This window comes from Beta vulgaris, chromosome 9 (genome assembly GCF_026745355.1).
Source record: "Beta vulgaris subsp. vulgaris cultivar EL10 chromosome 9, EL10.2, whole genome shotgun sequence".
NCBI lineage: Eukaryota > Viridiplantae > Streptophyta > Magnoliopsida > Caryophyllales > Amaranthaceae > Beta > Beta vulgaris.
Genome location: NC_079210.1, coordinates 47,744,032 through 47,887,576, shown reverse-complemented (window position 1 = coordinate 47,887,576; position 143,545 = coordinate 47,744,032). Strand labels below are relative to the sequence as shown.

The 143,545-nt window shown below is 35.6% G+C and overlaps 13 protein-coding genes across 17 annotated transcripts; 3 read left to right on the top strand and 10 right to left on the bottom strand.

Annotated features, from left to right (window-relative positions):
- Positions 1-7,463: 7,463 nt before the first annotated feature.
- On the bottom strand, positions 7,464-12,910 carry LOC104904305 (uncharacterized). 2 transcript variants are annotated; one of them, XM_048636256.2, is made up of 12 exons: positions 12,430-12,910; positions 11,553-11,662; positions 11,165-11,234; positions 10,561-10,708; positions 10,341-10,478; positions 9,768-9,907; positions 9,465-9,512; positions 9,146-9,256; positions 8,872-9,053; positions 8,657-8,778; positions 8,080-8,156; positions 7,464-8,028 (listed from the first exon to the last, which is right to left on the bottom strand). In XM_048636256.2, the coding sequence occupies exons 1-12, from the start codon at positions 12,682-12,684 to the stop codon at positions 8,002-8,004; spliced, it is 1,428 nt and encodes a 475-aa protein (XP_048492213.1). In that variant the 5' UTR covers positions 12,685-12,910; the 3' UTR covers positions 7,464-8,001. The 2 variants fall into 2 exon arrangements, with proteins under 2 accessions (XP_048492213.1, XP_010690824.1); XM_010692522.4 differs by having other exon boundaries at positions 7,464-8,009; positions 12,430-12,908.
- A 14,773-nt stretch (positions 12,911-27,683) lies between these two features.
- Positions 27,684-37,235, bottom strand: LOC104904304 (protein disulfide-isomerase SCO2). Of its 2 annotated transcripts, none has more exons than XR_008967550.1 (4): positions 36,598-37,235; positions 30,194-30,320; positions 29,324-29,430; positions 27,684-28,091 (listed from the first exon to the last, which is right to left on the bottom strand). XR_008967550.1 is itself a non-coding variant. In XM_010692521.4 (4 exons), exons 1-3 carry the CDS (start codon positions 36,994-36,996, stop codon positions 29,378-29,380), a joined length of 579 nt encoding a protein of 192 aa, XP_010690823.1. In that variant the 5' UTR covers positions 36,997-37,234; the 3' UTR covers positions 27,684-28,091; positions 29,347-29,377. The 2 variants fall into 2 exon arrangements, 1 of the variants encoding a protein (XP_010690823.1); XM_010692521.4 differs by having other exon boundaries at positions 29,347-29,430; positions 36,598-37,234.
- A 4,753-nt stretch (positions 37,236-41,988) lies between these two features.
- Positions 41,989-46,356, bottom strand: LOC104904303 (purple acid phosphatase 2). Its single transcript, XM_010692520.4, has 8 exons — positions 45,846-46,356; positions 44,977-45,177; positions 44,591-44,702; positions 44,182-44,411; positions 43,894-44,032; positions 43,031-43,251; positions 42,808-42,929; positions 41,989-42,518 (listed from the first exon to the last, which is right to left on the bottom strand). The coding sequence occupies exons 1-8, from the start codon at positions 46,044-46,046 to the stop codon at positions 42,320-42,322; spliced, it is 1,425 nt and encodes a 474-aa protein (XP_010690822.1). The 5' UTR covers positions 46,047-46,356; the 3' UTR covers positions 41,989-42,319.
- Positions 46,357-47,761: 1,405 nt separating this feature from the next.
- Positions 47,762-51,183, top strand: LOC104905001 (sugar carrier protein C). Its single transcript, XM_010693442.4, has 3 exons — positions 47,762-48,091; positions 48,904-49,226; positions 49,957-51,183. The coding sequence occupies exons 1-3, from the start codon at positions 47,953-47,955 to the stop codon at positions 51,058-51,060; spliced, it is 1,566 nt and encodes a 521-aa protein (XP_010691744.2). The 5' UTR covers positions 47,762-47,952; the 3' UTR covers positions 51,061-51,183.
- A 406-nt stretch (positions 51,184-51,589) lies between these two features.
- LOC104904302 (purple acid phosphatase 2) lies at positions 51,590-55,647 on the bottom strand. The gene is made up of 8 exons (XM_010692518.4): positions 54,432-55,647; positions 53,950-54,150; positions 53,739-53,850; positions 53,212-53,441; positions 52,926-53,064; positions 52,616-52,836; positions 52,171-52,292; positions 51,590-52,050 (listed from the first exon to the last, which is right to left on the bottom strand). Exons 1-8 carry the CDS (start codon positions 54,621-54,623, stop codon positions 51,858-51,860), a joined length of 1,410 nt encoding a protein of 469 aa, XP_010690820.1. The 5' UTR covers positions 54,624-55,647; the 3' UTR covers positions 51,590-51,857.
- Positions 55,648-55,788: 141 nt separating this feature from the next.
- Positions 55,789-61,782, bottom strand: LOC104904301 (ABC transporter E family member 2). 3 transcript variants are annotated; one of them, XM_010692516.4, is made up of 13 exons: positions 61,584-61,782; positions 60,626-60,769; positions 59,904-59,989; positions 59,644-59,741; positions 59,453-59,570; positions 59,280-59,369; positions 58,847-59,151; positions 58,550-58,745; positions 58,286-58,471; positions 57,869-58,138; positions 57,331-57,576; positions 56,970-57,105; positions 55,789-56,090 (listed from the first exon to the last, which is right to left on the bottom strand). In XM_010692516.4, exons 2-12 carry the CDS (start codon positions 60,726-60,728, stop codon positions 56,986-56,988), a joined length of 1,818 nt encoding a protein of 605 aa, XP_010690818.1. In that variant the 5' UTR covers positions 60,729-60,769; positions 61,584-61,782; the 3' UTR covers positions 55,789-56,090; positions 56,970-56,985. The 3 variants fall into 3 exon arrangements, with proteins under 3 accessions (XP_010690818.1, XP_010690817.1, XP_048492932.1); XM_010692515.4 differs by having other exon boundaries at positions 56,955-57,105; positions 61,584-61,781; XM_048636975.1 differs by lacking the exon at positions 61,584-61,782 and having other exon boundaries at positions 56,955-57,105; positions 59,854-59,989; positions 60,626-60,768.
- Positions 61,783-64,281: 2,499 nt separating this feature from the next.
- LOC104904300 (steroid 5-alpha-reductase DET2) lies at positions 64,282-65,193 on the bottom strand. Its single transcript, XM_010692514.4, has one exon. The coding sequence runs from the start codon at positions 65,095-65,097 to the stop codon at positions 64,321-64,323; it is 777 nt and encodes a 258-aa protein (XP_010690816.1). The 5' UTR covers positions 65,098-65,193; the 3' UTR covers positions 64,282-64,320.
- A 773-nt stretch (positions 65,194-65,966) lies between these two features.
- On the top strand, positions 65,967-69,414 carry LOC104904299 (cysteine protease RD19A). Its single transcript, XM_010692513.4, has 4 exons — positions 65,967-66,586; positions 67,843-67,962; positions 68,390-68,636; positions 68,945-69,414. The coding sequence occupies exons 1-4, from the start codon at positions 66,011-66,013 to the stop codon at positions 69,211-69,213; spliced, it is 1,212 nt and encodes a 403-aa protein (XP_010690815.1). The 5' UTR covers positions 65,967-66,010; the 3' UTR covers positions 69,214-69,414.
- Positions 69,415-69,902: 488 nt separating this feature from the next.
- Positions 69,903-81,083, bottom strand: LOC104904298 (V-type proton ATPase subunit a3). The gene is made up of 18 exons (XM_010692512.4): positions 80,768-81,083; positions 79,648-79,692; positions 78,755-78,877; positions 78,410-78,517; positions 77,386-77,493; positions 77,124-77,297; positions 76,319-76,456; positions 75,224-75,331; positions 74,981-75,088; positions 74,717-74,865; positions 73,555-73,708; positions 72,312-72,472; positions 72,016-72,222; positions 71,659-71,842; positions 71,468-71,551; positions 71,191-71,384; positions 70,788-70,847; positions 69,903-70,378 (listed from the first exon to the last, which is right to left on the bottom strand). The coding sequence occupies exons 1-18, from the start codon at positions 80,900-80,902 to the stop codon at positions 70,174-70,176; spliced, it is 2,445 nt and encodes an 814-aa protein (XP_010690814.1). The 5' UTR covers positions 80,903-81,083; the 3' UTR covers positions 69,903-70,173.
- Positions 81,084-82,165: 1,082 nt separating this feature from the next.
- On the top strand, positions 82,166-84,592 carry LOC104904297 (pentatricopeptide repeat-containing protein At4g21065). Its single transcript, XM_010692511.4, has one exon. It carries the CDS (start codon positions 82,689-82,691, stop codon positions 84,399-84,401), a length of 1,713 nt encoding a protein of 570 aa, XP_010690813.1. The 5' UTR covers positions 82,166-82,688; the 3' UTR covers positions 84,402-84,592.
- Positions 84,593-84,781: 189 nt separating this feature from the next.
- On the bottom strand, positions 84,782-90,629 carry LOC104904296 (DNA replication licensing factor MCM4). The gene is made up of 18 exons (XM_010692509.4): positions 90,473-90,629; positions 89,731-90,378; positions 89,513-89,641; positions 89,330-89,411; positions 88,580-88,712; positions 88,417-88,488; positions 88,208-88,333; positions 88,007-88,120; positions 87,708-87,920; positions 87,497-87,595; positions 87,146-87,306; positions 86,500-86,596; positions 86,248-86,409; positions 85,889-85,969; positions 85,717-85,795; positions 85,302-85,438; positions 85,158-85,211; positions 84,782-85,070 (listed from the first exon to the last, which is right to left on the bottom strand). Exons 1-18 carry the CDS (start codon positions 90,507-90,509, stop codon positions 84,996-84,998), a joined length of 2,499 nt encoding a protein of 832 aa, XP_010690811.1. The 5' UTR covers positions 90,510-90,629; the 3' UTR covers positions 84,782-84,995.
- A 7,279-nt stretch (positions 90,630-97,908) lies between these two features.
- On the bottom strand, positions 97,909-103,176 carry LOC104904295 (protein SHI RELATED SEQUENCE 3). The gene is made up of 2 exons (XM_010692508.4): positions 102,166-103,176; positions 97,909-101,196 (listed from the first exon to the last, which is right to left on the bottom strand). The coding sequence occupies exons 1-2, from the start codon at positions 102,524-102,526 to the stop codon at positions 100,820-100,822; spliced, it is 738 nt and encodes a 245-aa protein (XP_010690810.1). The 5' UTR covers positions 102,527-103,176; the 3' UTR covers positions 97,909-100,819.
- A 23,230-nt stretch (positions 103,177-126,406) lies between these two features.
- On the bottom strand, positions 126,407-127,544 carry LOC104904294 (hypothetical protein). Its single transcript, XM_010692507.4, has one exon. It carries the CDS (start codon positions 127,404-127,406, stop codon positions 126,759-126,761), a length of 648 nt encoding a protein of 215 aa, XP_010690809.1. The 5' UTR covers positions 127,407-127,544; the 3' UTR covers positions 126,407-126,758.
- Between the last annotated feature and the right edge of the window lie 16,001 nt (positions 127,545-143,545).

Genomic DNA, 143,545 nt, shown 5'->3' with positions numbered 1-143,545 from the left:
AAAGACATAATAGAATAAAGCCACCAGAGAATCAACCTTCTTGGTAAAAATAAACCCACAGGCCATCGCTTTGCGTTATGAAAAATTAAAAACCTCACTTACAGAACTACATAAATGGAAGTAAGGATGTGTGAATCAATAAACATTAAAAAAAAATCTAAAAATCTATTTAGCATGGAAACTCTCATGAAAATGATGTTTTACATTTCCGAAACTCGAGAAGACAAAATTTCTTTGAAAGGCCAGCGAGTTTGCTGCCTCAATGATCTTCAGTCACAAAATGATATTTTCCCAACTAAAACTCTCTTAGCTAACTCTATAGTCTTTGCCCCATTATATACATCTTTTATCGGTAACAAACAAAACTATAACATATTTCTATGCAACATTAGTTATTTAATTCTAAAGTTTGGGTTTCACGAGCTAGAAATGAACAAATGGGATGTTCAGAGTCTTTTTCGAGGCAACACAAATGAGCCAATCACCGCGCTTTGTTACAAGTCACATAGTCTTTCCTAGGAATGTTTCGGGAGAAAATAAGAACAGGCCTGGAGAAGTTTATAATACATGCTTCTTACATTCTCGTGGCCCGAGATCTGGACAGTACGAGGTGCCTTCTAGGGACATCGGATGTCATTCGATAGGAGTCTAGTGGCTTGGAACGAATATTGATGCATTTACGTTCATTTTGAGGCAATTTTAGGTTTCACTAGAAATGAACAAATAGGGTGTTTATAGGCTTTTCGAGGCAACACAAATGTTATTAAGCACCAGCACAACGTTACAAGTCACGTCAACTTTCCTATGAATGTTTCGGGAGAAAATATGGCCATGCTCGGAGAAGTCCAAATATGTCCCAAAAATAGCCAAAATTGAAGGTTGTAATACACGTTTTCAGAATTTCGCCGGGCCCGAGCTACAGACGCCACGGGATGTCTTCTAGGGACATGGGAGGTCATTGTAAAGGAGTCATGTGGCTTGGAACACATATATAGATGTATTTACGTTCATTTCGAGGCAATTATTGGTTTCACGAGAAATGAACAAATGGGGTGTTTAGAGGCTTTTCGAGGCAACACAAATGGTGTCAAGCACCCGCGCAACGTTACATGCCACGTCGGCCTTCCTAGGAACGTTTCGGGAGAAAATATGACCAAGTGGAAAAGTCCAAAAATGTCGCAAAAATAGCCAAAATTGAAGCTAATAATGCACGGTTTCAGACTTTCCCGGGGTCCGAGCTTCGAACGCAACGGGATGCCTCCTAGAGACATGGTAGGTCATTGGAAAGGAGTCATATGGGTTGAAACGAATATGCGGATGTCTTTACGTTCATTTCGAGGCAATTTGGGTTTCAAAAGAAATGAAAGTTATAATATGACCAAGTCCCAAAAAGTCCAAAAATGTCGCAAAAACATCCAAAAAGTGAAAGTTATAATACACGCTTTCGGACTTTCTCGGGGCCCGATCTCCGAACGCCACGGGATGCGTCCGAGCAATGTTGTTAAAATCGAGATTCTAGTTTAAATCGAAAACAACCTTTAGAATCGAATCGTAAAATCGAATCATAGAATCGTAAGATTCTACAAACATGTATAATCAAGATATTGCACTCAATCTTCATTGAATATGCTAAAATTATAAGTTAAAAGACCTAAAAATTGGAAAAAAAATAGTTGTTTACCCACTATATTGGCAATATCTAACAATATATATCTCTTATTTTCTTTGTTAGCCTGATTTAAACTTGCGAGGTTTTCGCTAGTCAACATAAATGTATAAAATCGTCTAGAATTGCGAATCGAATAGTCTACCATATTTTGAATCATAAAATCGTAAGATTTTAAGATTTGAATTACGATTTTAATAACTTTGCGTCCGGATTTGGAAGGTCATTGGAAAGGAGTCATGTGGCTTGGAACGAATATATGGCTGCCTTTACGTTTATTTCGAGGCAGTTTTAGGTTTCACGAGAAATGAAAAAATAGGGTGTTTAGAGGCTTTTCGAGGCAACACAAATGGTGTCAAGCACCCGCGCAACCTTACAAATCACGTCAGCCTTCCTAGGATCGTTTCGGGAGAAAATATGATCACGCCCGAAAAGTCCAAAAATGTCCCAAAAACAGCAAAAATTGAAGGTTATAATACACGTTTTCGGACTTTCTAGGGGTCCGAGCTCCAAACGCCACGAGATGCCTCTTAGGGACATGGTAGGTCATTAGAAAGGAGTCTTGTGGATTGGAACGAATATGTGGATGCCTATACGTTCATTTAGAGGCAATTTTGGTTTCACGAGAAATGAACAAATGCGGTGTTAGAGGCTTTTCAAGGCAATAAAAATTGTGGCAAGGACCCATGCAACATTTCAAGTCACGTCGACACTCCTAAGAACGTTTCAGAAGAAAATATGACCAGGTTCGAAAAGCCAAAAAAATGTCCCAAAAACAACCAAAATTGAAGGTTATAATACACACTTTCGGACTTTCCCGGAACCCGAGCTCCGAACGCCATGGAATGCCTCTTATGGGAGGTCATTGGAAAGAAGTTATATGGCTTGGAACGAATATATGGATGCCTTTACGTTCATTTTGAGGCAATTTAGGGTTTCACGAGATATGAACAAATGGGGTGTTCAGAGGCTTTTCGAGGTAATGCAAATGGTGTCAACTGTCAAGCACACGCGCAACGTTACAAGTCACATCAGTACTTCTTAGAATGTATTGGGAGATAATATGACCATGTCCGAAAAAGTCCAAAAATATCGCAAAAACAACCAAAATTGTAGTTTATAATACACGCTTTCAGACTTTCTCGGGGCCCAAGCTCCGAACGCCACGGGATGCCTCCTAGGGACTTGGAAGGTCATTGGAAATGAGTCATGTGGCTTGGAACGAATATATGGATGCCTTTAAGTTTTTTTCGAGGCAATTTTAGGTTTCATGAGAAATGAACAAATGGGGTGTTTAAAGGCTTTTCGAGGCAACACAAATGGTGTCAAGCGCCCGCGCAACCTTACAAGTCACGTTGGCCTTTCTAGGATCGTTTCGGAAGAAAATATGACCAGGTCCGGAAAAGTCCAAAAATGTCCCTAAAACAGCAAAAATTGAAGGTTATGATAAACGTTTTTGGACTTTCCCGGGCTCCGATCTCCAAACGCCAGGGGATGCCTCTTAGGGATATGGTCGGTCATTAGAAAGGAGTCTTGTGGATTGAAGCGAATATTTGGATGTCTTTACTTTCATTTAGAGGCAATTTTGGTTTCACGAGAAATGCACAAATGGGGTGTTAGAGGCTTTTCAAGGCAATACAAATTGTGCCAAGGACCCATGCAACATTACAAGTCACCTCGACACTCCTAGGAACGTTTCAGATGAAAATATGACCAGATTCGAAAAAGTCAAAATATGTCCCAAAAACAACCAAAATTGAAGGTTATAATACACGCTTTCGGACTTTCCCGGAGCCCGAGTTCCGAACGCCATGTGATGCTTCCTAAGGCCATGGGAGGTCGTTGGAAAGGAGTTATGTGGCTTGGAACGAATATATGGATGCCTTTACGTTCATTTCGAGGCAATCAATTTAGGGTTTCACGAGAAATGAACAAATGGGGTGTTCAGAGACTTTTCGAGGTAATGCAAATGGTGTCAAGCACACGTGCAACGTTACAAGTCACGTCGACACTTCTAAGAGTGTATGGGAGATAATATGACCACGTTCGAAAAAGTCCAAAAATGTCGCAAAAACAGCCAAAATTGAAGTTTATAATACACGCTTTCGAACTTTCTCGGGGCATGATCTCCGAACGCCACAGGATGCCACCTACGGATTCGGAAGGTCATTGGATAGGAGTCAAGTGGCTTGGAACGAATATATGGCTGCCTTTACGTTTATTTCAAGGCAATTTTAGGTATCACGAGAAATGAACAAATGGGGTGTTTAGAGGCTTTTCGAGGCAACACAAATGGTGTCAAGCACCCGCGCAACCTTACAAGTCACGTCGGCCTTCCTAGGATCGTTTCGGGAGAAAATATGACCAGGCCCGGAAAGCCCAAAAATGTCCCAAAAACAGCAAAAATTGAAGGTTATAAGACACGTTTTCGGACTTTCTCGGGGTCCTAGCTCCAAGCGCTACGGGATGCCTCTTAGGGACATGGTAGGTCATTAGAAAGGAGACTTGTGGATTGGAACGAATATGTGGATGCCTTTACGTTCATTTAGAGGCAATTTTGGTTTCACGAGAAATGAACAAATGGGGTGTTAGAGGCTTTTCAAGGCAATATAAATTGTGCCAAGGACCCATGCAACACTACAAGTCACGTCGTCACTCCTAGGAACATTTCAGAAGAAAATATGACCAGGTTCGGAAAAGTCAAAAAATGTCCCAAAAACAACCAAAATTGAAGGTTATAATATACGCTTTCGGACTTTCCCGGAGCCTGAGCTCCGAACGCCATGGGATGCCTCCTAAGGCCATGGGAGGTCATTGGAAAGGAGTTATGTGGCTTGGAACGAATATATGGATGCCTTTATGTTCATTTCGAGGCAATTGAGGGTTTCACGAGAAACGATCAAATGAGTGTTCAGAGGGTTTCACGAGAAATGATCAAATGGGTGTTCAGAAGCTTTTCGAGGTAATGCAAATGGTGTCAAGCACACGCGCAACGTTACAAGTCATGTCGGCACTTCTAAGAATGTATAGGGAGATAATATGACCAGGTCTGAAAAAGTCCAAAAATGTCGTAAAAACAGCTAAAATTGAAGTTTATAATACACGCTTTCAGACTTTCTCGGGCCCGACCTCCGAACACCATGGGATGCTTCCTAGGGACTTGGAAGGTCATTGGAAAGGAGTTACATATGTGGCTTGGAACGTATATATGGATGCCTTTACGTTCATTTCGAGGCAATTTAGGGTTTCACGAGAAATGAACAAATGAGGTGTTTAGAGGCTTTTCGAGGCAACACAAATGGTGTCAAACACGCGCGCAACCTTACAAGTCACGTCGGCCTTCCTAGGATCGTTTCGAGGGAAAATATGACCAGGTCCGAAAAGTCCAAAAATGTACCAAAAACATCAAAAATTAAAGGTTATAATACACGTTTTCGGACTTTCTCGAGGTCCGAGCTCCAAACGCCACGGGGTGCCTCTTAGGGACATGGTAGGTCGTTAGAAAGGAGTCTTGTGGATTGAAACGAATATGTGGATACCTTTACGTTCATTTCGAGACAATTTGGATTTCACGAGAAATGAACAAGTGGGATATTAGAGGCTTTTCGAGGCAATGTAAATTGTGCCAAGCACCTACGCACTATCACTTTCCTAAGAATGTATGGGGAGAAAATATGACCAGGCCTAGAGAAGTTCAAAAATGTCCCGAAAACAGCCAAAATTGAAGGTTATAAGTAGTAAAAACTAAAGGTGACTCAATTCGATTAAAATTAAGCCGAATGAATACTATCTCCATTCTTTATCTATTACAACAATGTGTTTGGACACAATTTATAAGGATTTGGAACTAATGAGTAGTTTAGCATAAAAGTAACTTTTTAATTAACTAGAGTGGGAGAGAAATCATCCTTAGAAAATAAAAGCAATTTTATAAGGCAAAGTGAGGAATTAATAATGATGGTTTTAATCAGATAAAGTAAGGGCAATATTGTCAACTAAAGTTGCTTTTTGTACCAAAATTAAAATTGTTGCAATAGATGTGAAACTTCCCAAAATAGTAATTATTTTAATATAAAAAGAACGGAGGAAGTATATTGTAACCTCGTCTCATGTACGAATCTATAATATTTGAACTTTTGTGTATTATAGGAGCTTTAGTGCTTTACCATTTAATACTACCATACATCATCTATTCTAAAATAATTTAGATGTTGATGGAGATTGTGGAATTAAAGAAAACAAAGAGATAGAAACAAAAAAATTGTGACCTATGTGTAGAAAGAGACGGTCTTATAAGAGACCATCTAATTTTAATTTAAAATTAGGCTTTTTTTTTTGGTAAGATGAAGAGAACTTACTTGAGGGGGATATGGAAAATTACTCAGATGAGTCCTATGAGGTATACCTCAAGCGTAACAGATGGGAAGCGATACCACTACTCCACCACCTCAACTTCAATTAGGCAACTATTCAAGTTCAGCTAGTATTTTATCCCGGGCGATGCCCCAGGTCAGTTATAATTATTATATATATTATTCATAAATTTCATATTTAATTCTATCAGCTTTTCGTAATATCATGTCTTGAAAAATGGACGTTATGGCAAGATAAGTTGTTCAAAAAAACCTATGAGGAATTGGGGATAAAAATTAACAATTTCATTGTGATTCATGTAAGCAAATGTTATTACTTAATAAAAGGGTTAAAGATCAAAAAACTTGTCTACATCTTTTTATAATTACATCTAATTACAAAACTTTATTATGTTCTACTTTGAAACTTTAACCACTGAAATTGTATTGGATTAGTGGCTAAACTCTCACATTTCATTTCAAGGGTCGTGTGTTTGAATCGTAGTAACTACACATTGTTGTTTTTCATTGAGATTATAAGCATGTGTATTAGATTCTTGAGAAGGGTGCCACGTGGCACCGTTCCTTTGATAGGAACGTCTTTTAATATGTTAGTTAAAGGGCATTTGGTGCACGGTTTTGAAAACTCAAGGGTATATGGTGAATATCTGAAACATTAAGGGTATATAGTGAATTTCGTGATTTGTCGAGTGTATATGGTGAAAAAACCGTATAAAATATAAGAAGTAAGGTATAAATAACGCAAGTCGAGTTTGAGTTCGTGCTACCTCGACTTGATTCAACTCGTTAGCATTTATAGTCGAACTTATTCGATTAAAACAACCCTAGGGCAGAAGATATGTCGAATTTAGGTACTTTGCTATAAATAAATTGGCTATTCAAACTTTTCACGAGTTTTCGAGTCCAGGATCAAATTTCTCAATTTGACCCTCCAACATCTAGAGTCAAGCTCGAGTTTGATTCGAGCTTTAACCGAATCGATCTCAAGTATTTTGCGAGTTGTTTCATCTCATTTATACCCCTACTTCCGACCTCAATTCCCCTTCCTTGATACCCCATGTCCAACTTCCAAGAACACCACTGCCAGCGCAACCCCCATCAGACCACCCCTATTTTCCTCTCTGTTCATCCATCTCCATCGCCAGAACTTCTTTCCACCTTTTTCTCTAATTAAACTTTCTTCCTTCTATTTCAGCACCAATAGGAGCAGAAAATAGAATTGTTACAACAAAGATCAGAAAGCGGGGAATGCGGGGAATTCAGAGGAGGATATGAGAGAAAACCATGACTTCCACACTGATCTGGGGCGTAGAAGGTACTTGATGGGTGCATAGGAAGGTGCTTTTAGCCATTAACATATCTAAAGGGTATAGAGTAGACCATATATCGTAGCCTACATAGCAGCAAGTAGCAACTAGCAAGTGAATCCTTTTGAAAACAAAATAAACTCCATTTCAAAGCTAGGAAAAAATCACACATTACTCCCCATCACCGAAAACTCAAGAAGCAATACAGGATCCGAGTTTTTTCTAATGAAATCGTGTGTGAGTTTCATAACAAGCAGGTACAATTTGCATCGACTACATTGCCTTGGGTAGTTGAGTGTGATGCTCTACAAATACCATATGCATATGCTCTAATGCTCTGAAATAAGAAGGTAAAACACTGAAAATTGGTATGATGCACAAAAACTGGTTGTAGAAAGCTGCAATTTCTTGCTCGATTCTGTGATAAGACAATGTAGGGTTCAGATCAAGCAACTCTGATTCACAATTCCAGCATCAGCGGTGATTCCCTATATTCATGTACGTATGGTGAATGTACCTCAAACTATTTGGAGTCGGCCACCAAATAGAGGGCTAACTTGTCTTTGCTCTCTTCCATACTATAACAGTACCACCTGAATCAGATGAAGCCAGCAAGTTCTCTCCACTGTTCCATGTGATTCCTATTACTGCTGAACTATGACCCTGTAATAAATATTGTTCCCTGAGATAGAGTAATGGAGCTTCGTTGAAAACAATAGAAGATTTAGTTTACCTGCAGCTTGTTTACACAAGTATGCCTCGGCCGAGTCAAGTCATAGAAGTACACATTTGAGTCCTCACTTCCAGCAACTTCATCCATACAATGCAAGAGTCAGCAGACATATAACACAAATCAAACTAGACTGCCATACCAATGCAGTAATAAAATTCTCTAATCATAGAAAATGTTTGCTTCTCCACAGCTTGCATTAACACCCTAAGAAAATGACTTAGATGTTCAACAAAGTCATAATTTCACTTTAATATCTATCATAGTATCGACAAACTTAATCAGCCTCAAAGCTCAAACGATGATGGTAACAGAACAACAAGTCAAAAGGAATTTCCGTCCAAGACTTAATGACGATCAATTCTCAATCTAGATGACTATATCGGTCTGATAGGAATGAACCAGAATGATCATCAGCCAAAAGGCAAAATGATAACACTACATTCCAGATGAACATGATATATTGAAGGGTAGATGCAGAAAGTTCTTTAGTGAACAGAAACTTCACTCAGGACTCAAAGGTCTAACTTAAGCTTAAAGCCCAAGTAATCAAGCCAGAAAAAAGCAGAGTAAAACCAACCTATGAACTCTCCCTTCTCAAGGGATAATAAAGGGCAGAAAGAAGCTCGGATCCTATGCACTCTTGGGGTCAATTTGAGAGAGCAACGCAGTGTCAAATATCCTTTCACCTCCAAGGCAACACTGCACAGAAGTAATGATCATTTCCACAGACCCAAACATCTCCACAAGCTCAAATTAGATAAATTGATTATTCTAAATTGTTGTCATCCAAACCTGAAGAACGCCAAACTTCCATCTTGAGTGCATGTCAGCAAAACTGGACCACGTGCCAGTAAAGAAAACGTTCGATACTGCACTACTGAGACTGGGGACTTGCGTTTGCTTCCATTCCGATTTCGATGTACACGAGATAAAGCTCCATAGCGAGAGTCCATACCTACAGTATATATACATCCCTGCAAACATCATCCAGCTGAACAACATTCATGAAAAAGACAAAGAACCCTCCTAGGAACTGCAATAGCAAATGCTGTGTAAACAGGACTACCTGAGCATCACCACAAAACAGCAGTTGGCCAGTATGATCATGGTCCATTGCAGTCACCTCATCATCAAGAACATGCTTATGAATCAATCGACCAGTACTAAAATTATAGACCTGCAATAGCAAAATAACCACAATGCTGATGTCAAGGACTCCAGGATGGTAACAACACAAAACAGAACTTTAAGCACTGGTGAAGAGAACATTATCATCCATTAATTAAGTTTTCAAATGCTGTGAGTCAAGTATTTACTAACAAATAGCAACGGTGCCATTTTTGCCATCTTAGTTGGGTGCAATTGAAACATCGTAGATAACTCACATTGATTTCCTTCTTAGCATTCCCCACTGAAAGAAAGTTATTGTTTATCTGCATTAAGCGACGTAAAGTAAGATAACAGCCAACATAATATAGTTGAAAGAGTAGAATTATCTAAGCTTGTCTATCGAGTATCAACATCTCCAACAAGCAACCAACAAAGACCAAAGATGCACATATCAGTAATATGAATTGTGAATCCGACAAAGAAAAAGGAGACAGACAAAGAATTGAAGTACCATATGCAAAGGAATAATGTAACTGAAAAAAATAATAACCATATAAGTATATTTGAAGGACACTTACAGGGTGAAAACGTATACACCATTGCAATGAGACTCCATAAATAACCCGAATGCAGACACCTTTAGATATGTCCCACACTCTCACAGTTTTATCAAGTGATGCTGAAGCAATGTACTGGTTGTTCGCTGTGAAGTCAAAATCTGGACAAATGGGCGAAAATTCGTCTCAGTTTCCCACACAATTTAAGATTTGACAGATCACTTCAACCACTTATTCATGGCCGACATATGTAGTTATAGCCTCCTACACACAGCATCAACTCAGAGCTCAAAAATTCAGTGGGCCTCATTATTTTTTCTCATTGCTCAGAGAATTTGCTATTGAAGCACAGATTTTATCAGTTGTAAGAAGATAAAATAGCCATTTTATGCGGTAAACTCCACATAAACCATTGGAAGAAAGGAAACTGCAACTCTATCCACAGGAACACTTCCACCCTTCACACGAATATCATTGGTCGAGTTCTATGAGACCAAGTCTACGCAAAGCTGATTTGGGGAATCCAGGAAGGAAGACTATAAAATTCATTCAACACAAGTAAAAGACTGGAGAACCAGTACCAGTTCACTTAACCTGTGACATCTTTTGAATGCCCTATCAGTTGCTTTGTGACTGTAGGAGGGTCTGAGACACTGCATACTGTCAGAGATCCATCAGCTGCTCCATATGCAAGCAAATCAGAACTCATGTGCCCGAACTTCAATACAGTTACTGCAAGTAAGACCAGTAAGCTAAAATCATATAATTAACTATTGTACTTCAGACTTCAATAAAACACAAGAGCAATAATCACCTGCAACTTTGCACTGATCAAAGATACAATGCATTCCAACAAAAGAATAAGCCGGTTCAGCTTTTTTCCGTGGGCGGTCAAAGCGATTGTCATTGTCACTTGTATTGGAGCCAAAACTATTTCTTGCTTGGCTGCTACCTCGCAGGTCCTGCAATCACAATTAAGATGCAATTTCCATAAATATGTCCTTATCTCGACAAAGGCGCAATTTCCAGTTCCTATCCCACAATTTTGTGTGTTTGAACTTGAAGTCCTGATTTATCCTAGATGTGCCCAATCTATGTTTTAAAATATATTTGACGATCACTGTGCACGTATTGTGAGGCACTAGATGCAAGATTTGATTATTACCAGATACAAGTTCTGGAATAAAAAAAATGATTGCAGTAGTGAGTGGATAAAACCAACTGCCTTCCCTTAATCCTCTTTTCTCAACCAACAAAGAATGTCAAGCAAACAGTTTTGCAGCCCATACCAAACCCAGGAAACGTAGAAGGTTGTTGAATTTTTTTTATTTTCCAGATCTCACAATTTGCAGCAAGTGATACCTCAATAATTGGCAATAATCACAAGCAAAAGTAAAAGGGTAATAACATGCACGTACCCTGCTGGAGCTCAAGCTGTCTACCTCGAACAAAAGGGATAGTGGACCTGGAGATGCAGCCCATCGTCCACTGATGCATCAACCAGTAAATGAACCTGACGTCAGAATTGTGTGGAAACATGAATTCAAATTTAACACTAGTAAATCAAACATGGCATGCTTCACTTAAGCAAAGGCAAAATAGTGAGGTCAGGAACGAGCGGAAGGGGTAAGTACAATTTCTAAAGCTGACTTATGATTTATTATAGCATGAGGGAGGAGAAAAACAATGATTCTCAATACCAAGGTTATATGTCAGCCTCTCTGTAAATCGACGTCTCAAGATTAAGCCAGTTCAAATAGAACACTCTAACTTAGCAAACACTAGTAGGATGCTAAATTCACAAACCTTTGATTAGGAGTACTTGTGTGACTTTGCAAAAGGAGGCTCTCCCAATTTCGGGGTCTATCGATAAAATTACGATACGCCACATAACCTTTACCATTACATCTCCAATCCTACAATGCAAACACAAAGGAAAAGAATTTAAATAAATAGATACATGAACAACTTTCATCAGCTTGATGTGTCAACAATAAGATTCAAAGTGTATACACCAATAAATCACAAACCACAAAGTTTTAATATCGACAATTATTTAACCAACTCAACCTATATACATTACCTTATTGCACATTTCCTCATTAAAACACGCCTTTTTATTCATAAAGGAAACAGAAAACTGTAGCATCATCGAAACAAAAACTATCTTCTAATGACAGATTGAACTATCTAAATGCCTAATTGCACAAATATGGTAGAGAAACACCACCTCGAATTGCGTTCAAGATAATAACTAAACATTAATTTCATACAGAAAAAGAAGAACTGAATTATTCAACCCTCCAATTGAACTATGCCTTGAATAAATTATCTGGCGCTACGATTAAATCCTATAATTAACTTCTGCCTCCCTATTCTAAAATCTGTACTCTCTCCTAAACCTAATAAGTAAAACCGTTTCTTCGGATGTAACTAACACATTATTAGTGAACCACGTTGATTCTTGTATCGATTGTTCTTCAATTCTTTGTCGCTTTATTACGTTCGTTACAAGTTATAACACCTCCCTAAACAACCAAATCACCAGAGAAAAAGTGATCTAACAAAGCCAATCAATTCATTTATCCAAAATTTGACGCAATCAAATCAAATCAAACGAAAAAACGCACATATTACAGACTAATTGAACTCAATTAAAAGGAAATAAACAAGAGATTCATACAATTCTGCGAAGAACACCAGATTGAGCCTTCCGATGAAGGAGAAGACGGCGAATTCCAATGTAATCGAGATCAGAATCAGCAACAATCGGTTGTAGTAAGCAACTAAAAAGCTCTGGATCTATTTCTTCACTCTTCTTCTCTTCATTCTCTCTCCTAATTTCTCTATCTTCTTCTTCTTCCTGTTGTTCGTGAATTTCTTTCGCTTCTTTCACAGTTTGTTCGAGTTGATGTGGTTTCTCTGCCTGAGAAGCCATTGTTAGGAATTTTCTGGAAAATTATTCTTCATCTGAAGAAGATGAAGATTGAAGATGATGGTGAAGAAATGAAATGAAATTGAAGCCCTTTTTTGATGTATGATTGTTTGTTGAATAACACACTATAATGTTGGAAATAGGAGAAATTTGTTGAGTTGCAGAATTATTGAGAGAAATCGATGAAAAAGACAGGAAGCTTTGAATTGCAGATTTCGGTAATGGTACCATTACCAATTACCATAGTACTGTGTACAGTAATAATTTGCACGTGGCGGGTGTAGGTAGACTGGTAGAGGGAATTTTATGTTTTCCTTTTTTTTTTTCATTCGGTAATTTACTGGTCAAAACAGGTTCGGCCTTCACGCAAGTAGAACATGATGCACCCTCTTCTAACCTACTTCGTTTTATTATTTTTACAGTCTATAATTTTAAAAAAATTATTCTTTTATAATTATAGATTTACATGTTCTTTAATTTTAAGTCGTGTGTTCTTTTTTAAAGTAGAAAAGTTGTTGAAAAAAGTTCGTGTTCTTTTATATAAATGTTTTTTTCGGGAGTGCATAATCCACGCTTTGTGATCTTCATGAGTTAGAAAATCACAAGTATCCACACAAATGACCCAAATATGAGGTTGATGAGAGTCGAATTCTCGACCATGAGGTTGGGAGGTGGAAGCTCCAACTCTTGAGCTCCCACATGATTCTCCATCTTCCTTCTTCTTGAGGATTGTTAAACATCGCCCCGAAGAACGTCCAGGCAAGACGTTCGCCCCCATGGTCAAAAAAAATTCGTCAATTTCGTATGCTTTATCTGGCCATAGTGCGTTGGCGATGGCGGTGAGAGAAAGGTGCCGACAGGAGGTCAGAGAAAGGCGCGCAGGAGGTGAGAGAGAGGCGGCAGGAGGTGAGAGTTTTGGCCATGGTTGGGATGGTTGGCGATGGTCGTGAGAGAAGATCGACAGGAGGTGAGAGAGAAAGGTCGGCGAAGTGAGAGGTGAGGGTGCGTGAGAGAAAGGTCGGCGAAGGTGAAGGTGAGAGAGGCTAGCTGGATCTAGAATTTGAGGGGGCTGCTGGTGGGGGGATGGTGGTGGCAGCTTTTTTTTTGAATAGTAAAATTAATTTATTAATAAAAAGTCATACGACATCTACATAAGCAATCGAATCAAACAAATACATAAGTTGAATCAAACAAAAATTTCTTTCATAAAAACTACGATCGTCAAACAAATCTTGCAATGTGGAACATCTCCCGCTTATATCGCTGGAAAATACAGCCTTGTTGGAGAGACAATCTAACGATTCCTTGTAGTCGTGAGGATGATTTTCGTCGGATTCATCTAACCGTATTCGAAAAATTGATAACCTTTGTGATCCCGCATAATTCTTCACCAACAAAATAATTTCACGGCAATCCATTAGATCTAGTATCCCGGATTGTAACCTGTAGAAATTCCCCCTCTAAAAGAGGAGAAAAACCCTGTTTTTCGAAGGAGGTCGAAAAACCTTGTCTTTCGAAGGAGATCGAAAAACCTTTTCTTACGAAGGAGATCGAAAACTCTTTCTTTCGATGGAGAAATCGTTATTGGAAACCTAAAAACAAATAAAAAACAAAGGTGGGGGCTTTCCAACGGTAAAACCGATGGAAGCCCCTTTAAAAATCAACAATGGAGGCTAGGGTTTTTGAAAGTAGAGAGGAGAGAGGGGAGAGATAAAAGGATTGGTGGTGGCAGCTTAGTAGTAGGGGAATGGTGGTGATGATTTAAAGAAAAAAAAGAGAAGGTTACAAATGTAATTTTAATGTTTTTTGGGGCGTGTATACACAAAATTTCGAGTCCAAATAAATAAGACTAGAAACAAAGTAACAAAGAAATTATATTTCAATAAATGTATTGAGTACAATCTCTGTAAACAGTTTATAATGAAAAAATAAGCTAAGTCCTCTGATTCTGTTTCGTAGCTTGAGAGTGACACGTGTTGGTGTCGACGTGGAGTTGAATGTAGACTGACCTGTTGTCAACGTCAACCTGAGTTTGAGTGTGGGATGACGTTTTGTCGACGTCAACCTGAGTTTGAGTTGGTTTGGGTATATTCGAATGAGGGCTGACAAAGCTTGAATCTCAGTCGAATATGTTTGAGTGTATCTGAATAGTCGGCACAATTTTGATGTGCTTGTTAACTAATTGCAGAGAGAATTCTAAGAGAATTTTATGAGCTCTTGAGAATAATGATTTTTCCGTCCCCTCAACTGAGAGATGTGCGATCTATTTATAGGGAATGAAGATCCCTTCATGGACTTGGTAATTTATGGGTTTGGGCCCGTTTATGACTTGGAAGTCTTTTTACCTTTGCCATTTGACCATCTTATTCGGACTAGTAATCTGGGCTAACCCAATACTTTATAACCCAAATTATATTTGTTTAATTTAATTTGGATATGTAATTTGAGTGGGCTAAATTAATTAAATTGGGCTAATCATATTTATTTTAGCTCAATAATAATTAATTTATTTTCATGTAAAACACTAATAAATTTTTAGTGTCTACAAATTGCCCCCTCGAGACAGTGTCACGTACACAATTTGAAGTATTTAATCGTGACAAGGTCTCGAATTTGTGTTTGATTTAGCAATTAGGTGACAATCACCGTGCTTGCTTGATAAAAAAAAACTTTTTTAGTAGTCTTGAATTTTCACAACTCTATCAAATCTTAGATTCGAGAGTTTCAATTTTGATCCGGTTTGGATTTCTTTGTTATCGACTAAAACAAAACTTATCCTATTAGGTTTGGCTTTTGGTGCACCCGTTTATAAATACACGCACGCTTTAATCCCATATTACCAAACTTGCGAGTTGCGACCACTTTCAATTCGAGTCTGACAAACTAGTATCGAGGGCACGTCTTTCTTCATCAGTGCAATTTCAACCTTTTTTATGTGAGTCAACGTAAGCCACTATCTCCTTTTTTTATTTTGAGCTTTCCTTAAACTTCCGTATAATCACTTCAGTGCAAGTATTTCTTTGATCATGCTTCTTTCTTCTTTAATTTTTTTTTTTGCTTTTTTCTCTGTTTTTTAATTTTATTAGCATGAAATACTTTTAGTATTATACTGTCATGCAATGCTGTGTATTATGAATTCATGATGGCCAAAATTTTTTTTTCGACCATATGATCTCCACCATGATTGATCTCTTTGTTTTCTTTTTTCTTTATATGACTTTGTTTTATTTGCCATGATGATAATCAAGGACCAAAATTACCGCAATATTTATTTAGCCTTGTGATGACTAAATCATGATTTATATCAACATAAATACTACGTGCCTGATCATCTTGAACTGATTTGCTGCAACATTTTTTTTTTTTTTTTTCTTTTTGTTTCATGCCACGCATGGTCTGATGCTTGATGATGATCCACATCAGGCTATGATTTTTTTTCTCTTGAGTATATGGTAATATATAGCAGTGGAGTGTCGTATTGTAGTATGTGTGGGGAATTGGATTCAGCATCAGCCATCAGGGATGAATGAGTTATGATGATGGGTCAACAAGGATTTTGAGTGATGATCAATTATAGGTGTAGGTGTAGTGTGATGAAGTGGCGGTGGTGGTAGGAGAGAGAAAAGATTAAATGTTTTTTTTTTTTTTTTTTTTTGTTTTTTTTGTTTTTTGTTTTGGATGGTTGAGGAGAAAGAAGAATGGAGGTTTTGTGAGATTTTGTGAGGTTTTATAACTCCATATATGGAGTTTTGAGGACATCAGTGTTTATGACTAACGTTGTTTTTTTTTTTTTCGTTTGTTTTGATGGATAATTGCTTTTGTGATCTTGTTATTCTTTTTCAACAGTCTAGATTTTTGACATACTATGTTTGACTTGCAGTACATCAGATTTTGCGAGATACTGAACTTCTAGACTATCTTTGAAGCGTTGCAGAAGCTCAAGACTAGTGAGGTGATGATCTTTTTTTTTAAAACACCCCTTTAGTTCTAAAATATTTTGTTTGCATAGTATCACTTTTTTGTGCATGTGTACCCGTATTTTTTTTTTTTTTTTTTTTTTTTTTTGGTGTGAATGACAGGTTCACTTGACGACGAAGACGAAGGCGGGGATTCCGTCGTGATGGGCCACATGTTTTAGCACTGTGAGCCTGTCAGGGGTGTTATTCATATGTCTTTAGCACTGCGACACTGACACCTCCAGACAGTCCCTTGAAGACGAAGACGAAGGCAGGGATTCCGTCGTGATGGGCCACATGTCTTTAGCACTGTGAGCCTGTCAGGGGTGTTATTCATATGTCTTTAGCACTGCGACACTGACACCTCCAGACAGTCCCTTGAAGACGAAGACGAAGGCAGGGATTCCGTCGTGATGGGCCACATGTCTTTAGCACTGTGAGCCTTTCAGGGGTGTTATTCATATGTCTTTAGCACTGCGACACTGACACCTCCAGACAGTCCCTTGAAGACGAAGACGAAGGCAGGGATTCCGTCGTGATGGGCCACATGTCTTTAGCACTGTGAGCCTGTCAGGGGTGTTATTCATATGTCTTTAGCACTGCGACACTGACACCTCCAGACAGTCCCTTGAAGACGAAGACGAAGGCAGGGATTCCGTCGTGATGGGCCACATGTCTTTAGCACTGTGAGCCTGTCAGGGGTGTTATTCATATGTCTTTAGCACTGCGACACTGACACCTCCAGACAGTCCCTTGAAGACAGTCAATCTACCCTCGAGGTATGTTGCTAACCCATGATTTTTTGTTTTGTTAAATGATTGTTCGTTAACCCAAGAATTGCTTTTTTTTGATGTCGTCCTTCACTGTTTGCATTCTTGTGGGCTAGGAGTTAGAACTTTTTTTGGTGTGTGTGCAATTTAAACTCTTACTTGGGAGTTCAAATTTTCTTTTTTTTGCTTGGATATGCAGTTTACACTCTTGCTTAGGAGTTAGATTTTTTGGTGTGCAGTTTAGACTCTTGCTTGGGAGTTAGAATTTTTTGGTGTGCAGTTTAGACTCTTGCTTGGGAGTTAGAATTTTTTTTTTTTTTTTGGTGTGCCGTTTAGACTCTTGCTTGGGAGTTAGAATTTTTTTTTTTTTCTTTTCTTGGTGTGCAGTTTAGACTCTTGCTTGGGAGTTAGAATTTGTTGGTGTGCAGTTTAGACTCTTGCGGGCCAGGAGTATTACAATTTTTTTTTTTTTTTTTCGCGTTCACAGTTTAGACTCTTGCGGGCCAGGAGTATTACAATTTTTTTTTTGTTTCGCCGTTCACAGTTTATACTCTTGCGGGCCAGGAGTATTACAATTTTTGTTTTTGTTTCGCCGTTCACAGTTTATACTCTTGCGGGCCAGGAGTATTACAATTTTTTTTTTTTTTTTTTATTTCGCCGTTCACAGTTTATACTCTTGCGGGCCAGGAGTATTACAATTTTTTGTTTTTACTCGAGTAATTTTTATGTTACCCTAGCTGCCTACGTACTTGTAAAATATCAACAAATTGCTTTTACAAGCTCAAGCCAACGTAGTTCAAATGCACCTTTATTTCTTTCAACATATGCAGTTTATCCTCTTGCTTAGGAGTTAACGATGTTCTTACTTTTCATGAGTAGTAGCGCTTCAGAAACTTGCCGTTGATAGGCCCCACCCGTAATCCGTCAGCGTCAACAATTTTATAGGCCCCATTAGTGTACACCTCTTTGACAACGTATGGACCATCCCATTTAGAACTGAATTTACTTCCCGTCTTGCGAGAAATAATGATGGGTCTCTTAATTGCTAGGACCATGTCTCCAACTTGAAAGGAGCGAGGTCGAACTTTCTTATTGAAAGCGCGTGACAGGCGAGCTTGGTAGCACTCAGATTTTTGTTGTGCTTGGAGTCTTTTTTCGTCAAGCGCCTCCAACTCAGCAAGTCGGAGTTTATCATTTTCATCAGACGTCAAGCCTTCCTGTATGGCAATTCGCAATGATGAATTTTAGTTCTAGGGGGAGAACTGCCTCAACGCCATACACCAACGAGTATGGGGTTGATTGTGTTGCTGATTTATATGTCGTTCTGTATGCCCATAAAGCTTCCCCTATTCTTTCATGCCAATCACGTTTGGACTTGGCGACCACTTTGCTCAATAAACTACAAAGTGTCTTGTTGAACGCTTCAGCTAAACCATTTGCAGGTGCATTGTACATTGATGATCTATGTTGTGTGAATTTAAACTTCTCACATAAGTTTTTCATCAACTTATTGTAAAATGGTGTTCCATTGTCCGTGACAATTCGTTGGGGTACACCATATCTGTAGATGATGTGAGTACGAATGAAGTCAACAACATTTTCTTTTTTCACTTCACGTAGGGGGATGGCTTCTGCCCACTTAGAAAAATAATCAGTCGCTGCCAAAATATATGCTTGTCCAGCAGATGACTTTGGTGTAATTGGGCCAACTACATCGAGTCCCCATGCTTCAAATGGCCAGGATGCGACTGTGGGGTGCAATGGCTCTGGAGGTTGATGAATGAAGTTAGCGTGAAATTGGCAGGCTTCACATTTCTTTGCATAGTCCATGCTATCTTGTACCATGGTTGGCCAATAGTAACCCATTCTTTTAATACGGTCATGTAGTTTTGGACCAGACTGATGAGCGCCACAGACTCCAGAGTGAGCTTCCTCCATGGTTTGTTTTGCTTCTTCATCTCCAAGACATCTTAACCAAAGACCATGAAAGGATCGTCGATAGAGAGTCCCCTTATAATATATAAATCGTGAGGCTCGACGACGAATCTCTGTCTTATGTTTTGGATCACTTGGCAATTTTTCATGTTCCAAATAATCGATAATTGGTTGACGCCAATCTTCTTTGTCGATTTGATAGACAGAGATTATGTCGACTTCTTCAGCATATTCTCAACACCATCGTCATCAGGAGTAACAACCCATTGTTTGCAAACGGGTACATACATTCTTTCTTCTGCCCCCAGTGCCAAAGTGGCTGCAAGCCCAGCTAGCGCGTCAGCCATCTTGTTGGCACTCCTTGGAACATGTTCTAACTTGACGGTATCGAGTTTGTCAAGCAATTGTGATGCTTGCCTTTGACAAGGGATTAAATCATTCTTTTTACTTCATATTCACCTGATAGTTGTTTTAGGACCAATTGGGAGTCCCCGTGAATGTCTAAATCTCTAAGTCCCATTTCGATTGCCATTTGGAGGCCTATTATGAGTGCTTGGTACTCAGCCATATTATTGGAGCACAGTTGAGTTAGCATAAAAGAGTATGGCAGTATACACTTTTCTGGAGAAATGAAGACAACTCCAGCTCCCGCACCGTCATGACGAGCGGCACCGTCAAAGTACATTTTCCAAGGTGGGAGTATTTCAATGAAAAACACGTCTTCACCTGGCAAATCATCTGATATCTCCCATTCTGCAGGGACTGGGTGGTCCGCGAAAAAATCTGCTATCGCTTGCCCCTTGACAGCCTTTTGCGGAACATACACAATGTCATATTGTTTCAGAAGCATAGCCCACTTTGCAAGTCTGCCAGACAACACGGGCCTTGAGAGAATGTATTTTATTGGGTCAGACCTTGAGATGACATGAACTGTATGTGCTTGCATGTAATGTCTTAATTTTTGGATTGCAAAAATCAAAGCAAGGCAAATTTTTTCAATGGGGAGTAATTCAATTCAGCACCCACCAAAGTTCGGCTTAAATAATAAAGAGCTGTCTCCTTACGATCTTCTTGCTCTTGAGCACACATTGCCCCCAGGGATCGCTCCTGCGCCGCGATATAAAGGATGAGTGGTTTCCCTTTTATTGGTGCCCCCAAGACGAGGCAGAAGACAAGTATTTCTTGATACTTATGAAGGCCTTTTTACATGAGTCATCCCATTTGAATGGGGCATCCTTTTTCATGAGATGACTAAAAGGATGACATCTGCCTGCCAAATTGAGAAAATACCTTCGAATGTAAGCGAGACGCCCTTGGAGGCCACGCAACTCCTTGAGGTTCTTAGGTTCAGGCATCTCTTGGATGGCCTTAATCTTTGCTTGATCAATTTCAATGCCCCTGTGCCTGACAATGAAGCCTAGAAACTTTCCTGAGGTGACGCCGAAAGCGCACTTGAGAGGGTTCATCTTTAATTTCCATTTTCGCAATCTTTCGAAGACTTGACGAAGGTCATGTAAATGATTCTCCTTCTTCTTAGACTTTACCACCAAGTCGTCTACGTAGCATTCCACAATTTGATGCATCATATCTTCGAAAATTTTCTGCATTGCACGCTGATACGTAGCTCCGGCATTTTTCAAGCCGAAAGGCATAACTTTGTAACAGAATATCCCTTTAGGGGTTCGAAATGCAGTTGCTTCTTGATCTTCAGGAGCCATGTGGATTTGATTGTATCCAGCTGTACAATCCATAAATGACAAAGCCTCATGACCAGTGGTAGCATCAATCATGATTTCCGTTACGGGGAGTGGGAAATCATCCTTTGGACACGCCTCATTCAAATCGCGGAAGTCCACACAAACTCGTAACTGTCCATTTTTCTTTCGTACTGGCACAATGTTTGCTATCCAAGTAGGGTACTTGACTTCACGAATAAATCCTGCATCAATGAGCTTGTTTACTTCTGCCTCAATTTCAGGAATTAGTTCTGGCCTGAAACGTCTTTGAGATTGCTTCTTTGGCTGACACCCTTTTTGATGGCTAAACGATGGACAGCGACTTTCGGGTCGAGTCCTGGCATCTCCTTATAGCTCCATGCAAATACGTCTTTATAATCAGAGAGTAACATGGAATATTTTTGTTCTTCATGTTGGGTAAGAGAAGCGCTTACGTAGACAGGGCGTGGCTCTTCTTGAGTTCCAAGGTTTAACTCTTTTAACTCATCAACGGTGGCTTGCCCCCCATCTTCAAGAGTTTTAGGAGCCTCATCTGTTTCCATCTCCTCGTCACTTTCAGGAGCCTCATGCCCTGTGATATGGTTTGAAGAAACAAATTCAACATCCTTTTCTTTTTCTTGACTAGGCGAACTCCTTTGATTTGTTAACACTATGACACGACCTTTGGCTTTCAAAGGTGTATGTTCAATGATGTCTACCACCTGTGTACGCCTCATGCGAGATGGAATAACACTTTGAGGTGCTTCTCGCCTTTGACTTCATCTTTGCTTCTTGTGATGCGACTTAGTACCGACCGTCTTGGTTGTTTATCAATTGAGGTCGATGCGCCAAGACGTTTAAAGACAGATGCTTCTTCTTAGAGAATCGAGAAGCTTGTAAGGGTGTTCGTGTTTTTGGTTTCACACCTTCATTTAGCTCATGTCCACCAAGTCTGTCAAAAACCGATGTATGGTTCTTTATGACAGGCGACTGTATTCGATCAAAGACCGATATTTTTTGCTGGGTCGCACCTTCTTCACCCTCATTTTCTTCGACTTCCTCCGCAGTAATATATTGTGAAGAAGAGGTTGTCCCTCTACGCCGTGCGGAAATTTTGATGGGTGTTGGAGCTTCAAATCCCAAACCAACTTTAGTCGGACGTACCTCAACGCCATATTCTTGTAATCTCTTTTTGTGTCATTGATTCCATGAGGCTTAACCTCAATAACATTTCCCATGGACGCTGGATTTTCGAAGTCATAACCAGAGTTCGCCAAGAGCTTATAAGCGTTTGGGTCAAATTTACCCTTGTTAAGCCATTTTCTCCTAGATTGATCAACAGATTCCGATGTCGGAGGCTTAGCAATTTGATTGTGGTTGGCTCTAGGCAAAGGAACAACCACTTCTTGCTTTAAACATTGGAGAGTAGTCTCATCTACTCCTTTTTCTTCCTTTGGATCTACTTTCATGACCTGATGCCCTGCAAAAGGTGATTCCCCTTCCTTACGACGTGATTTAGGAATATATCGCAAAACTGGAGTAGTTACTGAATTCTTCATTGCTTTAAGGGGTTGAGCAACAACTTCTTCTTTTACCTTCTCCCTGTATTTTTGTTGTTGCATCTCAGTGGTGGTTGACTCCCTAGAGCTTGATGACGATGGAATGTCACCATTTTTGTTTGTACCCCTTTTCCCCGTTGAAGGAATTTTAGATGGCAACATTTCACTCGAGGGTTCTTCATCTTCAAAAAACTTAGCATCGGCAAAGTACGAATCTGTCATGCTAAAGGGTTTTACATCTCCATTTATTTTCTTCTCTCCTCCTCGATAAAATTTCAGACATTGATGAAGGGTTGATGCGACCACCCCATTTTCGTGTAACCATGGTCGTCCAAGCAACATTTTATATGACGTCTTTGTATCTATGACATGGAAGAGAGTAGATGATGTTAACTCTCCCATCACAAGGTTAAGACGTATTATGCCTATGGCACGCTGACTGTTCAAATTGAACCCCTGGATCATTAGACGACTATCAGAAAGATCTTCCATAGTGATCCCCAAATCAATCATGGTGGACTTTGGCATGATGTTGACAGCTGAACCTCCATCCACTAAGATACGATTCACTCTCTGGCCAAAAATATAACCAGCAACAAACAAGGGTCGGTTGTGAGGTTTTGAACCCAACAATAAGTCTTCATCAGTGAAGGCTAAGGCAAAATTACATGACGTGCATTTAGCCGAACTTTCTATTGGCTCTCCAGCATCTTTCACTTTGTCAAGGTATAGTTCTGGATGCTGAAGTGCAAGAGCCACCTGTCGACACATTTCTCGAGGCAAATGAAAGATCTGCCTCCATCCCATGCGTGTAGGAAGAGCTTCTAAGATAGATAATATCTTTGGATCTATCTCTGACCCTGAATGTTGAACAGTCACTTTAACAGAGACTTCATTTTCTTTAACCTTCTCTTGATCTCCCTCTTCTTCTTTTTCTTCATTATTCTCAACGAATGAGGTAGCATTAACAGTAACCGTAGTAAAGTAATCTTCAGGAAAGAATTCTTTCAAGATTACAGGAGTAAGTGGGTCTTGTTCAAGTAAGTCAATGGGCAATACTTGTTGTTTAGTATGCTTTTTTGACTTTTTCTTTTCTTTCGAGCGTCTTGAGCTTTTCCTTTTTTGGTGCTTCTTCTTACGACAAGCAACCTTTGGTTGAGGCTTCGACTGTCGTCTAGGCCTCCTTCTAGTGACTAACGTCCACCCTTCGTCATCCTCTTCTTGTTGGTTGCTAGTTGGGCTACTGTGCTCAATAAATGGCACCTCATCAACTTGAAGAACTGGTCGCAACACATGTACAATTACTGGCTCCAGACTCCCAAACTGCAAAGTTTGAGCCTCCCAATAAGAATCTAACATTGCAGAGGCATGATTAGCTTCGACAACTTCATCAAAATCCAATACAATCTTCCCATCCTTTGCAAGTTGCATGATTCTCTCCTTGAGTGTTATACACTTTTCTATAGGATGACTAATCAGCCTGTGGTACCGACAGTAGTTAGGATCAGAAGTCCTACCGACCTCCGCAGGACGCTTAGCTTCGGGCAATTCAATGACTTTGTTTTCAAGCAAATCATCTAACATCCCTGATAAATCAGAGTCTGGAAATGGATATTTCTTTGCTTGGAGTTCTTTCAAGGTTGGCCTATTTTTCCTAGGTTCTTTGGAAGGTGAACCCTTATTGTTTTCAGTACCAGCCTTGCTAGAGATCTTGACAGGCGAGGAGGTAGTCGTGATCGACATTGACTCCTTAGTCGAACTTTTGGCAGTCTTGTCAGTTTTCTTAAAATCCTTCTTCTCTTTCTTGTACTCTGAAGAAGTGTTGCTTTTGCCTCTATTGTTGCAATGGTAAGCTCCATGTCATGAGCTCGCGTAGCCAACTCCTGAAAAGTCCTAGGCTTTATACCTTGCAAAATATAAAGCAAGTCCCAATCCATCCCTTGAATGCACATCTCAACAGCAGAGACTTCAGTCAGGCGATCTTTACACTCTAGACTCAATGCGCGCCAACGATTGATGTAATCGATGACTGGCTCATCCTTCCACTGGTGAGTCTTAGTTAGTTCAGTCATACTGACAATACGTCGAGTGCTATAGAACCTGTTCAGGAATTCCTCCTCCATTTGATCCCAACTGTCGATGGATTGTGAGGGTAAATCAGTGTACCAGTCAAAGGCCATGCCTTTAAGGAACGAACGAATTGTTTGACCAGGAAATCATCTGTGGTACCAGCATTATTGCATGTTTCCACAAAGTGAGCAATGTGTTGCTTAGGATTTCCTTTCCCATCGAAATGCTGGAACTTGGGGGCTGATAGCCAAGTGGCATGTGCAGCTTGTCAATTCTTTTGGTATAAGGCTTTACATACCGATGACTCCTTGAGAACTTTCCCCGAGTTGATTTTTGATAGCGTGAGCTACTAATAACTCAAGTTGTCGAGCTGTGGGTGGGCGGCGATCGTCTTCACCACTATCGCCTTCGCTTTCACCCCATCCAGTCTTGATGCTGCGTCGTCTCCCTCAAGTTTCTTGTTGAGGGCAGCGATTTGCTCATTTTGGAGTCGGATTTGAGCATCTTTTTCTTCTCCATCTTTCATTAATTTTTGGAGTAGGCTATTCATTTCAGCAAGTTGTTCCTCAACTGTCTTAGCCGAAGTCACCATAACAGCAGCAGTGTTCGACTGAGAGAGTAAGGGTTCCTCTAAGTTGATAATCTTTAGAGGCGATGAGTCAACAATGTCATCACTTGTCTCATCGTCACTCCCCACATTGAGTGGGTCAAAGAGAGGGCTAGTGTGGACAGTCAGTCTGTCTGACTTATCAGATGAGAGTTGCTTCCATATTTGAGAAGCAATCAATGATGGCTCACGTTCAGCCAAAGCGATTGAGCCAAACACAGGGGTTTCAGCTCCTTGTATGAGCCATGCACGACAGATGATTCAGTAGCAATAGGCTATAGAGCTTTCTTGGCCTGGTAGGAACGTTCGCAGTTCGGAGCTTTGCAGCGGCGGCAGCAATAGCAGCCTTCTTCATTCCTCTGGTGCGAAAACCAAGAGTCATATCATCCATATAATCACCCAACGTTACAGATTTTCGTGGGGTGTCAGCAGAGTTTTCAGAAGATTGAGAGATGTTCTTGCTTGAGGCCATTTCTCAGATTTGTTGTTGATGACGAAACAGAGATGAGAGGCAGAGATGGTCCCACCGAGCGTGCCAAAATCTGTATACACAAAATTTCGAGTCAAATAAATAAGACAGAAACAAAGTAACAAAGAAATTATATTTCAATAAATGTATTGAGTACAATCTCTGTAAACAGTTTATAATGAAAAATAAACTAAGTCCTCTGATTCTGTTTCGTAGCTTGAGAGTGACACGTGTTGGTGTCGACGTGGAGTTGAATGTAGACTGACCTGTTGTCAACGTCAACCTGAGTTTGAGTGTGGGATGACGTTTTGTCGACGTCAACCTGAGTTTGAGTTTGTTTGGGTATATTCGAATGAGGGCTGACAAAGCTTGAATCTCAGTCGAATATGTTTGAGTGTATCTGAATAGTCGGCACAATTTTGATGTGCTTGTTAACTAATTGCAGAGAGAATTCTAAGAGAATTTTATGAGCTCTTGAGAATAATGATTTTTCCGTCCCCTCAACTGAGAGATGTGCGATCTATTTATAGGGAATGAAGATCCCTTCATGGACTTGGTAATTTATGGGTTTGGGCCCGTTTATGACTTGGAAGTCTTTTTACCTTTGCCATTTGACCATCTTATTCGGACTAGTAATCTGGGCTAACCCAATACTTTATAACCCAAATTATATTTGTTTAATTTAATTTGGATATGTAATTTGAGTGGGCTAAATTAATTAAATTGGGCTAATCATATTTATTTTAGCTCAATAATAATTAATTTATTTTCATGTAAAACACTAATAAATTTTTAGTGTCTACAGGGCGACTTTAAGTAATTATGGGACGAGGATTAGAAGTTCAGTTCTTTTTTAATCTGTAGTAGCTTTTCCTTTTATTTATTTTTTTAAAATAATATTCATCCAATGCAAGGTCAAATAATATCAACAATATTCATCTTTTGAAGGATTTCTTTTTGAAGTGAAGTACTCGTAGAGATCTTAAGATTATGCAATGTAATTCTAATTGGTTAACTTTTAAACACTTATTATTTGTCTTTTATGGAAGAATTTTCACTTTGGTATTGGGAGAGTTTTAACATTGATCGATCAAAAGTTTCGTATTTCAAATTCTTTTAAACACTTAATATTCGTCTTTTATAGGAAAATTATTTTTATTAATGTGTATTGTATAGTGAGATTATGTGATCGTTATCTAACACTAGCTGATTAAGTATCATATGATATCTTCGCTCAAAGGAGAACTTCATTACGAACGTAAATAGATGCGATGTAATCGATAAATCACACATGACAAGGAAGTTCCACGTGTTAGATAATATTACCAAATTACATAATTTTAACACTATTATAGTAGTACATTTTACATAGCGTATGAATTTTGGATTATATAGCTAAATGGATACGACATAGCTACATGAAAACCTCTAAAACATTGCAAGTATTTTGATGATTTGCAAACTAGAGAATGATCCAATTTGGACTAAAATAAGTGTGTATGAAAAAAAAATCTTATGATACTAAAGATAAGTTTGTAAGCACTACAAATGATGTTACCACTAAAAAAATACTCGTGTTCTTTTATCGTTCTTCCTGTTTTGTATTTTATAGGTCTCCAATGCATATCTTTTACAGTTGACATAGTTACATATAATTTATAAATACAATATATAAAAAGTTGAAATTTAAAAAAAAAAAACATTTGAAAAAGTCTTGTAATATCCCACAAATAGTTTTTTTAATGAATGAACAACAGAATCAAAGTTTTTCATTTTTACCTAAAGTCAAAGTAGGAAAAAATTAAAACTAAAAGAGTGTTTTTTTTAATGATTTGACTTTTTTTTTTTAAAAAAAAGTTTCCTAACACACCACAAACTCACCAAGACACCATACCGATCTCCAAAGTGTTATTAACAGATAAAACACAAACAATGGGATCAGTGATCACACATCTTCATCTCTTTTTTTCTATTCGAAGTATATGTATTTATTTTTGGTATACAATGGAAGACACCCCCCATTAATTCTGACTTATTAGACACAAATACTTGTAAATTACAATAATTAAACTAAAGCCTGAAAAAGTTGTTCATGTTGTTGTGCCTTCAAAAGCGCAACAAAGTATTTTGACATCCTTCTTGTCATCTTGAGCAGTTCTGAGATGCTGGCTCTCACTCGCCCTGCTTACACTACTATCAGATAGCACATTTCTCCCATAACGAATGGAGGCGGCCGCCGCAGCAGCAACAGTAGCAGCACTATGCGGTGGTATTGTATATTGCATGTTGGAAACCGAAGCTAAAGCAACCATAGAGACAGCGGCAGCAACTGCAGAAGCAACAGTTCCGATGGTATTGGTAACAGACATTGCTCTATTGTTGAACTAATTGATGAATGAAGTATTACTGTTAAAATTAATCCACTTTGCCACATATATAGAAGCTGGGTAAACTAAGAGACTTCCTCAAACACTCTAAGAGATGAGACAGCCATTACTGCTTCCTTGACATACCAGTTACATTCCCCCAAATAGGGGAATACAAAAGCTGGACACATTCAAGAGGTATATGTAGTCGACTAATCGTAGATTAACAAAAACCCACAATATATCTCAGCCCTCCATTCAAGGTTAAAAGTCATCAAATATACTCGCTATCCTAGAATTTGAACAGTTTCTTTTTCCATTAGTCCAATATTAATTTGAACACTTCCTACTTCGGCACGGTCCCAACAATATCTATTGTTTCTTACCTTTCCTTTTGGACCAACAACTGCTTCATTTCATATATACTTTTCCATTAAACTAATGATACAAATAAGCCCCCTGCTATCTATCACATAAACTATCTCCCAACAACTTATCTCCCAAAACTTTGTGCCCTTAATCCTAGTCAGTGTTGAAATGGATTTCCTAATATATCCACACATAAATGAAGCGAAGAGGATAAATGGATAAGTGATCATATTACATCCTTAATTGTGAGAGATTGGAGTATAACAACTAAAATCAGGCTGAGGAATAATTGCTTCCTTCAAAAGTTGAATTCTTTACCATCACCAATTAGTTTTGAACTATAGTCCCCATTGTTAGATAAGGTTGAAGTTGAAAACACCAAATCAAAGGACAACCCCGGTACTCCGAAAGACTCCGTCCGTGTATAAGAAGAGGCAAAATAACAAGCACTTGTGAGCTTTCGCCCGGAACAAGTCGGACAAAAAGGCCAAAAATTTCGAGAGTCTTATTAACAAGGAATAATTAACAGGACAAGAGATATATGTGTTTTATCCCAGGTTGCATCACAATCTGGACAAGTGAGGTATATGCTAGGTCCCTGTTTGAAAGACCCCTCTAGATTTATAAACTTAGCATAAACAAGACTGGAATTTTATTGACACGAACAAGCATGGAATGAGATATAGCCAGAGTAGGAAAATGGGATATCTATTTTTGTTGCTCAAGCTGCTAGCCTCTCACAGTATTCATAAGGTTTCCTTTTCATTAAATTAATTCAAATATATAATGATTATACGAACGTTTCTCGACAGAAGTACGTAATTACACTTTAAAGCAAGAAGAACTAACAACAATGAGGGTCAAGGTAGTTTTCCGTCATCTAATCCTCCATTAATTCAAAGTCCTTTCTGGCCGTTATCTTCTGAACATATCCTGCAGCCAAGAAATACAAAACACAGCAATATGAATTACTAGATGTAATTAGATTGAAGCACGGCATATCGAATATACATCAGTCACACAAAAGTATTCTAGCCCATCCAAATAACTAGAAAGAAAAGAAAGGACATATATAGAAGCTGATGCAGGGAAGGAACTATGAGGAGAGATGAAAGTGATGTGAATGGTGAAATACGAGATGAAGAGCATCTCAAAGACAATACCTTGGAAATGCCAGTCAGGTTATCGTATTACAATACTCACCGGGAGGATATGTACTGAAAAAATATGGGGGGAAAAATAGTTCAATCAAGACAAGGGAATTGGCAGAAAAAGGTAAAACTTAGTTAGTATGTTGTCTCATGGATAACTGTTCAAAGGCAACAGTTGATAAGCTACAATATTGCTCATGAAAACTGGTGTGTTGACAACTTGACATACAGTTTTCACCAAAGAGTTTCTCACAGACTACGTGTTCCAAACTAAAATTTAGCCTTTAGTCACTTTCGCTTCATGACTTGTCTTTACAGCAGAACTCCTCTTCCCTATATTATTCTCAACCTTCCTAGCAAAGCTACATTGTAAAGCTCAAGATAAACTTGTTTACTAATCCCTTTCTTGGTATGCCACTCATCCATCGAAACAATATCATAACATTTGCCATTACAAAGTGATGCAGATTGTTATGGCTGAACTTCCCTCTGAAAAAATAAAGTTTCAGGACTAAAGCTGGATATAAAAAGTTCTAGAGTCTTACCGATTCCAGCACATGGTATGCATTTGCAAGTGGTCGACTTCCCTCGTTTGTTGTAGTAATCGACATAACCTGACCCTTGGCAACTCCGACACTTGCCTGTCCACTCGTAAAAAACCACCCTGCAGTCCTAAAATCACCACAAACCCAAAATATCATGATCACATATAAGATAGAAAAAGACCATATTGCTTGATCAGTGTTAATTGCTAAACCCCTATCAAACAACAACCCGAAACATACATAGTGGTACGAGCAAGTGGTACACTTGTGAGGTAATTCAAGAGAAGAAAATAGGGAATGAATTGTGTTCCTGTACCCTTACTCACACGCGAATTAGGTTACGTTGTGCTTGATCATGAGGCCTATAAATCAAAAGTCAATTTGTTTCCATACTGGCGCTCAAGCACAAGAACTCATAAAGTTGAGGATACTTAAGCAAATAAAGTAAACAACCAAGTGAGTGAAACAACCGCTCTTTTCTCCCAGTCATCACTCACGTCCTTTTTTTTTTTTTTTTTTTTTTTTTTTTTTTTTTTTGACATCCAGGAAACATACAAAAGACAAACATAAACTAAGCAACATTAACCCGATGCACACGGCAATGATGTGCTAACTCGTGTGCCTGTTGGACCTGAGTTCGACTAACTTTAAGGATACGGCAACTATGAATGGATGCCGAGGTCGCCCGAATATCACCTATAGTATGGAGAATGGAAATATCTGATGGCATTTGTGACGCCAAGCTGTGGACTAGGATTTCAGAATCTGTGACTATCATGATGCGGGTAAATGCAGATGCGAGTACCCATCTTAGCGCCTCTAGGCAGGCCATAGCTTCAGTTTGATAGCCGTCGAAGCATAGATAAATTTACCATTACTTTGAATTGGGTTCATGTGTTGTGTAGCCACCCATGTGACACCTCCCTGACGTGTGCTTTTATCCCAAGAACCATCTATTTGGATTAATCAGGTCGAAGACGTTCGAGTTGACTTGCCCTAGGTCGGTGGCGATGAAACCAGGGGGGTGAGTGAAGTTTGGTGCTGTGTGAGTGGTGATTGTCGGGACGCCATTTGCAGTAAATAGTGTATGGTCATGCATACCTTCCGTTAGATAAACGTTAAAAACTTCTAACGTTGCTCTAACCTGTCGAAATACTTGATTATTTCGCGTCTTCCAAACTGCCCACAGGGTGCCAATAAACAGTGGCAGCCGTAGACCATGAAAGCCATCCTCCTTTATGTATTTTTCAAGCCAGAAAACCAACCAAGAAGCCAACGGCATAGAGGGGTGATGATAGGATTTGATATGAAGGCCATTTCCCTCCCATGCCTCCGTAGCTAAGGGGCAGAACCTGAAAATGTGTTGGTCATCTTCAGTATCATGTAGACACACTGTGCAGTTGTGGATATTCATGATACCCCTCTGATGGAGATTGGACGAGGTGGCCAAACAATTGTGCCACATTCTCCAAATGAAAATTTTCCATTTCGGCATGATGTTCAAACCCCAAAGGTGACAGAAGAAAGTCATGTTCTCTGGGGTTGTCATGCTGTTAGTTTCATGTTGTTGATGGTGTTGCAATAGCAAGTCATAACCGGATTTTGTATCGAATCTTCCGGAACAAGCTGGAGGCCAGAAGGGCCTATCTGGGACGTCGGGCCGATAAGGCAGTTCCATGCTCTGAATGAGACGAGCATCAGAAGGAATGAAAAGTCTGTGGACCTTTGCTATATTCCAGCCCTGGTTATGAGGTAGAATAAGATCCGCTACTAGAGTGTGTGCTGCCTCGCGTAGTGAGGTACCATCTCTGAAGGTTGGAATTTTACCTTGGACCCATGCTTGTGAACCTGCTTTAATAGACGTGCCATTGCCTACTTTCCAACCACAATTTCCTCGCAAAATTTGGCTAGCAATAAGAAGACCGCGTCTCCCGAGCGAAAGATTATACTTAGTTGATCTGATCCAGTTTGCTTGCGGGGTCGAAGATTTGAAGACCCTAGAAATTAGTAATTGGGGCTGTTGAATGATACGCCATACCTTTTTCATCAATAGTGCTTTGTTGAAAGAAGCAATGCTACGAATACCGAGGCCCCCTCTTCCCCGAGGTTGATGTAAAACCGCTTTCCGTTTCCAATGTATCCCTGTTTGAGAGTTATTAGTCCAGAAGAAACGGACAATCATAGCATCTAGTTTGTTTGTGATGGTGGTAGGGATCTGGAAAATGGTAAGATGATGCATGATTGTGGCCACTAGGATAGAGTTTATTATAATTAGTTTCGATGGCTGGGAGAGCCATGTGTGATTCCAGAGCGCCATTTTTTGTGAGATGATATCCAATAGAAAAGTGAAGTGGGGCACTTTCGAACCCTGTATATCAATTGAAGAACCCAGATATGTACCCAGTGACTGTTTATCCTCTAGCTGGAGACGAGCTTTATAACTTTGGCGATGCTCCATAGAAATATTCGGACTGAATTTCACAAAAGATTTTTGACGATTAATCATCTGGCCCGAAACTGAGCAGAACCGTGTAATGATGGTATTAATGGCCGAACACGCTTCTTCAGAAACATGGAAAAAGAAAAGTGCATCATCTGCAAAGAACAAGTGAGATAATGTCGAACCTTGTTTACCAATCTTGATACCTTTGAATTTGCGAATATCCGTGGCCAGTGTCGTCATTCTTGACAAGATATCCATACAAAAGAGGAAAAGGTAAGGTGAAAGAGGGTCTCCCTGACGTAACCCGCACTGTGGAAAAAACGTAGGAGTTGCCGAACCATTGATCATTACTCTATACGACACTGTTTCAATACATTGTTGGACGAGTTGAATCCAGTAGATAGGAAACCCATAAGCTCCCAAAATTTTTTTTATGAAAGTCCAGCTGACTCTATCATAAGCCTTATTCATATCCAACTTTAGTGCTGCCAAATGGCGACCTCCCGATCGTTGCTTGTTGATAATGTGAGTAATTTCATGAGAAATCAAGATGTTATCATCCATGTGTCGGCCGGGGACGAAAGCATTCTGGTAATCATCTATGAGTTGGGGAAGGAGGGGTTTCATCCTGTTGACCATGCATTTGGCAATACATTTGTAGATAACATTACATAAGCTTATAGGGCGAAACTGGCTTACCTCTTCCGGAGGGGTGACCTTCGGAATAAGAACTAAAAGAGTTTTATTCCATTCCCTTAAAAGATGTCCTGTAGAGAAGAATCTGCTGACTGCCTGAAGTACGGAGGCCCCAATAATGTCCCAATGAATTTTATAAAACTCAGACGGAATCCCGTCAAGTCCAGGTGACTTGGCATTACCCATATCAAACATTGCCTCTTGTATCTCCCGATCCGAAATCTGGGCAACCAATTTATGGGCTTCGGTAGGCGAAATACGAGGCAGATTTAATTCCCTCAAAACTAGCTCAATCTCGTCATCATTAGTGGTGTTTACTGACGGACCCCTTGTTGAAGATTTAAAGAGAGTTTGAAAGTGGGTTTGTATCATATTCGTGATCTCATTGTGATCCTCCACCCATTCGCCTGTTGCAGACCGCAACATGTAGACATAGTTATGTGTTTTCTTTTGACGTAATCGATTGAAAAGAAACTTAGAAGGGATGTCCCCTAGTTGGAGGTGTCTTTCTTTAATCCTTTGTTGCCAGTACGTCAAAGCCAATGAAGCTTCATTTAATAAATGCCGGTGTCGCAGGACTAAATTCGCCCCTTGTGTAAGAGTTTGAACATGAGTAGCTTGGTGTTGAAGTTCACTGAAAATCTTACGCCAGTTAATACCCCCAAATAGTTTCTTATCCAGACACCAGGCTTTAAGATGCTTTCGAAGTGAATCCAATTTTCGAGCCAGAGAGTACATTGAGGAACCTGCTATTCTCAACTGCCATATGTTTTGTGTTATTTTAACAACCTCCGGATAACGCAAGCACCAGTTTTCTAATTGGTAAGGACGAGTAGGAGTGGAAGGTTTTGGTGTAGTTTGAAGCCAAATAGGGGCATGATCCGATTGTATAATTGGAAGGTTTTGAACAATAGTCGCAGGAAATTCATCAAACCAATCTTGAGTTGCATAAGCCTTATCTAGTCTTTCCATTATAAGGCCAGAATCCTCTCTATTATTAGTCCAAGTATAACGAGGACCATAGAATGGCACATCTTGTAACTGTAGTGCATGCTTCCAAGACATAAAATCCTCCCAACCTCGAATTAAAGTTGCACCCCCTAATTTATCAGAATAGAGGTCCACTTGATTTATATCTCCCACAATGATGTAGTTGGTGTACGGTTGTAACAAAGTGTTCAATTCAGCCCATAATGACGCTCTATGATCTACATTAGGCTCACCGTACAAGAAAAGGCAGTGCCACATTTTTCCATTCATAGCAGTTATTTTACAAAGTACATAGTGTCTAGAGAGATCAACTACATCCATAACAAACGGGCCCCAACAAAAAACCGCTAAGCCGCCCCTGGTATTAACAGCATCTACCCCACAAAAAGAAGTAGGACAAGTTGACCTAAGCAAACTTTTTACTTTATGTACATCACTCTTAGTCTCTTGCAAAAACAAAAACGAGGGGTGATAGCTCGAAAGGAGCCATCGAAGGTATGGAATTGTCGGACTTGTTTGGTCGTTAAGTCCTCGACAATTACAGGCTAAAACATTCATAACGACTGTTGTGGTTGATTGGGGTCAACCACGTCCCTTACAAGAGCATTTTTGGAACAACCAACTGTCAAACTCAAGTGAACTAGCATGTCAGACTCCATAGTAGCAAGTTCCTGTGTCTCGCTCACATGTGTTGGTGCAGATTTTTTTGATTTCTTTTGAGTCCAATGAGAAATATGTTGACTTGGTGAAGCATTTGCCACTCGCTTACCAGGATTGGGAGAGAAAAGAGAAGTTTCTGGAACCACTCCAAACATTGTTGCCATGTCTAAATCCGTAATTGCTTTACTTCTAACTTCATCATCAGTCTGGCTTCCCACAATGTTAAACCCTCCCTTAGCATCCCAATCCTCCAATCTTTTTTTCTGCCTCTTAAATCGGGCTTGGAATTCATCTCCTCCAAATTGAAAAAACGACTCAAGGGATTGGCTTTGTGTGTTCAGATTTTCCCTTCTCCGTTTACCAGTAAACATTGGGGCAGTTATAGGGTTAGTTAGCCTCACAGGCCTTGGTAATGGAGATTGGTGAGGATAGGTAGAGGGCAAAACTGGCACAGGAGTTGTTATTTCACTTGTTGGGCTTGTAGCTAAAGGAGATGTGGGAGAATAGTTATTTTCAGACCTACTCAACCCAATATCCGAACTAGAAGTCCAATGTTGGTTTTGAAGCATAGGATTGAAGTTATCTGCATATGGTGGGGGGAAAGGCGAAATCTTTGGTTTATAAGTTGTGAAATATGACGAAGTTCCTCAGGTTCATTGCTAGAATCAGAGATAGGAAGGTGTTCATGATGGCTGAACCCAGTGTCAAGAAAGCCATGCAATTCATTTTCAGACCTACTCACATCCATTTTAGTGCAAACATATTGGCACATTACAATGCTTGTAATATCTCCAAATGAAATATGAAGAAAGCCCAAAATTAGCTTTTGGGTCACAGTAAAAACATGTTACAAAACCATAAAGTTGGACTAACTAATCATCTTTCCATACTCAAAACACTTTCAGGCTTCGGTAATTAACATAAGATCCAACAATATAACAAATTAACAATCTTCATCAAACAACATTTCGAAAGCATGGGATTCCCATAGCCGTACCTGTTTATGTTCTCATCCCAAACTCTCCATGCTACTTAAGTTCTAAGGACTCCCAAAATATCCAAAACCAATACCGAACACGACGACTTTTTGCCTATGGCTCATTTGGAGCTCTACAAATGAGCAAAGAAATAGCCTTAGGTGTACGATACACCCGGGTGTATAATGTGAATTGCATAGAACATCAAATAGATATTCCACTCATCAAATTGATCAATCTGACATCAATCAACCAAATTCTCTGATTCTACAACTTTCCAATTAAGGAAAGAAAAATCAATTCTATTTCTAAATAATAACATTTCCATCATCAAAATTTCCACTATCAACTAATAATTACTCCATTTAACAACCCAGCTACTGTAACCACTCAACATAGAAAAATATTCAATATTTCCTTAAAACAAAATATCAACGTCACTCTTAAAATATCCCAAAAGTAAAATACTACCTCCCTTCAATATTATTTACCATGATTTGACATAAAGTATGAGTGGAAAATATCTAATTGTTGCAAATTATATGAAACGGAAGTACTATCAAGTATCAATATCAACCTCGAAATATCCGAAAAGTTAAAAAACGATAATAATTAATCAAGATTAAACAAAAACTAACCTCAATTTGAGGATCACAACTAAGACGACGATCAATTTCTTCAGGAGAAATAGGGGTAGTATCGGGATAAGTCATAGGAAGAGGAAGAGGGTCAGAATTATCACTTAAATAACTCTCTCGATTTCTCGACCATTTTTTCTCTCTTTTTCCATTAATACTACTACCACCATTGTTACCACCCCCTAAAACGGCGTCCTTTTCTCGAGGAATCCGAGGTCCAGAAATGTCGGGAAATTGGAACCAATTAGGCGACGAAGAAGACGATGCTGCGGAAAAATCAGGCGCGCGACATTGGATTGAGATTGTGTAATTGTGAGGAGGAGAGAGAAAATAGGGTTTTGAAGTTGATGGTATAGGTGAGATGAATGAAGATGAAGTGCTTAGATTTGCAGCGAACATTTTGTGTGTTTTTTTAAAAAAAAATTGAGAGTGAAATTGTGGTATGTGAGAAGAAAGTTGTGATTTTAGAGAGATAATTTCAAATTATTGGGAAAAATTGGTATTTGATTGTTGTATTATCGCCATTGATGATGAAAGTTTGGAGGTTAGTTTGGGTGGAGAGTGGAGTGCCGAGAGATAAGAGGAGAAATAACGCGGTGGTCGAGAGGAACACGACTTCTAACATTTTGCCAGGTCTAAAATGTGATGTAATTAAATTAAAATTTTCTGAATTCTTTTTTAAAAAATAGATTCAATTGTGAATAATACTTCACTTTCTTTTCAAAAAAATATATCAATACAATATATCAATACACGTGAATCCTTGACACAATTTGCATTGCCTCGAAAAGCCTCTAACATCTCATTTGTTTATTTCGAAATGAATGTAAAGTCATTTACATATTCGATCCAAATCACATGACTATTTTCCAAGACCTACCATGTGTCCATGTCCCTAGGAGACATCCCGTGGCGTTCAGAGCTCGGACCCCGGAAAAGACCAAAAGCGTGTATTATAACCTTCAATTTTAACTCTTTTTGGTACATTTTTAGACTTTTTCGGATCAGGTCATATTTTCTCCCGAAACATTCCTAGGAAGGCCGACATGACTTGTAACGTTGCACGGGTGCTTGGCACCATTTGGGCCAATTGACCAATTGGGTAAAAAAAAATTAGCACATAACGACAATATGGTAAAAAAGTTAGCTTCAGTGACAATTTGGTAAATAAACTTAGCTTCATATGATAAATTGGTAAATAAACTTAGGTTTGGGTGACAAATTGATAAAAAAGTTAACTTTTGCGACATTTTGGTAAAAACAATTGAGCTCTTGCGACGTTTAGGCCAAAATTTTAAAAACCTATTTTTCTTTTTATTTATTATTGAATTCAGGGGTATCTCCTTTTAATTAATACAATACGAGCGAGAATCATTAAAATATTGTTTCACTCATCACATGTGGAGAGCAAATGTATTCATGTATGTGTTTGATATTTTTGAGATTATTTAGGGATAATTTAATGCACCATTGTCCCCAAAGTTGTCATATATCTTCATTACAAGATTGTATTCATCTTAAAAATTATCCACATATATATTAAATACATATTGAATACGAATGTTATTATTCTCAAATGTTAGTTAGAATGAAAATGGAGAGGAAAATATAGGGATAATTGGGTAAATAATTGCATATAGAAAAAAGAAATAATGGTGAAATTAATAAATTAAAAATATTCTCTTTTCTACACAATTATTTTTCTCTTGTTTGCACTCTAATTAACATTCGAGAGCAACCTTTCAAAAAAAAACATTCAAAAACAATAACATTTGTATGCAATATGTATTGAAATTTATTTCAATATTTTTGTGGAATATTTCTAAGATAGATACAATATTTTAATGAAAGTATACACTCCGGAGTAACAACTTTATGGACAATAATTCATTAAATATTATAAAAAATATTGAACGCATTTGCACTTAAACTATGATGGATGAAGTAATATTTTTAATTCTCCTCTTATATTAATTAGAATGGAAAGAATATATGGTAAAATAATGAGCGATAGTTGGGTAAATAAATGTGTGGGAAAGAAGAATAAAATTTAACAAAAATGGAAAAGCATAGAAAAATAGTTTTTAAAAATTTTGGCCTCAACGTTGCGAGAGCTCAATTTTTTTAATAAACTATCGCAGTAGTTAACTTTTTTTATCAATTTGTCACCTGAACCTAAATTTATTTACCAAATTGTCACCGAAGCTAACTTTTTTACCAAATTGTCGTCATGTGCCAAATTTTTTTACCAAATTGGTCAATTGCCCGCACAATTTGTGTTGACTTGAAAAGCCTCTAAACACCCCATTTGTTCATTTCTCGTAAAACCCAAAATTGACTCAAAATAAACGTAAAAGCATTCATATATTCATCCCCAGCTACTTGACTCCTTTCCAATGACCCCCAATGTCCCTAGGAGGCACCCCATGGCCTTCGGAGCTCGGACCACGAGAAAGTTCGAAAACATGTATTATAACCTTCAATTTTGGGTGTTTTTGCAACATTTTTTGACTTTTTCGGGCCTGGTCATATTTTCTCCTGAAACATTCCTATAAGTACCGACATGACTTGTAATGTTGTTCAGGTGCTTGACACCATTTGCAATGCCTCAAAAAACTTCTGAACACCCCATTTTTCATTACTCGTGAAACCCAAAATTGTCTCGAAATGCATCCACATGCATATATGTTTCAGGCCACGTGACACATTTCAATAACCTCCCATGTCCCTAAGAGGCATCCCGTGGCGTTGGGAGCTGGGGATCCAGGAAATTCCGAAAGCGTGTATAACCTTCAATTTTGGTTGTTTTTGGGACATTTTTGGACTTCTCTGGGCCTGACCATATTTTCTCCAGAAACGTTCCTCGGAAAACGGATGTGACATGTAACGTTGTGCAGGTGCTTGGAACCATTTGTGTTGCCTCGAAAAACTTTTAAACACCCCATTTGTTCATTTCTCATAAAACCTAAAACTGCCTCGAAATGAACATAAAGGCATCCACATATTTGTTCCAAGCCACATGACACATTTGCAATGACCTCCCATTCCCCTAGAAGTCATCCCGTGGCGTTCGAAGCTTAGGCCCTAGGAAAGTTCGAAAGCGTATATTACCTTCAATTGTTGTTATTTTTGGGACATTTTTTATTTCTCTGAGCCTGGTAATATTTTCTCACCGAAACATTCCTAGGAGTGTCGACATGACTTGAAATGTTGCGTGGGCGCTTGGCACCATTTGTGCTACCTCGAAAAGCCTCTAAACACCTCATTTGTCCATTTCTTGTGAAACCTAAAATGTCTCGAAATGAACGTAAAGTCATCCACATATTCGTTCCAAGTCACATGACTCATTTCCAATAACTACCATGTGCCTAGGAGGCATTTCGTGGCGTTCGTAGCTCATACCCCGGGAAAGTCCAAAAGCGTTTATTATAACCTTCAAATTTGGATTTTTTGGGACTTTTTTGGACATTTTCGGGACTGATCATATTTTTCTCCTGAAACATTCCTATGAGTATCGACATGATTTGTAACGTTGCACGGGTACTTGACACCATTTGCAATGACTCGAAAAGCTTCTGAACATCCCATTTTTTCATTATTATTCGTGAAACCCAAGATTGTCTCGAATGAACGTAAAGACATCCACATATTCGTTCCAAGCCACATGACTTCTTTCCAATGACTTTCCATGTCCTTAGGAGGCATTTTGTAACGTTCTGAGTTCGGACCCTGGAAAATTCCAAAAGCGTGTATAACCTTCAATTTTGGCTATTTTGGGACATTTTTGGACTTCTCCGGGCCTGACCATATTTTCTCCAGAAACTTTCTTAGGAAAACCGACGTGACTTGTAATGTTGCACGAGTACTTGGAACCATTTGTGTTGCCTGAAAAACCTCTAAACATCCCATTTATTCATTTCTCGTGAAACCTAAAAGTGCCTCAAAATAAACATAAAGGCATCCACATATTCGTTTCAATTCACATGACTCATTTCCAATGACCTCCCACGCCCCTAGGAGTCATCTCGTGGCGTTCGAGCTTAGGCCATAGGAAAGTTCGAAAGCATGTATTATAACCTTCAAATTTGGTTGTTTTTGGGACATTTTTTGATTTCTCTAGGCCTAGTCATATTTTCTCCCGAAACGTTCCTAGGAGTGCCGGCGTGACTTGTAATGTTGTGAGGGCGCTTGACAACATTTTTGTTGCCTCGAAAAACTTCTAAGCACCCCATTTGCTCATTTCTTGTGAAATCTAAAATTGTATCGAAATAACGTAAAGGCATCCACATAATCAATCCAAGACACATGACTCATTTCCTATGACTAACATGTCCCTAGGAGGCATCTCGTGGCGTTTGGAGCTCGGACCCAGGGAAAGTCCAAAAGCATGTATTATAACCTTCAATTTTGACTGTTTCTGTGACATTTTTGGAATTTTCGGGCCTGGTCATATTTTCCCCCGAAACGTTTCGAGGAACGTAGGCATGACTTATAACGTTGCACGGGTGCTTGGCACCATTTGTGTTGGCTCAAAGAGCCTCTCAACACCTCATTTGTTCATTTTTCGTGAAACCCAAAATTGCCTCAAAATGAACTTAAAAACATCAATATATTCATTCCAAGCCACTTGACTCATTTCCCAATGACCTCCGATGTCCATAGGAGGCACCCCGTGACGTTCGGAGCTCGGGCCACGGGAAAGTCCGAAACCTTCAATTTTGGGTGTTTTTGCGACATTTTTGGATTTTTTCGAGCCTGGTCATGTTTTCTCCTGAAACATTCCTTTTAAAACTAAATAACTTTAGCGGCTTGTTTAGTTATCGATACTAAATGGCAATAATGGTGATGTTTCTCGTGCAAATTTGTGAAGGCATTCCCTTATTAACATCCATTGTAATGCTACTTTACCCCCCAAAACGCCTATTTTCTTCCTAAAATTTCATTACCATCTATTACACCACTGGGGAATGTGGTATTAGGTAGTAATGAGAATTTGTGAAGGAAAACACATGTTTTGACGTCGAGTTTCATTAGCATGGATGTTAACTTTGGAATGTCTTCACAATCTTGCACTCAAAAGAATTATCATTAACACAATTTAGTATCATTAACCAAACATGTTGTTGGAGTCATTTTGTTAGATTGTCATCTTAATCGTGGATGTTAGCGCATATTAAGTTTCAACTAACTCACCTTTGGTTAAGCTGGAGTAGCTCCTTTACCAGATGATCTAAGCATGTCGTGGAAATAAAACCCTTAGAATTATCAAAAGTGAAAAATGAAAATTAGTCAAAAAGATTAAGGTTTAGACAATAAGAATTCATTTGCTGTTTATTGAAGAGAAAAGGATTTTATGAGTAACCATACCGAGACACCACTATACTTTGTGGATTAGAAATGACAAACCTTTTTTTTTCATTTTTGCAATTCTTAGAAATGCAAGAGAGTTTCTTGATCAGAAGAAGCATTCAATATGATCAACAACAGACTCTTAATCATCTCCAATTAACAGGAAGAAAGTCCCTATCTTAACAAAAAAAATTGCCTATATAATATAACTTAAATGCTAATTTGAGAACTTAAGAAGATACAGGGGACTTTGTAACCCTTATTACTCCATTATAAACACCTCATGCATTATATCTAGCAAAGCACATAAAAAGGAAAAGACAGATCAAGTTAAAAATGAAGCAACTGGCAATGTGCTGAATAATTAGTAGTATCATACAACAGCACTAGTAGATTCAGCAACAGGATGCCAGAATCTGTTAAAAAACCAAACAGAATCTGCTTTCACAGCGTAACCATCTTGGTTACGATGCCAACTATAGTAAGCATGAGTCCGGTTCTTGATATCAAGAATGGCATGTCCGAAGCTGGCTTCTCGAAAAGCTGAGTAACTCGGTTGTGGTTCCGTCATACTGCATATTTGTACATGTTAAATTGTTAAGGCCGCAAGTAAGAGAGGAATACATAAGCAATGATTTAGGTTGTCTTTGTATTGGTGAATAGCATCTTGAACTTTCAACTTTTTACCTAGAAAGTGAAGTACTGTCTAGTTCAGAAAACTGTTTATAACCAAAGGAAAATATCTTTACTCCTTCACAAACCAAACTCGAGAAAATGCAAGAACTATTTTTTCCTGGAAAATGATTTCCTTCCAACCAAACACAACCTTAATCACAATATTAGTAGAACTAGATGTCTTACTTGGTTGCTAAACCTTCAAGATTCCCTCCATCTCCTATTGTTATGTAAACAGGAGCAGATTGATCTTCAACTGGTTTACATTCTCCATTAATGATGTTGTATCCAATATTTGATATACGTCTCTACAAATCGTACCATGAGTTAAAGGGGTAAGAATGGTTTCCTCTGGACTATTTAAATCAGATTTGACAGTTGAAAGTAAGTGAAGTCAAGTTGAACTTACAGATCTCTCATAAGCATGAACATGACCCGAAAACACAATATCTACTTTATATTCGACAAACCAAGGCTCATACATGACTCTCATCGTCTCTCCTTCCATGTAATGGTAATTGTAGCTATTGTACCATGGAGAGTGCACAAGGACAAACAACCAAGGTGTCTCGCTCCTGTTGACCTTTGGGAGCTCTTCCTCAAGCCATTTAAACTGTGGCGTGTACTTTCCTGTGACAATTAATCACAGATATAGTAGATATAACAGCGATACAAAGAGTTGTAAGATATGCAAGACTTAGAAACCAAACAACATGCTTTGACTATCATTACCGCTCATATACCACTTCTAAAGTGGTAATAGAAAGTTATGAAGAAAAAAAGGTATTTGGTCATTACTCATGAACAAGCATTATGATGAACATTGCCAGGATACTTTCTTTATTAACCTAGAATTTCATTACCAATTAATCATTACCACCATTTGCTACTGCCAAATTGGCTGTTAAGGTCTTTATGACGAGGCAAGAAGTCCAAGATGCAGACAATTTTTTATTCAACCATTACTCCACTATTCCGATACAAAGCAGCCAGTGATATTCCTCTTTACAGGACAACTGATATGTTTGTTCCAATGAATGCATACAGCAAATTCGACAAATTCGAATATATGTTTGTCCTTACAAATATGATTTAGCAACAAATGCGTACAAAATGAATGGTGAACAAGTTTCAAAATTTTCAGAACTGTTTACTACAGACCTATTAACATCTGATGTATACAGCAGTACAGCACGCAAAAAAAAGGTCAAACTCACCACTATGAAAGCATGTTTTTGATTTAGATTCATGAGAAGAAGATTAGAGCTTTACCATATGCAGAGTATGATGAGAGAACAATTATGTAAGCGGGGCCTCTCTTGATCGAGTACCAATAAGGAGCTGTACTGTTTGATGACTTGTAAGGTGTGGGATACCGGTTCTTAAAAGGCTTGAAAGGCTGTGTTTCACCCTGTGATAACATAAGTGAACTTTGTATAAGTTAGCAGTATGACTGAATATCATACATGCAAGAAAACTGGTTGCTGAAAGCGTTGTTTGCTTTACTTATTCTGTTATCCAAAGAATAGATCAAAGGGAAGAAAGGATCTAAGAATGTACAATTTCAGGGGCAAAATCAATCTCATGATTTCCTGCAGTCCAAATCCAAGGCTGGTAGGCAACACTTCTCTCAACAAATCTTGCCCAAGAATCCCATCTCCTATTATCATGATTAAGATAATTATCTGCATATGAAAGATCCCCAACAAACAACACAGTTTGCCCTTTGATCGGGTTTTGTTCATAATGAGTCAGAGTCGCGTTTGAATCATAACTTTGTCCAAGATCCCCTGCAAGAATAGCTCAAATTGGTTTAATTTGGGCAAAGAAAACATACTAGAAGTTACCCTAGTGCTGAATGAAGTATGATCCAAAGAAAGCCTAAAGTTTAATATTACACTCAAGAAAGTCGAGGAAGTATTTTTGATCTTAGAAATATGTGAATTGCAACAATCTCAAAGAAACTTACCTATAAGACCAAAAGTGTAACGAACATCAGGACCAACTTTAGGTGGAGTCTTGAACCAGAATGTCCTTGGGGTTTGTCCAACACCTACTTCGTAGTAATATTTGGTATCATACTGCAAAATCATAACAAAATTGGAACAATTGACAAACTCATATACTTCATGCTTCAAAAATTCGGTTTTTGATAAGCACTAAGTACATTTTTCATAATGATCAATTTAGAATTTTATGACCAAATCCTACATTGATCGATGTTATTAATCATAGTTATCGCTTAATATTTACACTTTTTAGCTTCTTATATGCAGCTCTATCATCTTTTCCTTTAACACATGTCGTCCAATTTCTAGCATAGAAGTGAATGAGAAAACAGCTTAAAAATCTAACCTCCAAATTCTTGATGGTGCAGTGATGAATATACCCAGAAGTATAATCATGATACTTGTACTTAGACATTTTTCCTTTTGCACTTCTTTTTTCCTTACTATTCTCTTTCCAGTAGACTACCTCATCTGAACCTCTTTCCTCCATTGTTACCCATGAAACAATCATTGCTCTTCCCTTTTGATCTCCTTGAGTAATATGAACCTTCAAACACCATAGAAAAAACCTCACATTCCCATAAAAATTAATATTTCAAAATCACTTAAAACAAAAACAGCTGAAAGAGTAAAAAACACAAGAACAGGGTTCATTATTTTTATCTCCTATGTTGCACAGAAACGGAAGATGAATACGAAAAGAACACTGAGTCTATAATTTAGGCAAAATTGGCCTCAACACCCTAAACTATATCTCGGTGCATCCAACACCACCAGCTACCACTAGTAGCCTAAACACCAACAAGGGCAACAACTATGGGATGGGGTGCATTCCGTACCATAAATGAGGATGGAAGCCTAATATATTGTCAAAGATGGTAGGTTTTATGATACAGACCGCAACCCACCCCGTAGTTGGTGGTACAGACTGCACCCCATCTCATAGTTGGTGGTGTTTAGGCTACTAGTCGTAGTTTGAGGTGGCGGGTGCACCCAAGCTATAATTCAGGGTATATACGCCAATTTTACCCATAAAAAAGTTCCCTTTAGGTTTTCGAAGAAAGATGCTACTTCCGTGAAGTTTCCGTGCAACATAATTTATCTCATTAGTCTCAAATAAAATTTCTCTGAGCAAAAATGTGCAAATTTTGGGTTTGAATATTGATAAAAACAACTACGAGTGATGATTAATAAAAAAAAAAGAGAGAAACTAACCTGTTGAGGTGCATTGTAGCCTGAAGGAACAGAGAAGACATCACTATCAAGAGACATATCAATGGTTTTTTCAACTTTTCTAACAAATTTGCTAGTTTTTCCTCCATGACAAATTAAACCTTGGTTTAAAATCAAACCCAGAACAAGAAAAACCCAGAAAATATAACCAGATTGAGAAGAAGAAGGTTGAAATAAAGCCATTTTTTAATTGTTATGAATTAGAAAAATGGAGGAAATTATCCCCAAATAACCAAATTTAGCAAAGTTCTAACCTTTATATTATTAATCATATAATTTCCTATATTTTTAGAAATCTGATTTCCATGAAAAAAGGAGAATAATAAGAGTAGAAATATGAAAAATATCATATAGTTAGTACTATGATATATGTGTGAATGAAATAAGAGATGAATTAATGTGATTTATATGATTCATTGAAAGTTTTGCATGATATAAAAACCTAGAGGAAAATCAACTAGTCAATCATAACGGTGAGAGTCAACTCCAGACTTTGAGAATCTTTGGATTATGAAAATGATTTGGCCGAATCATTTGACCTTTTTTTTTAATTTAAGCTTTTGCTTTTACATTAGCTTTAAGAAAAGGTTGCATTGACCAATTGATGAAGGTTGTAATCTAAAAAAGTTTTTGTTTGTTTATGGCATTATTAATTGCTTTTTTGGAGTGCAATTATAAGAATGGAAAAAGTAGAGAAAAAGAGATGGGATATTCTTTGTCTCAACTAATCTAACACAAGTAGAATTGTGCCTTATGTCATCTTGAATCTAGATAAATTCTTCTCTTATTGTATACTTTGTTTTTTTCTCCCTTCAAAGGTATGATAGGGAAAAGAAGATAGGAATATTTGAATTTTTAATAATCAGGTTCATTATAATTTATTGTGCATCGAAAATTATGTGATATAGAACAGTTTTTTTTTTTTATATAGTCAATTTTTGTATGATATATATAGTCAATTTTCATTTGATATATTCAGTTTTTGTATGACATATAATCACATTTTTGTCATTTTATATAGTTTGTTTTTAGTGATATAGTCAATTTTCTTATATAGTCAGCTTTTGCGTGATCTAGTCAGACTTTTCCTAATATATTCAATTTTTGTGTGATAAATTATTTTGAGTTCAGTTGCAATCAGTTCAATTCAGCTCCAATTATCATTTCTATTAGTTATAATTTAATTCATTTAAATTTAGTTCAATTCAGTTTAGTTTAGTTGCAATCAATTCAGTTTACTTGTTTTTATGTCAAAGAGAACAGACCCTTATTAAACTCAAATTGTTTCTTTTTACTACACTTTCCTTATTCTTACTTTCTCCTTTTAATACTCCCTATTTTTCCATGATATACATATCATAGTTAGACACAAGCAATATTGTTGAAACCCATTGAAAGCTCACTTGCAAGTGTCCCACATTGGAGAAAGATGAGAGATTGTTACACTTTATAAGATAGAGGAGTTATTCCTCCTTGTTTGAGTCACCCTGGCCTGTTTCATATTGTTTCTAAATTTAACATGGTATCAGAGCCCGGGTTGCGGGTCTCGTCTAAACTAAAATGAGTATTTGATCGCTACTGGATAAGAATTTACAGCGATAGGATGTCCAGTCCCTAAGAGGATTATTACTCTGACCTTTCCAGTTAGCTTTGAATTTCTAAGGACACTCACAAGTGAGGGATGTGTTGAAACCCATTGAAAACCCACTTATGAGTGTCCCATATTAGAGAAAGAAAATATCTCCTCCTCCTTATTCGGGTGATCGGGTCATCCATACCCATTTTGTATTGTTTCTAAATTATCAAATAGTTATGGCAAGCCAACTTCCCATATTTCATGCATGCACCACATCAATATGAAATCAAACGTGTAAACTTCATCTCATCATATGTTGCCAAGTTTCTAAAATATGCAAATGTAGTCTCCACTTTTAACACACGGACCCCTTCAAACCTTTGCAAAAACCATTTATAGCTATAATTTCTTACACCAGCTAGTACTAGTGATCAGAACGTTAAACATTAACTCTCTTTGCTTGATTCATCTTATTAACCTTTTGTTTTTCCCTTTACTTGCAGAACATATTACATGCCAATGCAATCAGGAGGAGGATTTGTGTTTCAACATGAGAAAGAGTATCCTGGAAACTTAACCCCTTTTGTGCTTGTAACATGCATTGTCGCAGCTATGGGTGGTTTAATTTTTGGTTATGATATCGGAATTTCAGGTATATACTATGTTATATACTCGTACTCCCTCCGTCTCAAAATTAATGTTCTTGTTTTTTTTAGCTTGTTGCAATTTACTAAGTTGGACATAGACTGATATTTCCGAATATACATTATAAAAATTCCGGATTATTATTCTACATTTGTCTGAATCGATAGTCTATGATGCATAAAAACTCTCTCTGGGTTAATGTATGTTTCCCGTTGATAGAGTATAACACTATTCTTGTGACTCCAACCATCAGATTAAATTTATGGTTGAATTGGTCCTTTAATATGGTATCAGAGTAGACATGAGAAGCTCAATGAGCTCTCGTGTCAGAGGGGCATGATAAAGTATAAACTATTCATGTGACTCGAGCCATTAGCTTAACTTTTGATTGAGTTGATTATTTGACACCCCTTTCTGATACTTTTGGAAACTTCAAACTTTAAATTTTTCTTTTAAAATAAATAGTTGATTGAAGCGAGATCGACATAGTTTTTCCTTACTGGAAGAAAAGAATTCCCTCCTAAAGCTGACTTTTTCCTTTCAATTTCTGTAAATCTCTCAAATATAGCCTAACCTACTTTCAAAACTTTTAAAATATTATGTTTCCTAACATTTCTCCCCGCGGTTCCTCCCTTTTAGAATTTGTGTTTCCCCGTGTTCACGTGTCCGCTTGTTTCATTTCCCTACCACTTTAGTCTATCCATAGTCACATAACTCACATTGTTGCAACTTGAAATTCTCAAAGAGAAGAAGCTTAGTCTTCATAATGTCTCAGTATTAAATTAATTCTAATGAATTGCTTAATATATTTTTTGTAAGGGGGTGTGACATCTATGCCATCATTTCTCAAGGATTTCTTCCCATCAGTATACAAGAAAGAAGAGCTAAACACATCAACAAACCAGTACTGCAAATTTGATAGTCAGATTGTCACACTATTTACTTCTACGTTATACATTGCTGCTTTGTTGGCTTCTTTGGTTGCTTCAACTGTAACAAGAAAATTAGGTAGAAGATTATCCATGCTAGTTGGAGGTTTTCTATTTTGTTCAGGCGCGATTATCAATGCTTTGGCACAGAATGTAGCTATGCTAATTATTGGTCGTGCACTACTTGGCTTTGGTGTTGGATTTGCTAATCAGGTAATTTGCTTAACAAGCCAGTTTATTCTCCGGTTTACACGCGCGCCATAGTTTGTGGTGTTGAGGCCAGTAATGCTAAGCTTACGATAACAGTTCATTAATTCTCCAAAAATACTTGCTGGATATATGTCTTACACAATGATATTCTGTTGTCAACTTGTCATAGATAAAGTCTTTCAAGTTTTTTTAGATCATGTCATATCTTGGTTGTATACTTATATCTGATAATTACTCTCTTTTCAGTTTCTTTTTAATGATTGTACCTACTTTTTTAGGCTCTTCGTTGCGTATATTTGACCACTAATCATCTTACCATATCTTGTTAGTAAAAAGAAAGATGCATCTACTTTTATAGAGTTTTCTCTTGTAATTGAAAATTGTTGTAAAAGTTATAAGCATATCGTTCTATAACCATATTGTATGTACTGTGAATCACTGTTAATAATAATTGATAGAGTATAAAACTATTCTTGGGCCTCAACCGCCAGCTTAAGCTTTTGGTTGAGTTGGTCCTCTGACATGATATTAGAGCTAGTGTGACATAGAGGTCACGGGTTCGAATCTCATCCATCTTTCCTTTCTAATCCACACTTTAAGCCCAAAGGGCTCTTGCATGAGGGGACGTGATAGCATATAAAACTATATGTTCTCAATCATGATAAATGTATTAAAATTTTTATGTATTGTTGTCTCACTTATCTATACTGAATGAATTTTTGTGTGATCACAGTCGGTACCACTTTACTTGGCTGAGATGGCCCCATACAAGTACAGAGGAGCACTCAACATCATCTTCCAACTCTCAATAACAATAGGCATTTTAGTGGCCAATGTTCTCAATTATTTCTTTGCCATGATTGATAATTGGGGTTGGAGGTTAAGCTTAGGAGGAGCCACAATCCCTGCTATAATCATCATCATCGGATCCCTCGTCCTCCCTGACACTCCTAACTCTTTGATTGAGCGCGGTATGCATGACAAAGCAATCTCCAACCTTAGGAAGATTCGAGGAATTGAACAAGTAGACAAGGAATTCAATGACTTAGTAGAAGCTAGTGAGGCCTCAAAGAAGGTCAATCATCCTTGGAGAAACCTCTTACAAAGAAGATACCGGTCTCATCTCACCATGGCAATCGCAATACCTTTCTTCCAACAGTTTACAGGTATCAATGTGATTATGTTCTACGCTCCCATTTTGTTCAAGACTATCGGATTTCAGAACAATGCTTCACTCATGTCCTCTGTAATCACGGGTGCTTTCAATGTGTTAGCAACATTGGTTTCCATCTATGGTGTTGATAAGTGGGGTAGAAGAATCCTATTTATAGAAGGCGGGATTCAGATGTTTGTTTGTCAAGTAGTTGTCGCGATTCTTATAGGACTAAAGTTCAGAGTAAGTGGCAACCTATCATCACAAGTTCATCAATGGTATGCAATAGTACTTGTGCTCTTCATATGCACCTATGTTTGTGCCTTTGCTTGGTCATGGGGTCCATTGGGTTGGCTCGTACCTAGCGAGATCTTCCCTTTGGAGATCCGTTCTGCAGCTCAAAGTATCAATGTATCAGTCAACATGTTCTTCACTTTTGTTGTGGCTCAGGTCTTCCTCACAATGCTTTGCCACCTCAAGTTCGGCCTCTTCCTCTTCTTCGCTTTCTTCTTGTTTCTGATGTCTGTGTTTATCTACTTCTTTCTACCAGAAACCAAAGGCATGCCCATTGAAGAAATGAGTATTGTGTGGAAGAATCACTGGTTCTGGGGCCGCTTCATCACTCATAACGATGATGACCTTAAGATGGCCAAAATGGGGCAGCCTCCTAAGAGGTTTCATTGATCAACTTTACCTTACTGTCAATGTTTAAACTTACATAGACTTTTATCTACTTCATTGATGTTTTTTAAATGCTCTGCATTCTTTAATTTTTGTTATCAACGTTCAATTACTATATTACTAAATATTGACATTCTATATTCAAGTATGGTTTCTTAATTTTAGTGGTTCTTTGGTTCGACGAACCTATCTTCATAGGAAAGAAGTTGTTCTTCCTGTGTAAGTCTATTTCCTAGAACTGTAACACAATGTTTGGTTGGTCATGCGAAGCAAAATTTCTCACCCGGAGTTCCTTTTTTGTTTTACTTAGGAGACATGAGCTTCCTCCATTTTGTGGAAAACTTCCTCTAATTTTGTCAATCAAACAACTTCATACGCTTCCACTTCATAAGAGAGTCGAATTCCCATGTTTTTTTATGTCAACCAAAAAAGCACTTTGTTTCGTATCATTTATGGCGGAAGCTCAAACTGTGTAAACTTTATTTATAATAGCACGGACAGCCATCCATTTTTGTTGCATTAGAGCCAAATATAAGCTTGATTGTTTATTATATGGGCAGTTTGCCTCTCAAACTAGTAATGAATTGGTTGAAAAAAAAATTTACCAAACTATTCTCTGAATCCTGCTTACATAGAGTGTTCCAGATTAGTTCAGTGCTAAAAATCACAAAAATGGAAAAACAATATGGGATGCGTCATCAAGTATTATTCTATTGAACAAAATGGCACACCCACTTGAAAGATTTGATTTTAAAAGAAGAATACACGTCCACTGCCGCTGTGAATTCGATGAGACATGGTCAGCACTCAGAAGAGTCATCATCAGGCTGCCAAAATCTGTTGAGGAACCAATTGGAATCGGCTTCAACAGCGTATCCATCTTGGTTGCGGTGCCAACTGTAGTGAGCATGAGTTCGATTTTTAATATCGAACATTGCGTGGCCGAAACTAGCCTCCCGGTAAGCTGAATAACTTGGTTGAGGTTCTGTCATGCTGCAAGCAAAAAGATGACAAAAGGAAGACACCAATTGTTTCAGCACTTGTGTCTGATGACCTACCAAACTACTGATACAAAATTTATAGCTAAAATATCATATATAAATCTGATCTTACTTGGTTGCTAATCCTTCTATATTTCCTCCATCACCAATGGTAATGTATACTGGAGCAGAAAGATCCTTCACAGGCTTGCATAGGCCATTTGTGATGTTATATGCAATATTAGATACTCGTTCCTGTGATATGGAAAAACCCGAAAGTATATGATAATATATAACCGTTCTACAAATATGATGTGCTACATTTCAGGTAGTGTTACCAAACAGAGCCATATTGCGTTTATGTTTACAAGTACTTGGGAAAATAGAGACGGTAACCCTGTACTTGATACTTATTTCTAATATGACTCTTATTTACGGGACATTCTCTATAATAACTCTGATCTTTGATTGTGAAGTAAGGTTATATTAAAAAATTGTCTAAAGCACATAGTTAGCAATTAGTATAGATCATTTCCCTTTATAAGTTGATTGTGAAGTAATTTGAAAATTGAACTTACAGATCTTTCATATGCGTGTACATGACCAGCAAAGACCACATCTACTTTGTATTGCACAAACCATGACTCATACATGACTCTCATGGTTTCGCCTTCCATGTAATGGTAATTGTAGCTATTGTACCATGGAGAGTGCACGAGGACGATTAACCAAGGTGTCTCGCTCCTGTTCACCTTTGGTAGCTCCTTCTCAAGCCAATCATACTGTGGGGTGTATTTACCTGAAGTAAATTTCTAATTACAATCAAGCTTTATCTTAACTTTCTGGCATTAGTTTTGGCAATAGCATAAACACTCAATTATTCCTTACCATATGCTGAATATGAAGACAATACTATAATGTATGCTGAAGCTCTCTTGATTGAGTACCAAAGAGGAGCTGTGCTTTCGGAGGCCTTATATGGTACATGATACCGGTGAGTAAAAGGCTTAAAGGGCTCAGTTTCATTCTGCATATGAAAGATATCAGTAACTTCAGTCTGTAGTAAACAAGTAAACTTTTGATTGTGTATTTTTTTCCTCAAAACATATTCTTCCTGGAAAATCATGTATTGAAATGTTTTATGTCGAACCATTCACAGCCTTGGCGTACTTACAATTTCAGGAGCATAATCGAGTTCATGATTTCCGGCAGTCCAAATCCATGGTTGATAAGCCGTGCTTCTCTCAGCGAATCTTCCCCAAGTATCCCATCTCACATTGTCATGAAAGGGATATGTATCAGCATAAGATATGTCCCCAACAAATAAAAGGGTCTTCCCTTTAGTTGGGTTCATCTCATAATGTGTAAGCGTCTTGTTTGAGTCGAATGTTTGGCCAAGATCTCCTGCAAAGTCTTTCAATACAAGTAAGGATCAAGCATGTCCAAAATCAAAACTGACCATTTATTCCTCCTCTTTTGGCATTCTTTAAGGTGCATTATATTCACCTGATTTTCACTCATCTTAAACTCTCTGTAACTCATTTTAACTTTTGCAGCCTGATCATAACTTAGAACTTCTTGGCCTTAAACATAACTTGTCTAAACTTAAATTATCTGACTAATTTGAACTCGCATTTCCGAAAATAAGTGAACACAAGGCGATAAGAAGAGCGCCTTAGTTAGAACTTAGTAGCATTTTACCTATGACACCAAAAGTATAGGGTACATCAGGACCAACTTCTGGTGGTGTCACAAACCAGAATGTCCTTGCATATTTTCCTGTTCCAACCTTGTAGTAGTATTTGGTATTGTACTGCAAAATTTTTATAAAAACATCTGATTTAGTATAAAATCAATATCAAGATCATAGTTTAAAATAGAAGGAACCAGAAAATGAGACTAACTAATTAACCTCCAAGTTTCTGATAGTGCAGTGATGAATGTAACCAGAAGTATAATTGTAGTACTTGTATTTGGTTACTATGCCTTTGGCCTTGTACTTATGTTTGCTGCTTCCACTCCAATACACCACTGAACTCGAACCTGGTGAGATTGGTGTAACCCATGACACAATCACTCCCTTTCCTTCATGATCTCCTTGTGTTATGTGAACCTTTAAGCAATACAGCGCGAATAAGAATATCAAAGAAAGGATTGACCAACAGGACAGAGAAACATGATTAATGGTGGCAGGAAGCTGTGTTACTCGGACTCTTTATTTTACCTTGAGTATCCTTGTTGGATACACGACTCTTCAATTTAACCAAAAGTCGTTCATTTTTTTTCGTAAAACAACGGAGTTGAATATTTGGACACAAGTACCCAAGTCTGAGTAACATAACACAAGTACCCGAGTCTGAGTAACATAGATGGGAAGATAGCTAGAAAAGGTACCTGTTGAGGTGCATTATGGCCCGGAGGAGGTCTAAAAACATCGCTATCTAAAGGCATATCAACAGATTTTTCGACTTTCCGAACAAAACTGCTTGATTTTCCTGCATTGCTAATCACTGCTACATTTAGAACTAATCCCAGAACCAAGAGAGCACCTAAGCAAGAGCTAGGACTTTTTATCATCCAACCCATTTTTTGTTGCACAACTTTGACGTACCACGGCTGAAATATATACACACAGTATTTTCCAGTGTATTATTTAAACCACAAGTAAGCAAATTAACGTGCTAATTTGTTGAATGATCAAGTGGAATATTCATAAATATTAAGAATATTCACTAAGAGGCAGATGAGATCTGTCTCGATATTCAGTTGTTGAATGAATTCTTTAAGAAGTGTCTCATGCCATGCTATCCGATAAATCTGGAGAATTTGAGTAAAAAATGGACAAGATCTGTGACTATGATTAAGTTTCGTTGACCTTGGAGCTTCAATGATGGCATTGTTGGCCATGATGACTTTGAAATATGTGAAGAAATCTTTAGTATAATCCTGATAGAAAATGATTTTCACATGATTTTGTGTTTAAAAAGGATCTTTCACATTAAAGCTGAGCCACCTTTTATGAAAGCACAAGGGCAACAGATCCTGTAATTTAAGTCTGAACGACGTCACGTGGCGCTTTCCCTTGTAGTGTTTAACTCCATATAATCCATGTACAATAAAAAATATATTTGGTTGTATAAGATGCAACCCCGTGATCACAAGCATATATTCGAAAGTCTTAACCACTAAACAAATGATACTTGATGTTATCTTTTCAAAGTAAGATATTAATAAATAAAAGATATAATTAACCAGACCGTAAGCCGAACCCAAACTATGAAAAGGTGTCCAAATGCACATCGACGTTGCTCGAAAGAGGAAGAAAAATGTCATTCAAAGACGTTGCGAGTGGATGGCGGATGGGCAAGTGAAAGTTTGAGAACATGTACCCTGTCGAACAGGCAACATGTACCTAACTTCTACATTGAGTTCGGGTGTTGACGAGGTGCCTGAACGGACATCACTGTCGCTCGGCGAACAGGCTAGACATGTACCTAACTTGCGCTTAGGCAGGCAACCCAGTTTCCAAGCGCGGCCACTATCCTTTGACACACTTGAATTTGGGTCTTTTGAATGTTCTCCTCAGTATCATGTATGAGTTCCAAAAATTCCTACATGCTCTTTGGGTTCGTTTTGAGCTTGTTTTATTGCTCTCTCCTCTAAAATGTTTTAAGTTCCCGAATCACATAATTATACTGCATCGAGAAAACAATTGAACTCTGTATTTTTTCAAATTTATCAGACGTCTCCAAAGAGAAAATTGAAATTATGATAAATGCCAGAATTGGCCACGACAAAATCCACTCGCACTAGCTAGTATGTAAAACCGGTGGGCTAACGAAACCTCCTGCCCAAACTTGGGTGCAAAATTGGTCACAACAGCAGAGATCTAACGCTACACGGAATAATAATACAAGCTCATGTGAACAGAACTCAGTATGCCAGGAGGAGAAATGATGGCTGATCAATCCTCGTGGTCTCTGATAAAACAATAGCCAGCAGCATGTCCAATGCTATTGGACAATATACCCTTGAGGTCACTACCATAAACTCCTGCACAGGAAATTAAACCACCCGATGTCAGACTACCGCTCGTGGCGAATGTAAATCAGATGTAGAAATAATGACATCATTAAGAGCAGAAAATGACATCAATCGGACTACATTTAGTTAAATGGAAAGTGATTTTCGATGGAAAACACAATTGTAGACTTAGTTTTCTTTTGTTTGGTTCCCTGCCTGAAAATTTAGAGAGAGAATGTAGATGGAAATGTAAGGGATAGGGAAGACAAGGTAGCATTCCTTCCATTAAGAAGGAAAATGTTTTCCACCAACCCTTCAAACACACCAAACGAAAAAATATATGGCAACCACTTCTCTTGAAAAATGTTTCGCCCGACCAAACACTCTCCAAGAGAAGTAAATTTCCACCAATCATGAAATGTAGGCCAGATTTTAATTCTTTCACGAATACACACCCTTCTCTATAAATTTATCCATTAGAATACAGAACTCATGGCAGTTGGCCCGTTGCTATTCATAGTATATGCTGCTCGCGATTACAATGAGAGAAACTTAATAGATGATTTTGGACTGGGGTAGTAAACAAAATTGTTGGTGAAACGCTGTGATTGCAGAACAATTTCACATCTTCCGCATTGTTATTAAATGATTCTCCTATCTCTAAGTTTGCTGTCATGATTCTTTTACAGACAAGAGACAACTACAGAAGGGAAAAAACTTCGCCAGTAAAATAAGGGTACAGCAGAATACTCTTTCATGTAAACTGCACAGCAAACAGACAACCCTAAGTTTAGCCTCCCAAAACAGACCATGAACAAACAGGGGAAACGACAGATAAAAGAAGCAAGTTTTACTAGCAAAAAGAAACACAGAAGGTTTACTAAGAATACATACTTGTGAAGATCGGACCTGTGTGAAAATCAAATCAATCATCCAGGTAATAATATGTTCCAGCAGACTTCTGCTCCCTATCCTTTGTGGATTCTAGCTTGTTAATCCTTGGTCGATAATTAGTTGGGTCCCTTCTAAATGTAATATCCAGATGCTGCAATATTCCAGAAAAAAGGTAGAAGTTACATATTGCATCACAGTCGCATTAACATAAAAATGCCTTGCTACATCCCAACACTACCAAAACAGGAAATCTTAACTTGATCCAAGCCAGACAAGGTATTCCAAATATTAATGGATTCCAGTCATGAGGTATTCCAAGATGATTTCAGTAAAAAAAAAAAAAAAAAGGCAAAGCAACAAAGGCAGTGAAACTTACAGATAAGAAAAGATTCATTCCTGTCAACAATGATTGCGGGGAGTTTGCCGTACAATCAACTGATGGTGTCCCTTCATACACAATCACTCTGTCCGCTAGATAAGTCGCCATGATAAAATCGTGTTCAACAACAAATGCCGTCTTCTTGGCATGGAGAATAAATCTCTTTATCACCTTTGAAGCCACAATACGCTGCTCAGAATCAAGGTATGCACTCGGTTCATCAATCAAATAAATATCTGCAGGCTGCATAAGTACAAAATGATTGACGTTAGACATACAATATTTCTTAAGAAGCATCCTATTCAGCCACTAACTAATAGCAAAACAAAAAAGTTAGTAGGCATGTAACTTAATAATCCTATACAATGTGGATATCTTCGCATAATCTATGATGCCAAGAGAACCTGCATACTCCAAAGTTACCACAGTAAATAGCGCACAAAATCACACAACAGCAACCAGTAAATCAGACAGTAAGGGACAGCAAGAAAGATAAAAGAGGACGAAAACTTGAGCCACACAGAAAAATGAATACCTTCCCCAAGCACAAAGCCAAAGCAACTCTCTGCAATTCTCCACCAGATAGATTCACAACTTCTTGATCCATCAATTGCTCAATCTGAAGAGGCTTCATAACATCTGAGCAAAACTGGGGATGAGTATATGAATCCCTAATCTTTTGATGTAGTAGGTGCCTCACAGTAGACTGGAATTTCGGACTGATCTTCTGGGGCTTGTAAGAAACATTGAATTCAGGTACTTCGACATCAGATCCTTCCACAGTATCAGGCTTCACAAGTCCAGCCTGAAATTTCACATTTCAAAGAGTTTTAAGAATCCTAAACCACACAAGACCGCAATTCAAGATTCAGCATTTCATTTCTTTTTCTCCAATATCAAAAACTTCAAGAAAATATTTTCTAAGATATTTCAAACTATTCATCGTTCATACCAGCATACGAATAAATGTTGTCTTCCCAGTTCCATTTTCTCCCAACATCACAATAATCTGTGAATCTGTAAATTCACCTTCCACAACATGCAGTCTAAAACCACCCTGGGTTCTTGTCATCGTTGGGTATCTGTATCGAGCATATGTCTCAACCTCCTCCGCATTATCTTGAGGTGTCTCAGCAACCTTGAAAAGAATCACACATGAGACGACTAACAAAGTTAGTAGAACAACTCAAAGTATGTGATACTAAAGTCACATTACCTTGAAGGTAAGGGATTCATCACGAAAACGAAGATTTTCTGTAGGTACAAATCCTGCCAAGAATATATTGATTCCTTCTCGAACAGAAAATGGCAGGGTGACAACTCCATATGCACCCGGTTTACCATATAAGCAGCAAATGAAGTCTGAAAGATAGTCTAAAACACTAAGATCATGCTCCACGACAATAACATAGCTGGAACACAAAGGAAAACAAGACAAAAAGAGCTTATCAATTAATTATTGGCCAGTAGAAAATACTAAAAAGGGTTAGAGAGATCACACAGGAAACAGTACCTATTAGGCCTAAGCAATGATCTCACGACTTGGGCAGCTTTGAGCCTTTGTTTGACATCCAGATAACTTGAAGGCTCATCAAACATATATATCTCAGCACTCTGTATAGCAACAACTGCAATTGCAAACCTCTGCAATTCACCACCAGAGAGATCTCCGACGTTACGATCCAGAACTACATTCAGCTCCAGATCATTACAGAGTTCAGCCTTCATATCTCTCTCATTTTTCTGCTCTAGGACCTGCCCAACATTGCCCTGGACTGCTTTTGGAATATGGTCCACATATTGGGGCTTAATAATAGCCTAAAAATAGATATCCATTAGCAAAAAGGCAAAGAAGATGCAAAACTAGAAGACAAGAAGTGATCAATGTTCTCAGTAATTTAGATAAGCAAGGACTTAAAATGTAATTAATCAATAGGTGGCACTACCTTCAAATTATCTTCCAATATGCGCGTAAAATAATTTTGCAATTCCGATCCTCGGAAGTATGTCAGGATTTCCTGCCAATCAGGTGGGTTCTGCAGAAAATAAACATTAGCAAGTAAATCAGTAGAAGCCGTCAGAAAGCAATCAAAAAATTCAGTAAATTTGAGCATATTACATTGAACCTCCCCAAGTTGGGCTTCAATTTCCCAGCTAAAACTTTAAGAGCAGTAGACTTCCCAATACCATTTGTTCCGACTAAGCCAAGAACCTGCCCAGGCCTCGGGACAGGCAACCTGTAAAATGTTCTCAACGTTTAAAATATATAATCAAGAAAAATATCAGATTTCAAGTACCCAACTCAGCTACCTGTGTAATTTGAAAGTATTGGGACCATAACGATGTGTTGTATCCTTGTCCAGATCTTTTGGAAGATTAATGATCTGAATTGCTTCAAAAGGACATTTCTGCATACATAATTGACATGAAAAAGTATAAAGCAGGAGCATAAGCAACATGCAGCGTGCTTGCAGTCTTTAAACACATGTACAGTCTACATAAAAGTGCATATGAATATACCTGTATATGGATAAGTAAGAAAGATGAGGAGCATGGTTTATAGTGCTGACCTTGACACAAATACCACATCCAATGCACAGCTCTTCCGAAATAAAAGCAAGTTTTGCTGCAGAAGTAACCTCAATACATAGTTTGCCTGAAACAGAGAAAGATAAACAATACCCAGTCAGTCACAGAGCATATAGATTAACAGCGTAACTCTACCCACACATAAGTGGGTTGTAAACTAATAAGTGATACTTTATTCTTGATCTTCCCAATTATATATTAGCTTTTATACAGAAAAAAGCCTCTATCCGTCATGATAGCTTGTAAGAAATTCCCACATGTGGGCAATACCGACCTTACTCCTCCATTAACCCACAAAAGTATGTATAGTCATGGAGCCACACCATAAAGCCAACTATCCCTCCTCTTTCTCAAAAGAAGGGGAAAAGACGGGAATTTTAGAGACTACTGCCCACGACATGGTAAGTCACAGTGAATAGAGCCCTCGAACAACAATTTCAAGTTATATCCAAATTAGCCAGATCTATCAGTAAGCACCTCTAAAGCAATTACATCACAATAACTAGAATCAACAATAATATGAATATGACAAAATCTAATAATCTTGAATGCATCACAGAAAAATGGATTATCTCCAATTCTTCAAGCAAACCACGCTATTAAAAACATAAAAGTAAAAGAGCATTAAACAAAAAAAAAAGCTGAAGTATCAGAGTATCACACAAAAAAGATAATTTCAGTTATCAGAGAAACAAATACATACCTGTCTTAACCACAGGACAGCTCTTTTTGCACTCCTGGCGGCACTTTTTTGGCTTGCACCGATCAGAGCTCACAATTGCAATACGTGTAAGACGGTCCGACATCCTTCTTCTTGTTGTCTATAAGGACCAAACCACCAAAAACACTGAAAGAGAAAACTTGACAATAAGAACCAATACAAGACTACATTACAAACACACTTATGAATCGTTACCCTACACGAAGGACAATGCTTAAGATTAGTCATAACTCCTAACATTTCGCCATCCACTATCAAAACACAGCACCCACGGGCCACAGCCACCGTCATTAGAAATTGAGTCACAATATAAACATATTATCTTGAAGAATGACTATGGAATAACGATAGCTAACACCAGCAACGGAAGCCGAGCGGAGAGCTACGTAATCTATAAATTTTCCAAATTCTGATCAAACAGATCGTTAAAGAGGTATTCCTATCAAAAGATCAATGAAAAGCTATGATCTTTGCTCCATTTTTGGTCAGTTATGTCAAGTAACCCATAAATTACTCTATGTTTGCAACATTACAGTAATGAATTTGAACTCCGCAATTACAACACTAATATTACTCAAAAAAAAAAAAAATACTTAACTTGACCAATCACATATACATACCAACTAAATAACAAATCAAAATCTGATAATAATCTACTCCCAATATAAATGCATAAAAATGCTACATAAAAAATTTACATATATACAAAAACGAAAGCATGCAATTTTATTATGTTGAATATGTTCTAAACCCAGAAGCGTATTCAATTGGGGGTTTAGTGAAATCGATTAAACTCACAAAATCTGGATTGTTTTTTTAGCTTACCAATGAAAAAATAAAATTAACAAATCAATCAATTTCGAATTTTTGCTCAAATATGTGTAAAGATACAAACTTTGAATCTTAAACATAAGTATATTAAAATTAAACATAAACAAACCTTAAATTTTGTTGAAGATCAAAATTTGCGACTTCCTCGAAAATAGCTTAATTTGCCCGCAATCCCTCTTTGGGATTCTTCTTTATCTGCTCCTCGAAGAGAGCTGTAAATTGGAATCCAGGGCTAGGGTTAGAGAGTTGAGACTTCTTCCTTTCTATGTAGTATGTATGTGTTGTGTTCCCCTTTTGTTTTTTTGACGGTTTTTTTAATGGGAATTTCTTTGTTTTTCTGTCCTTTTTCTCTTAAGTTAAAATCGAAAAAAGAAAAAATCGTCAATGGATGGATTGAGGAAGAAATATTATACGTTTTTTTACTATGTACTCCAGTGATTTTTTAAAATTTATAGGATGATTTTGCTTTTTAAAAAATATAACAGGTTTCCTTATTTAGGGGTTAAATGTACAAAATGTCCTTAATGACTAACGGTGTCAAGTTTTCGTTAATTATTAGGATTAATTAAATCCTAAATAGTCCTAGTTAACTAACTAAACCTTAACTTCTAACCCTACCCTAAGCCTAATTTCAAACTCTCACCCCACTACCATCCAACCACCACTGCCTTCCCTCTCCCTCCCCCACCCCCGCAGCAGTCCCCCTTCCTCGTCGATTTCCCACCCCCAGGGCCCCAGCAGCCCCTCTTCCTCGTCGATTTCGCCACTCCTCCCCACCCACCCACACACCCCCCCACCCCCGCAGCCCTCCTCCCTCGTCGATTTCCCACCCCCAGCACCCCCCCTGCCCCGTCGATTTCCCCACCCCCACCCTGAGCAGCAGCCCCCCTCCTGTCGATTTCCATGCCCATCCTTTTTGTGGGGTCTTTTAGTTTGTTGTAGTTTTAATATCCATACGTGAGAATATTTTGGTATATATGATTGAAAATCCAAAATATTACATCTAGTATGCCATTCAACTTTTTAAACACATTATAAGAATCTTCATAAGTAAGAACACAGAATCATCGAATTTTGATCATGGTTGAAACAACACCATACATCCATTCCATGGAGTGGTGTACTATTTTAGATTGAGTTCGTATTGTGTCGGACTGGTCCGACACAATATTCTCGTCGGACGACTTCAGTTAGAAGCACTTGTGCTTCAGTTAGACTTACTTGAGTTTCAGTTGGTCTTTATTTTTTTTCAGGTAGTCTTCATTTTGTTTCAGGTAGTCTTCATTTTTTTTCAGGTAGTCTTCATTTTTTTCAGTTGGTTCTTCTGCTTCAGTTAGACTTACTTGGGTTTCAGTTGGTCTTTATTTTTTTCAGGTAGTCTTCATTTTTTTTTTCAGGTAGTCTTCATTTTTTTCAGTTGGTTCTTCTGCTTCAGTTAGACTTACTTGGGTTTCAGTTGGTCTTTATTTTTTTTCAGGTAGTCTTCATTTTGTTTCAGTTGGTCCATTATTTGTTTCAATTGGTATACATATTACGAAACAAAGTCCAACTGAAACAAAACAAAGTCCAACTGAAACAAAACAAAGTCCAACTGAAACAAACCAAAGTCCAACTGAAACAAAACAAAGTCCAACTGAAAATGGAAAATAGGAAAAGAATGAAGACTGAAATTAAGAATTTCATGAAGAAAACTTCTAACCTCAAAACAAGAATTATGATGGTGTTTTTGATGAATGAGAAATAAGAAGAAGAAATAGTATGGAGATGGGAACTTCTGTAATCAAATATTCTTCATTAGATTTGGAGATGATGTTTCATTTGCACTTGAATCTCCAACTGAAAATCTATCACAATAAACAAAAGAGATGACGAGAAGAGAAAGAAGTTTGGAGAAGGTGGAATTATATTGAGTTGCAATGGAAGAAGATAAGGTTCATCGGAAATTTTCATAAGCTACAAATTCATGAATATAGATATAAATGAAAGCAAAATTAAAGGCAAAAGAAAGGAATCAGGAAGCTGCCATAGTTTAGGAAAGGAGGAGAGAGAGGGAGAAGACAAGGATCTCACCAGGCGTCGGAGGAAAATGGAGGTAGGAGGGTAATGTATTGTGTGGTCCGACCAAATGTATTGTGTCAGACAATCTGACACAATACTTTCACTTTTAGATTATATTTTACCTAAATTTTAATTTTTAGATATTGTATGATTTTTTGTTTGCTTCAATTTTACCCAAAAAATAATCAAAGTGAGTTTGAATTGTCCACTTCTTTGTTTATTGACACAAATAATTCAATTAGACAATCTAATTAAGAAAAATGCTAATGAATGTCTCGAATACGCTTAATAAGAAACCTATATTTATATACTCACTCCGTTTTTATAATTGTTACATTCTTCTTAAATGTTTTTTTTTAGTTGCTACATTTTCCTTATTTGCGGTACTTGGCCCACCATAAGTAATACTATTATATTTATTTTTCTCCTTTTTCACTCAAAAGTATTATTTTTTTTTTCACTTTTTCTCATTATTTTACATGAAATAGGACAAAAGGTACCATCCAAAAAGCTTGAAAGTGATATTCCTAGTTTTTTATTTTTTTTGAAGGGAAAGGCCAAGGCCATGGAACTTCTATTAAGAAGCTAGAAGCCTAGAACAATGTCAGCCGCAATTACATCAACTATAATACTCGAGCATTCCCCCACCCAGATTCTCGTAGAGTAATCCATAAGTATAAAGTGAACCATACAACAATATAGCAATTAAAGAAAACGAATAAAGAATTACTTATCCAACGCTCCGAAACAGCCATTAGTAATATCATCTTATTAATTAATCAATTCCACTAGTACAAAAAAGGAATGATAGCTTTCCTATGTTTAGGATAATCCTCCACAAACTTCTCCAAATACCACTTATGATGAGCACGTGCTCTAGGCACCAAATTAGAACAAGTATACAACAAAAACCCAAACCCAGCCCAAGACCATGTCATTAAAGCCCAACCCAACCACTCCAAAATCTCACCCAAATAATTTGGACAACTCACAACCTCAAACAACCCTCCTTTAGGAATCTTATACCCACCATTTTGGGCCTTTAAGCCCATCAATACCAAATCAGATTTCACATTTACCACCATACCATAAACAAAAACCACCAATCCACCGGAAAACCGCCCCCAAAACCACTTATCAGAAACATACTCACCATAATGTGATACCCACCTAATCTGATTATAAGTATTCACGAGGTTAAAAAAGAAACCAATAAAAACGATGGTGATCGGAATACCGCTAGTGGTTTTCCGGCGACGGAAAAGGCGGAGAGGGTAAATGAAGACACGGTGGGTGTAGTGAATGAGGAAAATGAAGAGGAGAGAGAGTGATGGGAGAGAAGACACGTGGCGGCCATAGGGGAAAAGGAGGAGAGAGAAAAAGATTGTGGGAGATTCCATGAGAAACCATGAAAGGTAAGAGGGGAAAGATGGGCCCCACCCGGAGCGTACGTGGCGGCCGTAGGGAGCGGTGATGAGGTGGCATGTGATGAAAGTTGGGAGAGTTGTGAAGTTGAGGAAGATGAGGGACATGTAGTAGAGAGATTCATCTGATGAAGAAGACATTGTTTTTGGTTGGGTTTGATTATTTTTGGTTGTTTTGGGTTTTGGTTAGTGTACTACTTAAAGACATTTTAACCTTTTAGGTAGTTGTTAATATAAATATAATGATGGCAATTTTTTAGAAATTGTTGTATGTAGTTAGTGGAAATTAGTGATAACAATTCTCCAAGTAAGTACTTGGGAGGTAGAAGTATTCCTAGATATTTGGAAATGACTCGAATCGATAACTTTTCATTTAATATGCTAATGCTTACATTGTTAATCAACTCAACAATTATTTGTATATTAATAAATCCGATACTATTATATGTAACTAAAATATACAGCTACACATAACAGAAGTTAACGGATTTTGGGCACGAAGCCGGTCGGAAACTCGGCATGTCTAAACACCCGACCTGAATATTTTAGGCGGGCCACCCCGACTCGCCATTTGATCACAACTACCTCCAATAATTAGGGTTGATCACCGACTGGATCGATGGAACAGATTTGTGGAACTCCTCAGATCGGAGACTAGATCTTTATATTGACTATTTCATAAGTGAAAAAATAGCAATGTGTAGTCTTGTTAGATTCGTCTCGACGTGTAGATTCATAATATTAATTTTTTTATAATTTTTACTTAAACAAAATAAGAGATATTAAGAGTTAAATAATGCCTTAAAAACCATGTACAAAAATGTAGCAAATAATAATAAAAAAGAGATAGTACTAAGATTAAGAGTTTTCGAATTTGGACTGAACTAGACCTGAAACCCAAAATCATCATTTTCACGTACCGGAGACTGGATCAAATCTCCAGACCAGTCCGATCCGGTCCAAATTCCGATCCGACCCCATCTCTAAATCTGAAGAGCTCTACCAATAATATATTTCCACGACTCATTACATAATTGTCCCACGCTTCTCCTTTATGAATCATTTCCCCCACCTACTAAACCAATCACAACACACTTCCCAACTTCCCACTCTCTCTCCTCCATCATCCAACACCAACGTGAAAATCATGGCTCCTCCACTCTCTCTCCTCACTTTCTCTCTCCTCTTCCTCACCACCACATCATCCGCCGAATTTCCCATTTCCGGCGACTTTTCCGGCGACGAAATTATCCGTCAAGTTGTCAGCAACGACGCTTTAAGTTTAAACTCACTAGACTTATCTCAACCACACCAACATTTCTCTCTCTTCAAAAAACGATTCAACAAATCCTACGCCACTCAAGAGGAGCATGATTACCGTTTCAACGTCTTCAAGGCTAACCTGCGCCGTGCAAAGCGTAACCAGGAACTGGACCCCACTGCTGTACATGGTGTGACTCGGTTCTCCGATTTGACTCAGTCCGAGTTCAGGAATCGGTTTTTGGGTGCTCGAAAAAGTAGGTTGAAGTATCCAGCTCATGCTAATAAAGCACCCATTTTGCCTACTGATGATCTTCCACTTGATTTTGATTGGAGGGAACTTGGTGCTGTTACTCCTCCTAAAGATCAGGTCATTCGTCTTTTTTTTTTTTCTAGTCAATGTTGAAATGTGTGCCATGCGTTGACTTTTTTTTAAATTGTTTTTTCAAATTATGCTGTTAAACAAGGATGTTTTAACTTGCATCGTGTTCTTACTAAAAAATTGAAATGCTTCTATTTTAAGAGTTTGTTGAAAGAAGTGTTCCGCTTAGTTCGAGGAAGTTTCATTGTTTTATCCAAATTAGTACATACACATGTTTATAAGATGAATACTGTTTTACGATGATCATCTAGGAATAGATTATGAATATGAAACCCAATACCAAAACATGTATTAATATAGATGTGCATATGTTCATTTGACTTGTTAGTCATATACATGTGTTCATTTGACTTATTATCTATGTACATTTGACTTGTTAGTCATATACAGGTGCGTACCATGCTCTTGTACTTTAGATGTTGCATTTTTATATGGTGCATACTCACTTTATTTGCTACTGATGAATAATAAGGCAACAACATTGAAAAGATTATAGAAAATGGAGTAACAAAATGAGGTGTTCAGCTAGTTATATATTGTATTGGTGTCTTGTCAATTTAGGCTAACTTATCGGTTTGAGTGAAGTTTATCAATATATAAAGGATCAGGGTAAATATGCTTCTGCCCTCTTTTTTGTTCATGATATTTGGTGGTATAGTGTTGTTGATAGAATTATAGTATTAAGTGACAAATTATTCATTGGAATGCAAGAAAAATGAATAGATATCTATGGGAAGTGGGAGTCTTTCAGAGAAAATCCGTTTAATTCAATTAATTGAAATAGAGCTTAATGAATGAAGTAGATTAGTGAGACTTTTGCTTCATAAATGACTAGATAGTTGAAGAATTTACTGCTAATTGTCTGACAGTTGAATTTGGAATTGTGTGTTTGTGGGTATGAGTACTTCTAGATAGCAAAGAAATAGAAGCCCACACAAGTGGAATTACATAAATAGCCTCCTCGCTTGTTTGCTAATAAACAGTTTGTCATTCGGACTTTATCTCCAGTAAAAGTTCACTTCTTATGGCTTATGATCTTAAGCTTCACATAGAATTGTTGGATCTTTGATGATGTGACTTTTAGCAAAACTGTAAGGAACTTGTGTTTTTTGTTCTTTGATGATTTATCTGACATTTTCCAACTTTTTTTATGAGCCTACAACGTTGGGAATGAATTAGTACATAGTCGTGAAATTGGTTGATTGTCTGTGCTCTTATATGGTGGTTAAAAATGTAATAATCAGGGCGGTTGTGGATCTTGCTGGGCCTTCAGTACTACTGGCGCCATGGAAGGTGCACACTTTCTTGCCACAGGAAAACTCGTAAGCCTTAGTGAGCAGCAGCTTGTGGATTGTGATCGCGAGGTTTGCACTAATGCTTCATAGATTTATATTCGTGTTGCATTATACTCCCTCCGTTTTAGAATACCAGACTATCATGGTTTTCGAGATAAACTTTAACTGTTTAATGTTCATATACTTCCTCCGTTTCATAATACTCGCTATGCTTTCCATTGTGGGAAATTTCACATTACTTGCTACACTTCCTTTTTGGGCAATAATCTCTCTCTATCTCTCTCCTCTCACATGAGTCCCTTTTCTTTTTACTCTCTATCTCTCTTTTGCCTAAGAATTCGTGAATTGAGAAGTGTAGCGAGTAATATGAAACGGAGGAAGTACTTCATCAGTTCATCTTAGTACATGTGATTTAGAAGCTGGACTCATATATGGGATCAAACATTGAATTTGTATCAAGTCAGTTTTCTGATGTAAAATGTCATCAATCTGGTAGTGTGATCCAGAGGGGGAACCAGATGACTGTGATGACGGTTGCTATGGCGGGTTGATGAACAATGCCTTTGAGTATCTTCTGAAATATGGTGGACTGATGAGAGAGGAGGATTATCCATACAAGGCTCGGAATGGCCGCTGCAAATTTGACAAGAGCAAGATTGCAGCTAAGGTTGCAAATTTCAGTGTTGTCCCCGATAATGAAGGCCAAATTGCTGCAAACCTTGTAAAAAATGGCCCCCTTGCTGGTATGCCTTCTCTTCTATTCTGTAGTTATATTATATGCTGCTCTAAATAATGCTCAATATGGTCATGCAGTTGTTTAAAAGAATGTGAGTTTATTTTCACATAAATACCGGTGATTTTCATATTGCATAAGTCAAAAGAATACTATCAAAGTTAGTTTATGAAGAACGCAAAAGTCAAAGTGTTGCAACTATTAAAAAACAAAGGAAGTATATTCCCATGGTGCTCCCAGTTGTAGGATATAACTTGTGTTTTATTGGAGTCCGATCTTTAAATAGTCAATTAACTTAAGCTCTCATACCGAATGCAGTAGGAATCAATGCTCGTTATATGTCGAGTTACATAAGTGGAGTTTCATGCCCATTGACATGCTCAGCTGATTTGGAGCATGGAGTGCTATTGGTTGGCTATGGTTCTGCTGGTTATTCTGATATGCGGAAGGAAGAGAAGCCGTATTGGATCATTAAGAACTCATGGGGCGAATACTGGGGAGAGAATGGATATTACAGATTATGTAGGGGTTATGATCTTTGTGGTGTCAACACTTTAGTCTCTACTGTTGCTGATACCCCTCAGTAGGTTGAAGAGTTTGATGAATGCATTCACCATTCGTTCATCATACATTTTCTGTAAATCTAATGTACAAGCAGTAAGCCCAGCTCTGCACTCAAGGCTTCCTCTCTGTCTTTTCGTCGAACCACGAAAGAGCATGAATATGTAAACATATTTGTATAACAGAATTTATCTCTTGTTCTTAATAAAAGACCATCCAATTTCATACTCCAGATTGTTGAATGCTTCTATTTTCAGTTCCTGAAAACTAATGCAGTAATGACAATAATAAAATTGCTGATGCCTCTCAAATAACATTGTTAACCTTGATTATTATAATATTGGGCCTCTAAAATTGATAAGGTGACAGTTTAAAAAAAAATAATGTGTTCCACAATATTAATTTGTGGTGATTTTCTTAATCAAAAGGTTTAATGAACTTTGCCTCTATTTGTAACACAAAGAAAACTTAAATCCCTCATTCTTAAGGGATCTATTTCTCGTCACTTTTAAACCTTGAAGTTGAACACCTTATTAGGTGACCCTGTTTTTTGTTAGTATCAGACGGCCAGAATATAATAGCAGTGAATGCAAGAATGAATGCTGCATCCAGAATCCAGCCATAGCTCGAAATCTATCTCGATCGATAGATATTGTAATCAACACGCCAAATTTCTGATTTAGCATACGTTTTTTTATTATCATGAATCGAGATGTCGAAAGGAATAACTTATTGTACATAAACACACCAAGAACTGATTTGTTATGATACATGGCCTGTAACTTCTCTCCTAGGCCTATTATTACTTCCAAATACAAATAAACAATTGGAAGGGCTGGTTCTCTTCACTGTGCAAAACTAATTCTCGAAAATGTCCCTCAAAGGGGCGTTCCCAGCTTCCTTTTCCAGGAAGCTAGATAAAATTAAGGAATCAAATATCAACAACTCGCGTACTGCTAGAGAAATGGCTAAGCTATTTCTGACACTCATTCGTCTTCTTCAACAATCAACGAGAATGAATAAGGATAGAACTTGTAACCATCTCCAAAGTAAAACTTGTTCTGGTATTCCACCCAATGGAGACGCAATGCATGGAGAAAAGCACTAAGGGTTTCCATGACCAGCAGCACACCGACGGTTGCGAAGATGAAGACAATGATACCCACTATAAGAATAAGTACATTGTTGTACCTGCAACAATAAAGAAGCAATTAGGATCTTAAACCAATCTGATTGTTCTTTCTCAAGTGCAAATCTCATGAACTCTTTGATTTGCAAATTGAATCGACGAGTAGAAAAGCTCCACAAATGGATCCATTGAGAAGCCTTGTATGTTAACAACTCAAAACAATGGGGAAATCCACCATATAGAAAAAGAAATTTTAAATTTTACACGTCAATCCAATACACCGATAGCACTTTGCCACAAACGATCAACGGCTATTGGGTATTGATCGATGTTTGATGGTTTCAGTGTTCCTCAAAACAGACTGATTCATCAGTTCCATCAAACAATTGATTCATCAAAACATGATTTCAGCAAGAGCATGAGACATGAAAACCTAAAAAAAAAAAAAAAAGAGAATTTCTTTTGACATACCCCCATGCTAGCATCAAAACCTTGTCATAAAATACAGTGGACAACTCTGAGTGGGCCAAGCTGCAACAGAAACGAAAACGCACATGAACAATCAGGTATCACTGACAAAATCATATTATAAGCTTATGTTTATAATACAAAAAAAGGATTTCATGACACACATATTAGGATTCAATCATTTCTCGGTCCCTTTGGCTTCAAACCATAACACTCAAGCTAAATAGTTAAAGTTATCCTGCCCGTTATTTTAGTAATTGTCCAATGACATATAGTTCAGCTTTGATATTTTTCTATTGAAAGCAATAGGATCCAGAGTGGCTCTTATTAGGTTGGCGGTGTTCAGGACTATATATTATAGTCTTTAAGAATAAAGTTGGCACTTTGCAGCCTTACTGAAGAGTACCTTAATGCCCACAAACGAAGGTATGAAGCAGTATTGGACACAGCTCCTAGCACAAACTCTATAGTATGAATGAGCTGATGCACAAGCACTTCACTGAATTCAAATTCCTCATGGTCTCCATGAGAGCCATGTGTTGCTTCCACTTGAAGGCTTTCTTCTGCTTGAAGGGGCACATATGACTCTCCCTGGTGCCTCTGCAAAAACATAAAATTCACAATCAGGAAAAAGCTACACCCACCAGTAACATGTATGAGAAACAAAGGTCTCAAAAGCTTACGCTTTGGTGCTGGCTTTTCAGAATAAAAGGCTTTGGAAGCAGCATACATGGTACAGATATCAGGGCTAGCAGCAACAGAACCATCTGTAACACAGGGGAGGAGAAAATGCAAGTGCTTAGGACACTATAACATAAAGTATCTGAAACAAAATCTCAATCTCAAATCAATGTCAAGACCAAGGATGAGAAACCTGAGTTGTCTTCTGGCCAGCGAAAAGCTCATTTTCACCCAATTCATCAGTAGGGCTCAAAAACATATATATCATTATGTGATATAAATCAGCTTTAGAGCCAGTGCACCACTTCATAATAATGAGAACAGAGAGGTAGCCAAACAAACTGTTTAAAAAGATCACTTGAGGAATGAATTGGAACCTGCAGCATTAATACAAAGTTAACTACAAGTCCAGTTTGAAAAACTGTAACTTAAAGACATCACATTTTTGTTAAAAAGATGTGAACTTTGAAAATCACGAAGCTCTAAAAATGTGAATATTGAGTGTATTTAGTAATTCTGGAAATGCTATTCAAAGATTATGAAGACATACCATATATCCACACAACTTCTGAAAAACTTAGCATTGAAGAAACTCATTATGATCCCCAGATTCATTTGAGCAACACCAAGGAGGATTGACATCTTCATCTTTAGGGAGTTAAGGAAAGGCAACTCGCTTCGGGAACCATGCCATACAGGATCTAATCCAAATGGGTATGCACTTCTCACTTTTATCAGTCCATCTGTTGTTGCATCCCTGAAACGCATTACAGCAGATACATAAAACAGGACAACAACAATGAAGTCAAAAGAAAAGATCACGGCATGGATTAGTCTGGTCTATACTTGCAGGAAGGATCACGGCATTCATAGGCTGACTTTCCAAATAATTCAAATGGGACTGAGAAGAATTCGTTATAGATGAAGCCTGTGTAAATTGAAAAGATCGCCATCATCAAAATGACATATCGACCTCCAAACATCATCTCCATGATGTCTCCCAGTTTCTGCAGCAGATAAAATCAGCAACAGTCAGACCTAAACAAAACTTATAAAGCCAAAACTCAAAATACAAAAGACCTAAAAAGTACAATCCTATTATTGTATAATAGGAAATTGCATCACCTAATACATGGCAGTTCTATAAATGAGAGTTAAATATTGATGTATACAACACCACCTATTATGGACACACCACTACCGACCTTTGGGTTATTCAAGATCTATTAGTGCAGCTTTACCATCAATAAACCAAAAACTAGAAAATGCTCTCGGTGACAAACCATCAGAATTCAATCCATCTTAGGACACATGAACTTTTAAACAAAAATGTCCATTCAAATTATGCACATTATTGACACAACTCATATTGGCTTGTGATCTGTTCTTAAAATTAAGATTTGTCATTTTCAAACAAAGAATTCCAGGTTTAGCTCATGGTGTCAGTTTTCCTATCCAGCAGAAAGATAGATTCAGGACCTCCAGTAGTAGAATCCCACCTTCTCAGGAACACTCTATCCGTCAGATAATAGTTCAAGCTTCCAATATATTTGTCTTATCACCAACAACAAAAAAAGAAGAAAAAAAAGAAAGTTAATGTACTTGGTGTTCCTTTAACATTTGGAAGTTTGAGTTCCTCAACACAATGGTGCTTTCTCGTCTTGGTTTTGCCCAAATCTCAGTATATTACACTAGTCAGTAACTTGGTCATAGAAAACCTATCATCTTGACTGGGTCATACAACTAACTTATGTTTTCACCACGTTCTCAGCATTCTAAGTTAAGAACCAGCCGCTGTGTGCATATGCTCCTCCTCTCCGGTCCTTGTTCCAGAGGGAGCTCCGTGCAGACGCCTGCAGTTTTTCGGTTACATGATCTTCTATTTTTTCATGTAAACAATCTTTTAGTTTGTTTTGCTCATGCAATGTCCATAAAATTTGAGAGCCGACGACCTTTTGATATATATCTTTCAGGTCAGTAATCAAAATTATCAAGTACGAGGATAGAACAGTAAAAAACACTTGTTTGGAAAACTCATATTTACATCTTCAGATATACTTGAATGTCATAGTAAGTTCAAAGAAATCACCTGACTCGCAAGCTTCTTTTCCCTTAATACCAGGTAGGCAGTCGCAAGTAACAAGCATATACCATGCCCCCAATCACCAAACATGACTGCAAACAGGAATGGGAAAGTGACGACTGTGAAGACAGTTGGATTTGCTTCTTGGTACCGAGCAACTCTGCATGTATAGTGTTTATCACTTTAGCAATGATGAAGAATTAAAAGATGTAGGCTGGTAGGCAGATAAAGAAGCCACTACACTATGAAATTTTATCCTATCTATCTACTCCGCAAACACGAAAAAATCATGTACCATGTATGCTTTTACAAACATCAGCTCCTCAAGTTCAATAATTCGGAAAGCAAAGCAGTCACCAATTCCTACTTTACTGGTTTGTACACTTCCAAAATGTGAATAGCACACAAAGAATTAGAAACAGAGGCCTTCAGTTTCCAAGAAAAGGAGATGAATACAGAGGCCTGAACAGAAAATTTGTACACGGCTAGAGTTTCACAAGGAATACACAACTGAAGTAAGCACCTTTTTAAATGAACATTTTGCCATATATTAACCTCAACACCATCGCAGGTAAAATATAGGTGCTCGAAGATTGTCAGTGAAATATATAAATAAAGAAGCCTAGAATGAGGGAAATCAGTACAAAAGTTTAAGCATATCCTTCTCCATGTACTTGCATGCCAAGCCACTCTTGACTTCAAAAGGATGAACAGTAGTAAGTCAATCCTCCTCACAAGATTATTAACAACTGAATTCTTTTGTAGGTGGGGAGGAGGGGGTATTCTACGGGCACAAATTTGAGATAATGATCACAAGAGTATCAAATATAATATAAAAGTGCAAACTCCATGCTCTAAAGAACTTCATGAACTACATCTCCACGTATGTTATCATTGCACGTTGAGTGACTTTTGCTAGAGATGGAAGAAAAGGAGTATTGGAGCAGGGAAGCATAATGAAGGAGATTCAAGCAGCAAAAAATTAGGATCTAATCAGCATATACATGACAAAAGTCATACAAGACTTCATGAAGGCCATATAATCTTGATAATCGTGAAAGCTACACTTAGAAGGTGAGAGGTTAAAGATAAGGTGGCAATTTGCCAGTTTTGAGCTTAGCAATATGCGTAGACACACACACACAGAGATCAAAGTAAGAAAGCTTACCCATATGAATCAACAATCTCCTGAAAAGGAAGAGTAAATTTGTTCGTCCTGAAATAGGTTGGTGGGGACTCCTTTGTATATAGAACCTGAAATATGGCTTCGACTTGTGAATTCGAGTCCAATGTCGCCCTGTGCAACACATCCTGGATCTGCATCAATCAAGCATCACTTATATAGTTGAGTTCCAACATTTCTGGGCAAGAAGATAAGCATACACGAATCACTATAGATTCACTCTGGAAACTGTTAATATCAGAAGTTGACCTGTTTCGTTGCAAAAACTGGGCACCACCCTTCTGCCACAAGACATTTTTTCGTTACATCTATGCTAAGCATGTTCAATATGTGGTAAACGGATTTCTCCTTTCTCACCTTCAAAATAAGAAAATAAAATTTAAATTCAGACTTTCACCACAAAACATTAGAAAGTTGACATAAATAGATATAGCACTTTTAACTAATAACATCAGTTAAAACGATAATTTGACATAATGATTCCCAACAGACCAGAAGGTTCCACTGCTCAAATTGGTCACCAATAGTCTGCAATAAGTTGCCACGATGTAGAAGTCCAGCATCAATTGTAGTCCTCAGCTCCGAAAGTTTACCAGACACCTAATATTCGATCACATAAAGTCAGTAGATTCACATATATGATGGTGAAAAAAGAAACACAGAACTTGATGGTATGAACCTTTTCACATGGTAAAATTTTATAGCAGCAGAAGAAATCCAGAATTATCAAAGAGGATTTCAGATGGTGACAATTCAGGTCAGCAGATCCACATTTCACATGATAAAAATGTGGACCGGGCAGAAAAAATAGAACTGATTAAAGAAAGCATCTACTCTCTGACAAAATAAGCATCTACTCTCTTAGTTTAAGAGTGTCTGCCAAGTTGATTTTCACAAAAAATGAGAAAATGGGAAAAAAATGATAGGAAAATTTAGAAGAGCTGTACATTCAAATGCACTGACAAATAAATGAACAATTAGGAACGCCAAAAACGATAAATACTTTGAATTACAAAAAAAGGAAGATGATCACTGTAAAATGGAAGGAGTAGTTAAGTTGACACTTCAGGGATATATTTTTCTATGAAGAGGCTGAACCAAAAATTATAAAAGATGCTACCAAAAGCTGCAAATATCAATAATGACTTCACATGAAGGCAGGCTATATATCTGTATGATATAAACAACAGCCAGAATCTGTTCCACTTATTTTCTGTCCTTCTCAGAGGAAATAAGTTCAAATAAGAAAGAAAAAAGGTTTGACACACTCACAAAAAGTTTAGATAAGTTCACATAAGTGAAAATAAGTTGAAAAGAGCATGGCCAACATATGGTAGTGAAAACATTCCACTACCCACTTCATCAGCATTTTTCATTTGTTCCCGGACCATTATTATTCTTCTTTTGGCAGGGAATTCAAGTCCATATTACACGCCTCTTTTAACATGTTATTCTTTCTTTGGCAGGGAATTTCGAAGGGGTACACAGGTTATAGGTAATAGTTCCTCATCTTATAAGGTAGATGCAGGAAAAAAGAATCAAACTGAGAAGAACATATAGGGGCTGAATTAAGTCCATATTACACACCTCTTTCAACATTTGGGCTTGTTTGCCAATGTCCTCACTGAAAGGATAACGATTAGCTCCAAATGCTTCACATATCTTAAGAATCTTGTTCTTTGCTCTTTCTCCAGAATAAAATATTACGAAGACATTTTTCTCAACCTGAAAAACAGTAGCCAAAAATCAGATTAATGCACCAAAAAACCAGTCTATGGCTTCAATATAGAAAAAAAAAAAGGAATTACAAACAAAATCTGTAAGATATATCTGGGCGGTTTGACACTGAAGCTGAGTTACAAATTATAATAACACAGTGACGAGGTAACAGTTAAAACCATGAAAACCATTATTAATTTCGCATATCAACAATGACCATCTACAGAAGAACAGTCAGGCCTCTTGCTTTCTTAGGACATGAAGTGATGGAACCGTATAGTATACTGTATATCCACTAGACTTGCGATTCATTTGTCACCCACAGGAAGGAGTATTTGAGTATAAAAATGGATGAAAGAGTAAGTAGGAGGAACAGAGACTAAGAAGTAAGAACAACAACAGAGAATGAGATCCCATAGATACTGTGAGAACTCCACCTATTACATAGAAAAAGGTTATATTTCATTATCAATCCAAAAGAACACTGATTAAAACTCCTATAAACTATAAGGCTGCCAGAATCATGAGCAATAAGAAACGTAAAGATGTCACATGGGGGAAGGAATGAATCTGTACTTATGACAAAGGACTTTCAAAGTCAAATTTGATGCAGAAAAACAGCAAAGCTCCAAAAGCATTGAAAATAAAGCATGGAAATGGTATTAATTTGAACCTTCTCTCCAGAAGCAGGATCAGTCACAGGATTCTCTACTGTAGTCTGCTTTAGAAAAACATTGCCCCTAGTAGCACGGAACAAGATCCTCTCAAAAGCCATAGATTTCTCCCTCGATACAAGGCCGGTAAAGAACCCCAGTTGCACAGGCTTTGATGGATCACCTGACTTTTCCTTAACACAAGTCCAAAAAAAAAAAAAAAATTAGAGCATGGTAAACAGAGAAAGGTACAAACACAACAGATGAATAGATTAAGTGTACTTGGTCCAAAAGTAAAGGTGTGTCCAAGGATTCCTCAGTCTGCTGTGCTTCCAATTCCCTCTGTTGAGAAGCCGCACTTCTTTGAGCTGAATAGAAGAATTCTTCAGCCTGGAAGGTTAACAAAAAGACATCTTTCAGTATTTGATCTGACAGTTCTGACTAATAAAAAGAAACGTCCAGGATCTTGTTCCCGCAGGCCGCAAGTTAGCCTTCTAAATATGTTTTTGAAGATTACTCTCTTGCTATAAAAATGAGGAGATAATAATATTCATTTTCCAAATAAGTTACATGTTCCTCAAAACTGAAGTCTTTCACCCACCAAAACACTTCTGTTGAAGCTACAAGAACATGGCTCATGTTTGGCTGTGAGTCTATTCCCTTCAACTTGATCAATAAGCTAATACACAATGGAATCGTTATTCAAGTGCTTAACCCATGTTGGATATATAAGATGATGTGAAGAGAGGGTAATATAGACCATTTACTGCTTCCTCTATATTTAAATCATTGTACCCAAAGGACTTGACACATATGCTAATAAGGATGTTTACTGGTCTAGTTGGAAAACTCAAAATTTTTCCGGCTCGGATTTGGACCAATTACCTTTACAAAATTTATCGTTTTTAAGTTTTATAATCATATTTTATTTATATTTCAAAAATAGCTAATATAATATAATAATAGTTTATGAATATATTATCGATAAATAGTAAGATTAAATTTTACATAAAAGATATTCTCTTAAAGAAAAACAAGTGGCCGCACTGGAAAAGCCAACGCGGACCAAACCGGTTCATTTTTCTAGTCCAGACCGGAAGATGAACATATTTGCCAATGCACATTTTTCAGCATTGGTATCTTTATGCATAAGAAGAAATTGTGAAAAGGTTTATCATAGGCACACATAATACAAGAAGAAAGTAAAGAATATAAATGATATTAAAAAACAATATGATGGTAAAACTACAACAAAGGTAGTAATGACTTAAAGTAAACAAAAAAGTTCAAAGAATGATTAACTTGCCTTCTGTAAAACAAGTTTGTACTCAACAAGTTCGTTATAAGTGCGCTGTAACTTGTCATTGTTTGAATTCATTTCAGTAAGCTCGGATTCCAGCTCCCCAAGTTTCACCTATAGAAATGCAAAACCACAACTAGTTCAGTCAGTAAACCATGGTAAATTTCCTTCAAACACACCTCTGATAAGATTTTAACGTGGAGAAAAAAAAGGAAAAAAATGATCAGTACTTGGCTAGTTGTAAATAACCCCGAACAGAAGATCAATGTTGAAATATTTCAACGGGGAGAAAATGACAGGAAAAGAACATTTATATTGAAAGATAAGGAAGGAGGAAGTTTGCCAACATACCTCCAAATCATCCACTTTGATATCATTCCCTGTAAAAGACGTCGGTGGAATTGTAATGCCAGCATTTGACATTTGTTCCTTGAAGTATCGTAATCTACGAGCCATCTCTCCACATTTTTTAACCTTCACAAAAAAATTACAAAACTTAGTCCATCTAGATGCACAAATATATTATAAAAAGAACACTTCAAAGTCTCTAATAGTATCACAAATTCACAATGAACAATATCAACCGTCTCGCTTAGATAGTTAGATGCTTTAATTCACTTTTGTCTTGTCATTGCCTCTTGGACCAAAGACTAAAAAATAACCATTCTACAACTATAGAGGTAAGGCTAAACGAGCTTCTATGCGTTGTAGAAATGAAGCTGGACCAAAACCTTCCTTCTTGCATGCTCTTGAGATTTATAAAGAGAATGATATACTTAGATATCAATCAAATCAAGGAGAAGCGCGGAGAATACATTTTGTTAGGAACATAGACTGAGAGTAAAGAACTTCATCTTTCACGTGTGAAAAGGGCAACAACTAGTTTTATAACAGTTGCAAGAGGGGCTGGTTGCTACTTAGAGGGTAAGCCTCACTGAACAAAAGAAATTTACATCCACGGGTTCAAACTGGGAGATAGAGCGATCCAAAGTGAAGGAGTGAAGGAGTCAAGGAGGACTGAACCAATGCTGATTTAAACTCGTTTATGTCCTAAGCCCATGCCAATGAGATCAATTAAGTACACCGGCCTTGTTCTGGTGAATAATGAAGTTAGATATATCTTTCCGATAATCACTCAGTATGCAATATAAGTAGGATGAATCAGGCTCTTAAAAAGACAATTACTATACTTGAAGCCAAATTGAGGGATAATAGAGGATAGCATAATGTCAACTTCAGCATACCTGATTCGCATAGGTTCTTTGGAAAGGACTCTTATCTGCATTCAACTGGAAAGAAAACATGTCAGAAATTCGTGGAGAAAATAGAGAACAAATTCCCTGGAGTAACACACTTAAACAAAATCTCCATATTGAGATAAATTATACGAAAGAAAGAAATCCTTTGGAGAGAAATGTAGCTACCGGCAGATATACTATCAGTATGGAAACACTTGAAACAACTATATTTTAGAGATTATTACAAAGCTATAAAGAATAGCATCTTTCTGTCGCCGAACTGCACTATATATTAATGAAAAAAAAATCTGCAAAGCACTAGTTATAGGTCTGTAGCTAAGTTCAGCACAACTCAGATAATGATCTCAAATGCTTCTTCATGGTTTAAAGGGTAAAATTAGCCGAGGACAGCAAGGCACTAAATGCTTTCTTTACAGATTCGACCAACCAATATATATTGAAGGCATGGACATCTCAATAATCACTGTGTGGTTACTCTGTAGTCCATACCGTCGCTCATAAATATAGCTGGCCAAACTATAAATATATTCCTCCATAATTTTACTCTTCTCAACACTATAACTAGACCTCCAAAAAACTGTCATCTCACAAAAGCTTTCTTGCTAAACTTTAAATGACTGATCCTCAGCATACCGGCACGATCAAAGTACCTTCGCCATAAACAAGTTAGCTACTTTATTTGCGAAACTCCTCCATACATGAAAATTTTCAAATTACAAGCATCAATCTAGACAATGTGATGCATTGCATTCATAAAAGCCAGCTTCACTCCGTTGACTTTCTCCAAGAACTATAGACTCGCAAACTTACATCACAACTTATTCACACAAAACATTCAATCACAATGACATTCCGCATCACAAATCCCTAAATCAGAAACAAAATCGCAATCAAAGTACCAGAAATCGGATTATCGATAAGATAATCATCAAAAACCCTAAATCAAAAACCTCTACCAAAAAACGACAAAATCGCAGCAATAATTGATCAAATAATCAATCAAAACACAAAAATTGATAAAATTACACTGATGAACAACCAGAATTCAGCAAAAAGATAATGAATAATTGAGAAATTACGAGGAGAGAGAAAGTAGAAAACGAACATCTTTGAACTGAACAAGACCGAGGTCGCCGAGATAAGATACGGTGAGATGAGACGACTCAATAGGGATGATGAGTTGCACCAATTGCATCTCTTCGGACCTCATCAGATCCATCGGCGGACAACATCCTACCATTGTTGTCGTCTTTCTCGATTTTCTCTCTCCTCGATTTTCTCTCTCTTCTGTGTTATTGTGTTGTTTCCTCCTCCTCTCTTCTTTGTCTCTGGCTATAAGATGATATGAGTGTCACGGAAGGAGGAGAGAGAAAGAGAGATTGAAATTGTTGTGGTTTTGTTTTGTGGTTTAATAATTATAGATAGATAAATGTTTCCACCACGTTCTTCTGACAGCTAAAACCTGACTTCTATTAACCCGTTCATAGATTAGTACTATATCAACTGATTAACTAAGGAGTAACTAGTAAGGACCAAGGACTAGTATAGTGTAGATTCAAAGAGTAGATGGGGTTTTGTATGCAGTGTGATTAGGGTATGTTCCGCGATCAGTAGTTGGTTTTTGACTGGTTTAGTTGGCTTATTTGACAGACTGGACGTATTATCGGTATGTATTGGTTTTTTAAGTTGGCGATTTAAGCCCGCTATTTGCAAAAGTGTTTGCCAAAATTAATTGTGGTTGTTGGTTATTTATTTAGAGAGTTTGTGGGCCAATAAGCCAAAAGTCAATCAAAAAAACTGCTCTAGATAGTTTTTTTCATTTTGGTTTAAAAGTCGGCTTTTCAGCCAACCAAAAAACCAATAATCAAACACTTTTTTTTTACTGTTTGACCAAATTAAAAAGCCAATAAAAAGCCATTTACCAAACATGATCTAGGTTTTTGGCCCGGGCGAAATTTCCACTTCTTATTGTGGTTTATATGTGATAATTGATAATAATGATACAACTCATTAATTTGTAAAGGGGTTGAGTTAGAGTTGGAAACCGAATGCGTTAATTTGTAAACTCGACAAATCTTTACGGCCTAAACTAACCAGTTTGTTAGCTATAGTCTTAACTCCTAAGTTTATTCATTAGGCCCATTTTTTTAACCAAATTTGGCTGAATTGAACATAATTGCATGAAGAGCTGAAAAATTAGTAGCCCCCTCATTTTAAGTAATGCTTCATATTGACTCACACACTTGTCAATTCATAACTTTTATCATTAAGAAGTATCTCGAATTATCATTACGAAAAAATTATAAAAATCGATTTTTGATAAAATATACGTCTATACAAAATCAACATATCTTGTATATGCTAACAATGAATTTTAACATATGTACAAAAATATGATCAATGGATAGTATAAAGGTCAAAAGGGAATATTAGAGGAAGTTAAAAAAAAAACAGAGCCTTACTAGTGACTTCGTAGTTACCTAACAAGATAAAAATAGGGGGATGCATTTTTTTTAGTATAATAATTAGTTAGAACAACCATCGAGAGTAAAATGGGAAGCCAACAAAGCCATAACCTTCCATAATCCACATGTAGATAAGAGACATGTATAAATGTATGGTGTAGCTCGAACTATTCACGAACAAGTTTGACTCGTCATCCTTTAATTTTACATGTTTTCTTTGTTTTTCTTTTTTTGATTTTTGAGATTTGTAGGTTTTTGTTTTTATAATGAAACTTTACTTTTTATTATGTATCTTTTTCTATATAAAAGAATAATTAAGTGTTCACAATTTGTTCGAACCGAGCTGAACCTCATCTTATTAAAGTCTCGAGCCACTTTGAATTTGAGCCGAGTTATCACAAGACACAAGTCGAATTTAACTGATCCAATCCTAAACTGTTTGCGAATAGGCCGGACTCGTTTTCACCCCCTAGTCATGACTCATGAGCCCATGATCTACATGTAGATAAGAGACGCACGCATGTGAATGATGTAATGTATCCTCACTCCTCATCTTGATCAATGGAGGTAACCACCATGTCTGAGGCCATGCAACTGCATGCTCAAGCACTAAAATCAGGTGCACAACCCCACCATCAAAACTACAGCAAACTCTTCACTTTCTGTGCCCTTTCTCCTTCAGGCGACCTTAATTATGCTCGCCTTATCCTCAACTGTCTTTCATCCCCCAATTCCTACTACTGGAACACCATGATTCGAGCTTACTGCGAAACTTCAAACCCTAATCACTCAATCTCTCTCTTCCTTGCAATGCACATGAATCAAAATCCTGGCATTACTCCCAAACCCGACAAATTTACGTACCCTTTTGTTGTTAAGGTTTGTGGTAGATTGAGAGATACCCAATTGGGAAAACAAGCACATTGTTTGATTTGTAAACTTGGTTTTGGGTCTGATAGATATATATGTAATTCTTTGATTCATATGTATGCGAAATTCAATGATTTGGGTTGTGCTAGTAAGGTGTTTGATAAAATGCCTGAAAGAGATGTTGTTACTTGGACGTCTATGATTGATGGGTTAGTCGATAATGGTAGAGCTATCGAAGCGATTAAGCTGTTTAAAGAGATGATAGAGAGTGGAGTGGAGCCTAATGATGCAACAATCGTGTCGATTTTGAGGGCTTGTGCGGAGACAGGGGCGTTGGAGGTTGGGAGAAGAACTCATAGGATTGTTGAAGAACAAGGGCTTAGTTCAAGGACCAATGTTGGTACTGCTCTGATTGACATGTACTCTAAATGTGGTTGTATTGATAGTGCTAGGAAAGTTTTCGACGAGGTTTTTGATAAGGATGTGTGTTCTTGGACTGCCATGATTCATGGCCTTGCAAGTCATGGTATGAGTAGGGAAGCTATTAGTTCTTTTGAAGAAATGAAAAATTCTGGTGTAATGCCTGATGAGCGGACCATGACTGCTGTTCTGGCAGCATGTAGGAACGCGGGCTGGGTTACTGAAGCTTACCTTTACTTTAGGGACATGAGGGAGAAATATGGAATCAAACCTAATCTTCAACATCATGGATGTATGGTGGACCTTCATGCGAGATCAGGGAAGTTGCAGGAGGCTGAAAACTTCATTAGGAAGATGTTGATACAGCCTGATGCAGTTCTGTGGAGAACGGTCATATGGGCGTGTAAAATTCATGGTGATACTAATCGAGCAGAACGTTTAATAAAGGAAATAAACATAGATTTTGATGATTGTGGAAGTTATGTTCTTCTCAGTAATATATATGCATCTGCTGGAAAATGGCATGATAAGGCAATTTGTAGGGAAACAATGAATAAACACGGGCTGGTAAAACCACCAGGTTCTAGTAAGATTGAGATTGATGGTAGTGTTCATGAATTCACTGCAGGAGATTCAAGTCACATTGAAGCACCTACTATTTTTGCAAAGTTGGAAGAGATATGCAAGAGTTTGAGAGGAGAAGGTTATGAACCTGAACTTTCTGAGGTTTTGCTTGAAGTTGATGATGATGAGAAGGCTTTCCAACTGCTTCATCACAGTGAAAAGCTCGCTGTTGCCTTTGGACTGATGAAGACTAAGCCAGGTTCCCCAATTAGGATCGTAAAGAATTTGCGATCATGTGAAGATTGCCATTCTTTTATGAAATTGATTTCGAAAGCATACGAAAGAGAGATTGTAGTAAGGGATCGTATTCGTTTCCATCATTTCAGAAATGGGGACTGCTCCTGTGGAGATTACTGGTGAGAACTTGCTTTGATCTTTTTGGAGAAGTTGAGGAAGAGCAGAAAAGTAATTTCAGAAAGTTATTCTGAACCTATCCATCATATACTTGTAGAAAGTACTCAAGCAGGCTTGATTATACTAACATTTGTACACTAAGTTCTTACAAAATGTAAAATGCCCCTTGCTCAAATATCTTCATCGACTTGATTCTATTCGTTGCTTGTTCGGTTGTTCCTGGTTTCCACTTTCCTGATGAATCAGGCTATGAACATGTGAGACATTTTGGTAAATTCACTTTGTTTTAACGCTCTTTTATGGTAGAGAACAAGTTTTCCATTTAACCTTTTACTCAGATTAACACCGACTGACAAAATTCTTAATTTGATATTGTGCAACTGGTATTCTAAAACACAGCAGAGATTTGATAATGAGAATAATTACAACAAACAATTGTCAAATTTTACGTCACTCAATACTATACTAAAACTTTTGGAACCCTAAACTACCATGTCACCAACATAATATGAGACTTGTACGCTAAACCGTTCAAGTGTGTTAATGTTACACTGTTTTTTCATCACTCTTGAGTCTGAGCTGTGCTGCGATCCTCCACTTCTATACTCTCTTTACATTATCACCATGAACAGATACAAATCCCTCACCTGCTAGAGTTGCTAGTGCATTTCGCAACTGGTACATCGGAGAACAACCAGGTTAGATTAATAATACAAAGTAAACAGCATACGATCAAAAAAAATCAGATGTATGCATACTTACATCATTAAGGTGGAATTCGGCACCAGAACTCTGCTTCTTCAGTTCTTCAAGCAACTGTCAGGTGAACAAGTAAAATATCAGGAATCAGATGTTGTATGTGTGATAAACCAAGAAGTTTGTTAGGCTAAATCTATGATTTGTTACCTCTAATGTGCGTACTGCTGCTCCACCAAGTTGCATTTTCTCCATGATTACATTGCGCGTTGCAGACAACACTTGCTCACGTCTAATCCTTTCGCTTGCTGATATTCCAGTTGTAATTAGATCCATATCTATGGTTCCTGTGAGAAAAGAAAATTCAAAATGTGAACTTCCAGTGTTTACAGCAACATAATATTGCTGGACAAGAAAAGACCTGATGTAGCAAACAACACTAAAGAATTGGGTTGTTAATCTGTTAAACATGGTTCAGCCTCTAAGACACATGTTGCTACTGTATTTCTTATGTTCTCAACAAGAGAAAATCTAGCATAAAAACATATCATCAAACAGTGTAAAACAAAATCCATGGAAAAGCGTACATTAGAGAATATAAATTTGAAGTTGGTCGTGCATTTACCTGTGGAGTGATCAGTTGCTGATTGTTGCAATGCAACTTCTAATAGCCGGATAGCTTCAATCACATCACGCTTCTCAACCTGCATTTACCAAAAAATTATCTCTAGAACTCTTCAGGGGATGTTAATATATTGTAGTTTAACCATGGCAGATTTTCAAAAATATAGACTAACCCATTCAGAGAAACGCATCCGAGCCAATGCTTCACCAAGTCGTATTAAACTCTCAAGTTGCCTTGGTGTTGCAGTTATAACCTGTTCATAAAACCAAACATAGATAAACCAGTCATGAATTCTGTAATAGCACTTTTTATTCCCATGAAGACACTAGGCTGTGAATTCAAGAAACACCTGGAACCTGAGATTTTCACTTTATAAAACATTTGTGTTCCCAAACCCCCCATGGCTAAAGAAACCCATAAACAGCCGGAAATATGAGGTCTTCAACGCTTCTGTTTCCGATATCTCAGCAGTCTCCACAGTACACAAAAAGAATGTTTAACAATTACAGGAAAACTAAAATCCTTATATACCTTCTTACTACTTCCAGGAAAGTTCCCTCTTCTTCTCATCTCAACGTATCCACGGGTCAGTTCTTCAGCAGCTTCATCAGACAACCGTGGGTGAATATACTTTCTTGCATAACTTACATAAGAAGTTAATGTATGAAGGTCTAAGAAATCCTGCTGCACACTCTGCAGGATGGAAAAGAGAAGAGGTTCAGATGAATGATGACCGCAAGAGAATGTTCTCTTGCAACAGAAAACAGAAAGCGTTGATCAAACCTCAGGGTCTTCAAAGTGAAGAGCAACTATATGTTTTGCAAGGCGCCTGTCTGTTTGCTCATCAGCTTTGTCAAGTATCAAATATATCAAATCAAACCTGTTAAAGAACAAGAATTGTTTAAGTGATGCACAAATAACACAGTACTTCCATATTCTCAAAATGCCTTCTAAGCATTCAGTGCAGCCAAACATATCGTACTAGTATATACTTCCTGTCACAAATTAGTTGGTAATCACGGTTCACCAACTTGGAGCATAAGTTCATATGATAATTTATGAAAAAACATTATCAGTTTCATAATGTCTTAGCATCAGCTTTTATATGCGACCTAATATGTAATTGAAGACGTAATTAGCTTTTATTTGCAACCTAATATCTTAGCAAATGTTGTAGCTAAATTGGGATGGACGGAATAGTTTGATATACTCATTTGAGATAAGTTGCCAAGAGAAGAATAGAGGAGCATGCTCAAGTTAGATTACAGAGAGAGAAGAAAAGCAAAAACTTTAGAAACTTTAATCAACACTAAAATTGATTATGTATATTGGGGAATGCTTGTTTATAGTTCGCAAAGATGGACATAAAAGAACTCAGTAATTTGTTATCAGCATTAGAGTTGATAACATGTGAGCTTGTTTGCATTACCTTGACAGTAAGGTAGGAGGAAGATGTATGTTGTCAATAACAGACAATCGAGGATTGTAACGTGAACCACTGGGATTTGCACAAGCCAGTACAGAGGTTCTAGCATTAAGGGAAGCAATTATTCCAGCCTTTGCAATTGAAACTGTTTGTTGTTCCATCACCTAGGTTAAGTTCAAATAGGAACCAGAAATTAGTAATTGCACCATGTTAAACTAGATGCTCAACTGGTTTGGAGTTCGAAACTCCTTTTTAGGATCAATACTAGGCATGATAGAAATTGACACAAAACCATGAGAGGTAATCAACTACTTCAAAGGAGCAATTTGGTATAAGATCAACAGATAGACTCACCTCATGTAACATGCTTCGTGCACTTTCAGACATTTTGTCAAATTCATCAATGCAACAGATACCTCTATCACTCAAAACAAGGGCACCGCTTTCGAGAACCTGAAGATATCAAATTAATGGCATGCCGTATACATTAGATAATTTATATTTCGCTTAACTCGGAATTATGGTGGCAGTGATTTACAACAATCGTGGATCAGTACAATCTTACAGTTTCTCCAGTTTCAGGATCTTTTGCAACATAGGCAGTCAATCCAACAGCTGAGCTTCCTCTTCCACTCGTATAAATCCCTCGAGGAGATAGCTTATGGATATACTGAAGCAGTTGTGACTTGCTTGTCCCAGGATCACCAACAAGAAGGATGTTAATGTCACCGCGGAAACTAGCTCCAGATGCCAACTTCACTGCACTACCGCCAAACAGCTACAGGATGGATGATTGAGCAACATCAGCATCAATCTAACAAGAGTTGAACTATTCAATTTGATTGGCTAGGCAATTATGTTTACCTGACAAAGAAGGCCTCTTTTGACATCATCAAGCTCCCAAATGTTTGGAGCCAACGATCTTGTTAGTCGGTCATATATGTCAGGCAATTTGGACAGCTCCTTCAATTCATCCACCTGAAGGCAGGAAATGCATCATAAACCAATAGTACAGTGATTTTGTTTTATTGCAATATGATGTTACAGACAATAACCTTCAGTTACCTTCTTCTGAAAGTCAACATTCACATCATCTTCATTTCGGTTTGCTCCCATTTCTTCCTCCATGGGATCTTCGTTCTGCATTCTCGACTTATCGGTTTTCTTTATATGGAGACAATCAATGTAAGTCTGCCATGAGAAGAAAAAGTATGCTCAAGTTAGACATAGACTTTGTTCCTCAAATTAAGTAAGGATGCGAGTAAGATACATGCCTTGAACAACGACTTCACAGTTCTTTGAGTAGGTCCAACTCTGACAGTCATTGCTCTATAAATTCCGGTGACCTATTAAAGGAAGCACAACAGACAACACTTTAACAAGTGATAAGATAATGTAAGGGCATCGATCATCAACTGTGATAATCTCACAGCTCACCTCAACCCGGTCACCTGGCTTCGCCATATCCACCAGCTTGTCATGCAGCAACAAGCTCACTGTGTGAGGCGTCCCTCCATCAGGAATCTCGTCTGGTGTCTCTTGGAGTCTCACAATCTGCTTATCAGCAAACCTAATGGAATATCCCATTCAACTTAGTCTTAGCATAAGATAAAACGAATAAAATGCTACTGACCAATAATTACTCTTATACCTTTTCTTAACACCATGACACCATTTCAAAAGCTATAATTGACTTGTAAAATGACTCTTCTAATCATATACTCTACAACATATTTAAGAACCAACCCAGACTACATTCTTTGTGACACAATATACTCGAAACAAAGCTGCATCCGCTCTTGCACCTTGACATCAATGCAGGAATCAATTTCAATTATCAAGAACAATCAGACAAGATAAGCTCTCCAAACAACAATGTCAAATTTCAGAAATTACAGAATTTGGAAGTCTTGACAGAATATACACACTTCACCATATAACTTCAAAAACCGACAGAGGTCAACTAAACAAAAACCCTCCTACAACAACTAGTACTCCTAGAGAAGGCTACAGTAATTTCTAAGCTTAACAAACAAGCAAATGACTAATGAATCAATTCCCAAACTCTACTATAATTGTCATAGCATCACACAGACTGTGAAAAGTGAAAAGGCCAACCACACATGTTAAATTGTAATATCAGTCTCGAGCAACCTCGCGGACAAAGAAAATTGTTATGCTATATACCTGCATCTATTGTGAACAAGTGTCATAGAGTTCCGTGCCTTGCATTCTTCCCTCATACAGGCAGGAGGCTCGTTAATTCTTCCTGATAAAATTGCAAAACCATTCATAAACATTTCAACCAAACACCAAAAAAATTATACATTTTCATCAAGACAGCCAAATTAACAAGCTTAAAACATATACCTCGGTCTACTACAATAGCATCAGTAAAATATCCACATACAAGACACCTGAAAACGGCTTCTCGAATCTCAGGTATAACTCCACTACATCGAATAACCATCCCCTTCAAACATATCATCTTCTCAATATCTTTCAATAATCAAAACAAGAAAAACCCATTTCAGAATTTAGGCTATAAAACACAAAATTGATACAAGTATGAAGAAAAGGGAAAGTACCAGAAGGATTCAAATTCCTCATGCAAGTAGAAGTCTTAAGATTAAAAATCCTAGCTTGAACATGTTTCTCAAAAAGTGGTTTAACCCTAGCAACAATATCCATCAAAACGATATCGAAAATCGCCAAAACTTCAAGAGGGTACCTAACCATCTTATTATACAAATCAGGATCATAATCAAACATATGGTGTGCATCAACATCAAGCCAATCACCTTCAATCTCAATCACTCTTCGAATCGATCTCATATACTTACCTTCAATCTCCCCACTCTCTAAATCAATAGAAGCATCCCTAAAATTCCTCAAAAATCTCAAAATTGATTCATTAACATCCTGAACACTAATATTAGTCCCCCACACATACATTGGTGGAGCATCATCCCCATCAAACCCTTCCCCAGCCTCAGATGAGGTCGGTGTAGGCGCAACAGGTGTCGATGGAGGTTGGTCCCGCCTAGGGCGACCCCTTCTGCGGGACCCAGATGAAGAAGGTGTTCTACCTTCATTTGACGGGTTTGGTCTCCTCCTATCAGAGGTTGGGGTTGAGTAATTTGATCGAGTCCGAACATTTTGTCGCAAACCATCGCCGGGTGATGACACAGTGTTTCCAATTGGACTTGATGTGAAATCATCTGGTGATGAAGGACCTGCAAAGTTTACTCATTAAACAAATTAATTGTAAGGAAATTTTATTTCATAAGTAAGAAACTAATACTAAATTAGTAAGAGAGAGAAATTTACCTCCATTTATATGGCCAGGAGAAGAATCGGAAGCCATTGATGAGTGTTGAGAGAAAAATGGAGTTTTGGGTTTTTGGAGAAATTGAGAATTTGGAGATTGAAGTTGCAAAAGTGTGCAAAAGAGTGTAATTTCTGGGGGTTTATTGGCGGGAAATGGGTGTATTTCCCGCCATAATTGGTTGGTGGGTTAGGTTAAAAAGTTAGGAAATTAAATGGGCTGGTTTATTTGATCTTGTTGTTGTGGACTTCGTAGTACTAGAAAGTAGTTAATGGGTTGCAAATGGCTAGAGATGGACATTTAAGAATTTCTCATTTTGAAAGAGTCAATTAGAGTTAAAAAAGTCAACACTCGAAATTCGTGTTTTGGCCTAAAATTCATAATATGATTGCTATTAACAACTGGAAGTATTTTAATAAGTCTTTTTAGATAAAAAAAATATATTAAGACTCCTTCCCTACAAAATTTGTGTTTTATTAGGTACTTCTTGATATAAAAAAAACCTTTTTTAACTGAATAGTCGTCATGAATAATTCCACCTTTGTCCAATCTTTTTAAATTAGCCCTCATTTCTAAGCCTACACGTGACATGAATGGGGGGAACTTTCTGAATATGGGTGGTGAGAAAGCCATGAAAACGCAAATGTGCTATGTTGGTAAAGGTTTGTAAGGAAGGTTAGATTCGAGGGAGAAAAATGAGAGAAATGTATTAATGATACTGTTCGTGTTCTATAAGAGTTTAATAGTAGTAGTTGCATGTTTTAACTTTTAATTGGTATACTTTGTTCCTCTTATGGGAAGTAATTAAGGGTATGAAAGCAACAAACGGGTAGATTTTGTGTACATTAGAATTGGAGGAAATAAGGGGAGTACATAGATTGTCATTGATTTGTAGTGGGAAAGGAAGATCCTAGCCAGAAATTGGCTAAGCGCCTAAGCCCACACCTGACAACCCATGAATAAAAGAAGCCTCATCTTGATTTGACGGTGAGTCACCAAAGAAAGTATTAGAGTCGACGGAGAAGGTGGTAATCTCAGCCTCGCTGGCGAGGGAAGGGAGGCAGGCTTGTAGGCAACTAGGAAGTGAGGATGGTATGGCTGCCATGACTTGTGAGTCGAAGTGGTTGAAGGGTTTGCTCAGTTTGGGTGTTCATAATCCCAAATTCATGCATTCCCTTGTTGTGTGATAGTCAATAGGTGCTTCATTTGGCATAGAATCCGATAGTTCATGAACGCACAAAACATATTGAGTTTGATTGTCATTTTGTGCGTGATGCTATGATTGACGGTCTTATTGAGCCTTCGTATGTTTTCAATAAGGCTTAATTAGCTAACATTTTTACTAAAACTCTTGGCAAGTCACATTTGATTTTCGTTTGTCTAAGTTGGGCATTTTCGAGCCTTCACATGCTCCAACATGAGGAGGATATAGAGATATATATTTTAGAAAGTTGTCTAAAGATAGAGTTGTATCTTAGTTAGGGTTCCTAAATTTTGTATTATATATGTTGTGATGATGCTTAATGAGAAGCCAAACTTTTTGCCCTAATTTCATATTCTACAAAATTACCCATATTTAGGGTATACGTCACTAGGGACTAATTTAAGTAAACAACCATGAAAGTTGAATTATTTATAAATTACTGTAAGGTTGCATTATTTTGAAAAAATCGGGTAGAGGTGAGGTCGTTATACCGTCTATTTATTCATTTGTAAACTACTAATACTTTTTTAGACATTTAACTTTATTGTATTGATACATTTTCCATTTGTTTTGTGGAACATTTCATGCACAAAATGAAGGTGTTTGTCGCTAAAGTAACTATTGAAAATTGGCAAGAAGTAGCCACAATGAAAGAAAATGTTAAAAGAGGTAGTATACCATTTCTTTTGAAAAGGAGACACAAGGTGACCTATTTGAAAATACATATAGTTATTGGCGAATTTTCCTTGTTTCAAAAGTATTTCACATGTCCCTCTACATGCAAGATCATCGTAAAACAATTTTATATGAATATATAACCTCCGTCTCAGGAAGATCGAAACACTTATTAGGACACGTAGTTTAAGATGATAAATTATAGTGTGATCATTAAATGTTATTTTATTAAAAAAGTAGATGTGATAGGAGTTGGTCAATACTTTTTATTAGAATAAAAAGAAAGTTGGGTAAACTTTTTATTAGATGAAGGTAATATAACACAACTTTCAATGATAGGCAAAGTGTTCAACAAAAATGTTTTGGGTCTGGTTTGCATATGTGATATTAGAAATTGTGGTACTAGTCCATTAGCAAAGTCACATTAGACTAAGTAGGGTCCCTTGGCCCTACATAAAAATGAAAAAACGAACGTTTTTCTTTATAAAATTTTGAATTTTTCAATTTGTTCTTAAAATATTTAACCACTTATGACTTAACCCCAGTAAAAGTTCTCAAGATATTTTTGAACCCATTAAATATTATTTCTAGATCCGTCAAATACTATAATATAAACATTCTAATTAACCTTACTTGTCAAATTGTTACTATTAACCTTGTGTCGTTTTGTATTTTGAACTCCTAAAGATCACTAAAAGTTCATCTCTTTTTGTGAAGTGCGTTTAAAACCACGAAAAATCGATGTTTTACTAATCATTTCTATCTTAGGGGGCGTTTGGTTAGAGGGTTTCAAGAAAGGGAAAGGGAATTGAGTTCCTTGTTTCCCTTTGTGAGTGTTTGGTTAGTGTGTTTTTTCAAATCCTTTACCCCTTTTTCTTATTAGGATTACCCTCCTTTCCCTTAGATTGATTCTCCACCACTCCCAAGGTTTGGGATTACCCCATATCCCTCTACCATGAAATTATTATTATTATTATTATTATTATTATTATTTTATTATTTTATTTTATTTTTATTTTATTTTTTTTTATTTTTTTTGTTTTTATATTTTTATTTTTATTTTATTATTTTTTTTATTATTATTATTAATATTATTATTTATTATTTATTATTATTATTTAATGATTATTATTATTTATTATTATTAATATTACTATTTATTATTATTATTTATTTATTTTCATATTTATGATTATTATTTAATAATAATAATTATTGTTATTATTATTATTTTAATAATAATAATAATTTTCCAGTTTCTTTGATGTTCCTAACCAAACAACATTTTTAATCAAAGGGAAACCCTTTCCATTCCTCTTGTAACCCTTTCTCAAACCCTTTCCCTTTCCTCTTAACGAACCAAACGCCCTCTTAACTTCTTCCTTCTAGCTTACAATAAAAAAGAGAAGTCCCCTACCTTTATGAATTCAGGAACACCGCTGTAATAGAACAAAAGAATGAAATCTTTTGATTTCACAGACACTCACAATAATTAGTTGTCTCCTCTTTTTTATTGGCTCCAATTTTTAGGGCACGAAATCATCATTTCATTATAATACTGTAGAGATCATGCCATACCCTGCAGACAACTTATAGGCTCTTTTTGCCCAAGCTAGATATTGTTTCAGCTGTAAATTAATTTACCATATCCTTACATAAATCTAACTATATCTTTTATCCATATAAGTCACAAAAACAGTACAAAGTATAAAAAAGAAGATGAGAAATTTGAACATATATTGTTCCAAACACTTTTTTTTTAAGCAGATATTTCTCACAATACCTCAATCTTAATCATTAGGTTAAGACATTCTTGGTAATCTAACCATGTATATGATAGATATAGAAACTTTAGAAAAGTAATGTTGCATTCCTTTATGGTATTATAACAGAAAATTAGGCAAAATTGGCATCATCAACATAAATAAAGATGTGGGTGCACTCAACACCACCAACTTTGATTAGTAGCCAAAACACCACAAAATGTTGGCCTTGTTGCAGTAAGTGTCATAAATGACGTTAAAACTAACTTTGCATGCAACGTGGAATTCGTAACAATATTCTTCTCGATTTCCCCCTTTTTCTTTTTTATCCTATTTTTTCCTTAATTAGAAGCCTATATGTCATGTGATAATGTATCATGATAAGTTGGTTTTGGTATCATTTATGATACTCGCTGCATGACTACCAATAGTTTGTGGTTTTTGATTACTAGTCCAAGTTGGTAGTGTTGTATACCCCTGCCGACATAGTTTGTGGTGTTAAGGCCAATTTTGCCAAAATTATATTAATATGTTGGAAAGTAGGCTAGTTTTATATGATTATGAATTCTAATACAACTCTATTATTCAATAATCACGCTTAACTGGGTGTACTATTAATATAGTACATGAAAAACTAATTGTTTTATTCATGGCTCATTTGAAAAACTCCAAATAAACAAACTTTGCACGCAAAGACTCCGAAAGAGCTACAAATTATATGAACAAAAAAGTTGCCTTCGATATATTATGCTTTTTCACTCATAAACTAAGATTGATAGATTTTTTTTCTCCATTTTTTTCAATGGATAGGAACTTTTGCTTTTTCACTCTTAATAAGGAAAACATAAAAAAAACATAAAATAAAAGTATAAGAGAATTAACATAGTGGATCGGCCTATCATATAATGAAAATTCGCTAAATGAACCTATTTAAAAATACACCCGTAAATAAAAAATACTTGTTAAAGAAAAAGATTATATAAAATTTATGAAGATTTTTTTTTCTTTTTGGGCCCCCTTTCAAGAACCCGTAATAAGATTAATTTCCTCTGGGTTGTCCCCGCACAGGGCAACTCACCAGAGGCCGAACAAGCCCCAACCCCCTCCCCAACAATATTGAAATTTTGCTTCCATCAAGATTTGAACCTTGGTCTTCATGTGGAAGATAGGAAGTCATACCATTAGATCCAATGGTCCTTGGTAAATTCATGAAGAATTATTCAATGTTAAATTTATCCGTATGTCATGCATGTACATAAGGTATATATTACTCTTTTGTCTGTCATTAATGTTTCAAATAATACTATTTCAGGAAATGTATATATTTTCCTAAAAAGCATTTTATACCAAAAGTAAAAGTATTTTCAGGATATTTCATGTTGGGTTGAGTTATATATTTCCGGTCTTACCAAATTATAAGTTACTATATTTAATCTATCGGTATTATTTTAAAATTACTTTGTTATACTTCCTCCGTTTTTTATTATATATTACACTTTTCAAATCACGGACTCCTAGGTGATTTTTGGAGAGGAGAGAGATAGAGAGAATGAAAAACAAAAGGGCCCCATGTGAACATGTGATAGGAGAGAGATAAAGAGAAGTTATTACCCAAAATAAAAGTGTAACATCTAATTTAAAATTTTCTAAAATAGAAAGTGTAACATCTAAAAAAAACGGAGGAAGTACATATTTTTATTCTATCGGTAATATTTTAAAATTATTTTATTATACATACTTCTGCGAGCAACCTTTTCAACTAGAAATTTTAACTTTTTATATTAAATAATGTCAATCAAACAAACACTAAAAATATTCTTTAACCAATTTTTAATTCATATAATTCCCAACCGAAATGACCTACATAATTAGATTTGTTGATTTGTGTAACCTTTACCATACGTCTAGACCCATGTTTACGTCTAGGACCCATGTTTTAAGGTATTCTCACCGTTGCACGCTTTGTTGTTCAATAAAGTTTACAAGCACTGCTGTAAACTAGGACCCTAGCATCAGCATGTGTAACAATTTATGTCGATGAAATATGAAGTCAACTTAATGTAAGGAAATTTCGAGCATTGTTTTTGTTTAGTTAGTATATATATATATATATATATATATATATATAATATATATATATATATATATATATATATATATAATAATATATATATAATATAATATTATATATAATTATATATATATATATATATATATATATATATTACATAGTATTAAAATATGTGGACAAACATAGCATGCTACAATGTGTCACTATAGTATACCAACTCCGATCTGCTTGTGCACGAAAAGCAGAAAAAAAAAACTAAGTAATTTGTTGTTCCATGTACAAAAGAAAAAACTTTCATAGGTAAATCACCCAGATTAGATATATATTACTCTCTCCGTCTTATAATATAGTGCTTGTTTATTCATTAGACCTTCTTCAAAATATAACTTTAATCTTTAATATCTTCAATTTTGTATTAATAAAAATTATAAGAAATTGATATTATGAAAGTACATATTGAGCCAAATATAACAAGATCACACATGAGTAGGTTTTTTTGTATATATTAATGAGAATATTAGCTCAAAATTTTTAAAGTTTGACCCACTAAAAATGAAGTATGTATTATATTATGGAATAGAGGGAGTAATAAAATAGTAAAATAAATTAATATTTCTAGTGGGTAGTTTACCAGATGGGTAGATGTAACAAATTATCAAGAAAAAAAATCATGTAATATCCACTTCTATTATATTGAAATTGGATGTATTTTACATAATTATATATAAAGTACGTTATGAGATCAATGTATGAGTTTTTATAATTTACTAAGTTAGGTGATTTCAAAATAAGGATTTTATTTAATCTGTTTCCTTGAGAAATAATTAGGTAGTACTTTTCCAAGGATTACCTACCTTTTAGGTAGATTTATGCATTGTATCTTTTTCGATATAAACAAAATGTAAAAATGTAAAAATGATGTTTTTAGTTTTTCCGATCCAAAATATCCATGCCCTACCCTTGTGTTGAAATGCTGTTAGGAGATTGTTCCTCAAAATATAATCTAAGCTGCATAATATATGTCCTCCTTTAACCTAACAGTCATGGTAATGACATTATATTTACTTATTTTATGGCAAAAAAATATAAAATTATTCGTGAGACTTCAATCATCAACTTAAACTTTTGATTGAGTTGGTTCTCTGACATAGTGCGAGAGCCAACGTGACGTAAAGGTTACGAGTTCAAATCTCATCCACCCCTCCTTTGGAAGTGAAATATAACCACACTTTAAGCCTAATGGGCTCTCGCATGAGTGAACGAGATAGACTATTAAATAATTTCTTGAACTCCAACCAGCAACAAAATTTTGAAAGAACAAATATAACAGTGTTACAAGAATGACTCCTAGATGTGACTAGTGTACATAGAGAACAATTTTTTTTTTCAAAGAGGAAAAAAAGCTAGGCTCCTGTACTCCATATATAAAATCCTAACTCATCCATAGTTCCATACAGATTACAAAAAAGCACATCACTAAAAAAATATAGATTTGTGTATCATCAATAGTTACCAATACATGTAATGCAAATCCTTTTGAGTGATGTTTTAAAGATATTGGAGGTCTTGCAAATTATAACAAGAGACTCTATATTATGTTCCTAGGAACAAAAGCCTCCTTACATACCAAAATTCACTCCGTTGCACATGGTCCTTTGAGTTCTTTTCATGTACATAAGAGAACATTTTGATTTTCTAAAAAGATATGCACTAATAGAAGTAAAGAAAAAAAGAACAACTTTTATTCAACTATATCTATTTTCATATTTACCTACAAGTATGACAATTTTTTTTCCATGTTAACAATTAACAAATTACAACTAACATTAATCAGTTAGCTAGTGAAACAACAATATTACATTAAATCATGAAAACAAATTATATTTACAATGGCTCCTCTTTATATATTTTGGCATAAACGTCAATCCAAATCAATCTTGATTAGCAGCATTTATCTCCTTCATGACATACTTTGCATTCCCAGGAATTTTACAGAAATCATAAACAAACAAAGATTATCATTCTACTTTCGATAATATGAATAATTAATCAAAGATTATCAAAGAAATGTCAACTAAAATGGAGTTTTACATAAACGCACTTCTTTTAAGAGAAAGCTCCAAGAAGGCTCTTTAGTAGAGGAAGAATGTGGTGGAAAATGCAAAAAAAAAGTAGATGTATCTCAAAAGACATAGTACTACTCACTAAGTTAGTGATATCTCCTCCTTTTGAGAATGCTTTAGGAATCCACATGCAACTAACAACACCATCTAATGTTATAAAGTACTCCTTAGTAAAGCTTTGTTTTCTCCACAATCACTAATAATCTAATTAAATTAAGTAGTTTGATCCCTAACCTTTTTCCTTACTCGGAAAAAGATTTTGAAAACTTTAAATTTTTTGACGAGATTAGTAAGGTGAGTTGATATTCGAAAATACAAAAATTCTTTCCATCTTAAGTACAAAAGGATATATTCTTCTAAAGGTAATTTATGTCACTAAGAGTATCAATCTTTTTTTACATTATGAGTGTATAACATAAAGTCTCTTTATTGAAAGCACATAGTGAATTCTTAATCTAGGGTTTATTTAAAAAGTCTTTGTACTGCCCAACAAAGTCACAAGATGCCCACCTATTCTTGCTTGTTTTTTGATGAGCTAATTAAGTCACAAAATAAGACCATGACATTGAAGTTGATTTAAAAGAAATGCAATTATTCCCTAATCAACTTTCAACATCAGTATAAAATAGTAGAATGAGTATTAATTAATTATGTCCCTCATGAAAGTCGCCTAACATGAAAGAAAGTAATGATGTTGGAAGACAACTTCAGCTTTTCACTGTTGTGAGTAAATTTCAAATATGATGAAAAATGTGAGACATCTTTTCACACTAGAGATACGTCAATATGTGCACATTAATTGCTAGGTTTCATAATATGCAGCAATATAAGACATATATATACAGTATACACACACACGCACAAAATAGGATATATGCAGGAAAGTTGACATGGTTTTTGTTACTCTAATTACATTTCACATCAAGATTAATTAAAACAAGTGCAGATTGCAAAAAGGCAAAGCCATTGATTTTACTATGAATTTGAGGTATGTAATGGAAATCACGCAGCATCATTGCTCGTTTGACCATTATAAGTAGATAAGTGGGTGACCTCTTTCCTGTCTTTTTTTCTATCTCGACAGTCTCTTGGTAAAATTTTGATGATACTTTATCAAATGATAAAACCTATACATGCATCTTAATATATATATATATATATAGAGAGAGAGAGAGTAGTCATATTCTGATACTTGAACGTTCGTACTTATTGATTAACACAAACAATTGGTTACTCTTGTTCCTATGATTAGCATAGTACCTAAGCTTATGAGTTAATATATGACTATGTACTTAATGATACATCAAATGAATATCATGATTTTATAGCATTAATCTCTAACCTATGTAGCATGACAATAGTTGGATTTCGAAAACAAAAAGATTTTCGAAATGAGAAAACCTTAGTCCTAGAGGTTCCATTAGCACGGAAACAGCCAGAGTTCAAATTGGGGATCGGAGACCTCAAATAATCCTAGAATCTTTCATGCTTCATACCTTATTATATATGCCAAATTTGATGATTAACCATCATTAACCCTCATATAAATCAATTTTCCTTGGCTATGCTTAGTTTAAGCTAGATTTGATGGCATATATAAAATTATGTACAGGTCACTCCCTAGCTAATGAACTTATACCTTACTAAAGCATACATGTTCCTTATTATTTATCAAGTATTCTCTAATTAAGTGAGTACTTAAATCTATGCTCTAACTTATTGCTCACTTACACATGTATGAAAGGAAGAATTATTATTGATCCCTAATGATGCTTTCTTTAGTAATATGCATGCATGAAGGACAAATAAACAAAAGCTGGTATCTAAACCTCAATCTAATAAAAAGATTATGTACTAATTAATTAATTAAACTACATTTGCATTAATCATAACCGGCAAAGAAACAGATAAGAAGGAGCAAAAAGTATGCTTAGGAGATGATAAACAAAACATAATCAAATTCCACCAACAAATTAAAAGATTAACATTCATAAGCTCATTAAAAGAGAGAAAAAAAGCTAACATTCTTAATAAACAACTTATGAAACAAGAAGACAAACTCTGCAAAATCCATCAACAAAGCTAAGAAGATCACATATTAAATTGAAAGGACAAAGATCACATTATACACAACATACAGATCCCCAACAAAAGGCAACATTTAATTAAATTTCTAACACATTTGAGAGACAAGATCAAATAATTTTGGACATTGGAATTATTAACAAATTGGGTAATGTCTCTTATCTGTCCTTCATTGTCTTATACTCTAGCTTTATTAAGACAATTACAAAAACATAATATAATACTATTGCTTAATTTTTATTATTGTCATTATATGTCATACTATGAACATTTAGAGAAGAAACAATTCAATTGAACAAAAAGGATTAACTAACTAATTTAATACTTCCTCCGTTGCATAATAAGTGAAATACTTCTCGCTTTTATGTGAGAGTTTTTTTAGAGGAGTGTTTCACTTATTATGGAACGGAGGAAGTAACTTACACTAATCAAGGCCTTGGATGTGGGAAGAACTGCATACCAGGCAAAAAAGCATTGAAGCTAGGAGCAGAATATAGAGATGGATGGTGGTGGTAGAGTAAATTTGCACCAACAGCATTCGGTTGCGTGGCCGCCATGGTAGTGGCGGCCGTGATATTATATTGGTGGTTGTCTCCTGTGGCAACCGAAAGGCTATCATCACCGCGGCTAGCGGCCGCGGTGATGGGGCCTTGATCATAGAGAATCCCTTTAAAACTATGCCCTCCTATGCTAATTGAGGTTTGATAAGCATATTGATCCACCACATTGTCTTCTGAGCTCACTCGAATGCATCGAAATGTTGCTAAGGAGTTCACTTCTGCTGGAAAATTCCCTCCTTCTACACCTGAAATAATTGTCAACAAAAACCTAGCTAATGATGAAGCAATAACAACAAATTTATCTTCAAATTTTAGTATAAAAAAGGGTATATATGTATGTTTACTTATTTTCTTTGGAGCTAGCTAATGATGATGCAATTTATAACAACAAATTTATCTTCAAATTTTATTATGTATGTTTATTTATCTTCTTGGAGCTAGCTAATGATGAAGCAATTAATAACAACAAATTTATCTTCAAACTTTAGTAAAAAAATGAAAAAAGGGTATGTTTACTTATTTTCTTTGGAGCTAGCTAAAGATGAAGCAATTAATAACAACCAAATTTATCTTCAAATTTTAGTAAAAAAAACAAAAGGATATGTATGTTTACTTATTTTCTTTGGAGTTAAATAATGATGAAGCAACTAAAAAAAACAAATTTATCTTCAAATTTGAGTAAAAAAAGAGGGGAAAAAATGGGTATGTTTTTTTTTTTCTGTAGAGTAGAAATATATACATAGAAAAAAGAAGAAAACTTACATGATTATTAGGGTTTTGAGGGAACAGTGAAAGAATTTAAAAAAAAAAAAAACTAAAGCTTCCATTTCTTTAAGTGCAATTAAGATGAGGCTAGATCTAAGTATATATTTACTAGGTGATACTACCAAAGAAGAAAAAAAGAGAAAAATGTCTCATATGTAAGAATTTTGTCAAAAAAGAACAAAAGAAAATTCAAAGAAAGAGATAGATTGATAGAGAAATAAAGAAAGAAGGTACAATAATTAGGGTTTTACCGTTTACTCATGAATAATAATATTAAATAGTACTACTTCTCTACTTGTAAGAAATCATATCATAGCTACTAAAAATCACTGTTACTTAAACAGAAGAAAAAATGACCAATCTTTAACCTTTCTACATCATACACCCACAAAAATACACTATTCAGTATTCACCCAACAAAAACAAAGAAAAAAAGTGACAAAATTTACCAGTAGAAGTAGGGCTACTGTGATGATGATGATGAATGTTTGAAAGAGAAAGAGGAAGAAGATGATGATGATGATGTTGATTGTAATGATCAACAGTAGTAGTTGTAGAAAAGTGTTGTTGTTGTTGATGTTGTTGATGTTGTTGATGATGTTGTTGATGTTGTTGATGTTGTTTTAGCTGTTTATGACGCCTTCTAGCAACAGGAACCCAGGTGCTTTTAACATGAGTAGAACATTGAAAACCTCGGCTTTTACAGCAAGTTCTGCACCTCATATGTGTACAATCTCTCTTTGCTTTGTTTCCACAATCTTGACAACTTGTATTTGTACTACTACTTCCTCCACTTGAGGATTTCATCATCTAATTATCTAATAATCTAATAATATAAGTATGTAATTAACAACACTCTCTCCAACATAACCTTCCCACTAATAAGCTAATTTAATTAGCTAAGTAGCTATATATATATGTCTTCACTAGCTACTTAAATTAATCCACCATTTTATGTATGTTGAGATTCATCAATCAGCATGCATTATTTTATGTAAAAACGGATACGGATACGGATACAGATACAGATACAGATACAGATACGGAAACGAGTAACGCTATGGGGGTACAAGAGGAGTGGTGGTGTGATGGTGGTAGTAGGAGGAATAAGGGTTTATTTATCATTGAGTTGGGGAAATTTTGGGGAAATGGGGTGTGGGATAATATAAGATCTAAGATTTACTATTCTAAACTATTTAGAGGATAAGATTTATTGTGGGTTCTTTTTCCTTTTGTCTTTTGGGTAAAAAAAAATTGTGATGATCTATATAATTGTTAAATGTCTTACACTTATTATAATCTATATGATCTAATAAATTAGTACGATGTAAGAAATATTTTTGCTGTTTGAGGATTATGGGTGAGTTTCTTTTTGTGGGGAGCAGAAAAAATCTTACATATTTTTCAGTCATGATCTAAATAGTTGTGACTGAAATAGTAGTCATATTGAGTTATGATCATTTCTATATATCATGGTTAATAACTTAAGGTTATAGAATGAATGAAAGAGAAGAAGAAAGAAGATTTAGAGTTAAAAGCCATAAAATTACGCACAGTCTCCAAAGAGAAGGTGAACAAAAACGTACAGTACATACTCTTTTAGAACAGTAGTACATAAACTGAGGATTGTAGCTTTTGGCTTTGCTCTCTCTCTTCACTGTAGGATAATTTTTGCTTTAATTTGTTTGGTTTTGTCCTGTTTTTCCGGAAAAAGTCTGAGTGATTTTTCTCCTTTTACTTGACCCTACGTAGAGTGAGGGGGTGGAACACAAATATAGGGTTTGAAAATGAAAACGTGCCTCCATCTTTATTCCTCTTTCTTTTAACCTAAAGAAGGGTATGCTAATTGCTAAGTGTAACCCTTGAAATGTTGAGATAATTAAATAGTGGATCATGATGATTGATGGGTTGTTTGGCAATTGATAATTGGTGATCGGTTTGTAATTCGGTTGATTTGATCCGGGTTTTCAAATACCCGGTCCATTTTTTAAGTTATTGGGTATTTCGGGTCAGGTATCCGGAGATTTCCAATTCGGATCGGAATTTTTTTAATTTTGGTTAGCCGAAATATCCAAAACATAGAATTTACCCGGATATCATATCCGAGATATCTGTTTTCAAGAACGCATATCCGATGATATGATCCGATCTGAAACTTATTTTATGAACCTTTTATTTAAAATTTTCTTTTTTTTTTGTTTTCGATATTTTATCGGGATTAATCCGAAATTTGATTTTTTTTTTTTTTTTGGATGGGATTCGGATAACATTTTTCCCGATTTGAATTTTTCGAATCACATAATCTAGGGTTAAGTTGAATCCTTGCAGTGTTTGATCCTTGCTTGATTGAATTGTGCTTATTTTCATTATTAATTATTATATATACTAGGGTGGATTACTCCTTTTGGACTATGAATTATGTTTATTGGGATGGGAATTATTCATGCTAGTGGCGATACTTAATTCTAAATGCTTTTATTGATTGATTTTATCTCGTGTGTTATTGCTAGTTGTTATAGTTTAACATTAGTATTAGTTTAGCATCCCTTTTGCCATTGTTTGTCACGTATTTAGTTAAAATGAGTTAAGATCTCTAGTCTTTGATATTGTTTGTCTTTGTGAGTCCGACCTTGACTCAGACAAAGATATTGATCGATGATGTTTATGTCCTAATCCTATCACAATAACACTCACTAAGCTAAGTTGGAGAGCATCAAACTTAATACCTAAAATGAATATAAATCTTATGCTCTAAGTTAAAGGGGGATATAATTGAGAGTATTATTTAGGATAAATTTTCGAAGTTTCCAAGAAACTTGAAGATTACTAATCCAACACGATCTCTTTACTTGTAATAGATGATTCACTAAAAATCATGAATGCACGTATGTACTATTTTTACTCTCAAACCAAACTTATCGCATGGTATGATAATTGTACACAACATAAAATTGTCTCCTCATGTAGTAGTAGTACTCGATGATGAAACACACCGTCTTCCTAATTGGTTTGGTGCAAAGGAGGAGTGATATGAAAAGTTAAGTACAAAATCGCTTTAAGAAACTAAAGTCTATTTATTAATATTGGTTTAAAATAATTATGAGCTCATTTGTAAGGGCCCAATTAATTATTCATGATGATTAATTGTATTTTTCAAGCCCACTTTCATAAAGTCTTAATTATTCCTAATAATTAATTTTATTTTCCATAATTATTAATTTTTATTGATAATTAATAAATATTTTCCAAAAAATCAAATTTTTATTCCTAAAAAAAGCTGATTCTAGATTTCAAGAAATAAAATTTCATCAAAGATAAAAATAGAATCTTTAGACGCACAAATCCGCTCAAATATGCATTGTGTCAAGCGCACTAGGATGCGTTGACGCAACACATAGGCAATTTACAAAATGAACCAACGGAAAGCAGCCTGTGTTGATGGGAATATGGTGTGCCAAACGCATTCCTCATGCGTCGAGCGCATGGACTATGCGTGCCATGCGTCGCCCTTGCGCCATCGCAAGTACTATTTCGTTTCTCCGTGTGATTTTCGATTTTTATTTCTCCTATAGATATCTATGCTTCGACAAATATTTTTCATACTTCTTCATACACTCTAATACACTTGTATTCGACAAAAACTCCCTAAATACTCTCTCATACTACAACATTTTTATGTTTGTACGTATATATTCAAACCATTAAAACTCCATTTATTTCCGTTCAAGTTTTGAGATTGTTCCTGCTACAGATCGTTAAATGAGACCCACATGACAAAGGTATAATTCACGACGGTCACTTCTAATTTAATTTTTGCTTTACTAACCATCTATTTGTCATGATGTATATCATTAAAGAAAATAACGCTCTTCTATACATTCTTCTCTAATCTATTTATTTTTTTTATATTTCTGTATTACATTATTATATTGTTTATATGCATGTTATATGCTTCAATAATGTTTTTATCACCTCGCATGCTTATTTATGTTGATCAAAGACCTAAGTAAACGTTCTAATGCTAAATTCTATATAATTTGGACAATTGGATTAGATTTTCAGTAATTTGATTGCTTAATTAACATGTCACAAAAAAGTAGTCTTTTGTGTTTAATGAACCGACATATATATAATTAAGCTTTTAGACTTTTTTATTCATTAGATCACAAATGTTTAGATCACGCGCCTCGACTTAATTCAGGTATTTCTCCAAAGGAGATAAGGCTTTCGCAGTGTTTGCACACACCCAAACATGAGGAAGCCACCCAACATTTACTCAAACAAATTACAGAGATCAACCATATTACGTTGTTATTTATTTGCATAACACTCGAATAGAATCGTATTAAATAAAGTTCATCAAAGAGCATATGTGATTCCTGATCATATTTGTACTCTTATCCGGAACTCCATTTTTGGTTCATTGATCATTCTTTGAGTCATGATGGGAAAAATTACATTGGATAAGTCCATAAGTTGTACTCATAGTTTCCCAATATCCAATTAGGTTTTATGAGTCTTCATTAAAGACTTGTTCACAACTTCGAAAACGTTTTCAATAGAACCTTTACAATGAAGTAGTTATATACGCACTCATCTCGCATAGGCAGTAAAAACAAGCCTATAATAATACTTAAAATATAGCAAGTCAGTTTTTATTGGAAAAGTTTAAAAGTAACAAAAAAAAACCGGATAAGTAATTAAATTTGAGATTCTCTTGCATTTGATAAAACCAAATGACATACACATAATCATGTAATGTAAATCCTCATTCTAATAATATCAATCCCCGAGTGCCGATAATCTATACTTACAAACACTTTTTTGTTGGGAATAAATAGAGATGATAAACAAGTCGTATTCGGTCCGTTGATAAATGGATTGAGCACCCTCAACTCTAATCCGACATTGTTTATAGACGAGTCAAGAACACTAAACACTAATCCGACTTGTATCGACCCACTTATCAAACGCGCACAACATATACTTAAACTAAACAAATTCATGCCATATATATGTCTTATCTTAACCCATGTAGGTCTTATATATGAATATCTTACTAAATAAACCAAATTGAACAACCAAAGAATAAATCTTATATATTTATGAAAAAATTCAAATTATTTCAAATCCAACTAATAATATTGGTAGTAAAATAGGAGTTAAACGAGTATTTGGATCCTATTCAGGTTAAATTGTCTAACGCTAAATCGACCTGTTTAATAAACGGGCAGTATCAGTTCAACCTGCTTACTTAATCGGGTTGAAAACCTTAATCGGAACCCGCTAATTTCGAGTCACGTTAATTTTTACCGCCTCTAGGGATAAAGTGGACAAGATAAAGAAAGAAAGAAATAGGAGCTGAGCAAGAAATGACCGTACTAAACCCCGTTCTTTTCAGCACAATTTCAGTTTAGTTCAGCTCGTTTTCTCACAGCTCATCACTTCATTTCATTCAATTCAATTCAGTTTAACTACTTTTTTTCCGCTCCTTTCAATCATGTTTAAGACTTAAAAAACTCTATTTTTTTTTTTTATTTCATGCATCAAACTACAATACCTAATTACAAAACAAGGCTTTAAATTTTAATCATAGAATTTGTAAAAATGCCCTAATTCTCCAAGAATAACCCTTTGCATTTTTTATTTTCTTTATGGATTATCGATTGGCTTATTCCCTATGCTAAAAACTGAGTCCAGATGCTCCTAGTTTTAGCTGAACAAAGCTAGCTAAAAGAGGTACAACAGTAAAAAAATGGCAAGTCAAGTTCACTTGGCTACTTTAATTTCTGCAATCGTACTCCCTAAAAAAATGGCGGTCTCCAAGGGCCGATTGTATTATTTCACCTCGTAAAACTCCTGTTTCCATAGGTGGACACCATTACCAAATACCTTTGTGCCACCTTTACTTGTGTCAAAAAAATACGTAAAAACGACAACGATAACAGTTTTTAAGACTAGAGTGGAATTTCCATTAAACTACAGTATTCTATTCATCAAGATTCACAGAGAACTAGAATTATAAAACAGAAAAACATTCCTGACTAAAAATTTATCTCATTAAATTATCATAAGGAATCAGAAGTTACTCCATCAGAATTCCGCTGAGTCCATCTAGAGGTGGGCATGGGCCGGGACAGCACGCGGACCGAGCCGGTCCAGTACGATTTGGGTCCGGCCCGTTGTCCGTTACGTGGGCTGCAAGTCTGTCATGGTTAAGAAATTTCATTTTAGGCTCGTACTGGCACGAACCCGTCTAGATGATCCGTGGGCCGAACGCTCCTCTCCTTTGCTTTTTAGCCTGAAATTGTCAAAAATCCAAAAAAAACATAAAACACGGGTTAGGACCGCATGAGGCATGAGCTCGGCCCGCGGGCCTGGGTTGAGATGTGGACAAAATCTAAAAATTTCAGACCCGGTCCGGCCCACTACTCACGGGATCGGTCCCGAACTGCCATTTCCTTAAGCCCGTGGTCCGAGCCCGTGAACAGATCCGATCCGACCCATGCCCAGGTCTAAGTCCGATCCATCTAAATTTTTTCGCCAAAAAAGTCACTTGTCTTAGTACATAACATGAATGTAGATACCGGAACTTTGGACAATAATCGATTGGAATAAGGATAAGGTTTGTTCTCGCAAAAAAGTTATTTAAGGTTTGTTTTCGAAAAAAAAATTATATAATGTAATTCTCACAAATTTCATATTTAATAACGTGGTTTTTGACAAAAAAAATCCTAAATATTACTTAATTTTCATATTGACCATTATTTAAAGAATGTCTCCGAACCTGTTTAAGATTTGTTTTTGCAAAAAAAAATTATATAAGGTGATTTCTCATAACCTTCATATTTAACAACGTGATTTTTGACAAAAAAAAAATCCTAAATATTACTTAATTTTCAGTTGACCATTATTTATAGAATTTCTCGAAACCTCTATCTCATAAGTACGTATTTGTATGTACACAAAGAAAGACGATATAGAATTATTGAAGAATTCTTAGATCAGACATTTTGGAAAAAAAAATAGTATTAACTTTCTGTATAGTTAATATTTAGTTTTCAGATTGACCATTATTTAGATTAGAGTAGTTAGTTACATAGTCGTACATGCACTTTTAATAAAATTGATAGAGTTCTTAATAAAATAAAGGTTGTCTCTCATTTTGGAACCAGCTTGCTGATCTCTTCGTGACCAGTGTAAGATATGGACCATATGGTAAATTATACTAACATAAAAATGAATGTGCTCATCAGCATGTGTGGGGTAGTTATTGATTGTTTTTTTAATTGTGATATGTAAAATTATATTATCTCTATCATATAAGTGAAAGAGGAGAAATGGTGTCCCCTTATTAAATTATAACTATATCCTTAATAGTAAGCGATAATGATACCATATATAATAATCATACAAAATATTCCAAAATAAATTCTAAACCAACTAAAAACTTTCCTCGATCAATACATATTAATATATTTAAACTTCAACCACAATCAAAGTATATTTTATGACTGAATAATAGCACGAAGTCAAAAATGTCACCGCACGCAAAGTGTGTTTTACCTATAAGGCTAGTATCTCAATGTACGTCAAGTAATACAAACCTAAAAAAAAAAACGATTTTTTCACCAGGTACCCCTGTGGTTTTTCAAAATTCATGGGGTACCTCTAATTTTAAAAAAATGCACCAGGTACCCTTACTGTTTCAAACAAATGTATGAAATGCCCTTAGTTACTAACGGTGTCAAGTTTCCGTTAGCTGTATTTACCATTTTGCCATTGTTAACCCCTAACCCTAAATCTTAAACCCTAACCCTAACCCTAACCCCCACCACCCCAATCCCCCTCCCTCCCCACCCCAACAACCCCCACCCCCGTAGCCCTGCAACAAACCTCCTCCCCCACCCCTTGCAGCCCCCTCCCCCACCCCCACCCCCACCCCCCGCAGCAATACATAGCAGAACCCCTCCCACCGCAGCACACAGTAGAACCCCCTCCCCCACCCCCCTCGTCGATTTCCTCCCTCACCCCCTCCATCTAGCTTCTCTCTCTTCCTCAACCACCAACCATGACCCATCCTCAACCACACACATTTTCCCCTTCCCTCTCCTCGCACAAGCAACCACCTGGGTGGTGGGGAATTCACACATGCAACCGCACACAACACACGAAAATCGATGGGGTTGGGGGAAATTCGAAGGAAATCGACGGGGGATGGGGGAATTCGAAGGAAATCGATTGGGGTGTGGGGAAATTGACGGAAATCGACTGGGTGGGGGGAAATCGACGGGGGTGGGGGGAAATCGTCGAAAATCGACGGGGTGGGGGGGAGGGGGCTGCAAGGGATGGGGGGAAGGTGGCTGCCGCGGGGTGGGGGAGGGGTGGTGGGTGGGTGGGTGGGTGGGGGAGGGAGGGGTGGTGGGTTATAATTAAGTTAGGGTTTAGTTAGTTAATTAGGTATTAATTAGGGTTAGAGGGGTGAATTAGGGTTAATGACTAACGGAAACTTAACATCGTTTGTCATTAAGGGCATTTCGTACATTTGTTTGAAACAATAAGGGTACCTGGTGCATTTTTGTAAAATTAGGGGTACCCCATGAATTTTGAAAAACCATAGAGGTACCTGGTAAAAAAACCCAAAAAAAAAAAAACTGCTACATTAACAATTTAACATCTTTAAATAAAGTGTAATTTGAAGTATGAGAGGATGAAGGGTGGAGTGAATAGTGATTGAGTCATTGTAGTGTGAGAGGTGAAAAATAAAGTGTAGAGCAGTAGAGGCCTAGAGGGGGCTTATCAGTAGCAAGTATTTAAGGTGATATTAAAGAAAATCCTTTTAATATTCGATCGAAACCAATTATAAAGCTTGATAAAGAGGTAAACTAGAGGTTAGTGACTCATATATATATATATATATATATATATATATTATATATATATATTATATATATAATATATATATATATATATATATATATATATATAAACCAAAACAAACATATGACATGCTATCACATGTACTCTCCTCTCCCTACAAGCCTACACAATCAAATGAGACATCAAACAATAAAAATGTGTGTTTCAAGACTCGAATCCTGACATCTCATTTGATATGTTAAAGCACTAACCAACTATGATATGATACTCATGTTGCGAGTGAAAAAATCATTTAAAGACAATATATTATTTTTATTTTTGAAGATTTCAAATGCACATTAGTAAATAATCCAAGGTGTATCAAATATCATTTTACCATTCGGGTAAAATAATTTTAGTTGTAGCCATTCAATGATTTGAGGGGAATATCATAATATAGCCACTTTAGAACAATTAACAAAAGATGGTCTAACGTTTCAGGTTGAATATTGCAAATTGGACAACATTCAGTTGGATAATCTTCCTTGATTACATAATGCTACTTAGAAAATAGAACTTGTATTTAAACAAGATTGGGATAAATGTAGCAGTATCTACTATCTAGGTACATCGAATACACTTTCGGCGGACTGTCCCTGAGTATCCAGATCATAGTCATACGAAGGTTAAAGCATATGTATAAATTTAAATTTACAACTTCAACGAAAACAACTTCAATATGAACAAAAGATAAACAAGTAGATTTAATCTTGCCACCTTCTAAGCTCCTCATAGACTTGTTTACTTTTTTTTCTCTATTTTACATTTGCGGCCATACACTCATAAACGTTAATATTTCCTCCGTTTCATTTTAAATGCAACAAAAGAGTATTATTTGTGAAATATAAAATATTACTTTGTTGCATTTAAAACAAAACGGATGAAGTATATCAAATATCATTTTACCATTTGGGTAAAATAATTTTTTTTAAAAATAATATTTTAAAGTATACATTGAGACAAAAGACTAGGCATATAACATTTAAAAAAATGACATTTCTTTTTTTAGATATTAGTAAAATTATTATAGTTAAGTGGAATACGTCACTCAAAGTGAAGCAAATAAAAATGGTAGGGAACATGCATTAGTGCAAGAGATTTAAGATCAACAATTCTCACGAGAGTCTATCAAGTAAAATCATTAGGTATGTGATAAAGAGACAATATACGAACTTATAGAAAAGTTTGAGGTGAGTTCATCCCTTAAATTCAACTCCAAATTTCATATCGTGTCACATTAGTTTTTTATTCCTTTTAAATTTTACAGATTCACTCTAGACTCATTTCAATCTTATACTTTATCCCTTATATTTTCAACAGACTATATTTTAAATTGATTATACAAAAAAAAAGAAGACAAATTTAAGTGGCTAGAAATCTGACCCAAGACATGTCATTGTCTTGGATGGAGTCGTTGTTATCAAACTCACTCCAAGACTCCCACCTTTTTCTTTCAACATTATTGCATAGTTTTTACTCAAAACTTTCAAAGTCTTTGCTCAATACTCCCATTCAGACTACCAATATTCATACCCTAAGTCGGAGCTACCTCGTGATCTTAATTCATACATGATTTAATTCATGAGATGAAATCTTATTAAGAGTAGTTAAGAAAGGGCATTAATGAAGTTTAATTAGCTTGCAAAATATGATCAAAAAAATTACGAATTATGATATACTATGCATAGGAGACATCTATACTTGGTAAACCTAAATTGTCACTGAGAAAATGGGACTTTGATAAAAAAAAAATTGTCTTTGAGGTGTCATAAGATTATTTTCCCCCTAATTTTGTGCAATATAGTGTATTTGGGTGTATCATACGTCCAAGATTAATCAAGGATCTTTGGATCTAATGGTATGACTTTCTATCTCCCACTTGGGAGACAAAAGTTCAAATCCTTGGTAAAAGCAAAATTTTCAATGTTGTGGGGAAGGAGGGGGGATTGGGGCTTGTTGGGCCTCTGGATGAGTGATCCTATGCGAGGGCAGTCTAGGAGATCGAAATTCTTCTTGCCGGCCACAGGGTTTCCTAAAGAAGGCCCCCAAAGACAAAACAAAAAAAAATACACCCAAGACAATTTCTTTCTTATTGCCCTTTTATATAGCACCAAATAAGCAACAACTAGAAACTTAGTTTTTTTTTATAAAAAAATTACTAAACAAAAAACTTAGCTTGTTTGGTATTGTGGTTTTTTTTTTTGGTTTTTTTATTTTCAAAGACATATGATATATGTTCTATAATGAATAAAAAAGTAGTCAAATTTTTTGGGAATATGATGATTTTGAAAACTGAAAACTAAAAAGTGAAAACAAAGAACTTGTTCATTCAACAAAAAACTATCCCCGTTTTATTTTGTTCATTCCAATAAAAAAAGAACTTGTGACAATAATAAATCCATCTCTAGCAACACATACACGTTTCATGAGATTGTGAATTTATAATTTTTGCAATGGTATAAGCATCTAATTTAATAGGCAAAGTAAACCTAAAACTCAACTAAGAGTCAAATCACCTTATAGATAAGTGAAGGCCTGAAGGCGAGGAAAATGGTGTTTCCTTACAAAAGGTTTGATAATACCTTTAATGAATTTTAATTGTCATAATCCTACTTGCCATACATATCGAACAAGTTAACTATGAAATTGAATTTGAAATTTCAATTAAATATCAAATTGAGGATGATTTCCTCTTCTTACATATATGTGAAAAAACTCTGATAAAAATTAAATTGACATACTTGATTGACACAATGAGGATAAAAAAAAATAAAAACTTGTCTTTTATATTAATAATTATACTAATAAAAACTTTAAACCTAAATATTGATAATTATTTGTTAATTTGTATTATATAAATCAAACTCTTCCACTATATTAACATTCAATGATTGATCCAGAGACACAAATTCTTTTACTTTATTTGAGCACAAGCTTTCTTCGGCTATATTTCTTTCTCTCAATACTATGAATGTCAGTTCGAATCAATTTTTTTGTAACGCTGGTGAATAACTAATTGCGATAAAAAGTTGATATGACACATACGCATAACGTGCAAAAGATGCTCGTAAGAATTGAAGCGGGAAATTTAGTGACAAAAAATACCACTCACTAACATAGACTATTTGGCCAAATCTATAAGGATTGACCTTTATAGAATCACTTTGACTACCATATTCCTTCACTTTTTTTTTATTTCTTCTCACCAAATTAAACATTTTCGATGGTGGTGTATGGTAGTTTATACACGCTGCCAATTTCGCCAACCAAGAGATCAATATCGGGATGGAAGATATGTGATTTCACCCATATTTTTTCAATTGCACTAGATAAATGAAAAAAAATGAAGGAGAATGGGAGTGAAAAGAAAGAGAAGAAAAAAAAATCTACAATGGTAAATTTAGTTAACTGACCGAAATTTGGTGGCTCATACTTTTTGCCAACAAAATGTCGCATATCGTAAGGTTGTTACTCTTTACTCATAACACATAAGTCGTAATTATTGATGAAAAGAGAAGGATAAGAGTTAGCTCAAGTGGGTAGAGTGCTCCCCTTTGCCTCTTGAGGTCAGGGGTTTGATCCTTACTCCCCACATTATGATGTGGTGTTTTACTTAGCATGCTATGCATGTCTTACCAGCCAATGTGTTGGTATTTCCTACAGGCTAGTAGTCTTGTAGAGGTTATCCATTGGACTGACTTACTTTCCTAATAAAAAAAATTATTGATGGAAAGAGGACAAACAAAGGGACAAAAAAAATACTAGCAATTAGGTTTCTTCTGAAAAAGAAAAGAGCAATTAGATTTGGTCCAATATGGATTATCGTATTTGGCCCACTCCTCATTTTTGCCTTTGAATTCTAATCATCAAGGACTACCTACCTAGATGTACAATTCATAGAGCAACCTACTAAAATTTTATACTCTAGCCATCCTCCCTAATTTTCTTCAGGGCAATGAGCCAATGAATTCATATGTATTCTTCAGCTCTCAATCTTCAAAAAGTTGTCCATTAAGATTGGACAATGGACATTCAAATCGGTCGTTTTTTTGCCAATTATATGTAATATTCAGTTCAGATCGGTCTGATCCAATTACATTCAGTTCAACTCGAATTCTCTCAGTTCAAAAAACTTTATCCTCTTACTTTACGTCCCATCGAATTGATCACTTTTACATTCGCGGCATCTTTTTTTTCTTTAAACCTACGTGCCAAATATTTTTTGGAACGTCTACCTACAAATATAGTTAAAAACTAAGAATCATTACCATTTTTACAAAGTATCATCAGATCTCACATGGGCCATAAGGAAGTTTTCTCACGTGAAATCTAACCATCTAAATTCAAGTAACAATAGCTAATGGGCTGATTACAAAAGACAAGAAACACATGCTTACGGGCCATTTTAAAGGAACATCATGACCCATATTGATGATAATTGCTAAAAGTCTTATCATGAGAAAACACACAATTTCATATCAATGCAATTATTAATGTTGCCCACCAAGTAAGACAATCATGCTTTCCAAAAGAGTGTTTTAAGAAGAAAACAGTGCAATACAAAAGTTCAAAATATTCTTGTAATAAAGAGTCCAAAACAATATGTCATTTTCAGTAAACATTCTTCATACACAAAAGATTTGGTGGGATTAATAAGTCCTAGCAATACCACAAAATGTCAAGGATATTTCTTTGTCTATTTAACCACTCGTTTGTATCATATATTGAAAGGAAACTAAAAAGTGGACAAATTGGTGCATGTCAAGAATTAGTGTCAACGAAATGAATAGGTGGAGGAGGTTATTGGCTAACAATTAAGTTACTAGGAACAGGATGAGGAAAAAGTTAGATGCTCACTATGCACCTAAACTATAACTAGGTAGGTATTAGGTATTACAATTTTCAATCCCAAAGGTTGGTCACTTGGTTGTATAGCTATCCTTTGATAAGTTGTATATATAGTTCGTCCCCTTTCCTTTGAGGTTAAATGAGTTTAAAACTTATATTTATATTAAAAGAAAGAAGCTTGTTGTTTCCGCTAAAACTGTAATGTGAATAAGAATGGTAAGTCAGACTTTACGAAATGGGTATGAGTTTATGGAATATTGTATCGAATTTCCGAATGGATCGTCACCTGCAAAACAAGATGTAGAGAATATGCCTTGAATTTGGTTGAAGCGCAAAGGAAATAGGCGATACGGGAGCTTTTTCGGTCAGCCAGGTAGGTTCGCCCGTCCGGGCGGTTTTACCCCGGTGACTGGGCGAGATGTTCGTAGGCTTCATGCTGATTTTGGCTTGCGCGTCTGATCGGGCGGTGTCTCGCCCGACTGGGCGGTTTTGGCCGGTCGACCGGGAGAGCGTGATTTTGACGATTTCGAGTCGTGTTATAAATAGGCTTTTAACTTAATTCTATTATTGTTCGTCGATTAGTTCATTTCTAATTCTGGTTTTACTCAAGAGCAATAAAACTTTTCTCTCTATGTCCGTGGACGTAGTCAACAATCCGTTGGTGAACCACGTTAAAATTATGTGTGTTTTTTGTTGTTTTGCATTTATTATTTGTTCTTTTTCACATCCGTTATAATACAAGAAGATTAATCCGGAGGTTTCAGGCAAACACTTTTCGACGCTTAAATTAGTCGCCTGATTATTAGAAAGCAAGAAAGTGGTCTTGGAGACTAGCCAAATATATGTGTTTTTTGAGTTAGTTAAATTTACCTTTCACTTAATGTCAAATAAACTATTTATATTGTAGAATAGGTTTAGGGGGCCTTAGTTCCGACCCATTACACACCTTTACTTCCATTTGTATTATATCTTGGGCTTGATATGTGTATGGGCCAATATTTGGACCCCAACACTTGTCAATAACAAACATGTATTTGAAATCCTCATAAATCTATATGAATAACAATCACATTTCCTTGCTGTCAAAAAAACAAAAATAAAAACATATTTCCTTGTGTTGTGAGAAATAGAGAGAGAAGTTATGCAAATATATCAGAGAGTATTGTATTGCATTGGTGTAAAGAACTGATTTCTTACATCGGTATTTATAAGCAAAAGTATACTGTTTTTAACATTACATTTTCAACAATTTCTGCGCGGAAGAAAACTTTCCTAACATGCAGTAATGACATTCACTATGCTTGAACAGTGAAATTTTCTAATTCACTGTTTCTCAACACTCCCCCTTGAATGTCCATTTATAATTCATAATAGACGTTATCTTATTAAGAATCTTTGTTAGGAAAAATCCTGTGGGAATAATCCGTAACTAGGGAAAGAGTATAACTATTATGTATCTTTATATGCTTAAAATCAACTGCCTCATTAAAAACCTTGTCAGGAAAAACCCGGTGGGATAAAAACCTGATCGAAGGGAAAAAGAGTGCAGCGCATATAATACTCCCCCTGAATTTAGCATACATCACGAAGATGATGCATTCCAATTTTTCGGACTAATTCTTCAAATTTCTTCGCCGGAAGGGATTTGGTGAATAAATCTGCAAGATTCTCACATGATTGGATTTGTCGAATGTTGATCGTCCCTTCCTTTTGGAGGTCATGAGTGAAGAAGAGCTTTGGTGATAAATGTTTAGTTCTGTCTCCTTTGATGTACCCTTCGCTTACTTGGGTGATGCATGCAGTATTGTCTTCGTAGATGATAGTTGGATTTGTTGTTATTGTTTCCATCCCGCATTCTTCTTGGATATTCTTGATCATTGACCTTAGCCATACACATTCCCTTCCAGCTTCATAAAGAGCAATTAATTCTGCATGATTTGATGATGTGGCCGTCAAAGTCTGCTTTGTAGATTTCCAAGATATTGCAGTACCTCCATAAGTGAATACATATCCGGATTGAGACTTAGCCTTTTGTGGGTCTGAGAGGTAGCCAGCATCTGCATATCCAATGAGTGACGCATTGGGTCTTGACTGATAGAATAATCCGAGATCTTGTGTTCCTCGAAGATAACGTAATAAGTGTCTGACTCCATTCCAATGTCTCTTGGTTGGTGCATTGCTGTATCTAGCTAACAAGTTTACTGAAAAAGCTATGTCAGGTCGAGTATTGTTAGCCAAGTACATTAAAGCACCAATTGCACTTAGATATGGTACTTCAGGACCAAGAATCTCCTCGTTCTCTTCTCGTGGTCTGAATGGATCATCTTTCTCATTCAGGGAACGCACTACCATTGGAGAACTTATTGGGTGGGCTTTGTCCATGAAAAAACGTTTCAGGATTTTTTCTGTATAGTTTGATTGATGGACAAAAATCCCATTTCTTAGATGTTCCATTTGCAGGCCAAGGCAAAATTTTGTCTTCCCGAGATCTTTCATCTCAAATTCTTTCATCAAGTATTTTGCAGTCGCTTCAAGTTCTCTAGGAGTTCCGATAATGTTCAAATCATCGACATATACAGCAATGATCGCGAATCCTGATTTAGATCGCTTAATGAAAACACAGGGACTGATTTGATTATTTTTGAATCCTTCTTTCAATAGGTATTCACTAAGACGATTATACCACATTCTTCCAGATTGTTTTAACCCATAGAGTGATTTTCTCAATTTTATTGAGAACATCTCTTTGGGCATGCAATTTTCTGGTAGTTTTAGTCCTTCAGGAACTTTCATATAAATATCTGTGTCAAGTGAGCCATACAAATATGCGGTCACTACATCCATCAATCTCATTTGCAATCCTTTCGAAACTGATAAACTTACCAGAAATCTTAGTGTAGTTGCATCGACTACTGGAGAATATTCTCATCATAATCAATCCCTGGCATTTGCGAAAAGCCTTGGGCTACTAATCTTGCCTTATATCTAGTAACCTCATTTTTCTCATTTCGTTTTCTCACGAATACCCATTTGTACCCAACTGGTTTTACACCTTTTGGTATTTGGGTTATTTGACCGAATACTTCACGTTTTTCAAGTGATCTCAATTCTGCTTGAATTGCCTCTTTCCATTTTGGCCAATCTTTTCTACGGCGACATTCATCAACTGTATTTGGCTCTACATCATTTTCATCGTATGTCATTTCAACCGCTATCGAGTAAGCAAAAATTTCATTCAAGACAACATCTTTTCGATTCCATTGTCTCTTTGTAGAAACATAATTAATTGAAGTTTCATTGTTGTCTACGCTTTCATGTTCCTTTTCTTCTGGAACACGTTTCTCTTCATTTTTGTTTTCATCATGCTCTGTTGGGAGATTTATATTAATTTCGTTCGTTGTCTCCCCTTGCCTTTTCATTTTTCTCGGTTTTAAATCTTTAGAACCGGGTGGTCTGCCACGTTTTCGACGTGCTATTGACTCATTTTCAATTGCCTTATTGTCATTAGGAATTTCAATCCGTTCCGGAGCATTCGCAGCAGGTACATGTGACTTTGTCACTTTCTTAGAATCTGTGAATGCATCTGGCAATTGGTTTGCAATACTTTGCAGATGAACAATTTTCTTGACTTCTTGTTCACATGAATTTGTTCTCGGGTCCAGAAACGACATTTGCGATGCGTTCCATGTAATTTCCGATTTTATATTTTGTGGGTCCACTTTCTCTCCCCCTAAGGATGGGAATACCGACTCATTAAAATGACAGTCGGCAAATCGAGCCGTAAATAGATCACCAGTTGTTGGCTCTAAATATTTGATAATTGATGGAGATTCAAATCCAACATATATTCCCATCCTTCTTTGTGGACCCATTTTAGTACGTTGGGGAGAATAGGTACATGTACAGCGCACCCAAAAATTCTCAAATGTGAGATATTCGGTTCTCGACCAGATACTAATTGTAATGGTGAGAATTTGTGATAGGCTGTCGGCCTTAATCTTATCAATGTTGCCGCATGTAATATAGCATGACCCCAAGTAGTAGATGGCAATTTTGACCTCATTATTAATGGTCTTGCAATTAATTGTAGTCTTTTGATTAATGATTCAGCAAGACCATTTTGTGTATGTACATGAGGTACAGGGTGCTCAACAATAATCCCAATAGACATGCAATAGTCATTAAATGTTTGGGATGTAAATTCCCCAGCATTGTCTAATCTTATTTTCTTTATTGTATGATCTGGGAATTGAGTTCTTAATCGAATTATTTGAGCCAAAAGTTTTGCAAATGCAACATTTCTGCTTGACAGAAGGCTCACATGTGACCATCGAGTAGAGGCATCAATTAATACCATGAAATAACGAAATGGTCCACATGCAGGATGAATAGGCCCACAAATATCTCCTTGAATTCTTTCTAAAAACATTGGAGATTCAGTGGCAATCTTATTTATAGATGGCCTGATTATCAATTTGCCAAGTGAGCATGCAGAGCATGTTAATTCATTTGACCGAGGAATTTTGACATTCTTTATAGAGTGTCCATCTGAGTTTTCAATGATTCTATGCATCATTCCTGTGCCAGGATGGCCTAATCGGTCATGCCATAAATGATTTTCTATTATCTAACTTCTGGTTAGATATCATATTAATTTCAATCGGACGTATATCTATGCGATATAGTCCCGAGGAAATTGCTGGCAATTTTTCATAGATGTATTTCTTGCCGTTTTTCTCTGCCGTTAGGCATATGAATTCCTCTTTGTTCACCGTCATTGTTTCCAAATGGTAACCATTCTGACGTACATCTTTGAAACTTATGAGGTTCCTTCGAGATTTACTCGAATATAATGCGTCATTAATTATCAATTTTGTCCCATTTGGAAATATAATGCAAGCTTTTCCAGAGCCTTCAATTAGCTTGGCTGTCCCAGAAATTGTACTAACATTTGCTTGGAATATTGTAAGTTTTGAAAAATACTCTTTATTTTTCAATATGTGTGTGTTGTCCCACTGTCCAGGAGACATTGTTCTTTAGTTCCAACTTCTGATGAATTCATATCTTCATAAATAATAAATACGATGATTAGTATAAGAAAAATACGTATTTTTATTAATAATAAAGGAACAAATACATGAAAGTGGATATTGAAGCAGTTGAAATAAACTAAGCACATTAATCGATTGTGATCTAAACAAACTTATTTTCAACTTCAGCATCATCCATAAAAAAATCTGAAACATCAAGGCTGGGCATGGATGTAGTGGCTTCATTAACAAAGTTTGCTTCAGCATTTTTTCCTTTGTTTTTTATTGAAGCTTGATATAGATCTACCAAATGTTTGGCAGTACGACATGTCGGCCCCAGTGCCCAGTCATGCCACATCTATGGCAAGTATCATTTCCTTTATAGGACGTCTGCCTCTTCCAGATGATTGTCCCCAATTTTTATCAGAATGTTTAAAATTATTATTTCTTGGGGAAAATCGGCCTCTTCCACGTCCACGCCCTCGGCCACGGTAATTACCACGTCCTCTCCCACGACCGTTGTAATTACCGCGTCCACCACTATGTATAGCATTTGCTTCTGGTGGATTAGAGCTTTCTATTGCATTTATCTCATGAGTGGCTGAAGACCCCGAGGTTTAAGATTATGATTTTTCAGCAAAAGATCATTATTTTGTTCAGCCACAAGTAGTACTGAGATTAGCTCAGAGTACTTTTTGAAAGCTCTGAACCTGTATTGTTCTGCCAATATGATATTAGAGGCGTGGAAAGTGGAGAGCGTTTTGTTTATCATTTGCTCTTCTGTGATGGGATGATCACAATATCTTAACAATGATACAATTCTAAACAATGTTGAATTGTAATCACTGACCGTTTTAAAATCCTGGAACCTCAGATTGGTCCAGTCATAATGTGCCTTTGGGAGAAGCACATTTTTGTGATGCCCATATCTTTCATTTAGGCTATCCCATAGTTCTTTTGGATCATCCACAAGTAGATATTCACTTTTTAAACTTTCATGTAAATGATGTCTTAGGAGGACTAAGGCTTTTGCCTTTTCTTGTACAGTCGCAATTTTAACTGATGCGGCTGTTGTAGTTGCATCCCCTTGTTGGGTTGTCACATCTTTAATTGTATGTTCCAGTCCTTGGGCCTTTAAATTCATTTGGGCGTCCACCGTCCATTCTAAAAACTTTTGCCCAGATAGATCTAGTATGTTAAATTGTCTTTTCACTAGATCTCCCATTCTTTTGACTACAAATAGGTAAATATTTGAAATTAGTAATGATGATAAATCACATATATATATATTATCTCCCCCTGATTTATATCATTATTATTATAGATAAATAATACAAACAAAAAAAACTAAAAATAGCGTACAACAATAATGAAGCTAAGCAAAAAAAAAAGCAAGAAAATACCAAAAATAGAAACAAAATACAACAAGTGAATAAACAAAAAAAAACTTCCTAAAATGCACTTAAAGACAAAAAAAATTGATATTCATGTGCATTTTTCGCCATTCTTCCGGGGGAATTTTTTTTTTGTCTCCTATTTATGTATTAGGAGATATATCATTAATGCCATGAGGAGGAAAAAGAAACCGGCTATAAGAAATAAGTAGAGTTTTATTTTCCTAAAATCCTCTTCAAAAGAGGAAGATGAGGGTGGAGGACGGTTGTCGTCGGCGTTAAACATGGTGGCCGGAAGGTTGAGGAAGAAGAAAAAAATTTGTGGGTTCAGAGAAAAAAATCGGAAGAAGATAAGGGATATGTGGTGAAAATGGGGATGGTAATCCGCTTTTATAGAGGGTTATCCCTAACTGTGCAGTTCATATACAGTTAAAAAATATACAACGCAATAAAATTCTAATATTGACAAATATATATTAGAGCATGCTAGTAAATTGGTAATATAATATATGTAACTATAAATGCAAAAAAAGTAGAAGATTAGGGCAATATATATAATAATGTTCTGAATGCTTGTTCCCTGCATACATACGACATTATTGCACATATAAGACATAATAATGCTATCACTTCACTAGGCCGTCCATATAGGTGGCAATAAAAAAAATTAACCTGTCCATATAGGCGGTTTAAGAGCAGATAAAATAAAATAACGTAAATAAAATGTCCTTGCCCTCCATGAAGGTGGCGTTAAAATTATTTGTTTTCTGCGTTAGTAGTATGGTGACGTTTACTACTAGTTTCTTCCTGTTCATCTCTATCTCTTTTATTACTGGGCGGAGGTTGATTTTCAGCTGGTTGTATAGGAGGGTTATTATTGGTGTTGGGAACAGGGGTTTGTGGGTTTTCTCTGGTATGAGTATTTGTACCGTTGTTACGGTTACTGGGTCGGGGCTGTATTACAGTTCCCCTCGCTGGGTTGGTAGTGAATGGCACATTGTTTCGCTCTATCCAAAAATAAATACCCGAGACAGAGACATTGTGTAAAACAATGTTAATCCCGTTACTTTGTTGGTCCATGTTCGGTAGTAAAAGGGTTGGGCTTGGAAAAAAAATTTAAACTTAAAAACAAAATGGATGTAAAAATTTTAAAGATACCTTAAAAAAAATTTCCGGTAGAACACTCGTGCTGATAACGTGTTGTGAGAAATAGAGAGAGAAGTTATGCAAATATATCAGAGAGTATTGTATTGCATTGGTGTAAAGAACTGATTTCTTACATCGGTATTTATAGGCAAAAGTATACTGTTTTTAACATTACATTTTCAACAATTTCTGCGCGGAAGAAAACTTTCCTAACATGCAGTAATGACATTCACTATGCTTGAACAGTGAAATTTTCTAATTCACTGTTTCTCAACACCTTGGTGATTAGTCAATTGAGTCAGATTCTTCACCCAGATGTCTTTATAGAAACACTTCCCTACAAATCGCAAGAGGTAAAAAACAAAGTGAATAAAAGAGGGATGAATATTGGCTATGTTAGTTAGATGGATACTGAACAGGGAAGAGAAGGGAGAGGATTAGAGGACAGTAAAAGAAATTGCAGACCTTGGCTTTTTTGGCTCCTAAAGTTTTTGAAAAGAAGTCTTTGGTCCTGTTTGACATTTAGCGGATAGTTATTAACGGTTAGCTGATTATATTAGTCGATTTGACTAGTTAATTGTATTAGCTATTTGTATAAATGTTTTTGGTAAATAACCGATAGTTCATTGCTACATAATTGTGTAAAATTGACTAATAAGAATATGTGAATAATCCATTGTTGTACAATTTATTGTTTATTAATGTAATTTTAAAAAACTGTAGAAAATTAATGTAATTTGGCCCACTCATCCTCGAATTTCTAATATCAAAAAATTTCTCGCTCAACTTTTTGAAACCTCTATTTACCAAACACTCAAATAGAAGATTAACTAGTCAAATCCCGTGATAAGAATTCACATGAAAATTGACTAATATTAATATGGATTAGATCCCCACAAAACTAGCTTAAGAAAAATTATACTCGAATGTGGCCTTATTTTATTCTTTCAGACCCTATAGTTAGTTATGTTAAGTTGTTTAATTATGTTAAGTTTGCTCACGTTTTTAGGGGGGCTAACGATGTAAGCCCTTTAGTCAACTCTACTAGAGTTTGTGTGGAGGGGTTTGTGTTTGAAATTATGATGAAATAGCAGCGGAGTTTTGCCTGATTTTTAATAATATGCAATCCTCTTGGCTTTTCTTCTTTAAAAGTAAGATAGATCAATTTATTATCCAGGAAAAACTATAAATGACCGTGTGTGTTTTGCATATGTTGATCTCGACATTCAATTTTGACTAAATCCCCATTAATTTTGAAGTTTTTTTGGGATAGCAGCCAGGGTGTTCGTTTCGGATATTCGAACTGAAAAGGTTCGAATTGATTTCGGGTTGAATATCCGATAATTAAATAATTGAATGTTTCAAAGGGTAGTTTCATAAAATAAGTTTCTGTATCGATCGGATATTTTAATATTCGACGTTGAAAACGGATATGATTTGTACTCGGCCCGAAAAATTTTCAAATATCCGATAAGAAATATTCGATTTTTTTTTTCGAATGTCCGAAAACTAAAATATCAGATCAGAAATCCGAAAAAAATAATCGATCTAATCGTGTATTTATGAACACCCTTGTGTGAAGGCCCGCCTTTCCACTCAGAAATAAAGGAGGGAAGCTTACTCTTAAAAGGGATGCAAATCATGCAATTGACGTAAATCAAATATAATCAGTGTACTATCATTTCTTTATTATTGTAAATCAAATATAATCAGTGTACTATCATCTTTTTATTATTACTATATCGTTGTAGCTTCTAGTTTTCTACTAAATTTGAAAACATGAAGTGGATTATATTCTTTTTAGAGAGCATCAAATTGCAAGCAACTAAGCATATACCTAAGATGCCTAGAAAAAAAAATTACTAAGTATCGTGTGAGTACTAAGTAGTACTCTTCTTAACTTTAACGGCCGTTTGGTAGTTGGTCATAAATGGTGGTAATGAGAATGAATTTGTGTGTAAATTTGTGAAAAATATCAATGTCCATTCCCATGGGAATGCTAATTTATCCTAAAGTGTCCACTTTCCTTCTTGAATTTTCAATCCCATCCAATACCACCTTGTAGTTGGTAATGAGTGGTAATGAAATTTGCTTCCCTTTGAAGACAAAAATACAAGTTTAGGGGTGAGATTGCTTGCCCATAGACAAAAAAAAACCTCCCTATGGAGATTTTAAGAGTGTTTTCCTAATAAAAAAATTCATTCTCATTACAGCAATTTATTAGCGACTACCAAACGGACCGTAATTGTATCCTTCATCTGACTTTTTAACAAATCTATAAAAACACATACTTTTTCAATTTTTTAAGATTCGCAATATCATAATGTGCACAAGGACCAATCATATATAGTGATAAATATCTAATCCAATGTGTTAGGAAGAGAAAGAGAGAATATTGTCAAAAATTTCAACATTGCGAGTAATAGAGAACATCCTTAAATGGAAAATGTTGCAAGTAGTAAAAAAACAAAAAATGTATATATTTGATTATATTATTTTTATTAAGACAACAATATGTTTGATTATATATTCACTAATTATGACAACAATATGTTTATATATATTCATTAAATAATAAAATTTAATAATTTTAAGATACAAGTTAATACAATATGATAAGATCTCATATGATGAGATTATCCTGTATATTAGTAAGCAAGCTTAGTACAACTAGTATTGCTCGCACACATATACGATAGGTTCAATTCTAGATCCGATCTCGGCATGAGCAGTTGGAGCTCGTGGAGGTTTTGGAGGTGGGATGGGAGGGAGGAGTTGAGTGGTGTTGGGCTTTTTAGTGAGTTGGGGTGAAACTAAAATAGTGTCAAGTCCAACCTCATGTCTAAATCCTGATGACCAAAACAATTAATTATGTATATTAATGGGAATTAAGTCAAAATTAGTGAATTTTAACCTTCAAAAAAGGAATTTAAAGTTGTAAGGGAAACTAACTTTAACTAAATTACAATCGATGTCTTTATATTAATGTATAAGAAAAAACACATATTATATTTAGGATACACCGTACGATCTGATTTCATATTTGGTAAATGAAACTAAGAACATCTGATCTGGTCTAATCTAATCTAAGTCTAATGAAACGGTATTTTGGTATTTTAGCACTGAGTTCGGATCCTCTCTTAGCTAGTGTAGCAAATAATCCTAGTTTTGTTTAAGCTTAAACTATAAATACAACACACATGTTATCTCTTCACATAACAACAACCACATTTAATAATGCCAAACAAGTTAACCTCTAACAAAAGCGTCAACAATGAAAGGCCCAAAATGACCCAATTTCTCAATCAATCTAACAAATTTGTACCAATATCTCACAAATTGGACCACAAATATCAATAAAGAGGTAATAATCACCATAAATCAAGATCACAAATTCCAAAGAAGTTGGACCAACATATGAATTAAACCAAACCATACAATATAAACATAATATCCAAGATTTTTGGAGAAAGATCATTTTATTTACACATTTCATCAACACAAAGATAGTTCAAATTTACAATTTTTTTTTTTGCTTTTCTAATGATCATAATCTTCCAACTAACTAAAGAAAAGCAAATGACATAAAGATTCAACCTAGAGTTAATCTTGAATTAACGAAAATTAGAAACAATTAAGTAGATCATATTATATACTACTAAAAATGATAATATGCTCCAAATTTATGTTGTTATGATCTTATCTTCAGTACACCATGAGACCTAATCCATGTTTACCACGAACACAACCTGGTCTAGTAAAAACAAGTGCAGATTTCTTCGATTTCGCCATTTTTCCAATTGAAATTTTCCCAGATTTTCTTATCCTTTGCCTCATCAATTTATCCCATGGCACCATTTCATCATACATACCATACCCATCATCAACATCACCCTCATCATCATCAACAGCATCAACAGCATCATCATTAGCATTAGCATGTTGATGATACCCACCATTGTAACTGTCATGCCCATGTACATGTAAACTCGACCCATCAAAATACCCATAAACCCCATCAATATCATCACCATTACTGCTCAAATCACCATCAAAACACTCGTGATTTTGCCCCAAATCAAGAACCCTAGCACACTTCACATTCACATCATCATGATCATGATCAAGATCAAGATCATTATCATGCGATTTGACATCATTTGTGGGGAATTTCTTTACATCATCATCATCTTCATCTGAAGAAGAGGAGAGAGAATCAATGGATTCAACGAAATCGATGCTTTGAACTTCATAAATGCTTTCATCATCAATTTCGAAATCAAATTGATTGACGAATTCCCAGTTGCATAAATCTTCTTGGGTTGAGATTGATGCAATTGATTGTTTTGCCATTGAAGAATTTGAAGTATTTTTTTCTTGAATTTCTTTGATTTTTCTCTGAATTTTGTTTGTTTTGTTGTTTCAGTTGAAATTTTTCTCTCTCCAATTTTTGGGAATTTATCTCAGAAATGTTGAGTGTTGCTTGTGAAATGTAGTTTTTGAATTTTATAAAAAGGAAAAAACTGAATCACACGGTGTTAATTTTTACGTGTTCCCTTAATTCTCATTGGTCCACGTCTTTAAAGATTTGGTTATTTCCTTTTTCTTTTTCTTTCTTGGTTTTTGACTACGAATCATATATGGATATGCTACTGGTTAAACTTGATGGAGTAAAGAATACTCACACCTCAAATTGAAAAAAGAAAAAAGAAAAGGCAAAAAAAGAGTATAGAATAATTTTTTTTTCATTTCACATTTGTTTTTCTTTGTAGATTGACAAATACAAAGAAAGAGTATGCATTGTATAACGTGTTCCACTTGTATTTTACCATATATTTATTCTATGGACGTCTCTTACCAATTACCATGATATATTATTCTACTAGCCTTCATATGCACGCGATGCGTGCGTTAATTTCAAAATTTGTTATTCTATTAGATACTCTATTCGTACTTTATTTATATATGATTAAACTTAAATGTGAAAAATTCAATAGTTAGATGAATTTAGATATATTAATTTGCTAATGTAAAAAAAATAAAAAGGCTGTGAGTGATTGTTAACATTAATTTTTTGTGAATGAATATTGAACAGAAAAAACAAAAATAATGAGTTGGTTTAACTGAATTTAAAGAATATCAAGGTAGTGAATGTTCAGACTTTTCATGTGCATGTTATGTATGTCATCTTTTTTTATAAGGTATAAATATTTTGTCCATTTAATTTTTGATTGAAGTATTTGATGCATATACCATTTTAAACTTGTTTTAAATGGCAAGTTGAAATGAGAATTTTAAATGATTTGTTTTTGTAATTTTTTTTCATTCCATTAATTAGATCATTAAGGGTATTTTAGTTACTTCAAAAGAGGACACCACACCTCTTCCCTTGGCTTATACTACCTCTGTTTTTATTTAGTTGCAACGTTTTGACTTTCACGCTTGCCAATGTACAATTTCAAATCGTTTTATCTCTAATTGTATGTAAGTAAAAATTATAAAAATTTGATATTATGAAAGCTTACATCGAAACGAATCAACCAAGACCCCACATGACTATATTTTGTTTAACATATAAATCAATAAATGTTGTCAAATAAGAGAACATGAATAGTGTAATTTGTCAAACGTTGCAACTAAAAAAGAACGGAGGTAGTATAATAGAGATTTTACCTTTTTTTTAAAAAAAAAACTTATCAAAAGTTAGCCTAAACAAACTATATATATAACTAGTTTTTGGACCCGTGCAAAATGCACGGGAAGTTTTTATTAAGTAAATATACTTATATTTTAATGGTAATGATTGCCTATTTTTTAAAAGTGGTTGCATTCAAATGTGATATATTAATATGATGTACAAATTCACAAACAATTAATAAAATAGTAAACAAATTTAATTGTAAACTAAACAATTAACTATATTAACTATGTTACATAATAAAATCATCACATTGGGTAAATAATTTAAAAGTACGTGTTACCCATCTAAGTAAAGTTTGCAACGAATTACTCCTTACGATTACGAATGTTAGCTCAACTATATGTGCACGAATACCCAAATATTTACACTCCCATGAAACTTATTTGAGGATTAAAAGATATTTTTATAATTATGTATTAGAAATTTTTAAGAACTTCAACCGTAATTTAATTAATAAATATATTTTTTTCATTCTAAAATACACAAAACACTTGCTGTTTTAGGATGTTTCATAATAAATGACATGTTACTTTAATTGAAAATTACTCCTCTGGTTTTATTAGTTTGCCCACTTTTCTTTTTGAGTTGTCCCTTATTAGCTTATACAGTTGTTTTTTTTCTGTTTTTTGGAATGGTCTCACTACTTGTTTATTATTATCTTTACTTTCGCACTCAACTTTTGTTGGCCCACAACACAATACGATATGCCAATAAATTAATAATTTATCTTTCCTTCTATGACCCACATATCTATTTCTTTTAAAACTCTATGCCGAAAGTAGTGGGTAAACTAATAAAACCTGGAGGGAGCACTTCTCTCTATCTTCATCACATGAGTTCCTCTTTTTATTTCTCTCTATCCTCTCCTTAATCCTCGCCCCCCGGGCCCCATGTTTCATTTATTTTATAATAAATGACATATTCATTAATAATTTTGATCTCTATGGTGCAGTTAACTTAACAAATAATTTTGCTAATCTTTTTTAACTTTTAGTAAAGTTTTTTCTTATAGATAATTTGTCTTGCTCCTAGACGTATTTTCTCGTTAAACTGGTCCCACTTGTTATTTCCTAAATCATATACCATATCCAAACACACAAATAGGTAATATTGACCATATTCTCTTCAAACGCTATGTTTACGGCTATCACCATCCTTTATTCTACTGAATTTCCTTATCCATTAAAAAAAGCATCCAACAAAATTCTTGATCCCAATCCTTTTTCCTTAAATCTAAATAGGAAGACATCAATTTTGGACAGTTCAGGCAAAGCAAACAACGTTCTCTATCTTTTATTAGATTTTGTTAAACTTTGAAGTGCAATTCCCCAACTTTGCATATCGTTTTAATTTTCTTTAATTTATTTTGATATTCGAGCTGATGAATTCTATGGAACTGAAGGTGATTTTAGAGAAGAGGGACATAAAGAATTGAGTTCAAGTTGAGACGATTTCTTGCCGTTATCAATTATTAATTTATTTTTCAAGGATTTACTGTTTTATTCATGTTGCCCTCTATCTTGTGTCGTCGCCCAAGTTATCACTTATCTCTTCAATCATAAATTTCATTATACTGTTTTACTATATTGTTTTAGAATTTGTTCATTGCTTCTTCTATATTGTTTAATCAAATACTCCTCCGTTTCCTAAAGATCTTCCCTCTTTCCGTTTAAGGGTGTTTCCAAAAGATCTTCCCTATTTTGCTTTATTCCTTATTTGGCAAAACAAATTTCCCTATTTACCCTCTCATGTCACTATCATATAGTCCACCATTACATTATTAATTCAATTTTACCCCCTTTCTCTCTCCTACTTTAACCCCTTTTTATTTGTTTATTTATCTTAACCCCTTTCTCTCTCCTACTTTACTCACACCATACCCCACGCAACTTGATTTTCCTTGGTATCTGTAGGAACAGTAAGTGGGAAGATTTTTAGGAAATGGAGGGAGTATGTTAATACATATTCATAAATTGATTTACCTGTAATATTCAAATTTTAATTAGCTTTGTTATTTGAAATTATTTAGGATTTACGCATCCATAATTATACATCGTTTAGTTCTTAATTAGTTGTGTTCATTGCAAGCTTTTCCCTTTATCTGGAACTTAGGCCTTTTTTTATGAAGAAAAAAAGCAATGAAAAAGGCATTTATTTTTTCTTTTTGAAAAAAGTGAGGTTTTACGAAAATTTAACTTTTCAAGCTGATATTTTAATGGATAAAATAAAATATGTAAATTCGTGGCTATTCTCATTTTTTTCTTCCTGTAATGGGTGCAAATCATCTTTAAAATTATTAGAATGGGACTTTTGCATGTATTTGTATATATAGCTAACTGGTAAACTATCTGAATTGTAAGTTATATTATGAAAATTTTTGTTTCATAAATTTAACATGTGATAATACAATCTTGAATATCATGGTGTAAATACTTATAAATATTAAATAAAATATTTAAGACATAAAGAGCGACAAAATAATTTATCCTATGTACTAATATAATTTAATATATATATTAAAGTGAAAATATATTTTCCACCTTAGTTATGGACCAACCATCATAATAATTGTTTTTGGACCCCGTGGATAATGCAAGAAATATTTTTTGTTTAATAAGACTGTTTATATTTTATCGTTACCTAATACATACATATATTTCATGATTGCATCAAAAATTGATAAAATATAGATAATGAAATGTATATTTTATGATACTTTTCTTTAAATCATGTTATGTAGATTTATAAATGGTAAATAAAATATTAAAGACTTTAAAATATTGACATAAATCATTCGTATATTTTAAAATGTAATCTAGTAAAATGGAAGAGGAAATACGCTACTTACTTTGGATAAAAGATAAAAAAATGGCAATCATCTAATAAAATAAGCAATATAGTTCTATATATATTTACTTTTAACTGCTCTTTTAATAATAGTATCACTTGTATTTTTCGCACGCGATGCTTGCTTGGTATTTTTTCGAAACATAAAGTCGTTTTTTTGTTTTTTGTATAGGAATTAAAATTTGATTTGTTAGTATGAATGCATTAATACTTGTAGACAATTGTAATCACTTATGGTGGCTTAGTTATTATATAATTGTTTTCAACATTTTTGTTAACTTTTTTAATGCTATATTTGAGTTTGATTTTTTTTTTCTTTTTTAGGCAAAGTAGTTAATTTATTCATGAGGGTAGTAAATTAATGTCCTTGGGGAACACCATAGCTCCCCCTTCCTTTATATAATAGAGATATAATTGTGTTCAATATTTTTTAACTTTTTTATGGTATATTTGAGTTTGATTTTTTCTTTTTTGGCAAAGTAGTTAATTTATTCATGAGGGCAGTAAAATAATTTCCTGGAGGGATACCATAGCTCCCCTCCCTTATATAATAGAGATAGATTATTTCGATACCAAACAAAAGCTTTCACATTGAATATAATAGTTTATTTTATAACGAATCAAAATACCTTCAAGATTTATATTTGAAAAGGTAAAATGCAAATATAGAGTAACATAAAATTCAATTAGATATTGTCATAAGTTGTAGTCATAAATCTAAAATATTTATCTAAGTAAAAAAAATTCTATGGTTTACAAATATATTGCAATAATTTAAGAAAAAAAAATGAATTTTTCGCAAAGATGAAGATTTTGGCCACTATTATACAAAATAAATGTTTTTGCTACTATATTATGATTGTGTTGAAGAATCAGACGTCTTGAAGAAGAACGCGAGATTTGGAAAGATCACCAAACCATGTTGAAGAATCAATCATAATAAATAATTGTAGCAAATATGAGAATTTGGAAGGAATTGATTTGTTCCCATACCACCTCATTGCCTCAATCAAAGAGGATTTGCAAAATATTACTTCAATAAATGACATGTGGCAAGTGAATGAGAGGGGTCGAAAAATCAAAGGAGCAATGAGAGGCGAGAAAGAATATGGGGCTGCCACGTAGGCTGAATTTTTCTTGCTTTAATATTATATATGATTAGGGGGCGTTTGGTTGGAGGGTTTCAAGAAAGGAAAGGGAATTGAGTTCCTTGTTTCCCTTTGTGAGTGTTTGGTTAGTGTATTTTTTCAAACCCTTTACCCCTTTTTCTTATTAGTATTACCCTCATTTCTCTTAAATTGATTCTCCACCACCCCCAAGGTTTGGGATTACCCATATCCTCTACCATGAAATTATATTATTATTATTATTATTATTATTATTATTATTATTATTTATTATATTATATTTTATTATTATTATTATTTTATTTTTTTTATTTTTATTTTTATTTTTTTTTTATTTTTATTTTTATTTTTATTTTATTTTATTTATTTTATTTTATTTTTATTTTTTTATTTTTATTTTTATTTTTATTTTTATTTTTATTTTTATTTTTATTTATTTTATTTTTATTTTTATTTTATTTTATTTTTATTTTATTTTATTTTATTTTTATTTTTATTTTTATTTTTATTTTTATTTTTATTTTTATTTTTATTTTTATTTTTATTTTTTATTTTTATTTTTATTTTTATTTACTATTATTATTAATTTTATTATTTATTATTATTTATTATTATTATTTAATAATAATAACTATTATTTATTATTATTATTTATTTATTTTCATATTTATGATTATTATTTAATAATAATAATTATTATTATTATTTATTATTATTTGTTATTATTTATTATTATTATTATTTAAAAACTATTATTATAAATATTATTATTTTTTATTATATTATATTATTATTATTTATTATTATCTATTATTATTATTTGTTATTATTATTATTATTTTCCATTTTCTTTGATGTTCCTAACCAAACAACATTTTTAATCAAAGGGAAACCCTTTCCATTCCTCTTGTAACCCTTTCTCAAACTCTTTTCCTTTCCTCTCAACGAACCAAACGCCCTCTTCTTATAAGATATCGCCTATTTTTAATTTAAAACTAGTTATTAGGCTCGGGCGATGCCCCGAGTAAGGAAAATTTTCATTTATTAATATTATAATTTAAGATGATAACACTATTATTATTTGGTCGAGTGGTTAAGACTTTAGTGTATGTTTTTAAGGTTCTAGGATCAACATTCAAACCTTACATTATGCACTTTCTAATTTTTTTTATTGTTATGGATTACATGGAGTAAAACTCCCTTAGGGAGAGCGACACGTGGCACCGTTTCTGGCTTAGGCACGCCTTTTAATATATTAGTATAGATTAAACAGCGGCTCAAGTCCAATATTAATAAAAGAATTTATCATTTTTTAATATAATAACTAGTTTAATTTATTGAGTGATCAGTTTAATTTAATTAGTAAGTCATTTAATATATTTAGTTCTCATATTTTTTTTTATCCATTTAGTGACTCATTAACCCTTTAATGACTAACTTAATCCATTCGGTAAGAGTGGAATACAGTAGGGTTAGTTTTTAAGGTTGTGTAAGGAGAGAAAAAAAAGGACGACTAAGTGCATGTTTTCTTCGACATAAAACAGCTGAACTGAACTGAATAGTGATATGTGAGAGTAAAAGTATTGTCAAGAGTTGAACTGAACTGAATTGGTCTGAAATGAACTGATTTGAACTAAACTGAATTGAATTGAATTGAATTGAACTGAAAATAAGTTGGGGAGAACAGACCCTAAGTTGGTGCGAGATGTCTAGGTATAGTGTCCTTGAGTTTGTCTAATTTTAAGTTATAATTGGACCTCTTATTCTAATAATTTGTGTTATATATACAAAAATTATTAAAAGAGACGGTCTAATTTTAATGTAAAAGTAGACCTAGCCACTAAATGGATTAAACTAGTGATCGACAGAAATTAACTTAGTTACTTTTGGGGTTAATTCTGTTTTTAATATTAGGCTTACTATTGACTAATTTTAACATAAAAGTAGGCGGTTTCTTACAAGACAAACACATTTTATATATATATATATGTACTATACTTGTGTCCTATGTCATATAGATTAAATATTTTTAGTTACATAATATAATTTCTTTCTAAAGAATATACTACGTTTTTTTAGTAAGTATGATTGTAAAAGTTATTTAATACGGTAACTGTAAAAAGTAAATAAATAATAGAACAATTGATCAAAGTTACTGTATAAATTATGAAAATATTGCATATAATTAGTAAAATATCAGGTATTTTTTCTTATCTATTTATATTTCCTTGAAAATATTTAACAACACAATTCGAGATACTTATCGACATGCAAAATGACCTATTTCTAATTTTTTTTTTTTTATTTTTTTTTTGCAAATCCCGGGCCTAATTTGGATCCATAAAGTAAAAATGACCCAAAAACCTTACCCGAACAATTTAGTATTATTATTATTATACATTTTAATTTTATTGCATGTACTTTATATGATTCTTACCATAAGAGTGGATCTCATCATATGCAGAGTTAAGTATAAGAAAGGGGATTGTCTTTTCATTTTTTTTCACTGTTAAGGACCTCTAAGCTTTTTTTTCACCGTTGAGGACCTCATCTCACTTTTCAGACCAAAAACATAGTCCCTTGGGTTAAAAAAGAAAGTCTCTTGGGTTAAAAAGCTAGTTCCCTATAAAGTACAGCTAAAAAAAATAGTCCCCTAAAATAAAAAAAAAGATTGTCCCATAAAAAGCAAAAAGATAGTCCCCTTATTAATACTTTTAATTACGAGTTAAGCAAACAATAAAGATCCCAAGTTTGCTTTTTTTTTCACGCACCGTTTGGGACTTGTTCTTTTTTTATGCACCGTTTGGTACCCAAAACGGAGTTCTGAGCATAAATGTTAACCTTGGTTAACTTGTGGGCCCAGTTGACAATATAATCCATTTTCTTTGCCATTTTCTGCATCTCTCTTCTCTGTGTCTCTCGTTCTTCTATCTTCAATGTCCTCTTTCCAGTCTCCCGGCCCGTTCATCTTCCCTCTTTCTTTTTTTTTTCTCAGTCCACCACTTTCTCTCTCCTCACTCCCACCAAAACCCTCCTTAAATCCTTTTCGTTTTTTACCAAGTTATTCAAATAAAAGTCGAATAACTACGAAAATTTTGTACGTTCACCGGCGACTGCAAGAAGAGTGAGTAACCTCGCATTTTTGGCGCATTCGAAAATCGCAGGCAAGGTTTCTCTCTCCTACTTCTTGTATTCATGTATCAATTGAAATCGATGTGAAATACCATGAAAAATGTCGTGATTTGATAATTAGGTTTTGTTATCTGATTGAACTTTCCGGTTCAACAGGTATTGTTGGAAAAAACTAAAGTACTAACCTAATTATGGTTATCAGGGATCGTGATTTGATTATGTGAAATGAAATGAGATATCAATTGAGTATTTTCTGTGACTAAAGTACTAACTCTATTTCTTGTCTTTTTTAGCGAAATTCAGTGTTCTTGTTGGGCCAGTTGGAGGGATTTTGGATGTTGAAAATTTGGAAATTCTGATTTGTTTTTTGTTCATTATTGTTGTTTTTTTGTTTGGATTATACTTTGTGTGGTGGTGCCAATACTAAGAGATGCTGGAATGGAGTTCCTGAACTGAATTGTGGTTTTTTTTTTGGGTTTTAGATCATACAGTTTTTTTGGGGAAGAATTGACATGGTGTTTTTGCTTTTTTTGGATGAAGAAAACTGGTTCATTTGTTCCATGTTCCATGGAACCCATGTTTTTATGCAGTTGATGAAGTAACGGTTATTTTTTTGAATTTTACCGAATATTAAATGCTTTTGTTTTTTTTTTTATTATTATTATACCTCCGGTGTGGTTAAAGTGTGGTTAGGTTACCGGATTTTCCAACCCAGGTCCCAAATGGTGCATAAAAAAAAAAACAGGTCCCAAACGGTGAAAAAAAGCAAACTTGGGGTCCTTAATGTTTGCTTAACTCTTTTAATTACACTATATTTAAAGTTTAAAATATAAAATTACTTAAACCTAATTACATAATAAACTTTTATTTATTTATTTTTATTTTTTTTAACAAAATAAAAGAAAAATAAATAAAAAAAGAAACCACCACCCTTGCTATCCCTTCCCCCTTTCCCCGACCACCCACACCCTCACCTCCACTTCCCATCCCCTCGCACTAGCGAACTCCTCCCCTCCCCCCATCGCGAACAGAACCCCCACCGCAACAGACCTATCACCCCACCCCACCCCATCCCACCCTAGCGAACTCCCAGCCAATTCCCCCGCCGAATTTCAAGTGTGTGGAGACCTATGACATGTTCGACAAAATAGTGGTAAAGGTAGTTGTTAGCTGTGGTAGTAACTGTTAATTGTGCAAGTAGCTGTCAACAAGATGTTAGCTGTGAAAATTGATAAACAAAGTATAATTGTTCGGTAAGTAACTGTTGACTAGCTGTTGGATATAAAACTTCATAGAATTTTCACTAAAAGTTACTTAAGAAAACCAAAAACTACTCAAAAGCTAATATTGTTAGCTTTTGACAAAAGCTACATCTACCACTAAAAGCTACCCTAAAAGCTATATTGTCAAACACTCATAATTTTTAATAAGTAGTGATTTGACATTGGTCAAACCACTAAAAGCTATTAAAAAGCTAGTGCCGAACACACCCTAGATGGGTGCTAATGGGGTTAGATTTTCTGGCTTATAGTTTTAAACGTGGTGGAAATACGATGGGGTAGAATTTTCAGACACAAGGGTGACAGTGGGATGGAATTTCAGGTGGAGGGGTAGAGGTGGGTCGAGTTTTTAGGTGGTCGAACTTTAGAGGGAAGGGGGGTAGGATGGTTGGTATGGTATTTGATGGGGAGGTTGTTAGGGAGGGGTGGGGTTGGTCAAAATTTGTAGGGGAAGGGGTGGGGGGTGGTCAGATTTTGTAGGGGAGAGGTTGGGGTGGTCGGAATTTGGAGGAAAAGGGGTGGTGTGGAGGTTTGGTTGGCTGTGGTTGTGAAGCCGTGGAGCTCCATTAATGTTTTCATGGAGGAAGGGAAAGAAGAAGAAGATAGGGAAAAAAAGGACTAAGTTTTATTTTAGGGGACTAAGTTTTTTACATCTATCTCTATTATATAAGCCAAGGGAGGAGGTGTGGTGTCCTCTTTTGAAGTGCCTAAAATACCCTTAATGATCTAATTAATGGAATGAAAAAAATTACAAAAGCAAATCATTTAAAAATTCTCATTCCAACTTGCCATTTAAAACAAGTTTAAAATGGTATATGCATCAATACTTCAATCAAAAATTAAATGGACAAAATATTTATACCTTATAAAAAAAGATGGCATACATAACATACACATGAAAAGTCTGAACATTCACTACTTTTGATACTCTTTAATTTAGTTAAACCAACTCATTATTTTTGTTCTTTCCGTTCAATATTCATTCACAAAAAATTAATGTTAACAATCACTCACAACCTTTTTATTTTTTTACATTAGCAAATTAATATATCTAAATTCATCTAACTGTTGAATTTTTCACATTGAAGTTTAATTATAAATAAAGTACGAATGGAGTATCTAATAGAATAACAAATTTTGAAATTAACGCACGCATTGCGTGCATATGAAGGCTAGTACAAATATATTAAAAGGCGTGCATAAACAAGAAACTGTATGTCAATAAAAAAAATATAGAAATTGCATAGTAAATGATTTGATCTCGTGACCTCAAGTACATATACTAAATTCTTAACCACTAGGCTAAGTTGTATTTAGTATTAGAGAACGTATTGTGTCGGACTCGTCCGACCATAATCTTGGTCGGACGACTTTCAGGTGGTTCCAATTTTTTTTCAGGTAGTCTTCATTTTTTTTCAGGTGGTTCCAATTTTTTTTCAGGTAGTCTTTATTTTGTTTTCAGTTAGTCTTCTTTGTTTTTCAGTGGTTTTTGTGCTTCAGTTAGACTTACTTGGGTTTCAGTTGGTCTTTATTCTTTTTCAGGTAGTCTACATTTTTCTCCAGGTAGTCTTCATTTTGTTTCAGTTAGTCCATTATTTCTTTCAGTTGGCCCATTATTTCTTTCAGTTGGTCCAACTGAAAGAAAAGAAAGTCCAACTGAAAGAAAAGAAAGTCCAACTGAAAGAAAACAAAGTCTAACTGAAAGAAAAGAAAGTCTAACTGAAAGAAAAGAAAGTCCAACTGAAACAAAACAAAGTCCAACTGAAACAAAAACATAACCAACTGAAAATGGAAAAGAGGAAAAGAATGAAGACTGAAATTAAGAATTTCATAAAGAAAACTACCAACCTCAATTTGTTGTTACTCGCCACCTTCTTCAAGTTCAAGCCTGAGGAATACGGTAATTTCTTTTGATGGACGAACAACTTCTATGGACGATATGCAACTAACAGTGTCATTTTTCTGTATTTTCTCATCTTGCTCCTATCTAACTTTGTTATATGAATCTAATATCGCTGATCTATCAACTGTCTTGATCACAAAGGCTCCATTCCGATAAAGAAGAGGTTAGATGATCGTACTAGGTTCTTGTCTGTTTGTTTGACAGGCCACGGGCTTCCTGAGAATTGTATTTGGGACCTCTCACAACAGAGGGTTCGACATTCCAGAACATGGGAAAGTCATCACTCCATCACTAAAACCATTATAGTATCCCCATTAGGCTCAAACATGATTTGAAGGGATCGAAGAGAGAAGGGGCATTGAAGAGAGAAGGACAGTGAATGTCTTTGTGAAGCTTACAATTGGGCTCAGCCCGTCTGACAATATGCATTGGGTCAGACGGTCTGACCCAATACTTTCACTTAGTATTATTATCATAAAGTATTATATTAATAAATAAAAGTTTTCTTACCCGGGGCATAGCCCGGGACTAATAACTAGTTGATGTATTAAATGAAGGGACTCAGTTTTTCCTCGATCCGATGGATTAAACATGGGTTAACTTGCCTGATTCTTATTTATAGATCCTTAAGGGTGAAAAAAAAAACTTAGATGTCGTTAAAGGTGAAAAAAATGAAAAGATAGTCCCATTCTGATATTTCTCTAATTTAATAAAAAAAATCTATTTCATATAATAATGTTTCCTGTTTTTGCTTATAGGGATTTTAAAGAAGGATTTTACCCTCCATCAATTGCTGTGAGATGATAAAAATACAGAAAAATCTATAATGAAATAATCAGATTCTGTATTACTTTTGCTAAAGCAATACTAAATGAAGTGGATTTGAATTTGTAATCCATTATATCTTTCATGATTTCATTGAATTATTTTAGATTGTAATTAACTAATTACAGTAATAATTTGATTATTTTCCTTTAATTTAAAGCAGGAAAGAGGATGAGCCTGACCACTCAATGATTTTGGACTCACTTCAGCATTTTCAGCGAATCATCTTGAGGTTAATACTCCGTATTAATTTATTATCCTTTGAATTCATTGTAAAGAACTCTTTCCGTGTTTTCTAGATCGGTTTTTTCTTTCTTTATATAAATAAAAAAGACTCCTGAATTTTTATGGTGCAGTATGGGCGCCTTCGGGTCCTTCCTGAATGCATATCCTTAATACAAGAGAGGAATACAGTCAGGTACATAGTCAACTAGACATGATTACTTGAGGTAAGAGGTCACGAGTTAATTGTAAATTCAAAGAACGTAATAATGATTATTAGTCATATACATATAATCATGTACTGTACTTGCTGTTATTTAATCTAGGTCGAAGAAAAGCTTGTGGAAGCTGGTGGAACTATTCCAGAACTATCACCCATTCAGATTTAAATAATATTATACTAAATAGTACTCTGTAATACTTATACATGTTAGTTTTAAGTTGTTGTGTATAGTGTGAATAATCATTGATTTATCTTCATATACGTTTGCATATTTAAAGTTGGACGGGAGTGGTTGAATTGCAGAAAACATATCAGTATTACCATGCATATTATGAGAAGGTAATTAACAATTAAACAGTAATAACCAGCCACGTTTCTGAGATTTTGGAGGCTTAAGGGCGAGCCTACATATTAAGACCTTGATTAAGTTCCAGTTTTTTAATGTTTTATTTTTCGGTCTAGACCAAAAATAAACAATTATTTGGTCCGAAATTTTTGGAAGAGACGTTAAAATGAGGATGTAAGTACTTAATCATTTAATATGTCAATCAGAAAACCAAATTTTTTTTTTTGAAAAGATGCACAATTAAATTATTAATAAATAAATTACAAATAAAGTTACAACCATCCATTATAGAAGGACCAAAGGCGTAAAAATTTAACCTGGACCGAAATAAAGTGATAAAAAATAATTGAAATTTATATTAGATAATATCAAAATTTTATTAAAAAATATTATGGATTAAGGGTATGTTCTTTTTAATTAATTTGCTTTGCACTATTTTTAATAAAATATTATGAACTAATCTAAACTTATTCAAAACAAAAAAAAAATATGGGTAAAATTAAATTTATCATTTTATTACTCCGATTCATTATGCAGTTCTACAATATACAAATATCAAATTTTTTTATATTAAACGAAAATACAAGTGGGAGTATAAGATTAAAAACTAAAGAAAGATTGAAATTTATATGCATTAACAACCCTTAAGGGTCTACAACATGACATAAAAATAAAAATAAAAATATATTTTTATGGCCTAATCTGTCTACTTCTATGGCCCAATCTATTTTCGAGTTCAGTCGTTCATTAATATTAATCAGCAACAATCTGATTTCACAAAACTTAGTCAAATTGTCAGAAAAATTAAATTGATTTAATGTATAATACTTAGTTACTATGAGAAAATACAGTGTGTCATTGAAATTCTCAAATAATTATAACAATTCCTGGTCGAAAAATGAAGTAATAAAATTCAAAATTTGCAAAACCAAAAAAAATCGAATAAAGAACAAAAATTGCAAAGAAAAGAGAGAAATTACCCAAAAATTTTGAGCGTTTGACATTGAATTGAAAAAAAAGTGGGAGAATTGAATAAGAAACTTAATTCACAATAAGCTTAATTGTCGGTAGCATTAGCAGTGTTGCAGTAATCTTTTCTTTTTCATTTTTTTTTCTATGTTTCCTTTTATTCTTTTTTTACTTTTACTTATTTGGGCGATGTGTTTTGGGACCCTGGGCACATGCCCCTCTCGCTCATGCCCAAATACGACCCTGGTAATCACTAGTTTAGTTTTGTTCACTTTATCTTAGAGGAATTATTAAGCTCGTTCTCAATATGTGAAAACAGGAGATTATAAATGAAAAATTCCACAAACTAAATGCAGAACAGCTAACTGTGACACTGAATTGGTCCATTGAAGAAATGAACCATCAAATTGATGCAATGGTCAAAATTCTGTTAGTTTATTTCCCACTTTAATTTGTATTTCGTCATAATAATTGTATAATTAAATAATCTCTTTAAGCTAATAACATTGACAATATAATGCAGGAAAAAAAAATTGTGCTCTTTAAGAGACTTGATTCAGCTGTGCGTTATCTGTAGAAAACTAGTTCCAGGTTCTTTTTCTCACTTTCACTTAATTTAATCAAGAAAGTGGTAGTTAAATTGATAATGTAATTGGTTGTTAATTAAGATAGAAATATCATTGTCTCGTTTAATTGCTTCGACAAAGTTTGAACTTGTTGATGTAATAATAGTCTAATTAGAACTCTGAAATGCAACATGTTGGAATATATACTTGTATAGTTAGTACTAGTATACTAGTATAAGTCTAGTATGTGGTACATATCTATTTATTTTTATTATACTACAAGGTAACACATGGGGGACACCAAAAAATAGAAAAAGGAATAAAAGAAAAAAAAAAGGAGATAACTAACTGTTTCACTTTTTTTTTTGAAAAGAGAAGTGCATTAATCAAAGGGACAATGTGTCCATAAGTACATAAGGTGTTACAATACTAGGACAATGACGCTCCCAACATTGCTCAAACCAAACGGCACAACTCTAGCAAGGTTATGGCTACACAATTCCCATCCCTTCTAACATGAGAAAATGAAACCGAAGAAAATGCGTTACACATAGAAAGAATATCCCCAAGTATGGCATCCAAATCTGAGAAAAAAATTGCTGCTTTAGTTAATCGTTTGGTAGCTACTAGAGAATCAGACTCGAAAATCACATCACCAAATCCATGAGCTTTGGCCAATCGGGTTGCCATATAAATGGCCTTACATTCAGCTACCTCGGGAGGCCAGTAGGCACGCACACGTCTAGTTGCAGCAAAGCACACCTTGCCTTCCGAATCACGGGCTATCACACCAAGACCCACCCAACCGTCATCAGCCAAGCTTGCATCTGTATTCAGTTTAATAGCACCAGCAGGGGGAGCATGCCAACGACCTGGGCTCGGAGCCGTGAGGGGTCGCAATCCACCATAAATCTTCACCGCATAGCAATTAAAATCGTCAACTTGTCGCACGATTCTCTGGCTCACAACAGGGACAGGATGGCTTTTGTTCTCAAATACTCTCTTGTTCCTTTCACCCCACACATTCCAAAGGATATAACAACCCTTTTGAACCACCTTTGCATCCATCTCACTCCATCTGACGAGAGTATCACACATGTCTTCATCTTCCACCCCCTGTAATAACATATGACAATCCAGCACTTCCCACAATTTTAGCGACATCGGGCAGCTATAGAATAAGTGTGATTGTGTCTCATCCTCTCTGGCACAGCAGGGGCAACCAGCATCTTCAACGAGGTGGCGTCGCTTAAGCACATCCCGTACCGGGAGTGAACCTGTGCATGCACGCCACATGAAATGGCGAACCTTAGGTGACACATTTAAGCTCCACAAAATATTCCATGTTCTA

Coding starts and splice junctions, on each gene's coding strand:
- LOC104905001 (XM_010693442.4), top strand. CDS start 47,953: ATGCCAATGCAATCAGGAGGAGGATTTGTGTTTCAACATGAGAAAGAG. Junction 48,092..48,903: donor TTATGATATCGGAATTTCAG/GTATATACTATG, acceptor ATTTTTTGTAAG/GGGGTGTGACATCTATGCCA. Junction 49,227..49,956: donor GTGTTGGATTTGCTAATCAG/GTAATTTGCTTA, acceptor GTGTGATCACAG/TCGGTACCACTTTACTTGGC.
- LOC104904295 (XM_010692508.4), bottom strand. CDS start 102,526: ATGATGAAATCCTCAAGTGGAGGAAGTAGTAGTACAAATACAAGTTGT. Junction 101,197..102,165: donor CAGTAGCCCTACTTCTACTG/GTAAATTTTGTC, acceptor CAATTATTTCAG/GTGTAGAAGGAGGGAATTTT.
- LOC104904296 (XM_010692509.4), bottom strand. CDS start 90,509: ATGGCTTCCGATTCTTCTCCTGGCCATATAAATGGAG. Junction 88,713..89,329: donor CTTGTTCACAATAGATGCAG/GTATATAGCATA, acceptor ATATTCCATTAG/GTTTGCTGATAAGCAGATTG. Junction 88,121..88,207: donor ATGTTGACTTTCAGAAGAAG/GTAACTGAAGGT, acceptor TCCTGCCTTCAG/GTGGATGAATTGAAGGAGCT.
- LOC104904305 (XM_010692522.4), bottom strand. CDS start 12,684: ATGGCTTCTCAGGCAGAGAAACCACATCAACTCGAACAAACTGTGAAA. Junction 8,779..8,871: donor GGAAGTTTGGCGTTCTTCAG/GTTTGGATGACA, acceptor ACTTCTGTGCAG/TGTTGCCTTGGAGGTGAAAG. Junction 8,010..8,079: donor CTTGTGTAAACAAGCTGCAG/GTAAACTAAATC, acceptor TATTTATTACAG/GGTCATAGTTCAGCAGTAAT.
- LOC104904298 (XM_010692512.4), bottom strand. CDS start 80,902: ATGGTAGGATGTTGTCCGCCGATGGATCTGATGAGGTCCGAAGAGATG. Junction 72,223..72,311: donor TGCCGTGATCCTTCCTGCAA/GTATAGACCAGA, acceptor AATGCGTTTCAG/GGATGCAACAACAGATGGAC. Junction 70,379..70,787: donor GTTTTGATGCTAGCATGGGG/GTATGTCAAAAG, acceptor TTATTGTTGCAG/GTACAACAATGTACTTATTC.
- LOC104904303 (XM_010692520.4), bottom strand. CDS start 46,046: ATGGCTTTATTTCAACCTTCTTCTTCTCAATCTGGTTATATTTTCTGG. Junction 44,033..44,181: donor TTGATTTTGCCCCTGAAATT/GTACATTCTTAG, acceptor ATGTTATCACAG/GGTGAAACACAGCCTTTCAA. Junction 43,252..43,893: donor CTCATCATACTCTGCATATG/GTAAAGCTCTAA, acceptor TAATTGTCACAG/GAAAGTACACGCCACAGTTT.
- LOC104904299 (XM_010692513.4), top strand. CDS start 66,011: ATGAATCATTTCCCCCACCTACTAAACCAATCACAACACACTTCCCAA. Junction 66,587..67,842: donor TTACTCCTCCTAAAGATCAG/GTCATTCGTCTT, acceptor TGTAATAATCAG/GGCGGTTGTGGATCTTGCTG. Junction 68,637..68,944: donor AAAAAATGGCCCCCTTGCTG/GTATGCCTTCTC, acceptor TACCGAATGCAG/TAGGAATCAATGCTCGTTAT.
- LOC104904300 (XM_010692514.4), bottom strand. CDS start 65,097: ATGTCTTCTTCATCAGATGAATCTCTCTACTACATGTCCCTCATCTTC.
- LOC104904301 (XM_010692516.4), bottom strand. CDS start 60,728: ATGTCGGACCGTCTTACACGTATTGCAATTGTGAGCTCTGATCGGTGC. Junction 59,990..60,625: donor CTGTCCTGTGGTTAAGACAG/GTATGTATTTGT, acceptor TCTCTGTTTCAG/GCAAACTATGTATTGAGGTT. Junction 58,139..58,285: donor CAACATTTATTCGTATGCTG/GTATGAACGATG, acceptor GTGAAATTTCAG/GCTGGACTTGTGAAGCCTGA.
- LOC104904302 (XM_010692518.4), bottom strand. CDS start 54,623: ATGGGTTGGATGATAAAAAGTCCTAGCTCTTGCTTAGGTGCTCTCTTG. Junction 53,442..53,738: donor CTATACTTTTGGTGTCATAG/GTAAAATGCTAC, acceptor AAGACTTTGCAG/GAGATCTTGGCCAAACATTC. Junction 52,293..52,615: donor TACACGCATATGAAAGATCT/GTAAGTTCAATT, acceptor TCCATATCACAG/GAACGAGTATCTAATATTGC.
- LOC104904297 (XM_010692511.4), top strand. CDS start 82,689: ATGGAGGTAACCACCATGTCTGAGGCCATGCAACTGCATGCTCAAGCA.
- LOC104904294 (XM_010692507.4), bottom strand. CDS start 127,406: ATGGCAAAACAATCAATTGCATCAATCTCAACCCAAGAAGATTTATGC.
- LOC104904304 (XM_010692521.4), bottom strand. CDS start 36,996: ATGTTCGCTGCAAATCTAAGCACTTCATCTTCATTCATCTCACCTATA. Junction 30,321..36,597: donor GTTGTGATCCTCAAATTGAG/GTTAGTTTTTGT, acceptor TGGTGATTTTAG/GACTGCAGGGTGGTTTTTTA. Junction 29,431..30,193: donor CATACCATGTGCTGGAATCG/GTAAGACTCTAG, acceptor TCTTGGCTGCAG/GATATGTTCAGAAGATAACG.